Source organism: Archocentrus centrarchus, chromosome 6 (assembly GCF_007364275.1).
Source record: "Archocentrus centrarchus isolate MPI-CPG fArcCen1 chromosome 6, fArcCen1, whole genome shotgun sequence".
Taxonomy (NCBI): Eukaryota; Metazoa; Chordata; class Actinopteri; order Cichliformes; family Cichlidae; genus Archocentrus; species Archocentrus centrarchus.
The window spans coordinates 34,712,020-34,833,915 of record NC_044351.1 but is presented as its reverse complement, the minus strand read 5'-3'; the positions used below and the strand labels follow the sequence as shown (position 1 = coordinate 34,833,915).

The 121,896-nt window shown below is 44.7% G+C and overlaps 3 protein-coding genes across 7 annotated transcripts in view; all 3 read left to right on the top strand.

Moving 5' to 3' along the window:
- Positions 1-217: 217 nt before the first annotated feature.
- On the top strand, positions 218-65,252 carry znrf1 (zinc and ring finger 1). Its single transcript, XM_030732344.1, has 5 exons — positions 218-1,340; positions 43,130-43,225; positions 60,423-60,528; positions 62,745-62,836; positions 63,019-65,252. The coding sequence occupies exons 1-4, from the start codon at positions 947-949 to the stop codon at positions 62,800-62,802; spliced, it is 654 nt and encodes a 217-aa protein (XP_030588204.1). The 5' UTR covers positions 218-946; the 3' UTR covers positions 62,803-62,836; positions 63,019-65,252.
- An 11,496-nt stretch (positions 65,253-76,748) lies between these two features.
- Positions 76,749-88,513, top strand: gins3 (GINS complex subunit 3). The gene is made up of 3 exons (XM_030731912.1): positions 76,749-77,022; positions 77,598-77,831; positions 83,526-88,513. The coding sequence occupies exons 1-3, from the start codon at positions 76,852-76,854 to the stop codon at positions 83,754-83,756; spliced, it is 636 nt and encodes a 211-aa protein (XP_030587772.1). The 5' UTR covers positions 76,749-76,851; the 3' UTR covers positions 83,757-88,513.
- Positions 88,514-107,340: 18,827 nt separating this feature from the next.
- Positions 107,341-121,896, top strand: part of ndrg4 (NDRG family member 4) — a 70,472-nt gene continuing 55,916 nt past the window's right edge. For 2 of the 5 annotated variants that reach the window (XM_030731346.1, XM_030731344.1), the window contains exon 1: positions 107,341-107,472. Coding sequence is in view for 3 of the 5 variants with exons in the window: in XM_030731342.1 (XP_030587202.1) it covers positions 111,518-111,591 (74 nt within the window). In the remaining 2 variants the exon portion in view is untranslated. Of the gene's footprint in view, positions 107,473-111,517; positions 111,592-121,896 lie in introns of those variants that run through there. The other 3 variants (XM_030731345.1, XM_030731343.1, XM_030731342.1) reach the window with 2 other exon arrangements.

Here is a 121,896-nt window from a genome sequence, read left to right as displayed (position 1 = left end):
CCTGGCGACCCCCCCACCTCACCACCATCACACCTGTCATGTCCTAAAATGCCCCATAATCCAACATATGAGACGCCCGACTGAAAAAAAAAAAATCCAGGCCAGCCCCATGCTGGGGAATTAAAAACAGCGTGTATGTGTCTCCCATACTGTCTGTATTTATGATCCGAGCGTGCGCACTGAGCGCGTCCATTGTCTGGCCAGCAGCGGCAGCAGCGGCGCCGGAGCGGAGAGGAGCGGAGCGCCGATCTGAGCGCAGGGGAGCGGCTTCACTGTGACCCCGATCTCCGGGGGGGAAAAAGCGACCGCTGGTTGGAGCCCACCAGACCGGACAGACAGCGCGGACGGCGACGTCATTTATTTTTGTGTGTGTGAGTGCGTGTGTGTGTGTGTGTGTGTGTGTGTGTGAGTCAAAGACAGACCGTCTTTTTTTGGCGGTCAGACAGACAGCAACAGTTGTCACGATGTCTGAGATCAGATGAGGGGAGAGCGGCGGAGGGAATACTGCGGCGCTGCTGTGATCCGGGCCGGCCGGGGTAAACGCGCCCCGCCTGCGATGATACAGCCGCGTTAACCAGCCGGGACAGCGAGGTCGGCGCGGTGTGCGCATCTGTTCGCAGTGCTCGGATTTCGGCGTCAATCAAACGCTCGTCAGCCATCCCTGCCGGCTGTGTCGAATGGTTCGTGTCTGCGGGTGAGGTGAATCCAGACGTCGGGGCTGGCTCATGTTCCGCGCAGCAGGGAAACGGGCTGTTGCGTCTGCAGAGAGTCAGAGCTGACGAGCCTGCTGAGACACACGGACGGATAGGCAGGCAGGCCGAGAGACAGACAGGAGCGAGGGGAGGGGGGCGACAGCCTGTTTCGGCTCTCTCGACCCTTTGCGGATCGAGCCGAGCCCCCTCCTGTTTCCACCCAGAACCCCCACCCATTTCTCTCCCCGCTTTGGATGGGGGGAAAGCAGAGCACGGCGGGGCGGCCCCGGGGTGCTTTTCCCGGTGTCTCTACGGATGACAGCGCGGTGCCACCCTCGGCCCACTTTGGTCACTACCGGCCGAGCGGCACCATGGGCCTGCGGAGCCGCTCGGTGAGCTCCGTGGCCGGGATGGGCATCGAGCATACTCCCGCCGTGCCCTTCGGCTTCTACACCCCAAGAGGAACGGACTCGGATCGAGCCGGAGGGGGGTCAGGGGGCACTACCGCGGCCCCTCACGGTACCGGCTACCAGGACACTGGGGGCGGAGGGCACCACACGGACGGGGTGCTGTATCTGGGGTCCCGGGGGTCGCTGGCTGACACCTTGCCCCTGCACATCGCACCCCGCTGGTTCAGCGCGCACAGCGGTAAGGTCTACACACACACGCACACACGCACACACACACACACGGCTGACGGATTAATCATCACACAAAAACGCACGAACACGTTCCCACGGACACCTGCTCCTACTGCCACACACCTACCTCATTACCTGCAAGTAGGCTGCTGAGCGACACCAATGCGGTGCCCATAAATTTCACTGCAATCACGGGAAGTTAAGCCCGAGGATGCACTCCGAAACAAACGGAGGGAGGCTTTTGTCTTTAAAAAGAAGCTGCCCTGTTTGCTTCACGGTGTCTCCGCTGGCTGCAGGAACAGCAGAAGAATTTGGGCCACTGGACGCATTTTTCTGTAAGAAATGGAAGATATCGACCGCTCATTTGGTCATTAAGAGATCATTTCAGTGTGCGCGCTGGCGCTATCGGATTTTCGGAGAACAGCCTTACAGGGTGCGTTCCTGTCACAGCCGTCTGCATAGGTCATTCCTTGTTGTGTGAAATGACACTAATAAGCCTGTTGCCAAATCTGGCTGGGTCAATTAGCCCAGCGATTAGAGGGGAGAGAAGTAGGGAGGGAGGAAGGAGAGGAGAGGAGGAAAGGCTGTGAGGGCTGTTCATGCTTATCATCAGCTCACCTCTGCCACAACATGTCTGTGTGCGCGCCTGAGCACAGCTGCACACTCACAGGTACATGCAGGTCTCATACTGGATGTCGGGGCTCCTCCTCTGCCTCAGTTTGACTTTCCTGATTTCCTGAAGCAGCACAAAGAGAATCAGTTGTTACAAACTGATCATTTTCTAATTTTTCAAGTTGATTTCCACATAAAAAAAGACCAATTTCCTGCCTTTCTGTGGTATTAAGCATGATTTTTAAATGTATTTGATTTTTCCAGCTGGAAGTAGAAGTTTTATAGATTTATTATAGGTGACCCCATTTGTTTTCAAGCTGATCAGTGGGACAAAATGCAGAAACTGATCTATCTTGCAAATTACAATATTTAATCACACCAAAACCCACCTGGTGTGGTGCAGACTTTTGGTAATGAAACCTTACACACCCAAACCAACCCCTTAACCACATCTCTGGATCTTCTGTTAATGCTTAACTATAAAGTCATTAAGGAACATTATAAACACCTCCTCCTCCTCCTCCTCTCAGTTCCAGCCTCAGCCAGGTCCCCAGGCTCTCGTTATCAGCGCCCTGACCGGCCCGTGGAAAGACAATAACAAGTTAGATGTCAATATATATGTTGTTTTGAGCCGGCCTACATCGCCTGGTGACTCTGATGTGCTCTCATATCAGTGTGAACAGATAACTAGGTTAGGGAGGGGGATAGTCAGTGTAAAACTGGGTAAAATGAGCATGGAAATATTTAAGAGACAGGGAGCAGAAGCGTGGCCATGACCGAATAACCTCTGATTTATGACAGATCTAACGGGCTTCTGCAGGGTTCACACAGCGATACCTGTTTCATTATTACAACACAACATGGGAGGACTGATGAAGGGCCTCCTGAGGACACGACTCAGGGGTCTGTGGAACGCCCACAGGAAACCCATAAACAGATCCAAAGAGATCCAAAAGAAATCAAAATGACACAAAACAGCTACAAGGAGAAACAAAACATCCATAATGAGACCGTGCATAATAGCTACAGAGAGAGACAAAATTTCCATAATGAGATGCAAAGAAATCTCCACAAAACAGATACAGAGATAAATAAAATGCCTACAAATCATCCATAAGGAAACCAGAAATAGTTACAAAGATATGGACAATAAATACAAACCAATGCAAAGCAGTGATGCAAAAATGCCATAACTACAAATATACTAAATGCCCACAGAGGCCAGAAATAGTGACAACGAGACGGACAATATTTAAAAAGAGATGCATAAACAGATCCAAAGTTTCCATAATGGAATGTAAAATGACCAAAAGAGATGCAAACAGATACAACGAGCTGCAGAAAAGAGCAACAAAGTATCCATAAAGGTGCAAAATAGCTACAATGAGATGGATTATTGATGCAAAGAGATGCAAAACAATAATAAAGAGATGTAACATGGCCATAAGGAGAGGCAAAACAGCTACAGAGAGACCCAAAATAATCACAGAGATGTCAGATGTTTTAATAACACATGGAATTAAATCTAATGTGTTCCACAGGAGCTTGTGGGCACCCTGAGCTTCTGTGAAACAGCTACAAAGAGACGAAGCAATCATGAAGAACCACCAAACAATTGTAACCAGAGGAAAACAAACTGCTGCACAACAAAGCAGCCACAAACAGTCTGCTGTGCTGTCTGCAGGAGAATCATCACGATTCCAGCTGTACACGACAATAACGCCTAAATTATGTACAATCCTTAATATAACTGAGGTAATCGTGTCATTCAGAGGTTTGTCATATACAGCGTAAAGCATATTTTTGCTGTGACGAGTGGATAAATACATGTGGCACCTTCACATGTGGTCAGCAGCGGTTCATTTGGATTAAAATGGTGAAGCTAATGGGACATCATCACCCATGTTAGCAGCTTAGCTGCTCTGACCAAAGTGTCACAACTTTAATGCTGGAATAAAAAATAATAATAGTAAACTTGTTGCTATTGTAGGCAGTTTTGCTATTTTTCATCCATCTACACTTCAGCATTGCTTTCTCAGCTGGCTTTGATGCTCAATGATATTTTCTTGTCTGCTTTAAGCTGCTTTTAGAACCACAATAGAACTGTGTCAGAAAATTCAGGGCCCTCATTTATTTCTGCAAGGCCACAGTGATCGCACGGCGGGGCGCCGCCGCAGAGAAAACACCCGTGATCTGTGGAAAAAAGGTTCAGGGAGCTTTTCACTCTCAGCCAGTCCAGCACGTCTGTCTTTAACAGGAAGCCTCGGACACCATCACCTGATTTTCTTAGTTTGGTTCTGTTTGTGTGCCCGTGTTGGGCCGTGCTGTCTAAGCCCTGCGTTCACCGTTCATGATGCAGATATAGTCGCTGGAGTGTTTCTGTACACCTGGAAATACTCACCTGTAACAGCCAATGAGGGGACAGCTCATAGTTACAGAGCGTAGCAGGAACTTCTATGATTCAGCTCACTCTTCTCCAAAGTCCTCTCCTTGTTTTCCAGTTTTTGTTTTTTGTTGTCTGCTGGGAATTTGTGTCAAATCCCGTCTAACATGCTCACCTGTAACCACGCAGTGTGAAAGTCTTAACCTTCGGTGTGAAGACTATAATGCTGCCATTCTGGTCACAGCTGTGGGCTTTAATTGGTTTAATAAATAATTAAAGCTGGTAGCACGTAGCATCGTGCAGCATCGTGTTACATAGTGTAATGCTACGTAACACAGTTTTGCACAGGTTAATTTGTTTTCTTTCTTTCCCTGCACACGTATTACCGTAATCCTCGGACCATTTCAGCAATCAAAAGTCGTGTCCTTGAAATCAGCCAGCCGGCACTTTGTAGCAACATACAGGATTTATGACTCTAATTACCCGAGGCCCATCCTATCTCCCGAATTCTCTTTCTTTAGACACAGGCAGGGAGAGAAAAGACGTGCACACATGTATTACAGTTAAGTCTTAAGTAGGTGATTTGGGTCATGTGTAAGATTTTTGTTTCTCAGTAAAAACAAGCATATTCTATTTCTATTTTTGGGGGGTTCGCATTTATGTAAACTGTAATTAGAGCCTTTCCTAAAATGCTGCTTGCTGTCTGTAAGCTGAGGCCTCAGGCACAGAAACCTGTCGGCGACATTCTGCCAACCACCGCTCCTTCGGGAAAAAACTGCTTTCTGTGGTTGGCTGCTTGGCGAGCGGTCGCTGGAGGCTGCTGGCAGTCGGGAGCGTGAAGTGTACGGTGCTGCACCAAAAACCTCGGTTGCTTTGGTCGGCAGGGGGTTGGGGGTGGTGGGAGTTACCATGGAAAACACCAACATGTCTGCAAACACTCGGAAAATACTCACCAAGGAAGTGGGAAAAGTGGGAAACCAGAAATGGAAAAGTTTCACCTTCAAAATAAAAGTTGCACCTTTTGAAATGTGTTGGTCGTAGTGGTGCGTCACCCTCTTTGCAGCTGATTTCATGTGTTGGCAGCCAGCAACCAGTCTGCAGCCGGTTGGGGAAGGGAATATATACTTTTCCTTAGCAGTGGTGGTTTCCAGATGACCAGTCCCTATGTGACGAGGCCTAAACCTGGCTGCTGTTGCTCCCAGCTGGGAGTGGGTCGTTCCTGCAGGTTTTCCCTCTGAATATTTAGAGCTGAGCCTCGTATGTTTCTGCTCCCAGTGCCTGTATAACAGGATATGAGTGTTATTAGATTATTCTGTATTAGCTTTGTGCGATTACAACAGCTGCTAATTTCTGCTGCTTTGGGTAAATTGAGTTGATAACAAATTGTGATTGCACATTATTGTTATCTTTATTATTAACTTTCCACTCCCATCAACGCTTTTTTCCTCATTGTAGCCTCACATTAATTTTTTAGTAAGTCAGGCACCTCTGTGTTATCAGGTATGATTTTCTTTCTCACCTACGAATCATCACAATCAGCTGTTGTATTAAATTTGTAATATAACAAAAGCATTTTTATCTTACACGATTGCACATCAGCACATAAACTTTATGATGCAGTTGAAACATGTTCAGTCAGTTTGGCCATGAGTTACTTTGAGGGGAAATGTGAGCAGTGAAGTCATTTTAATGCAGAGCAGCAGAAATGAGGATTTTTTCCATGCTTGCAGAAATCAACAGGTTTGTGTTAAAGTGCAGCCTGTGGGCTGCAGCATCAGCTGGTGATCAGGCTCTGCTAGATTTCTCTGAACACTTTCAGTGGAGCTGCTCAGTGATGGGGTGATTTCTGAGAAATGACCTTTAATAATATATGAATATCAAACCAGATCAAAAATACTCACTTTAATCAAATTAACTGCTTAAAATATTTGATGCATCATGCTCATTTATGGATTTTGTGGATCATGAAAATGGGAGAGATTATGTATCTCGGCTGGCCTGGGAACGCCTTGGGGTCCCTCCGGATGAGCTGGAGGAGGTGGCTGGGGAGAGGGAAGCTTGGGCTTCTCTGCTTAGGCTTCTGCCCCCGCGACCCGGCCCCGGATAAGCGGAAGAAAATGGATGGATGGATGGATGGAAAATGGTCAAACAGGTTACTTGCTGAAGTTATTATAAAGCCAAACTGCAGTAACACACAGTTCCTGTCTTCACAAGAGTCACAGGTGTGATTTGGAACAGCTCAGCCAAGTTCACCTGAACCTAAACCAGACTGTTTGTCTCAGTCAGCATCATTTGTTTGTTGCTCTCTATGAATCAGAACATTTAAGGACCCTGCGGTGCAGCTGTGTCAGTGCAACATGACTGGTTAATGTGCATGTACTCAGAACCCTCCCACAGATTTCTGATCAGAGCTCTCTGCTCTGATTATTTCATTTTCAGGTTCCAGAGAAGCAGAAAGTTGTTAGATACACGAGGACAAACATGTTACTGATGTCAGTAAATACCTCCACTGCCTTTGGCTCCACAGATTCATCAACTCGGCTCTGAAGCATCAATCCTCACTTTGTCCTTCGAGGGACAAAATAATATTTATACATCTATATACACAAATCCTTGTTTTATTCATCTGCTCTGTGAAAAGCTGTTAATCACAGGCCACAGGTGCCTCCACCCTGTTTGCCTTTGGGAGGTTGGTGCATGTTTGTGAACACGAATGAGAGAGAGAGCTCGGGGGAGAGGAACGCCAGCATCATGAGGGAGGGCAGATTGTGTCTGTGAAATTCAGGCAAAGGTTAGTGATAACGCACAAGTGTGTGTGTGTGTGTGTGTGTGTGTGTGTGTGTGTGTGTGTGTGTGTGTGTGTGTGTGTGTGTGTGTGTGTGTTGATGAACCCCTGTTCAGCTGTTAGGAGATGCAGGCTAATGTTTATAGCGACACAGACCAGTATGAGCCCTGCATTTGTGCCCTCGCCTCACGTCTCGTCGTGAGATTGCGTCCACACTTGCAGGAAGGAGCGGTAGCTGAGGAGCCTCGTCCTCCCATCCGTCTCCCATCCCCTGCAGGCGGAGGTCAAACGAGCCACACGCTGAGCCGCATTAAATGGCTTCTGCTTGAATCTGGATTTGAGGATTTTTACAACCTTCATTCATGTTTTTGCAGCAGCTTCATCTCCCCAGACCTCTGCTGACAGAACACATGGCAGCGTGCATCTGTGCGAATCCGAGCCCACAGCGAGCAGTCTGCAGCAGATAATCAGCAACAAGCAGTCTGATACAGTCTCATGTTTAAAAAAGCAGCGATCCTGCAACTTAATCTGAAATTTCAAAGCTTTCAAAGCTTCAGTCAGTTATTCAAGCAAAAATTGTAAAAAATGCAAAATATTTGCACGAGAAACAATTGCTGCTTCTTTTTTATTAATGCATGATAATTTGTTTTAATATGAAACAGAAGGAGAAAGACTGATACACGAGTTAACATGGATACCATTTTAATATTTGAATGCTGCATTTTGTGGTCACTCAAATGTGTCCAAGACAAGAAGCTACCTTGTGTGTGTGTGTGTGTGTGTGTGTGCAGAGGGCATGAACATGCAGCCTGTAATGGAAACCTTGTTTCATAACACTTGTTTTCCCGCTTTGCTTCGGTCTTGTATGTAAAAGGCTTTGAGTTCTTAATTGCTTTTATTAGTTCCAACGTTCCACATCTGCTGCCAGTGAGAAGCATGAAAGGCCGGACAGTTTGAAAAGGGTTTGAACTCGGAGCCGTTCCTCTGATGCTGGAGTTCCTGTAATTAATATGTCAAAAACAGACAGACGTGACAGAATGACGAGGCCGGAAGAAAGAGAGAGAGAGCAGCGTGAATGAATCATTAAAGCAAACGGACGAAGAGAATAAATGTGTTCATTGTGGTGGGATGTCAGTGTGATGTAACTGAAGGACGAGGCAGGGAATATTATGATGAATAAAGACAGTTTAACGCGTTCAGTCCCTTTGTTTTACGCTCAGAGCCGATGGATAATGGGAAAAATCATAATCACGATTATTTTGGTCAATATTGAAATTACGATTATTTAACACGATTACGCTCTGAATTTGTAAACACTGCATTTAAATAACAGCAACTACTTTGAAATCTAGTGCATTTCTACAATATCTTGGAAATAAATACTAAATTTAAAATAAAATACCAAATATATAAATATCCATCCATCCATTCTCTTCCGCTTATCCTGTTCAGGGTCGCGGGGGTGGGTGGGGGCTGGAGCCTATCCCAGCTGCCATTGGGCAAAAGGCAGGGTACACCTGTACAGGTCACCAGCCTGTGGCAGGGCCAACACAGAGAGACAGACATTCACACCTGTGGGCAATTTAGAATCACCAGTTAACCTAACCCCACTAACTAACTAACTACTGTGGGAGGAAACCCACACAGACACGGGGAGAACATGCAAACTCCACACAGAGAGGCCCCGGGGCCAAGGTGGACTCGAACCCAGACCTGCTAGCTGTTAGGCAACAGTGCTAACCACCGTGCCACCATACTGCCAAATATATAAATAAAATATAAAAATACAATATAAAAATATTTATGAATAAATAAATTGCAATATAACTAATACATTATAAATTAAACACAAATAATAAATAAATAGATAAATAAATATAAAGTAATGCCAGTTATTAACTAATAATACCAGGAAGAAATTGGACCAAGTTATTTAGACCAAATAAATTTGCTCACATTTTAGTGCCACAGCATCCTGTCAGATCCTGTAACTGTGTTCAAAGGTTTGGTGTTAACATTGGCAGGGACGGGAGTCCAAAAGGTTTCTGGGGGCGGGGCAATCAGGGTCCGGTGCTAATTACACCCGAGAGCGTAAATCGGCAGGAACATGTCAGGTTACGGCGTAGATTTCCCGCTCGATAATTAACTGTAATTACCACAGTGTACCTGCACAAGTGTAAGTGCTGCAGCGTCACTGGACACTTCCATAGGTTAGTTATAGGTCCCACATAGACTGATTTAGGCTGCAGCGTAAATCAGGGCTGAGAGTGTACGGCCGTACTGTGACAAAATCATTTTAATAATAATCGTTTTTTGTCGATTACACTGTTGGTCGTTTCTGCCACACTCTTACCGAATGTTGGATCGTGAACTGATCGTTGCTCTCATGAGCAGTTTGTTTACTACAGGAACAGCTCAGCTAAAAATTATTAAAAAATTAAACACACATATCAAATTTAAAATTTGTGAAGAACTTTGAACTTTTGATGAACTCGCTGATCAAAAACCTTCCACTAAGGTCTTAATGAGGTTAGCTAACAGTAGCCCACTTGCTGAACATTTATGAAGCTAAAACTAAAAAACAGAAGTTCTTTGGAAACAATTTAAATATTTAGTTAATATTTAATAATAAACTATTTAAATTTAAACAGGCAGGTTATTGTCAGAGAGTTGAAATAGTTCAAAGGTGTTAAAACTACCTGATTGGATAAAAGGAGTAAATTCTAGCTAACAACTAAATAAATTAAGAAAACATTTAAAAGCCCAGCTGATTTTTAAGACTGATATCGATGGTTTAAAAATGTGATATATCCATCTTTTTCCTGTCAGACACGTGAAACATAAACAGATTTCTGTAATGTTTGTCATGTGTTCTTACTCAGATCAGCTGGTTTTTGTGTTTGTGTTTTGCTAACAGGGACGTTGCAGAGTGCCCTCTGGTGGACAAACTTTGCGACGTCAACACTTGTATCATGGCTGAAGGGTGTTTCTCCCTTCTTTACTTTATCAGCTGTTAGAAATGCCAGTACCGATGGATTGGAACATGAAGTGTGTGTGTGTGTGTGTGTGTATTGTATAATTAATTTTAATTAATTACACAGTTAGTTGGCAGCTGGGATAGGCTCCAGTCCCTCCACGACCCTGAATTGGATGAGCTGAATAAAATGGATGGATTACAGAGGTAAAGCCACCGGTGGTAATCTAGTTCTGGCTCAGTGTCCCTGTTAGGCTGCTGGTGGTCTTTGTCTAGTTGACTGACAATGGTAGATTAGCAGCACAGTTTAAATTTGAAAAAAACAACTTTATTTGACTCTTTGTACACGTGAACAAGAAAATCTCAGTCAGTCAGCCTGGTGCTTTAGCGATCATCACATCTGTCAGGCAGAGTCAGTCATCCCTTAGACCAACAGGCCCCCCCCTTGCCCCTCCTGCCTCTTTACCAGCCCAGCCTTTCAATACAGCATCAGTGCTTAATCAATACAGCATTTGCACTCTTTCTCTGATCAGCAAGTTTAATCCCTGCCGACCTTGGCTGCAAATTCCCCAGCGGTAACTGGCAAGTGGAAAAGCATTTCTAATGCTTAATTACATTACCTGCTTGAACAGAACAGGGCAGAAAACAATAGAACGGACTCGATAGAACCGCCGGCCTTTCTTCACAAATCTGCCAACAGCCACAGCCAGGACGTCTGTGACACGGACGAGCAGAATCAGCAGTTTATTTTAGTGAATCGCCTCAGTGTGGGAGCTGAGTGGGGCTCTCAGATCAGTGAGCATCCATGGTTAAACAGAAAATGAACTTCTATGAAGACATAAAGCAGTTCAGGACACACAACTCCTCTGCTGCTCTAAGCACTTTATTTTTATTTTACTTTACTAATAAATTAATCTCAAGCGACATTTTCAGTCTTTATATGGAACACTTGACATCAGTCAACTCTAGCTAGCAAAGCCAATGCTGTAAAAGTCTCTGGAGCTTGAAAAAGGCGACTGGACTTCTTTTTGTTTCTTGAAGACGTTTCACCTCTCATCCGAAAGGCTTCTTCAGTTCTCAACCAAATGGTGGAGAGACCCAGGTATTTAAACCCCTGTGGGCGTAGTCCCCTGGAGGTGGTTATGACCCTCTATTGATCATGTGCGTGAACACATGTGCCCAGGTGTGAAGGGGGCGTGGGTCATATTTAATCTTCACACCTGGGCACATGTGTTCACGCACATGATCAATAGAGGGTCATAACCACCTCCAGGGGACTACACCCACAGGGGTTTAAATACCTGGGTCTCTCCACCATTTGGTTGAGAACTGAAGAAGCCTTTCGGATGAGAGGTGAAACGTCTTCAAGAAACAAAAAGAAGTCCAGTCGCCTTTTTCAAGCTCCAGAGACTACTATGACCTGGATGACTGAGAATCTACACAGACAATGCTGTAAAAGTGTCAAAGTAATTTTTAATTTGTTTAAATTATATTTATTTGACATGTAGCAGCTCCACAGCGTTTGCCTTACGAGTGAAAGATCCCCAGTTTGAGCCTGACTTACTTATTATTATTTGACTTACTCGAGGACAGAATGTAATCGTATATTTTTAATCTAAAAGGACGCCTGGAGCAGCCCCTCTGCCAACCAAAGTGAAAGCAGATCTCAGGCCCCGCCCCCGTCACTGAGCACTCATGTGATGCCTTGCAGTGCCTCCTACTGGCAAATATGATATTACGCTATTTAAGCCGCTTCAGCCTGCATGCAGTTGCTGGTGCCTCTGCTGCTGGTGCCTCTCTGCTCCACCTCAGCGTCCTCGTTTCATGATACATAGGTTATTTCTGAATTGTTATTTGTACTACACTGGTATAATTATATTTCCTGTTATTGTTGACCATTAACGATGGTTCTGTGCTGTTCAGAGTTATTAATGAAGAGTTGTAAACTCAGTGACTGCAGAAAGGGGTTAAAGTAATGCAGAGCAGAGACGCCCAAATACACGGACAGTGGGACAACACAATTTCACACACACACACACACACACACACACACACACACACACACACACACACACACACACACGAGTCTCTCTCAGCTGGCCTAAACCAGGTTGGAGGATGACAGCGCTGCATGTAATCTCCTGCCTCAGAGTTCACTCACCCGTCTGAAATACAAAGCAATTACTCAGCAGCCCGTCATTTCCTCTGACCCCCCCCCCCCCCCCCCCCCCCCATCTGCCCCCCTCCCTGCCCTCATCTCATGAGTGGATGTCTGCGTGCCATTGTTCTCAGATTACAGGCACATAAGCAAGTCTATCGCCTTTATGGAGGGATGCTTTTTCATTTAAATGTGATAAGCACAAACACGCACGCAGCAGTTCATTGCAGCACGGCTCTGAGCTCACATTAATGGAGAAGGCACCGGGAACATGGGTGCAGCAGGAACACTGATCACAGGCTCATCTGCCAATTCGGATTTTGCTGCTTTTCTCTCTATAAATGGCAGCACACATAATCAGCTGTGTAGCTTTTTGTTAATGAAAATTTCATTTCATATTTACAGTGAAACACTGACTGGTTTTCAAACACACCTCAAAGAAAGAGCTGCAGGTCACTGCAGGTCACTTAGGATACCCTAACCCTTTACATGTTTGACATGTCTGTCAACTCACCTGTTTGGCTTTTGTTTAAAGTTGGGGGTGTGGCTACTTTCAGTGACAGGTGTGCAGACACAGGTGGCTGCCTGCTAACTACCTAATACAGACCTGCTTTGTTTGTGCAGCTGGGCCAATCAAAAATGATCTGAAATAGTATGACTTGCTGTGTGGGACAGTCTGTGATGTAGCACTAATTAACAGGTATATACCGGTGCGCATACATCTACCTAACTAACCAGGCTGCTGGCCAAGCTTTAGCTTGTTTTTCAACCTCTCACTCTGGTCACTTGCCAACCAGTAAACCATGGTTGCAGTGGCCAAAGCCTAACAGGTTTGAAAATGCAAAATCTAAAACCAGTTGATGACATCGCAGTGGAGAGTTTGAGTTGTAGGTAATAAATTCTGAATTAATGAGTGATTCTACCCTCTGCTTGGCACAGGTACGGGCAGGTGAGAATTAATGTGAGACTAAATCGAATCACAGCCTCAAATATGACACTTTGTTTCACAGAATAAATATTCTTTCTCACATCAATATGGTGCCTTTGCACAGCTACACTATACAGTATGAGCAGAACTATTGGGCCACGCCTCCTAATCTTTGAGTTCAGGTGTTTTCAGTCCCATTGTCACAGGTGCATTAAATCAAGCAGCTTCCTTTACACACATTTATGAAAGAGTGGGTCACTGAACTGGAACAGGATGCCACCACTGCAACAAGTTTCTTCCCTACTAGAAATTCTACATCAACTGTGAGTGATATTATTGCAAAGTGTTCAGGAACCACAGCAGCTCAGTGACTGCAGAGCTCCAAACCTCCTCCGGCACCATCATCAGCATAAAAACTGTGTGCCTGGAGCTTCGTGGCATGAGTTCCACACCTGAGCAGCTCCTGAAGGTGTAAAGTGGAGGTAGCCCAGTGCTTTCGTCCTCATAGTTTATCACATTGCAGCACTGGATATACCTGAGGCTCATCAACCACTCACAGCCAGGCAACCAGAAACCGGCTGATTCTGTTCACGGGCCAATCGAGTGCTGCATCTCTGAGCAATAAACATGTGACATGCAACACGTGGTATTTCTGTCTTACAGTTGGTGCAAGCTTAACCTGTTGCTGCTTTTCTTATATAAGAGGAAGAAATTCAGTTCATCTGATTAAAATTTAATAATATATAAAAGAGCCTTTAAATGTCCCACCGAGCAGTCCTTTAACAGCATTCATATATGACGAGTTAGGAGTGAGAGACAAACATTTACAGAGAGAAACGACCAAGAAAAACACAAAATAATGACACATAAACTCATAACGATGTCAAAGAGTCACAAAATGACCACAAAGGGACATAAAACAACCACAAAGACACACAGAGACTCAATGAATGGTGAAGAAATGGCACAAAAGCACAAAATAAATCCAGAGAAAAAACTGAAGTAAGAAATATGATGCTGTAGATTCTATGAGACAAAACTGAGTACTTTTCTCGTGCATTTTATGAAACAATACAACAAACGATACCCTTGAAACAAAAATGTGCATTCACAGAAACAACAGAGCAGAGCAGGGTCCAGGCTGAGTCTGGCAGAGATGCAGATTAGACGTCTGAGGCCGCTAATACGTCTTCCTCACCGCTGCTTGCATCATCACATTTAGGATTTGGAGGGATGCAGATTATTGACACGTGTATGATGGCGTCCACACTCTGACACATGGAGACGAAATCTGCGGAGCGCTCCTTTAAACACAAAAATAAACGAGTGCAGATCCTCCCACACATGCTTGCAGCCGCGCACACAGACAAGTAAAAACACCACCCGCCGATGCGCGGCGTACGTGGGACACGCAATCAGAGCGACTGCCGACCACGCGGTCAGGTGTTGTGGCCGGAGTTTCAGGAACACCGGGATGGGGGAACGTCTGTGCCGCTCAGCTGTCTGACTGCAGGATTCCAAAATATAGGTCAGCTCTGCGATTTCTGTTTCCTCTGCTGCGCTCTCACCCCCATCCTCTGTTAACTCAGCACACTGAAATCTCAGAGGACACACACACACACACACACACACACACACACACACACACACACACACACACACACACACACACACACACACCCTGCATACGTGCAAGGACAGAATGAGATGACGGGGAAGGAGAGCCTGTGAGGTTGGGAGATGGGATTTTTGTTGCTGTGACAACCACAATGCTGCCTATTGCTGTCGGTTGAATAAGCTCACAGTGCACACACACACACACACACACACACACACACACACACACACACACATGGGCGCACACACACGGGCGCACACACACACATAGACACACACACACAGACATACACACACACACACACACACACACATGGGCGCACACACACGGGCGCACACACACACATAGACACACACACACACAGACATACACACACACACACACACACACACACACACACACATAGACACACACACACACACAGACATACACACACAGACACACACACACAGACACACACACACACACATGGGCGCACACACACACATAGACACACACACACACACAGACATACACACACAGACACACACACAGACACACACACACACAGACACACACAGACACACACACACGGGCACACAAATACACACACAGACACACACATACACACATAGACACACACACACACGGGCACACACATAGACACACACACACACAGACATACACACACAGACACACACACACAGACACACACACACATACACACACAGACACACACACACGGGCACACAAATACACACACAGACACACACACATACACACATGGGCACATACATCATCACCTTTTGGAAATGTTAACTCAAATTCATGCTGCCATTCCTGAATGACTTTTTGAACAGTAACACACACACACACACACACACACACACACACACACACACACACACACACACACACACACACACACACACACACAGAAATAGTACTCACCATGGCAGAATTATTGAATGGATCTAATGGGCAGAGGCTCGTTACCCCTCAAGGCCGTCGACAAGTATAAAGGAACTAATAAAGTTTTTTGTTGAGCATAAAATAACCACAGTGATTAAAAAAACACAAAGAGATCACAGACAGACAAGATGACTACAGTGAGACTGTGATTAAAGGGGCGCAGCCATAAAAACACAGACTGCAGCACAAAACAAAAATGGCGCCATTATTTAACTCCCTCGTTTTTCTCGTTGCCCGACTTGGCTGTGATATTTGGCGCCAGGAGTGTTTAATGATATAGAATGACAGGAAAAGGTGCCGTCAACACGTGTGTGATCACAGCTTTGAGTGCAGTGCCAGAGCTCTGGGTCGCAGTAATGTATCATCCATCCATCCATTCCACTTCTTCAGGGTCACCTGGAGCCTATCCCAGCTTTCATAGGGCGAGATGGGGGGGTGCACCCTGTACCTCTCATTCTAAATTAGTAATTAAACGTAATTAACGTTTTCACACCGCATGCCATCTTTCGTTATCTTCTTGGCCAAAGTGGTTAGTAAGAGGAAATTTATCTGTTATGAAGATAAATCAGAAGCTCGTCTACTTGCTAATGCTAGCTCTGTTTCCACGCAAAGTGCGGCTCATAACTGATCTCAGAGCAGGGAGATGTTAATGGGAGACAGACGCCCATGAAATGGAGACACACTACAGTTTCCAGTGGGATCCAAGGCAAGCGCCGCTTCAGCAACCATAGCCAACTGTGGCCACAAGATGGCGGTGATGTAAAGGGTGGATGAGAAGCTTTATGACAGAAGAGTTTGAGATGAAAGGAGAGAGATCGTGTTCACCTTCAACACCAAGCGTATCACCGCTGACACGTTTGTGTAAGCGCACTTTGCATTATCGTAAATACGCGACAGTTTGTCCTATCAGAAAAATTCAAACGGTTTCTGAAAGCTGAGAAATTGCATCAACATAGGGTTATTATAATTATACTTGCGCTGTTGCTGGAAGTCTGCGAACGGCGGGCGATTTGAAGCTCGTTGTGTCATTGACGACACGGTCAATATTGAAGGGTTAATTGATGTTTAGATTTTCATTTGCTTGTCCTGACAGAACGCCACCGACTGTACGTACATTAACCATACATTAATCATACATTAATCCAGGTTGCCTGCAGGTGGCTGTGAGCCATATTTTCTCCTTTAACATTAGGCAAAAACAGAGAGTGCTGTGTGTGCATTTACAGTTGTGGCGCAGCAGCTGTAACTTGAGTAGCATCGGGCTGGTCACGATAATCATGTTCTGTGATGGTATCTGACCAGTCAGCTGTCAGACACAACAAACTGGTAAGAAAGCAGCTCAGTCCTCACTCACTGCTGCTCGTGTATCAATAAATATTGATTCTCTGTCCTCTTTATGCTGTTTCTGGAGAGAAACACATGCTTACATTTGTCACATTGCAGTTATACATGTAGCACCTGTCTTTTTAGTAGAGTACTCACTCCCCTAATCAGTCTACCTATTTGTGACCTGATCATTTGTGCTGCTCTTGGTACATAGTGTCAGTCATGCAAACCTTCCACTACCATTACTGCAGTTTTTGATTGGGTGTCATTTTAATTTGCTCACTGAGTAAATCTTAGTCTAAATGACCACAAAGAGACACAAAACAAAGCTGCTGCTTTCAGTTTGTTTGTTGCTCCTATAGAGGAGAACATGTCTGCTCAGCGGCCCGGTGTCTCGTGTTCTGGTGTCTCGTGTTCTGGTGTCTCGTGTTCTGTCCCTACTCGAATGTTCTGTCCCTGCATTTGTAGTAAACAACAAAGATAATGTTTGAATAAGAAACAGCAGGGAAACAAATCTGTTCTGTGGCCCATGAGCGTTCATAGCACCATTTAAAAAGCGTATCAAAGGTTGCATCAGCCGTGCAGCTGCATGTCAACACCTTATGTACTGTAATTGCAAAGGCCTGGGCAATTATGAGCAGCGAGGGTTCGGCAGTCGCCGTGGCAGTTGTGGGCACGGCGACCGTTGCTATGGACAGCGCCTTAATGTCGTCACAGCAGAGCAACGAGACTTTCCAAAGATAAACCTGTGAGCCGGGCAGCGAGGGGAGCGAGGACAGGCAGCGTTTAACAGGCTGTTTGCGGCCTCTGTCTGAACTGTGCTGCTTCTGTGGTGATATTTGCTCTAACTGAATACGGGCATGTTTGGATGTAGAGGTTTGTTTCTGTTAGATTTCCCACTGCAGCAGGCATATTTCTATCCTGTTCGTACAGTCCTCTGTTTTAAGATCAACATGGACACTATTGTAACAATAAATGTAATAGTAAATGTATTATTTGAGTCAAGTATGGAGTTGGTATGTGAAGATGGATCTAACTTGTAGAAGTGCCTAAAAGTTGCATTCTTCCAAATGGCCAGCAGGGGGCAAACCAAATGGTTTCTCTTTGTATAGAAGTCAGTGGGAAAATGACCCTCTGGGTCTTTGATGGTTTCCTGTTGGGTTTGTGGTCTTAATCTCTGGTTTCGGGACTTGTTGGATACAATGTGATGTTTATTTTGTGAATTCACGTTAGAGTCAAAAAGGCTTTAGGATGGGCTTACCTGCTCCCCGATGAGTCTACCCTATCAGCATGCAGTGTCTGTTGGTTCCTCACTCAGAGCCGCCTTCAGCCTGTCACACATGCTTTCAAAACAACAAGATGGCGACGGCGAAAACGCTCAGTTTAAGGCTATCTTTTATTTACAGTCTCTGCTCTGGTGTTTGTCAGATATGCTAAATATTTTCTGGTCCCAGCTTTTCAAAATGCAAATGATCAACATTGTTGTTGTTGTTGTTGTTGTTGTTAGCAGAGTGATGGAAAATGAATCACGGCAACATAACTGAACATCTTCTGAACTGCAATCAGACAAGAAAATCTTAAAATCATCATTTTCACTGCAGTCTGACATTTCATAGAAGGAACAGTCTCTAATTGCTAGTTTATCAAAATACATGATGACAGATAGAGAATAATAGCTTTAGGCCAATTAAACGAATAAATGTGTCGTTTGCTGTGCGACGTGGTTTTCTCGTCATATGATGACTTTTAATCTGTAAAAGCAACTAAAACTATTTAGAAATATTTGCACATTATTCATGTAGTTTATGTCAAAAACTCCACTACAGCAAACAACATGAAATATTTGACTGACGTGAAGTTTGATTATTTCAAGCAAAAAAACAAACAAACAAACAAAAAATTAGCATTAAGAGCAAACGTTATAAAATCTGACTGAACCTTAAACTAGTTAAAAAGGAGCAGATTAAAGTGTGTGATGCCCCAATCAAAAGTTAATTTTCATAGAAGTATTTAATCCAGCAGCCACACAACCGTCCTGGAAGTCCATGTTAGAGGTTTTCCTGCTGATCTCACCACTCAGTGCTCTCACAGAGGGTCTCCTGATGACCCCGATCGCTGCTCCAACACACCTGATTCAGGTGATCAGGTGGGTATTAAATGTTGTCACTGCCTAATAATAAAAAGCAACTAAAAACCTGAAACAGAGTTTAGAAGCTTTCCTGTTACTGGTCCAACTGCACGATGCTGCCCTGAGGCAACAAACCAAGAAATGCTGTTTTAGTAAATTTATGAAATCAGAATCTGACTTTAAACAACCAAATATGCTCCTACAGATATTCATGCACATATTTTTAACGTAGTTGTTTTGATTAAAAATGTATGAAAATGATATAATTCTTAGCAGTAGTTGGTGTCCCGTGTTCCTGAAAGCCCCAGGTCAAAGGTCAGAGCCTCTTCTACTCCTCATTTTACTGAACAGTGAGTGTCTGGTGTCATTAAATAAGATAAATAAATGAATAAAGATTTTAGGGGGCGGTGTAGTGGGCCTGAGGGTCACAGAGGGTCAGTATGATTACCTGAATCCAGTTTAATAGCTGAGTTTGACGCATTGATTTAATTTTGTTGAGAAAGGGGAAAAAAATGATTTAATGGTCTAAAACATATTTTCTGTAAGGTTCTCATAAAAGGACATAAGTAATGCTAACTAACAGACTTATGCTCAGGTAAAAGCAGCCAACAAATAAACTCATGGATGGTTTTTACCACCTTGTTGGGCAGATAACTGCAGCCGGCACCAACAGCACAAACCCCGTGGAGGGGTCCAGCTCAAGAAGGCGGTTCCTAACAGGCTGCTGTAGCCTGAGGCTTCCTGTCGGGGGAGCTAAAGAGCATTTTTAAAAACTCCCTTTGATGCATTTCAGGGAAAAACTTTAATCAGTTACTTTAATAAATGATCTATGGATAAATTGACAGATTAGAAGTAGTAGATGGATCCGTCACTGATGTCGTGTTACAGCGCATCTACATGTGATGGTGCAGGGGGACGAACATGGCCTTCACCGTGGTGTTTACGTCCCCTGTCAGGCTCTGGTCTCTGGAGAGGAGGGCTCGGGGGTTGATTGAGCATTCAGGGACTCCTGTTGTTGCAAACATCCTAATTTAACCCCCGGTGACGCTGGATCGCACAGTCCACCCTGTCTTCAAGCCACGGCCCCGTCCTTTGTTTTTCCACAGTGTAATTATCCTGTTCTCTCTCTTCACCTCCATCAAAGGTTACATTACCGCCCAGTGTGACAAACAAAACACGTTTCTCGCATTTCTCCTCACGCCCCCAACATCCATCCTCTCCTCTGTCTCTCCATCTCTCTCCTTTCTCTTGTTCTGTCCTGTTCCCATGGAAACTGCTGCTCTTTCCGGTAAGGTAAGGAGAGTTTGTTGGCGAGAGTTGCGTTAGTTGTAAGTTGTGATGTAATCAGGGTAACAGTTTCCAGGGCTGCCGTTTATGGTCATGGCGGTGGCAGGCTGCTGACGATCAGGCCTCCTCCTGTGTGACTGAGGCAGGCTGGGGCTAACGCTGCTGTCTGAGCCCCTTCATGTCCTCTGTTTGGGGAAATTGAATGCAGGTGATTTATAAATGAGACAGAAACATTTCATTTTTCAGTATTAGGGGGAATTCCCTCCTTCAGCACTTTCTATTTTATCTGGATTTATACACTTCTGACTGAGCTTAACGGCAGTGTTGTCTCCTTCTGCCCTCTTAGTGTTTTTCTGTGCTTTTCCTCATGTGTTCCTGTTATGTCCCGTCCTCTGTCATTAGCATCATGCTATGTTGTCAGAGTTCCTGAAGCTGCAGAGGGCTCGTAGCCTTGCAGAGGGAGGTGTTGTCCAGGATGGGTGTCTGTGTAGGTCCACCTGTCGCTCTCCTGGTTGGTCGATTTGCATTTATCACCGGAGCAAACAGAATATTATTAGATCCCTGTGATGATTTTCTCGCAGTCCTGCACTGAAATTCAATCCCCGGCAGCCGGAGCGAGCATGGTTACAGCAGACTGTGGAGTAAAATTAGAAAGTCATTCACAATGAAAAAATACAGAAATAAAGCCCGTATTAAACGCTGAGCATGAAAGATCTCACTGCAGCTTTTGATATGATAGGGCAGTTTTTTTTAATCGGCTTCCATTTTTCATCCCTATTTTATAACCTTGTGACATCACTCAGAGCCACAAAAAGAGCCCGAGCTGGAGGTGGCAGAGATGAAGATGTTAAGATCTTCACTGGGAGTGAGCAGGATGGACAAGATTGGAAACGAGTCCATCAGAGGGACAGCTCAGAGTCAGAGAGGCTGAAGTGGTTTGGACATGTGCAGAGGAGGGACAGAGCATGTATTGGCAGAGGGTGATGAAGATGGAGGCAGGAGGAAAAGAGGAAGACGTCAGAGAAGATTCGTGGCTGCAGTGAAGGAGGACATGCAGAGGGCTGGTGTGACAGAGGAGGATGCTGGGATAGGGAGAGATGGAGGCTGTGGTGACCCCTAAAGGGAGCTGCTAAAAGAAGAAGAAGAAGAACATCCAGCAGGTTACCGATCTAAGATTAAGTTTTAAAAAGTGGTGGATATTAATCATACCCGAACCATAAGCTTAGGTGGGTTTCTATGCAGTTATTGTTCTTCTTCTGTGCCCAGTTTACTTACGGAGTGCAGGTATTCTCTTTGGCTCACTGATAGTCTCCGTTTATATGCTGCATCTTCAAATCTTCTAGGAGCACTTCTAGTTTATGTGGATGACTCCCAACCCTATCGCTATAGAGTCCAACAACACAAACACAGCTGCAGCTCAAAGGATGCGATCTTTGGACAGGGGAGGGCTGCCTGCTCCTGTATCGAGCGTGGAGTGCATACATGAAACAGCAGGAAAAGACTGCAAACCTAAATTCAGCCACTTTCAGATTTTCTTTCATTTCACTTGATGAAATTTCATCACCAACTTTAAAGACGTTTGGTAAAAACTGGTCACCTTTGACCCTCTCTCTGTTAGCTGTGGTGCATTTAAACTGAGAGCAGGATTCACAGTGTTACTGTACTCGTGTCTTAGTCAGTACGCAGCATCCAAACATGAACTGATGCTGTAGCTGGACTCCCCGCTGATCCAAAGTCCTGGATGCAGATCTCAGCACTTCTTGAAATACATCCAGGTACTAATCTGAGCAGTCAGTCTGAAGTATTATCTAAATGAACTTTAACTTCAGTGGTCACTGGGACAGAAAGGCGTCCGTCAGATCTGATAAAAACAGCCTAAAATGTGCCAACTTGGCTCCAAAATGATGTTTTTAAAAATATATTTTTTATTATTAAGTTCTCCATCCACCACCATCTTTGCACAATTCTCCCATACATTTAAGTACAGGACTCTTTGAGTGCTCTTATAACCTCTATAACTCTAATAAAATAGGTCACAGAAATCCCCACAGTGGTTACCAGTATGTGTTTCAGCATTTTGCACGAACCATAAGAATAAAACACTGCAAATAAATTGGATTGATCATTCTTAATGGAGCATAGCACATTTCAGCAGCTTCACATTATTGCTGTCCAGAGGCAGTGCAAAGTTTACACTAAAGGGTCAAATCCAAACCATTTACAAAACTAATAACTACACGTCCCCGACTGGAAGGACCAAAGATAAAAGCGGGAAAAGCTGATGCTCAATGTGCCTGAAGGAGAGAAATTTAATTCACCGTTCAATCGCCGGTTCCAGTGTTTGGGTTTTTAAAGGAACAGACTCGAGAACCTGCAGGAAGGTGGTTCTCATTTGTACTATAACTGAAACACTTTCAGGTAAAATGAGTCTGTTGGCTGCGATCGTCCCAAACACCACGAAGCAGTAAAGTTCAGCTGGAGGCTCGTTTTGGGACAGCAGGAAAAACTGTGCAGCCAACGATGTGCCACAAAATCCAAATGTGTGATAAAGAGCCGTCAGCGATCTGTCACAGTGGCTGAAACCTCTTATGTAATCTAGCTTTAAAGCACTGCAGCAGATCTGAATGGGCTGTCTGTTATTGATGGAAGAGGAATGTTTTCTAGTGATGCTCTCTGTCCACACAGTGACAGACAGGCCGGTCCCAGCTCACCGCTGCATCCCCCATCCTCCATCCTCCATGCTGCCTGTACTGAAGATTAGAAGCTAGGGCTGTAATGGTAAATGTACCCCCCCTGATATTGGTATTTTAGCATTTTGGACCTAACTGTAGCAGGACATTAAAGGCCCATGTTAGTCCCTACAGGTACCATCCACATGAATGCTAACGAAGAGTAACTGTGCGCCTTTTTGAAGGCAGTAAAGCAGTATAAGATTTGCATCACGTCTCATTCTGTGTTTGTCTTGTATACTGGCAGCACTGTTAAAGACTTTCGTACCATTGCAAAGGCAAAAAAACTTCCCCCACCTTCCACGTACCTGATGGCTGAAGGTGAGACAGATCAGGCTTTAAGTGGTCGGTAAAAACAATTAAAAGCACTATACAACATATTCTTTCCATAATAATATTATAAATAAGACCTAATTTTACATCTTTTTGGAAAGACTGCCATCAGAGGTTCGTGACCATTCTCCATCAGGTACAAGAGTACAAATAAGTACCTCCCCCAACATCACAAGTCAAGGGTACCTTAGGTGAAACCACCCCTGTGATAAACCACTGACCCTCTAAAGGCCTCAGAGAACCTTTGACGGCTCCCAGATGTTAATCCTGTTCATCCTGCACAGCTGGAACCACCACAAAATGCAGCCTTAAAAACACCCAAAGGTCATCTGAAGATGTTCTTCTTCTCTTCTTCAGTTTGTTTTACAGTTCAGGCTTTTCTTTGTAATCATATTCAGCGTGTGTGAGACTGGAAGAACTGATAACACAACAGTGATTATTATATGTGCGCTCAACCCTCCTCTGGAGACCATAAACAGGTTTCTAAATGCAGGGAAACCATTCATATGGAGTCAGAAGGATGCATTACGATGTCAAAGAAACGCTGTGATGGGAAAGTTTCTGAGGTTTGACATAATGTTTGATGTGTCGAAGAGGAAAAATGGGAGTTGTGAAGGTCACATTTATGCCGGTGCAGCCGTGAATGGTAACTGACGGCAGCTTCAAAGGGCTTATTTCTGACACAGTTCCTTATTATGAAACTAAATCCTGTTCCAAGCAGGGTCATCAGCTCACACTCGAAGAGAACAAGAACTAAATCAGCTTTCTTTGATTTAAGTCAGAGTACACATTCATAAGAGTGCATCACCTTTGATATCTCACTGATGAGTACAGAGCGGGCCTTCTCCTGCACCTCAAACCTGAAACAGGCTTCAGCCCTCTCTTAGATTAAAGTCAACAGTCTCAGCTTTAGTTCATTTTAGGAGCTCCACACGTGTCGTTACTGACGTTCTGCTCGTCTCCCCTGCACATCCTTCCTTGTAGCCGGCTGCCTCTGCAGCGTGACGAGCAGCGACTGGAGTTGCTCTCACACTTTCCATCTGTAGTATTAACGGTGTTTTCTCTCTCCGTCTCTCTGATCTGTCTGCCTGACACCGCCTGCCTGGAGTGCCTCTGTGTGTTAAATCTCCACCCTCAGTCTGCCGTGCCACAGAGCTAAACTCCATGAGTGGCTTTGTTGTGCTTCTGCAGTAGAATCTCTGCCTTCAGCCTGTCTGCTGTCGAGCTAAATCTCAGCGTGTGTGTGTGTGTGTGTGTGTGTGTGTGTGTATGTGTGTGTGTGTGTGTGTGTGCGTGTGCGTGTGCGTGCCTGTGTGTGTGTGCAGCTGAATTGGTTTCCAGCTTCTGCCACGGAGATGAAAAGCTCTGGCGTCCTCACTTCCAGAATTAGAACAGAAATGAGCAGAAGCATCGAGCGCTGTGGAGCTTACCTTGACCTCACTGACTGACTGTCGCCTCTCTGAGTTTCTGTTATCGCTCATGCACTTAAAAAGAGGCATTTTGTCTTTTTTAGTAGCAATTTTTTTTGCCTTTTATGTAGCTAATTTAGTGGTTCACCTTTTGAGAGCTCAGTTCTTGAAATAATTAACTTTGTGTCCACGCTGGTGTTTTTGTATTGGCTCAGTTTCTCCGGCTTCAGACCGGATTAGCTGGAGTGAAAAGAATCACATTTTTAACTGCTTCACCTGCAGCCACTGTTTCATGTTCCATCACCTCCACTCGAGCTGATTGTGATCACACCTGTGAGCTTTACTGCTGGACGCTGACCTTTTGTTGTCTGCGGTGTCGCTGAAATCGCTGTGTCACTGTGTCTGAGTCCACCGCCCAACCCTAAACATCTCCTCTTATCATCGGTTTTATTATCTTAATGTAGCATCTCCATCCTGCAGTCTTTCCCAAAGTGGCACCCGGGGACCTCTGTGGGTCCTTGATGCCCATCAGCAAGGCCCTCTGCAAAATGAGTTCATTCGAAATAATTATGTACAGTTACAACGTAGTGCAAACTTGACTTCTGCTCTTTGTCTTTTTTGGATTTGAAAGGACAGAAAAACTAGATGCTGTATTCTAAACAGCAGGGAGGAAAATTCTGCTTTGACTAAATGAGATGGTGCGTGTACAGCATGGGAGGATTAAAAATTGTCCTACCTTCAATATGATAAATTCTATAAATATAATAGGAAAACAGGCTTTTTTTCCCACATATAAAACAAACATTTAGTTTTGTTTTTTGTGTTTCTTTTCTACACTGGTGGGCTGCAGAGATCAAAGTGCCTGAAACATTTTCAGACCAGAGCGTCAGGACTACAAATGACACTGAAAAATCAAAGATTCTTATGCAAACTTCAAAGAGACATAAAAGCAGCTAAATAAGAATTAAACTGACTACAAGTAAATTCAAAACAATAACAGAGACACAAAGGACATCAAAAAGATGCCAAATGACAACAAAGGCGCAAAAAAGATGTAACAACAAAAAAGAAAAGAAAAACCGAGACGAGTCGACGAACATCAGGCTTCAAAGGTGGCTGCATGAGTTTGGGGGCTTTGCCAAGCACAATAACAGGCCTGCATTACATAAACCTCATCAGGCAGGATTAATATATGCCACCAAATAAAAATCAAAATTTTACAACTAAACTCTCGATTCTGACCAGATAAAAGCTTCACCTGTTACAGAATAAAGAAAGATAAAAAAATGCATTTTGTATAGATTCAAACTGTTTTAAATCGCTGGGAAAGAAACAATCTGCACGTCTCCTTTCGAATGTAAATGAAGGCGAACATAAACCAAAGTGACAGAGTCACTCAGCTGTGGTCGCTCCGAGGAAAAAGAAATCCCCACGAATGCAGGGCTGTCTCAGTGGAGTGGGTGGTGAGGCTCACATATGAATCAGAAGTGCGACTTGACCGCAAATCCAATGTGTGCAGCTCCTTTTCAGCTGCCTCTCTGCACTTAAATAAATCTGATGTTTTTGACTAGAATCATGTCCTTTACAGTAAAGCAGTCGCTTCAGGTTTTTGTTGTAGGTCATGGTGCTGCAGGAAGTGTCTGCAGAGGCTTCCACTGCTTCTGATGAGTGGTCTTTATTTGAGCTGTGTCTCCTTCGGTAACTCGAGTTTTCTTTAACATTGGCTGCAGTAGCCCAAACGTTAGCACACGTGCTGCTGCTCCGGCACTCTGGATGGTTTGGGGTGATAAGGTCGGCAATATGAGCCGAAAGTTCAGGCTCCGTGCTGCTCAAATGCTCGCTTTCAGACATTTTCTTTTAATTCTTGGCTCTATATGATGTCACAGAGAGGGGATGTCCTTATATGGTCATGTCAGACTTTTAGCTCCACCCACCTCCTCTTCAAAACCAAGCAGAAGAAAACTGGCTCAAACGGAGGGGAGGGGCTAAAATGGCTGCAGAGGGTGAACTGAGGGGCAAAGGTCAAGATAAATAATGATTACTTTGAGCTGTGAATCATGCAAAGCTACTTGAGTAAAGTCCAAGAATACAAATACTGTAAATTAGCATAACATGTCAGGATACCGCTGTGGCAGAAATAGGACCCCAACAAACAAATAACGAAAGCTTTCTGACAGGAATCCACACGACAAGAGGGAGAACGGAGGCAATAGATACAACTCAGGATAGCAAGAGGACGGGAAACAGGTGGGAACGCGGCTGGGAGTAACTAACAGGGAGGAAGTCAAACAGCTGTCAAAATAAAACAGGAAGTGAGCCAAAACTGATCAGGGAGACAAAATTAACCCTGCACAAAACACAATAGATAACAAAACCCAACACTCTGGATGTACAAAGACCCACAGACCATGACATAATAGGTCTTGTTTAATTCAATTTTCATAAATATTTGTAGACCCTAGAACCTGTTAGTGGAGCCAGAGGAAGTTTCAGGATCACTGATGGTCCCAAAGTTAGTGTGATGGGCCAAAAAAGCCTGTATTGGAGGAAAGCATTTACGTCAGCATTATTTATTAACGACCTCTGCCTGTGCTGATTGTTTACACTTGGTATAGTTGCTGGAAATCTGCATCCTAATGGCTCAGAGAGAAATCACACACACAGGAGCTGCTGCTGAAAAATGCATGAATGGCCCAGCTGTCATTACGGCGCCGATCAGGTGGTGGTTTGAGAAAACAGCCTGTTACTGATGGTCACTTGGCAGTTCCACAGCAGCTTCATTAAAAGCATCTGATTCTGATGCATCCGTCTCTTTTTTATTTCTCCACATCGAGACGCCCTTTTTGTATTTCCCGACTCCCCTTCTTCTCCTCCTCCTCATCTGAGCGCTCTTCTCTCCTCACCACCCATCGATCCCATGATTCAGACTCAATCTCTGTTTAGTTTTAGTGTTTTTGCTTTTTCCTCCCTATGTGTCCCTCGCAACCTCTTTTTCATCAATTCCCCTTCAACTCTCTGTTTCACCTTCCTCCTCTCTCTGCTTTATAGTCCGTTCTATCTCCCTCTGTCCTCCCATCCTCCTTCTCACTTCTGCACCATAAAGTAGATGGCTGGATGATTCATCTCTGCCCCCGGACTGTTGTGATCCTTATTTTACTGCACAGTTAAACAGGACTCCCCCTTTCCTCCTCCGTTGTCTGTCTGTCCTCTGCAGCTACTAACACTTATCAACCAAAGCGTCATAGCGTTAACATAGATAACAGCCAGGACTGGAAACAATAACCGAGTCTTCATCTGCTGGGTAATTATTGTTCTGCAGATATTTTATGTGAGGACTGAATACAGTCCGGGTTTTACGGTGCTATCGATTGGATCTGGGAGAGCTGTTTGTGCAACCATTAAGCTCCCAGGCACCAGTTTGATTTAGACTGGCTCCTCTCCAGGACTCCGGACATCCACGGTCCAGCTGTCTTTTTCTGGGCATTATGAGAGAGCGACGTCCATGTTTCAATGGTTTTGTCTGCTGCTACATATCAGCCATTCATCGCTCACAGACGGACTGAATGATTGAGTCAGTGTGTTTGCCAACTGAACTCATTTAAAGCACGTCTTCGATGTGTGTTGCTGCAGGGTTTAACTGCAACTTATGCTGTTAGAGTCCTCTCTTTTAAAACTGCATCCCCCACAACAGATTTTCTCCAGGACTGCATTTGAAATCCCACAAATACATTTTTAATCAATCTTTCCTTTTATTGCTCACTTTCACTCCCTGGTAACCAACAAAATAGAGGACAAGCTTCTAACACCAGTTAACCCAATGCGGTCCCAGTCGTCCTCTGCAGTGACCCCAGTGCTAACCCTAACCTCTGGTTCACAGAACATCTGTTGAACATGCTGTGTCTGCTTTGGAGTCACTCGTCCCTTTAGGAGGACCATTTAAATCAATACAAAGTAGTTCTGAGTGATCATCATTATCCTAACATGAAACACTTCCATCCTGATGGGAATGTTTAAGCGCATTTTGCTAGCTGTGATCCAAGATTCCTGCTTTTAAGAGAAAATAATATTTGTTAAAAGTATGAATCTGAGCTCCAGCAAAAACAAGCAGAAGAGGAATAAGAACCACACGATGGGCTGCTGGATTCAGGCTTCTTCCCAAACTAATATCAGCAAAACTGAACTAATAGGACCAAGACTGAAAACAGGACTGCTGGTTACTCCCAGCTCAGCTCATAATTAATAAATAAAACTGCAGAAGCAACTTAGGAATAATGATGGAGGTGATGGAGAAAGGGAGACCACCAAATACCCTTCTTTGCTGTGTTTCTGAAAGCTAACGGGGGCCAGAATTTACAATATAAAGATAATGTATTTTATAAGGCTTGAAACCAACAAATGAGACGTGAACCTCACCAGGAACTGAGGGCAGGCCCCACTCTTAATTTATAAGTTCAGTCACTGCTAACCAGTTAGCACAGGCCCTTCCTCTTCCCCCACTGACAGGCTCATTGGTGATGGACTCCCTGAACTATCCAGAACCTGCAGCTCACTGAGGCTGCAGAGCAGGGCGAGAAGTACCGTGACAAACATCAAGACAGTGGAGAGACAGCTGATATTTGGTCTGTTATTTCTTGTCATAAAGTATATTTAGGATGATTTATTCATGCATTTAAGAAAATGTGAGTTCAACACCCTGTTGAAGCTCCAGCTTCGTCTTCTTAGTTTTACTTTTAGGACGTCAGGGGCTCGACTGAGATGGTCTGCAAATCGGGCCTCCGGGGTGTTGAGCATCGTTTGCAGTGACTCACGTCTTGAATTGCTGGGGACAGTAAATGTTTCTCCTGCAGCATGAGAACACCGTTTGCATTAACAAAAACCTTTATGCAAATTAGCTGGGCGAGTAGAAACGCCTTCGAGTCGAGTCGAGGATCTCACCGTTCCTGCTGTGAGCAGCACAGACCTGACTGCTCTCACCAGTGTAAAACCTTTGATTTGGTTACTGTTACTGAAGAGTGTAGCCACGTTTCTGCTGAGCATAACAACGCTGCCTCTTGGAAACCTGCACAGGACCTTGCATGAGGTCAGATTTCTATCACTGTGTTGTTTATTGATCTCAGATTTGTGAGGATCCTCAGTGGGAGCAGTGACCTTGTGTGCCTTTCTCAGAGGGTCCCTCCCTCCCTGTAGCTTTTGCCAGCCCTTCGTCCTTTTTACTGAAGTCCAGAAACCGTGATGTAATCCGTGTGTTCATAAGTTCAGCTGTGGGGGAAACATGATTTTCAGTGCTGACATACTGTAGGATGAAGCAGTGTGTGGAGGTGTTATTGCTACTTAGCAATTTTAAAAAAAGCATCTGATTAAATCAAAAAGGTAAAACAGTTCTAAAGTTGGCTGTTATTAGAATAATTAAACGACACATTATTACCTGCAAAGGTGGGTCAGTCTGGTCTTATGTGCAAAGCTGAGGCCAAAACGTTCCCCGAGGCTCTGGCTTCACGTCTGATATTGATTGTAGGGTACAGTAATTGAATGCAGCCTTACTGGGAGGTTTTATGAACTCGGAGCATTAATCACTATTACTGCTCAGTAAAAGGATGCTGTTCACACAGACTGTAGTGCTGAACTCGAGCAGCACAAACTGCAGAGCATGTTTCAAAGAGTGAATTGCCACCACTGCAGTCATACTCAAACATAATCAGCGCGCTGTTTCTGCTCTGGCACCGATGCCGGCTTAAATACTGAGACTCCTGCAGCTCCTTACTGTTGTTGGAGGTCCTACACCGCTCTGTGTCCTGGAACTGTGGCCACAAAGGTCACAGAGGTTACCAAGTGATCAAATTCAGTTCTCTCCGTCTGTCTGTACACTCTGCTGAGTGATATTAGCATCAACCGAAGTAAGGACACCGACTCAGATAATTAAAAGTTATTAAGGAGGAGCTAGTGACTGGAGGAGGGAGCGGGAGATCGACACATGGGTCGGGCAGCGTCTGCAGTGATGCGGTCTGTCGAGGTGAAGAGGGAGCTGAGCGCCAAAGCTGTCGAGTTACCCGTCGATCTGCGTCCCCACCCTCACCAATGGTATATAAAATATGACTCAGTTAGCTACTGTACCAAACAAGTATTTTATATTATAAACTGCACATGCATCCCAGTGAAGCAGAGTTATATGTTATCTGTAATGTCATATTTCAAAGCCAAAATGCAGTTCCTTCATATCTGGTCAAAAATTAATTGCCATGTATTATAACTGTTATGCACTTGCATGCTTTTCTAGTCTTAAAGCACATTATAAGCATACATTCATGTAGCACTTTATTCTGTACACTGAGTAACCTGACATGCATGTCTCTGGGCTGTGGGAGGAAGCCGGAGTACCAGGACACACCGAGAACATGCAAACTCACACGGAAAGGTCGCCAGCCGGGATTTGAACTACGAATCTTCTTGCTGTGATGCTGTGCTAACAGCTCCACCACCATACTGCCCGAGTCTAAAACTGACTTGACTGTATCTTTCCATGAAAACGTTATATTCTAAAATATTGTAATAATCATGTTAATGTTAGCAGAGGAGAGCGATTCCAGCTCATATTTCCCCTGTGCCATCGAAGTCTTCATCACTGAGGACCCCAGCTCCCTGTCAGGATATGTCATTATTTTTTAATTGCTCTCCTAAGTCTTGGCAAAGAGGAGACAAAAACAGGAAGAGCAGTTTTAATGGACTCGCCTCAAAAACAAAAAACTTTTGCTTTTTTCCAAAACATGCAGCTGAGATCAAGGTCATCACTGATGACCTCACACTGTTAGGGTTAGGTTTAGGGTTAACCCTAACAGTGCGTACACACAGATCTGTGCATCATTCGTGCAGGCAGATGTTTCACGCACAGATCAGAAGTGCCTCTGAGCACCTGGCTGCTGCTGCTGCTGCTGCTGCTTCTTTTGGCTGCTCCCTTTAGGGGTCGCTACAGTGGATCATCTTCCTCCATTTCACCCTGTCTCTGCATGTCCTCCTTCACTACATCCATGAACCTCCTCTGAGGTCTTCCTCAGCCCCTCCTGGCAGGCTGGCAGCTCCAGTGTATCCACTCTCCCTCCTCTGCACATGTCCAAACCATCTCAGCCTCTCCTCTCTAACTTTGTCTCCATGCTGCTCAGCCTGAGCTGAGCTGGAATCATTTCCAGTCCCGTCCATCCTGCTCACTCCCAGTAAAATGAAGGCCCGGCTATCTTAAGAAATTTGGTGCCAAGAAGTATGCGCTAATTTTCTGTGCTGGAAAATCTGGATTTTTTTTTTTTTCATTGCAACTTTGCAGCTGTGTTCTGTGAGTGCTGGAGTGTCCTTTGACTTTTCTTCCACACAAAATGGACCGACGGAGCGACGCCTGCTTCAGTCGGAGACATCAGCAGGACAGGTGATTTATAAACAAATATTTAAAAAATAAAAGCAAAAACAACGGTGGTGCTTCAAATAAAACCAGAGAACAATGCTGACCATCATTAATCTTGTGAATTCATTATTGAAGCTGTTCGTTTCTATGACATTTTAAAGGTGTCAGGATATGACACCTTGCAGGCATTGTGTGCATTCAGGCTTCAAACTGTCCTCCTGGCTGATGACTGAAATCACTTTAGTCTGTGGTCGATCCTGGTTGGCTGAAAATAGACTAATTTTCTAATCTGTGTTGGATTAGCTGCAGTTACAGCAGGTAAAATGAACCAAGCATAGAAACATGTTCACACATCGTCTCCAGCAGCAGCTCAGCACCTGCATTTCCTGTGACTTTGTGATGCGTACAGTTCGCACCGTTGTCACTTTACTGCACCGCTTGGTTTGGTGGTAAAACTGACGCACAGCTAAACATATATTAAACGTGTTCATTCATCAGGGACTCTGTGTTACATGAGTCAAATGTGGTACTTCAAGGCAATTCTACACTGAAACTTAGGCTCAGCATTTAATACTGCTTTGTAGTGCAACCTCAGGCAGCCTCACTCCTGTAACCGCTGCTCCCGGTTCCACTTTGAGCCATTTGGTGATGGTGCAGTCTTTACTGTGGAGGGTTTAGCACTTGCAGCAAAGGTCGGCTGGATGTTTGGATGTTTTTGTGACTTACAGCAGGTCACAGATCCTTATGAACAGTTTAATCTCTGACTTGTCTGAATAACAGGCGCTTCGGAAAGACAGATGCATCTTGGCCAGTAAGAAGTGCCCTTTAAGAAGAATTTCGGTGCTTACCTTTAGGGCAAAGGTTAAAACGTTCCCGTGACAGTTGCTTTTATTTATTTATTGTATGTTTAATGTTTTTGTGTTGTTTTAAAATACACAAGTTTCCCTATTTAGGACAATGAAGTGACTAATTCACAACAGTATCATATTTGTTTATCTAATGTTAGTATTTATTAGCTATTAGCATTAGACTTTTAACCCTTCAAAGTCTAAGTTGTCACTGGTGACCACCCCGACCCCAACCCAAACTCTAACCATGTCATTTTTCTTCCTATTAATCTGCAGCTACCATGCAGATCATGTGTGATGTTGGATCATGTGGCTGTGATCATGTTCTGCTGTGTGCTACGTGTGAGAGAGGGCAACTTTTGGAAAACTGTCCTGGCTTCATGTGTCAAAACCTCTTTAGATAGAGAACAGCTTACACAAGCATGAGCGCTGAGCTTTTAAAACAAGTGCAGCAGCTCTCATTCAGCTGAGGCACATAAAGTAGCAATCCATGCAAACATGTCATACACGTCAGTGCGTGCTGTTCGCAGCTCCGCTTCCTGCTGACAGTTCAGCACAAGTGTCTTTGTTCGTTTTGAGGTCTTTATCAGTGGCCGGTGGTTGTTTGGGAGCTGCACTGGGGTGTCGGCCTGGGCCCGGCAGCCAAGGCTTGATGAAATATGCAGCGGCCCGAGATTGAGTTGACTGACCTTGCTCAGTTGTGCGTGTTGCCTGTGCAGGGGTTTGACGAGAATAAGCCTCCACGGGACCATTTAATAGCGCTCAGAGTGTGTAACGGCTATATCTGTTCAGCCTCTTCCCCTGTCATTATTGCATAGTCATGTTTTCAGGGTATTCGTCCAATAGACAGGTGGACAGGTGTTCAGGAGAACAGATATCCTTTCAATGGCAGCGCTTTGTTTTGGGCCTCAGTTCTGCCATCAGTCACAACCATGATGAAACTGAAATGAATAATATTCTTTTATTTGCAAGTATTCAGTGCCATAAGCACAGTGTAAGTAATAATAATAATCATAATAATAATATTGATAAGGTAGCAAGTGTTATGAGATAATTTACCAAACCTTTCAAGCTATTTATATAGCACCAAATCACAACAAACAGTCACCTTTATATTGTAGGTAAAGACCCTCCAATAATACAGAGAAAACAGTCAAAACGACCCCCTATGAGCAGCACTTGGTGACAGTGGGAAGGAAAAACTCCCTTTTAGCAGGAAGAAACCTTCCTGTTAAGGTTATTTTAGATACATTGTTGTATTTTCTGTTGGGTTTTCTCTGTATTATTGTAGGGTCTTTACCCACAATACAAAGCGCCTTGAGGCGACAGTTTGTTGTGATTTGGCGCTATATAAATAAAATTGAATTGAATTGAATTGAATTATTTTATGAAGCATCATTTCAAAAATAACCAGTCTTCAGTTTAAAAGAAGCACAAAGGCAATAAAATGAAATTGGCCCTCTGTTAGCATGCTAATGCCTGTTTCATAAATTTACTTTAGTTACTGAGAGTAAATGTTTAACAACCACCACCTCTCTACATAAACTTGATTGTAATTTATTCTAATTTATAACGTGATGTCTAACTTGAAGTAGAAACTTCTTCGAGCTAACTGTGCACCGGTGCCACAGGCTTATATAGCATCCTAGGGTGGGAACATTGTACATATAAAGCAGTGAGAGGAGAATGACTCAGAGCTGTGAGATAAAAGCTTCAAAGTAGCACCGGGAGGTATTGAAGAACAAGCTAATGGGCATATGGAATCAAACTTTTCTTTCAAAAAGAAAAAGCAACATTCACACTTTCCAGCTAAGCTGCCACCCAAGATAATGGTCCAAGTATCCAACCTGTGAGCAGCGCAAAGCTGGTTGTTTAAGCAGCTCTGTTACACTGTATTGGATATCATAGGTACACTTAATATTTAGTTACTGGGTTGGTAGAGGAGCAGTAGAGGAGTATGAATGTGTGTTGGTGTGTTTCAGCTGGTTAAACACTGACAGTAACACCTCCAGTTACTCTTGTTCCCAACCATGACACAAATATTCTGCTGTATCACACCGTGGGGTCCAGAACAGGACATGAAGGAAATTACTGTTACTAGAGTAACAGAGTACACAGACACTGTCATTCAATGCTGAGGATTTTCTGCACATATTTTAAAAGGATTTATTGTAGCTTAAAGCATCCAAAAATCCACAGAAAAACTGCTGACTTTACATGTCAAGTGTGTACGTATGTGATATCCACTGAAGATGAACAAGGTCAGAGCTGTACTTTTGTGTAATACTGATTTGTACCACATGGTGGTGTAGCAAGTTAATGTAACAATGTAACACTGCCCCCCAGTGGTGAAAGTTTTTGGTAAATTCTGCAGAGGGTGATTACAAAAAAAAAGCACCTTTAAAGGAACTCTGAAAATAGAAGACATTGTTTTATTAAAGTGTTAGCATAGTTGCACTAGATACAGAACCCAGATTTGGGATATAATAATAATAATAATAATAATGAAGGGTTATTTAAGGTGTCTGTGTAGATTCTCAGTCATCCAGGTCATAGTTCGACCCATTATCAGCAGTATAAACTCGGTCACCTACAACATTTCCAAACACCTCGCCACCATCTTATCACCGCTTGTTGGCATCACACCCCACCACATTGAAAACTCTACAGATTTTACTAACAAGGTCCAGAATCTTGTACTGGATCCAGATGAAACCATGGTGTCCTTTGATGTGGTTTCACTTTTCACTTGCATACCCACAACTGAGGCAGTGGAGACCGTCAGAAGACGACTACAGGAAGACGATTCCTTACTGAACAGAACCAGCTTCACCCCAGATCAGATTTGTGCACTTTTAGATCTCTGCCTTACCACAACATATTTTAAATACAATGAGGGATTCTACAGACAGAAGCATGGATGTGCCATGGGCTCCCCAGTGTCTCCCATTGTAGCCAACCTTTACATGGAGGAAGTGGAAAGTAAAGCTCTTGGTTCTTTCAAAGGGATGGCACCTAGCCACTGGTACAGATATGTAGATGACACCTGGGTCAAAATCAAAACCCAAGAAGTAGAAGCCTTCACTCGTCACATTAACTCAGTGGATAAATACATACGTTTTACCAGGGAGGACACCAGAGATAACAAGTTACCATTCCTGGACTGTGCGGTGCTTATCGAGGAAGATGGAAGCCTCAACATTGAAGTTTACCGGAAGCCCACACACACAGACCAGTATCTCCTCTTTGACTCCCACCACCCTCTGGAACACAAACTTGGGGTGATCAGGACCCTACAACACCGTGCGGAAAGTGTTCCCTCTAAGGCAGAAGGGAAGCATAAGGAACACACACACATTGAGAAAGCCCTCAAAACATGCGGTTACCCCAACTGGGCCTTCATCAAATCAGCTAAGATGCACAGGAATGAAGGCCAAACACAAACTACAGAGAATGGGAAGGACAAGAGGAACAACATTGTCATCCCATATGTGTCAGGCTTGTCAGAGAAACTCAGAAGAATTTTCTCCAAGCATGACATCTCAGTATACTTCAAACCAAGTCACACCCTAAGACAAAAACTGGTTCATCCCAAGGACAAACCCGCCAAACACAAGATCAGCGATGTAGTGTATGCTGTTCAGTGCAGTGAAGAGTGCTCGGACCTCTACATTGGTGAAACCAAACAGCCTCTTCACAAACGAATGGCACAACATAGAAGAGCCACTTCGACAGGACAAGATTCAGCAGTACATCTGCATCTGAAGGAAAAAGGGCACTCTTTTGAGGATGCCAATGTTCACATTTTGGACAGGGAAAACAGATGGTTTGAAAGAGGAGTGAAAGAAGCCATCTATGTCCACTGTGAACAACCATCATTGAACAGAGGAGGTGGATTACGTCACCAACTTTCCCCCGCTTACAGTGCTGTCCTGAGCTCCCTTCCCAGACGTCTCAACCCCCATTCACACCTTTGTTCCAGTGACCTCAATAGGCCACAGGAAACAATGGAGCGGAGTCCTAAATTGGTTTCAACTGAAACCACTGATTAAATATGACCCACGCCCCCTTCACACCTGGGCACATGTGTTCACGCACATGATCAATAGAGGGTCATAACCACCTCCAGGGGACTACGCCCACAGGGGTTTAAATACCTGGGTCTCTCCACCATTTGGTTGAGAACTGAAGAAGCCTTTTGGATGAGAGGTGAAACGTCTTCAAGAAACAAAAAGAAGTCCAGTCGCCTTTTTCAAGCTCCAGAGGTTATTTAAGGTCAGGGATTTTTCAGCTCCAGTCAGAACGAGTTTGTTGGGAATGAGTGAAATCATTAAGAGGATGAATGACTGTTAATCACAGATGAATCTGTCCTCATTACTTTTCCCATAGCTGGATGTTTCTGTTGTGATTACAAACAGATTTTTAGTAGATATACAGGAATTGATTTTGTCATCCTTTTGTGATTACTGAAGGGAGCAGATTTCCCCCCTTTGATAGTTTGTTTCTACTTGAGGCAGGAGTGGCAGAAGCCGACTGATAGAGGAGACTTTAAGGACCCATCTGCTGTTGGTGAAATCCAAGAGCAAAGATATCTGACGATGTTCTGCCAAAATTAACAGTTTTTTTTTCCTGCTTCAGGAACTGAGCTCATCTCCTTCAGTGGCTGCAGACTCTTGTAGAGAGGGAAAGATAATGAAATTAAAATACAGGCACTGAAATTGATTTTTGGCCAAAACTAAATAATCATCTGCTGGCGAGGACATTAACTCATCTTCCGGGTGGCATTCCAGTCCACTCGTCACACTTCATGCATATTCCACTCGCTTTGTCACAGTTTATAAACAGTCATCTGGTGTTTTAATGTGACCAATCAGGCGTAGCTGCTGATCATGCGGTGGTCCTCCTGACACAAATCATCATTTAGTGAGATGCCAGCGATGAGGCAGCTGCAGGGAAATCCCGACTGGAAGCCTAACAACAGATCTTGCATTTGAGTCCTTATCCAGCTTTGATTCCCACCGCTCGCTGAATGCTAATTATTGGATCACAGCATCGCGCTGCTTTTCTGTGCAGCTTTGACTCACAGATGTTTTTCATCACTAAAACATCACAGAGCACTGACTGAGTAAACAGGATAACTCAGCGTTCGGTAGGATTCAAGTGTGCGCTCTGAATGCAAAAATGGAAATGTATGCAGCACCTGCAGCCAGACAGAAACGACAGACACAGAGCAAGAAGGTCGAATTTTCTGCAGTTTAAAATCAATTCTTATTTTTTTAGGAATACATTTCTCATCTAAATGTGGCAGTGCCAAAGGGTAACAGTGTTCTTCTGTATTAGTGTGTGATTAGCAGATACATGTTCATGCACCTGGGTGTCAGTGAGATATCATCAGGCTAATGATGCTGCTGTAAAGCGACACCACGTCAGCTCGACGCACGCCGGCGACTGGCTGCAAATACCTCCAGTTACTTTGTGTCTGTCTTTATGAAGATTTCAGTTTCATCTGAATTGTGGGAAATACTTACACTTACTGGACACTTTATTAGGTACACCCTGCTACACCCTGGGTTTGACCGTTTTTTGCCTTTAAAAGTGCATTAATTCTTCATGGCACAGATTCAGCAGAGATTTTGGTCCATGTTACACCACAGCATCACTCAGCTGCTGCACATCCATGATGCGAAGCTCCGGTCCCACCACATCCCAAAGGAGCTCTACGGGATTGAGATCTGCTGACTGTGGAGTGCAGTGAACTCACTGTCATGTTCATGAAATCAGTCTGAGATGATCTGAGCTTTGTGGTGTGTTATCCTGCTGGAAGCAGCCATCAGAAGATGGTACACTGTGGTCATAAAGGGGTGGACACACTCAGGTGGGCTGTGAGGTTTAAACGATGCTCAGTTGGCACTAAGGGGTCCAAAGTGTGCCAGGAAACACCTCCCACACATTACACCATCACCACCACCAGCCTGAACCATTACAAGGAAGGATGGATCGCTTTCATGCTTTCACACCAAATTGTGACCCCACCATCTGAATGTTGCAGCAGAAATTGAGACCCATCAGACCAGGCGCCATTTTGCCAGTTCTGTTGGACAGAGAACTGCGGCTCACTGGAGATTTTCTCTTTTCCTGGACCGTTCTCTGTAAACCTTAGAGAGGAAAAATCCCAGAGATCAGCAGTTTCAGCCTGTCTGCCACGTTCAGTCGTTTACATTCTTCCACATTCTGATGCTCAGTTTGACCTTCAGCAGGTCGTCTTGATCGTGTCCACATGCCTGAACGCACTGAGTCCGTGTCTCTGGTGTTTCTGTTAAAGTTGAAAATGTGTACTTTATGAAGTGGCCGGTGTGTACATTAGCCGGCTAATATTAGCTTTGTTGTTTGGCTGATGATGTAAGCATTTATTGAAGAGTTGTAAATGGGTGATTTTGTTCTGCGACAGGCGTGAGAGCATTTAGCAACATGTTCCAGAAAAATCATCAGGCTGGATATTTATTGATACGGGATTACCAAAGGAGCTCTCGCTCTTGATTATATTCAAAAAGTGAGGCTGAGACAACAAAGCAAAGGGAAAATAGCTGCAAACTGTTTTTGGAGCCATCCAGGATTCACTAATGGGCTAAACCAGAGGTGTTAAACAGGCTGAGTTTGGGCCCCAAATGTCGGGGTGGTGAAAATGATGCCGTCAATTTTACACCGTTAGTTATACTTTTGGATATTGATGCTGTTATAACGCGGTCCCTTCAGCGCACAGCTCTGGCTGTGAGTGCAACAGCTTCCATCCACTTTCCCTTCAAAGTTGGTGTGAAGGGAGGATGAAGGAAGCTGAAATAGACGAGGACCAGCATACGCAGCATCAGATAAATAAGGATCAAGCTGCTCCTGTTGAATCCTAGAATAAAAACATGGAGCCGGAGCTCAAAAGATCCTCTTTAAAGGCTTTTAATACGAGCACCTTTGTGCTGTATCCATCCAGAAATCTAATTTATATAATAATCCTTTTACGAAGAACATGTCACAGCCAAGCGCGACGTGTGGACGAGTCACACCAGAATAACCTCCATCACAGCACTACAGGCTTTTACTTTCTGATGAACTATCCCTTTAAATCATTCCTGATTCCAGAAAGTTTCCTCGTTGTCATTTGGTGCCGCCTGCCCACAGCTCACGGTCATAAAAGGCGTGGCATTTACTGTGACATCACCTGTGGTCCGCAGAGGCCACGTTAACACAAACCTGCTCCTGTACAGTAGGATTACAGCACAGGGCTGCACACGCTCACAACACACATCTTCACTTCTACACTCACATAAGATCCAGTCCTGTGATTTATTTTGGTCCCTATCTGACCTCGTGCACTCCCTGAATATGAAACGTCCTCGAGGATTTGTGGTGCTCGGCTGAGTTGAAGGCGAACGCGCAAACCAGCTGCTCAGCGAGAGTCCTGCTGGACCACCAATCACAACCCTTCGTTTCTCCTCGAAATGCTTCAGCTCTCACCTTCTTTCTGCACCTCTTTTTCACTCATTTCCTGCACCTCTCTCTCTCTGCTCGTCCCTATGGAGCATCTGAAAATAGCAGCTAAGGGAAATGTGGGTCAGCTGCCATGTAGTGTGTATTTTTCTCTCCGTGTTTTCTACCTAACAACCTGCACCGCCTTAGCATTTTTCAGAAGGAACATTTCACGTGTGTGTGCAGCAGTTTTGCAGTATTTTTGATCTTATCACTCTAAAGCTTATGAATGCCTCAGAGGTGTATGTGATATCACTCTTACAAGATAAACAGGAAATCGTCACACTATAGAAGCTGGAACATTACTTTAGCTTTAAGCTCCACACTGAAGGTCTCTGTACCTCGACCAGGTACATTTTTGGAGTGACTGTGGCTGAAAATGAGATTTTTTTAGTTACTCACAGGCAGATCAGTGACCACCTGTCATAAATATTTCACCCCTTATACCAGAATACTGCCTGGCAGCAGGGACATCTTCCTGACCCACCCTGCAGCTCACCCTCTTTGGGAGTTGCTTGCCTGTGCCTGGTCCCATCTTGTCAGTGAGGTCCAAAAGCTTGTGTTCCCAAGTGCTGTCTGTAGTGCCAGTCCTGAAGAGATGATGTGCTGCTGAGTCTCCAGCAGAGCCTCGAGCCTCAGACTGCATCCACATCCCTGCAGCTCAGCACCAAGCCTGCATATCCTGCCCTCTTTCTTTTATTGGGTTGGCATTCAGCTCTTTATGACTGCTGTCCACAGTGAGGCGCTGAAGACTTCTGCTGCCTCCCCGAGTCCACCTCAATTCACATCATGCACCTCGATACCGAGAAAGGTTAGAAGCCGTTCTTCTAATAAAGGAAAAATAGAATTTATTTATAGTCAAAAATAAAAAGTAACAAACAAGGAAAGAGAGTGAATGGAAGAAGTAAGAAAAGAAAAACAGAACATTACAAACTAAGAGGAACAGAAGAAGAGAAAAAGTCCTCAGGAAGAAATCCCTGCAGAGGAACACCTGCAGCAATGCCATCGTTCATATATATGCATAACTCTCATTAGACCACCAAACACTTGGAGCACATCATTACCTCCCATCTAATCTTTAATCACTGAAAACTAAAAGACAGTAGAGTTTTAAGCATTTACACAATGAAGCTCACATTTTTATGTCTTTATCTTTGAGCAGCTTGTTGGTCTTTATTTGCATAATGAGCAAAGGTTTGGTAGAGTGAGCTCAGTACCTGCTAAAACATGTCACAGAGATCCTGAGCGTGAAGGGTCGCTGCTGTTTTCAGCTCATGTGGCCCACAGGTTGATCTAATTACCTGGTATGTGTTAAACTAATACAGTTAGGCCTAATGGCTCCAAAGGGCACAGGCAGAGAGGACTGACAGCTCCCACTTTACCAAACAGCGCGTAAGAGCATAAAGCTGGACACACGAGCACAGACGAGTGCTAAAGCTACAGTATAAAGGGCATATTGATAAGTTTGAATTCATTCTAATCAGGCTTCCTCTTCAAAGTGGTCGTGTACACCAAACTGTTGTCACCAAACGTGTCTTCCCTGATGGTTCAGTAGCTTTAGGCAGTCTTTAAACCTTCAACCACATCATATGTTAACGGCTGCCCAAGTAGAGACCAATAAATGGCTTATTATTTTTATCCATTCAAAAGAAAGATGTCATCCACTGTTGATTCACTAATGGAGAGTCCCCTCTCTCTTATTTTGAAAGTTGAATCATTGCTAAACACCTTCCTGTCTCTGGTTTCCTCTCCCGGTTGGCTCACTGATTCGGTTTGAGTTTGTGGTGCTTCTTGATGTCATTCAGCCCAGCATGGTGAACTCTGACTCCGCCATGCTGGGGTGCAGCTGACGACCGCAGTCCTTCCTCTGTTCTGGAGACCCAATGTGAGCTAGAAGGTCCGTCCAACCAGAACACGCAGCAGGTGGAAAACTGTTCCATGTGCTGATAGGCTGAGGTCACCAAAGCTGCAGAGCAGCTGCATTCAAAGACAGTTTGAATGACAAACCTGAGGTCCTCTGTGGATGAGCAGCTGATGGGTAACGAGTACAGCTGCTGTAACCACCGGGTCAGCAACGCATCAGGCGGAGAAGCAGCTGATTACATTGCCCTGTTATTGATATTACAATGTACTTAGCAAATATAAAATTCATTTATATTTGTGGCTGAGAAACTTATAAATTGAATTTTTGAATGATTTGATTGAAGGTACTTTCTGTAACTTGAAGTAATATTTGAAATGATCACATGTGGGTGCTTTGAAACTGTCACAGTTTGTGGGCCCTGAGGTGGTCGGCAGTATCTTACCATCAGAGCTGCTGGGTTTACATCTGATTCTTTTGTTTGTGATCAGCTGGGTGAAATGTGCTGAGGTATGTGTGGATATTCGCACTGATCTTTTCCTTTCGCTCCTGTTTTCCCAGGATTCAAGTGTCCTGTCTGCTCCAAGTCTGTGGCGTCCAATGAAATGGAGGTTCACTTTATCATGTGTCTAAGCAAGCCTCGCCTCTCTTACAATGGTAAGAAACACCTCCGTCTGTTCTCTCTCACCTTTTCTTCTCAGTGTGCCAGCGAAGCCTCCATCCTGCTGATGTGCTCATAAATATTCACCATGAGGTGGGCGGGTCTAAAGACCGGTGCGTGTTATCAAGCTAGTCCCTCGAAAACATAATAAATATGAATGAGGGGAAGCGAGGAAAGTCATAAAAATTCATAACATGAATTTACCCAACCTGACATATTCAGTCATACACTTCAGAAAATACTGCAAAGCCCCCCCCCTTGCCGTGCTGTAACATGTGACCTCTTTAGCTCCATGAGCTCTTACTGGTCCCATGTGATGCCATTATGCTGGTTGCTTTTTTTTGGCTTTTACTGTCATTCTACTGGAGAACCAAACTGTGTGTGTAAGATGCAATCTCGACTGCAATCCTGCAGAACTGCCGCTGACACTGCCAACCCTGCCTCACTACACTGAGTTTTTCTTTTATAATAGCCTACACTGGCTTTCAGCTATAGCTATAAGGTGCTTATTTGGCATCCACTTTTGTAAGTTTAAGATGAGCTGGTATCAAGCTGCAACCTCCAGGGCTGTAAAATGAAGCTAAAGCAGGCGTGCCATAAACAGCAGCTCCAGAGTTCCCAGAGCAGCTGAATCCCTGCTGACTGCATTTTTAAAAAATCCAATTTTACATCAGAAATAAACATGTTTAGACCCCCGTATACACATTTTTTTTAGAAACTCATCCATTTGATACTGGTTAGGCTTAAAATCAGGGGTGTTTCCGCTTTGAGAAGTGTGCCGACTTATGTCTGATTTACGGTACCACAACTGGGTTTTTCAGCCAATGCAAGCTTGCTGAAAAAATTCCAACCACACATTGCTGAAGGTGGATGATGCCGGGTGCAGGCTGAATGCTGATTGGTTAAAAAGTGGGCCTGAACAGGAGAGGGAGCGGCAGCGGAGCTCAGCGGGATCAAAGAAGTATGAAAAACAACATGAAAAGCACAGACAGCGGTTGCCGTGGATATTTCTCCCTCTTCTCTGTTGCCGAAGGACCAACATCAGCACGACAAAGAGTAGCACACAGACCAAATGTTTGTGAGACTGCCCCCTATGTGTGACCCTGTGACAGTGCACAGCTACAACATGTCCGCGAAGCTCGGCTCTGAGTAGGATGAATGCAGAAGAAGGAAAAAGCCAGTAAATCTCAGCTTGTTGCCATTACTGAACACCGTGTAGAGATGTGGAGCCAGGCATGTCAGGATGTGTGCCACTCTGTCAGCTCATCCCCCACTGCCTCCCTGCTGCCCGCTGTGTTTCTCCCTCTGATTCAAGCAACAGTTGTCTGATTTAATGTTGTCATTGATAATCTGGTACTTGCTATCATGTTTTTGAAGGATTATACCTGCTGTTGCTTGAAGTACACCTTGAAATTGTTCAGCCTTTGTTGGATTGATCAGCTGAGCAATGAGGGATGAAGTAATCCCAGCGTGGGGCTGCAGCTGCTGATGGTAGTCCTTGTTCTGTGTAGCATCATATGGTGCAGTTCTCCCACAGCTGCAGGATCTGGGTGGAGTGGCCCTTGAGCTCTCAGCAGATCATGGCAGAAGAACAAACATCAGCTGCAGTTCTTGATGGGGCTGAGGCTGCGTGGGCTCCAAGAGGGCATGTTTGCTGGGTTGGTTGTAGGTATGGATGTGAGCGTGAGTGCTTTCCTCTCGTTCTGTCAGCTGGGACAGGCTCCAGCCCTCAAAGTTGACAAAGCAGTGAAGAGAGTGTATTGAGATGGGAAGAGCTGTGATGAGTGGTAACTATGCTTGCATTCTTCTGGTGGGGCCGGAGCCCATCCCAGCTGTCACAGGGCGAGGGGCAGGTCACCAGTCTGCTGCAGGGCTAACACATGCAGACAGATTCACGCTCACATTTACACCTACAGCATATTTAGAATCACCGTTTAACCTAACCAGCATGTATTTGGACTGTGGGAAGAAGGAGGAGCACGAAGGGAAAACTCCCCACAGAAATCACCTTTTTGCTGTGAGGCAGCAGTGCAAACCGCTGCTCGGACAGATGTGCACAGCTGTGTTTACCACACTGCATTGTGTACTGTTAGAGCCACCTTTGCTTTCCTCCAAAAGAAAATGAATCTGTCAAACTAATTCAATGACACACAGGAGTGTAAATATGCACTGAGAGATGAATACACATGTTTTTAAGTAAAATATGAAAAATAATAACTTAGAGTTTTTGGTCCAACTTAGACTGAGCTACAAATAAATAAGTCTAAAATGTTGCCGTTTTAAATGATTCCTGGCTTGTTGGGATATTGCTGTGATTCTGCCATCATTCATGTTTACTGTTACTGTGTCCACAGAGTGCTGCTCTGGGCTATTTATGAATGAAATAAAAAAGTACATGACGCTGCTGCAGACGCGCTGTCTACCTTCCAGTCTCCTGTTATTTCCTCGAGCAGGCTGCTGTTTTAATTATGGCCTGGACTGCCGCTCCTGGTTGCTTGGAGACATGCGATTGACAGGAGCCACGTCTGTTCGTTGCCCCGCAGCAATAAGCTGATTGACACTCGCTCGTTTGACTGCGTACACGCACGTCTGAACGGGTCACCTTGTAAAAGCGTGTTCATGCATGGGGCTCATGTTTCTGAGCATAATGATGCTAAAATCATGTGGAGTTGTTAGAGGCTGATACGGCAGCCACGCAAAGTCATCAACCCGGCCCTCAAGGCCAGTGCGGTAAAAAATAATGTAAGGTTGGAGCCTGCAGCCAAATTTGGATTGAGTGACAGAGACAGAGAGAGGAGAGTGAAACTGTCTTAAGGAAGATGGGATCCAGAATGATGGAGTACCCTGATGGCCGATAACGGACGAGAGGAGAGAGGGCAAAAGGAGAAACGCTCCCATAATTCCTCCTTTTTTCTGCAGCTCCTGTCCTTCCTGTCACTCTTTATTTCGAGCAAATTACTCTCTGGCGTTCTCCCTCCGTCCCTCTCTCATCTGTGAGTCTGTCTGTCTGTTATCGCTGTGTAATCTCTCTGTAATTTCTTTTTTCCCTCTCCTACGTCTGTTCTCTCGAGTTTCTGAGACCCACAAAAATGGGCTGTGCTTATCTTGTTTCCCAGCATGCTCAGGGGTGTATTGTCAATCACCTGGGCCGACTGACTGCCACACATCAGCACAACACACACATCCACTGTTCAGATAGACTGAGAAACCTATAAAATGAAGCTGATTTTGTTATAAACCTGCTTTCAAATTTTAATTTTTAGCACCACATCATCTGCATACATTTGCAGTTTCTGGCAGAACTGTCTGAAGTGCTTCTTCCTGTCAGTCTGTTGATGGCCACTTCACACATTTAAAATTTGAGACAACTGTACATTTTAGCCCTGAAGCTACAATGTAGCATGCCTCTCTGTTGTGACGCAGTGCATTCAAGGGCAAGGTATCCTTTACTCCAGTGCTCCTGACCCATAAGGAGCCCTCGGCTTCACACCCAAACACATAATTACACATATTTAGGGTACTGAAACCTCGCTAAGTCTGTTTTAGTGCTTAAATCTAACCAAATGCATGAAATTCTTCTGAGTCATATCCTTTGATACCCCTCTAACTTCCTAATAAAGACTTTATCACTCTCTGAAACAGGGCTGTTATCTCTCAGTATCTAATATTGCTGTGGCTGGTGCGTCACCAGGTGCCAAAGGACACCTTGTACATATCTCTGTGTGAGAATGCATCGGGCAGCTCTGGCTTGTCATTTCTGGACTTCACAGACTTGTGACTGAACCCTTTCTTTCCACTGAAGGTGGCCTTTTACCAGCTTCACAGCAAGAAGGAGTTCACATGTTCTCTCTGTGCCAGACTGGGTTTCTCTATGGAGCGGCATGAAAAAAGAAGCTGTTGTCAGCTGGCTCTCTTCCTCCGGGGGTAGTCTTCTACTTCCCGGTCATATGTATCCTGACCCTTCCCCTCCTCCTACTCACACAACACATCACACACAAGAAGGGTCTTTTTGGGGGGGTGCCGCAGGTTCCGTAGCAAGTAGGGCCACTCACCTGCTGCTCGCTGCACTGCATGATGTCCCACCCCTCCTTTTTTAAAAATTTGTATTTTTTTTTAACAACATGTCATAGCACACATAGGACCTTGGGGGGCAGGTATGTCACACAGTGGTTAGTGGGTGGAGCTGCCGAGGTGGCTCCACTTATTTGTTCCCTGCTACCTGCTCATCAATTTTATTTACATCTTAGACATTGAGGGCCTTGGGGGGGGGGGGGGGGTGCTGTTGTTCAGTGCGCATGTTACATCTGCCCCCCCCCTCCAAATTTTAATAGCACTGTAGCTTTCATACAGTCATACACATTTCTCCCACTACATACACACAGATACACCTAACACATCACCCCAACCATTTTGAGTGGGAGGACGGGGTGGGCGGGTCTTCCCACACCCAGGTTTCGTACACCCTGTCGGGGGTGGGGACTTGCTAGTAGTTTGGGACTGGGTTGGGTGCTTCTCTGGGGCGCCGCTGGCTCGGTGCTGGTGTCCGCTTGCCCACACTTAATGTCCATGTATGGTCCGTGTGTATGAGCATGGGTGTGCGACCGGCATGTATGTGTGCGGTTGAGTATATGATGTGTGTGTGTGCGTGTGCGTGCGTGTACATGTGTGGACAGCTGGGCCTGGGTCTATGGCTTGTTGAGCCTTGGCCCCTGTGGGACACGGTTGCGGAGAGCAGGAGTTACTCCTGCCTACCGCTCCCCGCTGCTCCCCACTGATTGTCCCTGCCGCCCCTGAGATGTGGGTGCCTGGGGGTCCTGGGGTGCGTGGCCGGATGTCTTGGCATGGCTTCTGGCCCGCTCCCTTGGCGGCTGTGGCCTGGGGTGGCTCGGGCCTCTTTTGCGTGGGGGGGGGCTCTGCTGGGTGTCGGGCGATTCCTGGGCGCCTGGGGCCTCGGGGCTGCATTCTCGGCTAGTGCTGGGGGGGTCCGGCCTGCCGGGGGGGTGGGCTGCTCATTGCCTCTGGCGCTCTGGGCTCTTGCCCGTTGACCGTGGGGGCTCCGTCTGGGGTCTTCCTCCTCTGGGTTGTGTGCACGGTTGCCATTGGGATGTGTGGCCTCGAGTCTTCTGAGCCCTGGGTCTTTTCCTGCCTGCCTCTGGATCCCGAGGGGGTGGTCGCGGTTTCTTGCCCTCATTATAGGGTACGTTCCATGACAGAGGAACACATACACATTACTACAAACTACAGCAAGAGTGTGTGTGTGTGTGTGTGTATGTATGTGTATGTATATATATGTGAATGTGTACGTATGTGTAGCTTTTATCTTCTACCCCCCCCCCCCCCCCCCTTTTTTTTTCTTTATCTCTATTTCTTTCCCTGCCTGTCAGATCTGGCAAGAATAAATAAAATAAAAATACAATTAACAAGAATAGCCTATAGAAAACTAATAGAGCACTTCTTGTAAAAGCAAATATGTTTGGTACAGTAGTGCCTTCGGATTATCACTCCAACTGCGAAAACATGACATTCATTTTGAACTTTCTTCTTCAAACACTTAATTTCACAAAGAGCGTTTTGTTTATATGTTCATTATTATCAGGCTGTCCTAAAAGCTCCCTGAAAAGCCTTCAGCTGATCCAAAATGCTGCAGCTAGAGTACTGACAGGGACTAGAAAGAGAGAGCAGATTTCTCCCATGTTGGCTTCTCTTCATTGGCTCCCTGTTAAATCTAGAATAGAATTTAAAATTCTTCTTCTCACCTACAAGGTCTTGAATAATCAGGCCCCATCTTATCTCAAAGACCTCATAGTCCCATATCACCCCAACAGAGCACTTCTCTCTCAGACTGCTGGCTTACTTGTGGTTCCTAGGATACTTAAGAGTAGAATGGGAGGCAGAGCCTTCAGCTTTCAGGCCCCTCTTCTGTGGAACCAGCTCCCAGCTTGGATTCAGGAGACAGACACCCTCTCTATTTTTAAGATTAGGCTTAAAACTTTCCTTTATGATCAAGATTATAGTTAGGGCTGGATCAGGTGACCCTGAACCCTCCCTTAGTTATGCTGCTATAGGCCTAGGCTGCTGGGGGGTTCCCATAATGTTTCTTTTCATTCACCTCTTTTTACTTTGTTTATACTTCACTCCACTAATCATTAGTTATTATTAATCTCTGTCTCTCTCCCCCCTCAGCAGATGACCCCCCCTCCCTGAGCCTGGTTCTGATGGAGGTTTCTTCCTGTTAAAGGGAGTTTTTCGTTCCCACTGTCACCAAGTGCTGCTCATAGGGGGTCGTTTGGACTGTTGGGTTTTCTCTGTATTATTGGAGGGTCTTTACCTACAATACAAAGCTCCTTGAGGCGACTGGTTGTTGTGATGTGGCGCTATATGAATTGAATTGAATCTTATGTGATATCATAAAGGACAGGTCACTGCTGCAGCAGTGTGTGCCAACTGTAAAAGTAGTGGAAGATTATAAAGACACTAAATGAGTTGAGATAGGAGGAGTAAAACCAGGAATCAGGATCAAGACAACACCTGTGAGGATCACCACTGCAGCCACATCACAGGGATATACTGTGTGTACACATGCCATGTGTGTACAGGGGGACACATTGTCTAACATACAAATGCAATCCTTGATGTATTTGGAGATCTGGGGTATTAAAGAAAGAACCCAATCGATACAACCTTCCTTGTGAAAGTGGGGCAGGAGAACTCCCTGTTAACAAGAAGATACCACTGGCAGCCATCGACTCCCACAGGAGGCGAGCCTGAGTCGAGCAGTGAGGTCTCGCCCTACCTCAAACATCCAAACCAGATCATATAGATTTAGTTTGAGTAAGCTACACCTGTCAGTGAGGGGATTATAACAAAGGGTCACAATATAAATGCACCTTAAGGGGTTAATTTTAAGTGTAAATCTCAGTGTACTGAAATAGCATTTATTTTTTTACCCACCTGCCTGCAGTGTGCCCACATGGACAGTAAGGAGCAGGTGAGGGTTGTAGGTATCACGAGTCCACGTGAGCTGACCACCGGATCTTTGCTGGGTTTTGACTTTGCATGATGTTATTTTAATGCCTCACACTAAAAATAGCCCCTGGCACAGAGGGGGGGGGGGGCATGAACAGACGTGGAATGTCGGGGGGGGCACGAAGGGACAGACAGATAAGAAAAAGGTAAATGTGGCTCAGGTCACCAGAGGACACAAAGAGGGGAGAAAAGAGAGAGTTTAGTGCTGTGATTCAGAGCAGCTCCTGGAGGTCATCATAGGTGTGAAGGTGCTGGATGCCAAATATCCGTTTGCAAGGGTGCAAGTCAAGAGGGGAGCAGACAGGTGAGGAGAGATCGAATGATTGAGAGACTTGCAGCACTGACACATATCTCACGTCCTATTCCTCCGTATCTGCATCGCAGTTTAATGCTTTGTGTATTTCATTCATCGTGCATTTGTACCGGGAACGTTTATTTTCATATCAGAAATATTTAGATTTTCATTTCATTTTTACACCTTTTTCAACTGCATCTTATCTCCTTATTATGAGAAAAGGTTACGGTTGTTATCAGCTGTAGTTGGGAGGTCAGGGCAGATGGCACTGCCAGATTTAATATAATGAATTTGAGCTTTGCGTCATTATAATTTTTCTTTAACCTGATAACAGCCACCTGGAAACTTGATGAAATAAGTTCAGAGTTAGTTTGTCTTTGGTGGAAAGATATGAGTGTTTAAACTTTTTGCAGCATGGACATGCTACACATTTATGAGAACTGTTACATTGTGGTGGCCACATATATGCACATTTCACACCAGAATGCCCCAAGCTCTTATTGCGAAGAGAGAGACCGGAATAGATAGGGAAAAGGCGGGAGAGAGAGGCCTGGGATAAAAGGGCTTGACTCCTCCTTTTGAGGAGTTATATTTGGAGTTGAGTTTGTTGTGAGTTTTTTCCTAATAAAGCTGAGACTACATACCGGCTCGTGTCTCCTTCCACCGACTCCTACATTGGTGACCCCGACTAAAGAACATGTCTGCTGACGACAGCTCAGCGGCCGCCGTTTCCTCACCAGCCGCCGCCGTTTCTCCCGCTATTTTTGCGGCCACGGTCAAGCTCCCGGAGTTCTGGCAGCACGATCCAGAGCCTTGGTTCCAGCATGTGGAGGCCCAGTTTCACCTCCGCGGGATCACCTCAGACGACACCAAGTATTACCATGTCGTCGCGGCGCTGGACTCTGCTTCTACCCGCCGGCTGATGGGACTGCTCCGGGACCCGCCGCCTGCTAACAAGTATGGAGCGCTGAAGGAGAACCTGCTGCGGATTTATCAGCTTTCAGACGAAGAGCGGGCTGATCGCCTGTTGTCCCTGAATGGCTTGGGAGATGGTAAACCCTCCGAGCTGATGGAGCACATGCTGGCTCTGCTCGGCCCGGGCGACGCTTCGTTTCTCTTTACGCATCTGTTCCTGCGCCAGCTCCCCCCTCCCGTGCGCACCGCGCTAGCCAGCTCCGCTCTGATACGGGCCAAGGATTACCGCGGGCTAGCTGAAGAGGCAGACAAGATTTTGCTGGCATCCAGGCATTCCGGTGTGCATGCACTTTTACCGAGTGCGGCTCTACAAGGGACGGAGGCTAGAGAAGCTGGTGCTGTGGCCGCCGTCGCAGAGCGCCGGAGGAAGGAGAGCGTGCTCTGCTTCTATCATCGCCGGTTCGGAGTGAAGGCGAAGCGCTGCATTCCGCCGTGTACCTTCCAGCACCAGGGAAACGAGAGGGCCGGTGCTCACTAGCAGCTGTGTGCGCTGGCAGCTCGGACAAGCTGCTCTTCATTGAGGACACTGCTTCGGGACGCCGTCTGCTTGTGGACTCGGGTGCTCAGTGTAGCATCATGCCGGCTTCAGCTGCGGACGCCTTGGGACAATGTCACGGACCCCTGCTGGACGCGGCGAACGGTACCCCCATTCGCACATATGGAATGAGGTTGGTGACTGTGTGTTTCAAGGGACGCCAGTTTAACTGGGACTTTGTGATAGCGTCTGTGTCAGTACCTATACTCGGCGCTGATTTCTTGTGTGCTTTCAGGTTGTTGGTCGATGTAGCTAATAGGTGCTTGATAGATGCTGTGTCTTTTGATACCTACCCCTGTACACTTGGTAGTCCTGGCCCCCTGCCCCTCGCTAACATGCTTGCCACAGGTGATGAGTACCAGCGTTTGCTTGCCGAGTTTCCCACCCTCACGGTTCCCACCTTCTCTGCAGCCGTAGCTAAACATGGTGTGGAGCATTACATTACCACTGTGGGTCCGCCGGTTTTTGCGCGTGCACGCCGTCTCGATGCCGCGAAGTTAGCGATAGCCAGGGAGGAGTTTGCAAACATGGAGCGCCTTGGTATTGTGCGCCGCTCAAACAGCCCGTGGGCGTCCCCGTTGCACATGGTCCCTAAAGCTGACGGTGGGTGGCGCCCTTGTGGGGATTTTAGGCGCCTTAATAATGCGACGACTAATGACAGGTACCCGGTTCCCCACATTCAAGATTTTTCGGTTCATCTTGCGGGGGCAACTATTTTTTCAAAGGTGGATTTGGTGAGGGGATACCATCAGGTTCCTGTCCATCCGCGTGATGTGCCCAAGACCGCGGTTATCACTCCTTTTGGCCTTTTCGAGTTTTTGCGAATGCCCTTCGGTCTGAAGGGCGCGGCACAGACGTTTCAGCGCCTCATGGACTCCGTTTTGCGTGGTATGCCATTTTTGTTCGTCTATCTGGATGACATACTGGTGGCCAGCCCTTCCGCCGCGGAGCATTCAGTGCACCTCCGCCAGTTGTTTGAGCGTCTCAGTGAGCACGGTTTGATTGTGAATCCAGCTAAATGCCAGTTCGGTCTGCCGGCCATAGAGTTTTTGGGACACCTCGTTTCGCCCCAAGGGGCGTTTCCCCTGCCCGCTAAGGTGGAGGCGGTTTCTGCTTTTCCGCGCCCTTCCTCAGTGAAGCCCCTGCAGGAGTTTTTGGGGATGGTGAACTTTTATAACCGTTTCATCCCCCGGGCTGCTCACCTCATGCACCCTCTGTACAATGCACTTAAGGGCAAGAAAGGCAACCAAGAGATAGAGTGGACACCTGAGCGGGTGCAGGCATTTGACAGTGCCAAAGCTGCTCTTGCCAACGCTGCCCTGCTGGCCCACCCGTCTCCCGAGGCGCCTGTTGCCCTTACTACCGATGCCTCCGATTTTGCAGTCGGGGCCGTGTGCGAACAATGGGTGGGTGGTGCTTGGCAGCCCCTCGCCTTTTTTAGCAGGAAGCTTCGGGATGCGGAGAGAAAGTACAGTACGTTTGACAGGGAGCTCCTTGCCCTTTTTCTCGCGACGCGTCATTTCCGGTTCCTGCTTGAGGGCCGTGACTTTACCGCTTTTGTAGACCACAAACCTCTCACATTTGCCATGGCAAAGGTTTCAGAACCATGGACTGCACGGCAGCAACGGCAGCTTTCTGCTATTTCAGAGTTTACCACTGACATTCAGCACGTCGCCGGCAAGTGTAATCGGGTGGCTGACTGTCTGTCCAGGGCGCAGGTTAGTTCTGTGCATTTGGGAGTGGACTACTCTGCCATGGCTGCCGACCAACTTACGGATACGGAGATTCAGGCTTTTAAGGCGGCCGAGTCCAGTTTGCGTTTGGAAGATGTCTCATTTCAGGATAGTGGCGTAACCCTACTTTGCGACGTCTCATTGGGCAGGCCTCGCCCCTTGGTTCCTGCTTGCTGGCGTCGGCGGGTTTTTGAGGCAGTTCATTCTCTTTCGCACCCAGGAGTTAAAGCCTCAGTTAAGTTGGTAGGGGCCAAGTTTGTGTGGCCCGGCCTCCGGAAAGAGGTCAGGGCGTGGGCTTCCTCATGTGTTGCTTGTCAGCGCGCCAAAGTGCAACGACACACCAAATCCCCTCTGGAGCACTTTCCCATACCACAGAGAAGGTTCGAACATGTCCATGTAGACCTGGTAGGTCCATTTCCCCCTTCCCGGGGTTTCACCCATCTCCTGACAATGGTGGACAGGACGACTCGGTGGCCTGAAGCAGTTCCTTTGGCGTCAACCACCTCAGCAGATGTTGCGCGTGCGTTCGTCTCCTCCTGGATATCTCGGTTTGGCGTACCGCTTGACTTGACATCTGACAGGGGTCCTCAGTTCACGTCTGAGCTGTGGACTGCTGTGGCGGAGAACCTTGGCGTCAGACTCCATCGCACTACCGCGTACCACCCGCAGTCCAATGGCCTTTGCGAGAGGTTCCACCGTACCATGAAGGCTGCCTTACGGGCTGCGCTGGTGGACAGCAGCTGGGTTGACCGCCTTCCTTGGGTCCTGCTGGGCCTGCGTGCGACACCTAAGGAGGACCTGCAGTCTTCTTCAGCCGAGCTGGTCCTGGGCCAGCCTTTGAGGGTTCCAGGGGAATTCCTTCCTGGTGCATCTGCTTCGGGGGCTGACAAAAGGAGCGGGCCGGTTTTCCCGGGGAATGATAGGTTTTTGGCCCCAGTAGCGGCGCATCACTGCCTTCCACAGTCATATGTGCCAAAGGACCTGATGTCTGCCAAGTACATTTTTATCCGCCATGACGCGCACCGTTCTCCACTTCGACCTCCTTATGATGGTCCATTCCGTGTGCTAGAGGTGGGACCTAAGGATTTTTTGGTTGAGCTGGGAGGTCGTCAGGAGCGGGTTTCGGTGGATCGCCTTAAGCCTGCTCACATGTTTCCGGATGGTCCTATTGAGTTGGCCCAACCTCCGCGCCGCGGTCGTCCTCCCATTTCTATGCCTCACTCGGAGGACCTGCCCCCAGCTGCTGTTTTTTCCCCTGCGAGGGGGCAGTCTCGCCGTAGTCGGGGCTATGCCCCTCCCTCGTTTTCACCACCTGTGGTCGCCAAGCACAGCCGTAGTGGCCGCCTTGTTAAACCCCCTAGGAGATACTCTTGATGTGGTATTTTATTTTTGCTATGTTGAGTTAAAATGGTTGCTGTTTTTATTATTGTATTGTTTGCCATTCTGTGTGTTCAGGGGGGGCCTGTGTGGTGGCCACATATATGCACATTTCACACCAGAATGCCCCAAGCTCTTATTGCGAAGAGAGAGACCGGAATAGATAGGGAAAAGGCGGGAGAGAGAGGCCTAGGATAAAAGGGCTTGACTCCTCCTTTTGAGGAGTTATATTTGGAGTTGAGTTTGTTGTGAGTTTTTTCCTAATAAAGCTGAGACTACATACCGGCTCGTGTCTCCTTCCACCGACTCCTACAACATCTGCTAAACTTAAAGTTACTTTTTGCACATTTTTTTGCTTAAAATAGATTCAAACCGTACAAAATTAATTAAAACTGTCACCAGAATGTGGAGAAAAACATTTATGTCTAAGGACAGGCTGCACTTTTCTGTAATTCCAGTTTGTACCACAGGATGGTACAGTGAGCCAATGACGCCTTCGTTTTTTCTTCTTTTTTAAACAGCGTAACTCAAGAGGAACAAACTATCGTGTATATTGTGTTCTGGCAAAAAGCATGTGAGGCTAAAATAAATCAAAAGTTAAAAGAAAACCTCCTTAAAAACAGCGCCCTCTGGTGGTGAAAGCTTACATCTTGCAGAGAACTTCAACATAAATTATGAGCTCTCCATTCATTCTGTAATTTCCCCATTGTGGGATCAATCAATCAATCAAGTCTTTTAGCGCCTACTGTTATTGCAAACTGGATTTCTGGTCATGCGTTGGCACATGAGAAGATCGCAGCACAGTAATGTCACTGTAACATTATGAAAATGTTACCAATCAGATGAGCTGTGAGCGTCACTGTGAGTGCCTGACATGGTTAAAAGCCTCGCAGCTGCAGCTGAGATCAATACTGAGAGTTCTGGCTGAGGCAGGGCTGTGATGGGTTAGAGCACTGGCTTCATCCACATTAGGGTTTAATCCCGGGATCCGGGATTCCCGGGAAATGCGATCAGAACAATTTCCCGTTTCCCGGGAAACGTTAGACGGGAAACCGGGAAAAAAGTCGCGCGCGTCGATTTGACTTTCAGAAAGAAAAGAAAGCTTCAGATTGTTAAATTTAAGGAAATATTGAGAGAAGGGTTCGTTTAATGCGAAAAGCATTACTCTTCATTTCAGGCACGTTCAGCCTCCGTTTAAGGCTTCAGCCTTCATCTCAAGCGTTTTAATAGAGGTATTACACAGTTGTACTTTTTTCCTCTTTAATTTGTTGAAATCGTAGTCAATGTGTTTACCCTAAGGTATTTTGTATTATATAATTTCATATTATTATATATTGTTATATTGCATTATATAGCCTATAAAATATGCCTGCCCTGAACAATAAAGAAATATCTGTTTAACTTCGAGTGTTTCTTTTCCTCGTTTGCAGCCGCTTACTAACAATCATGAATTAGGATACGGGCCTAATGGGTGAAGAAATGATCATGAAATAGATTACTTTAACATATTTCGCTTTTAAAATGGAGTTGAGTAAAATGTATATTTTTTAGGCTATAATGATTGGCCAGTTTTTCAAAAGACGATTCACAGCGAACCTACTTTAACCCTCAGACACGGTGTTATAAATTTGCTGTTGCCAGAATGGCAATGACCAAGTCGTAGTGCATTACTCAAGGCCCTGTGTTATGCCATATTATAGTGTAGTACGGTAGTTAACTTTTCAATGACTATTACAGCGTTCCACTGGTGGAGATATAGCGCAACAGATGTCGCCACGACAGCGTGGCTGAGCCTTTATCAATGCTGTGGAGATGAACCGTATTATTTTGCACCAGCAGTTGTAAAATATCTTGGTATAATTCCATGTACAATGGAGGAATATTCGAATTATATTTGTTAAGGGAGTGTTGAGGAACGATACAACACCGCATAGCTCGAGCACTCGAATGTCGAGATGTAGGTTTTATTGCATTAATCAAGCCAACGTTGCCCCCTACTGGGCATAACAGGACATAGCTGGAAAGCTACCTCTACAATATCACAATAGGTTAAGGCCGACACAGGCTACAGAAGGCCTAATTAAAATAAAAAAATAAAGAAACTTTTTCCCGGGATTCCCGGGAAATGGCTCGTCATTTCCCGGGATTTGATTCATGTCATTTTCGGGAAAAATATTAAACCCTAATCCACATGACCTCATTTTTTAAAGCATTTCACAGGTGAAGCAAACACGATTGAACAACCTCTTAACTTGATTATCAGCTCGGGTCAGGTGTTGACTTTAAATTTAATACACTTTGCACTCGCTGTCAAACGGGCAGAAATGTGGCGCTTAAAGGACTTTTTGGCAGTTGATTAATTTCTGAGTTTTTCCTGGTTTGATTTGCAGGTTAATAAGAAACGAGGAAGAGGAGGACTGGGTCTGTATCATTATCACAGACAATGTAGATTTCCGCCATTTAATCCAGAGCTCTGACAGGGAGGTTATGGGGGGGTGGACGGATGTGAACAACAGACAGGAGAGAGATTTTTTTTTCAGAAAGAATGAAAGACGGGAGGGAGGGATGAGAGGAGCGGGGTTATGGGAGTTTGTTGAGGAACTAAGCTGATTTGCAGTCTGAGCAGATGCTCTGTCTCTTATTCCATCTCACAGTCTGCCCCCATCAAGGATCCTTCTTTTCATTTTACTGATAAAAACAGTATCTACTATCATTTTGGCACGTCCTCAAGCATCAAGGCAGTAATGTGAGACATTTCCACATGAATAATGTTAACGTGAAACTTTATCTAGGGTGAGGACGAGGTTGTGGGGTTGTGGCTAGTTTCTGAGACCTTACATGTGACTTTATTTCACAGTGGAAACACTTTTACAGTTCAGAGTTGGAGGATCATTCCTTATGATTTTGGAAACACCCTGATTTTACATCTGATGTCAGCTCAAAACTTCACTTTTGTCTTCTGCTTGTATTTTTTGACCCAAATACCTGCAAATGTAATGATACCATCCTGCTGGACTTTGGTTCTTTACTCATTTTATCGTCACACTTTGGCTCAAACATTTTCCATGTGGCTGTTAATCCTCTGAGGTCTGAGTCTCCACTGATCAGGTCATTGTTGCTTTTATTAAACTGTTAAAGTGTTGCAGAGAACTATTCTACTTAATATTCATCTTAATTGAACTGTTATATTATTTTGTTACTTTCTGTGTTTAATGTTTTGGGTGTAAAATGGATGAATGAGGTCCAGTTTAGCTTATCTGAGGTCAGCACACCTGAACCTGTGTGACAGTGTTTGAAGAAGGTACAAAGAAAATTACTTTTGGACTCAAATTTAATAATAAAAACGGTCCTTTGTATAAAAAGTTGAAGGATGATGATTCTATAAAATCGTTGTGTTGTTTTTAATTATTGTTTCATTTTACCGCACAAGTTCAACAACAGTACTTAAGCAGGCTGTGGCGGTCCGACCATGATCGATGGTTATCAGGGGCCAAAGCATGCCAAGCAAACATTTCCCACCCCCATTACACCAGCAGCTGCAGCCCGGACAGTTGACATAAGGCAGGGTGGGGCCACGGATTCATTCTGTTGATGCTAAATTGTGAGCCTAGGATCTGCAGCTTCAGCAGAAATGGAGATCCATCAGATCCGCCTGTGCTTTTGTTTTTCTCTGTCTTCACCTGTTCGGTCCTGGGGGCGGGGGGGCGGGGGGGGGGGGGGGGGTGATTTCTCTTCATGCTGACAGAAGCTCAGACCCCTGTTATGGAAATCCTTGCTAAGCTGCAGTCATTCACATGTTTGACGTTCCCTGAAGCTTCTGATGTGTGTGTAAACAGGCTGGAGTAGAAGTGCTCCCCACAGCGTTCAGTTTTTCACAGCATCAGTTTGTGGTTGAAGCGAGGATGGAGTGAAAGTGGACACACCCAAGCCTCTGCCTGCTTGGCTTTCTTAAATAAATTCATCACAAAACACCGGTGCACACACACCAGTCACGCTGTTAGGTAGCAGGGTCGGGCGAGTTGCTCCGGTATCTGTAGACATGTCCACAGTCTAAACTCAGTTTCTGACATGTTTGACTGATTAGATATTTGCTTGAGTGAGGAGTTGAAAAGGTTTCCCTAACAAAGTGGTCATTGTCCGTCCATCCGTCCATCCATCCATCCATCCACTTATCCAATTCAGTGTTGGGTGGGCTGGAGCCTATCCCAGCTGCCATATGTTGAGAGGCGGGGTACACCTGGACAGGTCACCGGTCATTGTATTTCACAATATTTGAGTGGCAGATTATATATATAATGTAACTGCAGTTTCTGGCACTCAGGTGGATACAGATACTGATACTGATACCTAAAAACAGCTGATGCCATTACAGATGTCTCTTTGTTTGTTTTTATGGTTATTTATTCCCTCATTTTGTGCTAGGGGCTATATAAAAATAGTCCATCATGTTTTCAATTCAATTTTATTTATATAGTTCCAAATCACAACAAACAGTCACCTCAAGGTGCTTTATATTGTAGGTAAAGACCCTATGACCCAAACGACCCCCTATGAGCAGCACTTGGTGACAGTGGGAAGGAAAAACTCCCTTTAACAGGAAGAAACCTCCATCAGAACCAGGCTCAGGGAGGGGGGGTCATCTGCTGAGGGGGGGGGGGGGGGGGCAGAGATTAATAATAACTAATAGTTAAATGCAGAGTGGGAGATAAACAGAGTAAATAAAGTGAATGAAAAGAAACACACTGTCTGTTGCTATACAAGTATAACTTTAATCGTGCACATTATTAACACTAGAGCCCAGATTTTAGGGCCAAACATCAGCTCAGCAGTTCTGACGTGTGGCCAATAAATCAGTGCATTCTTACTTTTGTGTATGAGAAAACAGCCCAGAGTTCCTTTAATGTTACACAGAAATATCTAAATGTGGTTTTCAGTGGATATGACCATGTGCTGTGGATGAAAGAATCGTTCTGCAGTGCTGGGTTATACTGTACATTAGCATGAAAGCAGAGTCTCAGCATTCATTAAGCAGACTGATTCATTTCCATGTGACAGAAAGAGACTCGAAGCTTCCGATTCATCTCGAAACTCCTTCCTGTGCTTGTTCACCGCTGCAGCATTAAACGCTACACTGTATCTACTGTGTGTGATGCACCAATCTGCTCTCTGCTGTGTCTGATATGCTCTGAAAGGTTTTTTGGTGCATACTGATTCGTCTTCTGCTGTGTGTGTTTGTGCGGCTGCCACCTCAGATGATGTGTTGGCGAGGGATGCCGGTGAGTGTGTGATCTGTCTAGAGGAACTGCAGCAAGGGGACACCATAGCCAGACTGCCGTGCCTCTGCATCTACCACAAAAGGTGACTGACACACACACACACACACACACACACACACACACACACACACACACACACACTCAGATTTGAATCACTGCCCATTATATAATTTTGCACTTCTTCTAATTAAATCCACTTACAGCATCTCAGTAAAGACGTTGCTTAAAGATGGACGGCCCTTGTGCCTTTGACTTAAAGGTTATTTGTATTATATCTTTGGATAATAGCATTTCTAAACACTGATATATCACTGTCACATTATCTGCATGGCTTGCATATACAAATGAAGAAGCCTGATGCAACTGCCCATTGAGCCCCAGAGCCTCGGGGGTCCCAAAGTCTCAGGTTCACTGAGTTTGTCTGCATGAATTTATCAGATTTTCTTTTTTCAAAATAAAGGTGCATGTATAGTAAATGACCCAGGATAAATACTCCATTCATCCATTTATTGGGGTCTGGGTCAGAGGAGCAGAGATGAGCCTTTCCATCCTGTTTTCTCTCCTTCTGCGTAAAACTCGTGTTTCTTTGTTTGCACCTCCCCAGGATGAAATCCTCTGTCCTCAATCTTGACCCTAATAATTTTAGGTTATATTGAGCTCATTTGTTAGAAAGTTTAGCCGAATGCCTGCGAGGTTCTGTGTGTGTTTAGTAAATGACTGTGAGGCTGCAGCCCACCATCAGCCTGTCATTAGACCCTAAAGCCCAAATTTACATGTTTGAATTGTTTTCTCATCTCTGAGAGTTCAAAACTTTTATGAGGGAGCTCAGCGTAACTTCCAGAAAACCACTGCTATTAATGACATCATGAAGTGAACTGCAGTTACATTTGTTTGTGCTCACACTCTGTGAGTGAGCCAGCAACAGCCAAATCTGAGATATACATGAGAACTGAGGTCAGTGAGTACAAAAACATTAAGGAAACACTTTTTTCACTTAATGATTTTGGTTTCCACCGACTGTTCTTGAGAAATTACACAGTGTGTGTGTCAACTTTCATCAAGATCCACAATGTGATTTTAGTGTTTTTGAGCCATATGCTTGGAGGCTCTGCTTCTTTCTCCCATTGTACAGAAACTGGCTGTAATTCCACTGCGTGCACAGCAGGGGGCATTTGTTAGTAAAAATGATTACACTTGCTTCTAGATATAAAAGCCCACACTTGATTTTATTTTTATAAACAGAGAATTGATTTAAGATTCGATAGACTCCCTTGATGGTGCCAACCAACAGATGTTAGCAGTTAGTTAAACGACAAACAGAAACTTCATGGATGCATAAGAGGATAAAAGATGGGCGGAGCTTCCAGATCTCAAGCTAAAGGAGAAGAGCTGTGATATCACAACAACAGTAACCTCAAGGCACTTTATATTGTTACCATACAATAATAACAGAAAAACAACAACAGTCCAAACGACCCCCTATGAGCAGCACTTGGTGACAGTGGGAAGGAAAAACTCCCTTTGAACAGGAAGAAACCTGCAGCAGAACCAGGCTCAGGGAGGAGGGGGGGGGGGGGGGGGGGGGGGGGTTATCTGCTGTGAGGGGGGGGGGGGGGGGCAGAGATTAATAATAACTAATGATTAAATACAGAGTGGAGTATAAACAGAGTAAAAAGAGGTGAATGAAAAGAAACACTTAGTGCATCATGGGAACCCCCCCAGCAGCCTAGGCCTATAGCAGCATAACTAAGGGAGGGTTCAGGGTCACCTGATCCAGCTCTAACTATAAGCTTGATCAAAAAGGAAAGTTGCAAAATAACTTTTTTTAAAATTTCTAATAATTTTGATGTTTGTAGCTCATGTACTTCTACTTTAATGTAGCATTTATACTTTATTGTGCTTTAAAGAAAAGCTGTCCTTCCCACCCACACAGATACTTATGGTGGAAACTTTTCCATAAACACAGCGAGAATGTTTCAGGTTAAACATAATGCCCATTAATGCTGCTCTCGTGTTTCCTCCTGGGCTTCATTTACAGTATAAGTTGCATGTTGTGTATGTACTGCTGATGTGGGAGTACATGGAGGCCTTCCAACATGCCTACGTGTTACTTTAGCAACAACCCTCTGTAGTATTGAATCCATCTTAGACTGCAGTATAATTCACTTGCTTTCTTATGAGCCTGCAACACTTAATCACATTTCTATTTTTATCAGCTGCATATATCAAGTAATTGCACCAAGTTCGCTGTGTGTTTGCAGCTGTGTTCAGAAATCATGCCTTCTGTTTCTCCTGCAGCTGTATAGACTCGTGGTTTGAGATCAATCGGTCCTGCCCTGAACACCCCTCTGACTGACCGACCACCGGGCCCACTCTGGATACTGTTCAAGGTGAGAAACACACTCAGAGGGCAAAATATTACAGAAGAAAGGCTGGTGCTGTCTCTGTACTCCGTCCAGTACCACGTAAACAGGGTACACACTGAAAATGGGAAGTAGTACCAAAATCTTTATGCATGACATGAGTTAAATCTCTTTCTGTCTCTCAGCCACGCTTTCTTCTCTGTCTACAGGACACCTCGTGGTCCTGCCAGGGATATCTGGACACAGACACAACCAAATCTGGTGAAACAATCAAAGTGATCCACACTTATTATCCATCATCCTACCAAGATAATTATTCCTCGTGAACTGAACCAAAAAAGAAAAAATCTAACTGTCGAACCATCGTACGTTAAAGGGCCCCTCTCAAGCCCTCCATTTTACATCTGCTGATGATACTGCTGAGAGCCCCGACCCTTCCTTGCATCCTTCACACCTCTTCAAGCTAACAGAGTCCCTTAAAAGGCTTCGTTGGCCTCAGCTCCCGCTCCACCTCAGCCGCGGCCGGCTGCTTCCCTGACACACTCAGGTCCTTGCAGGCCTCGCATCACATCTTTGGATTCAGGCTTGTCCGTCACTTGTGTCCAGCCCTCCCATGGCCTTAACTCAGAAGAGGAGGGGAAGCAGAGCAGGGGAGGAAGAAGGAAGGGACCCACAGTCAGATGGGAGGAGGAGGAGGAGGAGGAAACCGGCAAATGGATGATTGTTGAGCAGCAGGAGCTCGCTATGAGAAACAGACTTGTACATTATTCGGTGGGCCTCTTAACTCACACAACAGGACTCCAACTTGGTGAAGTCCTATCATAACAGACTGGCTCCTTTCTCATAGTTCCTGCCTCAGTTCTGCACTCTTCCTCACAATATGACTCTAAATAATTAATTTAAAGTCTCCGCAGTGCTATTTAGACGTGGTTCGCGCATACCTGGGCACGCAGAAGGGGTAAAAAATATCAAACAAACTGGGATGCCAGCTTGTCCTGTACGTATGGATTGGTAAGAGGGACTGGGGGGTGCGGGAGAGGAGCAGTCTGAGCATGCTCAGTTCTGAAGGGGAGGCCGGAAGGGGCCAGCGATGTAGTTTACGCTCCTGCTGTGTAATATGTCTGTTTGGGATGCTTCACCTGGTATGTGTATGTACACTGTGTGTGTGTGGGTGTGTGCGTGCGTGCGTGTGTGTGTGTGTGTAGAGGGCTGACTGAGACAGTGCCGTGCGTGTATTGAAATGTTTACAGTGTAGATGTCCATGTTTCCTGTGTGTGCGACTGGCAGTCCTCCCTTTACTTTGCTGATGTTTACAGCTACAGAAACGTGACATATTGTAAATTTCACTTGTAACCTCTCTCAGTTCTTTCTTTTAAGATCTGCCAGATTTTTCATGTGATCATGATTAGTCATTTTCTTGCGAGAGCCTCGAGTGAGAGCCGGTGTGAATGAGCGTCTCTGTGCATACGACTGTTTGCATGGAAGGATTCCTGAACAGGCCCGCTGGGCACAGCACTGAGGCCCCCGAGGAGTCAGAAGGCCGGAGTCTGTCTTTGTCCTGTTAATAAATCAAACTGACACAAGGAGACTAAAAACAATAACAAACAGAAGCTAAATTATCATGTTCAAACCACAAAGAGACTCAGAATGACTCAAAATAGCTGCAATGACACTCAAAATGATTCAAAAATGACTCAAAAGATTGAAACAGGCTCCAAATGTCTCACAAGAGACTAAAAAAGACTGCAAAGAGATTCTAAATGACTCAAAACTGCTGCAAGCACATTTAGAATAAATTATAACTACAGAAAAGACTCAAAGTGACTTAAAACAGCAGCGAAGAGATTCATGATGCCTCAAAAACAAATGAAAGTCAGAATTACTAAAACAACAACTGAGACACGCAGAATGACTTAAAATGACACAAAGAAACAATTTTAATGAGATTTAAAAACAAGCAGAAAGAGAAATTGAGGAAAATGAGCAGGAACAAAGATACTAGAAACTCATGCAAGTCATTTTAAGTCAGTTGTTTCTTTGTCTTAAGGTGACTTCCATCTACGTGGGGGCCTCTCACACGTCTGTGCCCGGGGACCTGCTGGCTCAGAATCCACCCGTGGCTGTTTGTGCATGTGTGCTTGTGATTGAAAAGGCGCCTCTTGGTCTTTGCAACGGTCGGTTCCCCACATCGTATTTCTGCTAGAGCAGGTCTGGCTGTCTGCGACTGGAGACGTGAGCCACTCAGACCCTTAAAAGGACTCTGTAGTCCCACTGTGGAGCCACTCAACGGGGCTTATTTATTCATTTGTTCATATTTAACAATATTTGTTTAATATTCCAGTCATGTGGGGTGTTACTCACTCTTCAGAATGCCAAGAGCTGATGTGTGAAGACTACTACGACTCAACATACAAACTGCATTTACAAAGCTACTGTAAACAAATGGTGGAATAAATTGTTCTAGATGACAGACTGTTTTCAGCTTCCATTCTGTGACCCAGATACAACTTACACAGCAGAAGTGGGTGTTATGGGACACGGTGTTGTTGCAGGGGTCCCAGCACCCCCCCAGGATTGAATGTGAGGTAATATACTTTCAACCTGTGTCACTTGGTCATTTACAACATTTCCCAGAATCCTCTCTGAGAGGTCCCAGAGTGAAAGCATCAAACAGACAATGAGTGTGAGGTAAGCCCTGCCCTCGGAGGTCTGTGAGCCAATGGGAGAGGAGTGATAAAGACTGCAGATTAAATATAATGAGAAAGAAAAGGTAAGTAACAAAAACAACTGAAGTCAAATCCTAAACCTAACTCTGTGTTATAAATGCAAACAGCAGCTGATGGAAACCTTCTACATAATTCATATTTGTTTATTGCTGACTTATTCTGATAGCACAGGATTAGCACTAAAGGCTAGTTTTACTCTGACCCCTGCAGGGCTAATAAACCAGAGCTGAAGGCACTGAGTGTTTCTTTTCATTCACCTCTTTTTACTGTTTATACTCCACTCTGCATTTAATCATTAGTTATTATTAATCTCTGGCCCCCCCTCAGCAGATGACCCCCCTCCCTGAGCCTGGTTCTGCTGGAGGTTTCTTCCTGTTAAAGGGAGTTTTTCCTTCCCACTGTCACCAAGTGCTGCTCATAGGGGGTCGTTTTGATTGGTCTTTACATTACACTATAAAGCACCTTGAGGCAACTGTTTGTTAGTTAAATAAAACTGAACTGAAAGCCAGAAAGTGAAACCCAGTGAAAGCAGATTAAAAGAAGTAAGCCGCCAGAGCCTGTGTGAGTTTTGAATCAGTTGGATGGATCGATAAAGACGCAACAAGAAACCAACAAGAAAAATCACAGAAACACAAATGTATGCAAAAACACTTCTCGGGGAATATCAGAGTGTGTGAGCACTGGACTGGACACATGACCCACATTTAAATGCAGATGCACAAACAGACATGCTGAACTCCCAAAGCTGGTAACAAATTGTGTTTAAATGTTTATGTTCTTTCTTTGCTAGGCCTAATATACTTTTCAAATGTGTAAATTATTTCTGGGTGCATCTTAAATGAAGTCGCGGTGAAATATTGATGGTTCTCCAATTAGCAGCATGGCTCTCAACAAGTGACTCTACCGCGGACATGCACCAGTGTGTGCTGTATGAAGACATACTGAGTATGCAGTGCATAGTGCAGGATTTCAGCAGATGACTTCATAGAAACACAAAAGGCTGCAAAGACACACAAGGCCAAAAACAACAGTGAACACTGATCTGAAAAGAGCAAGACACACAACATGAACACAAGTACACACACAGCAGTTAATAGAAAGAAAAGCCCGTCTCAGCTGTCTTCATCGGTTTCTGTGACGCTCTGTCGTGCTGACTCTTCATTGGTGTTCATGCTGCTTTGACACATGATGGAACAAACACAGTATTTGTGTGATATTATTTTAAACATGAGATCTGACAGAGCACCAGATTTTCTTTTCTTGTCAGTGTTTTAATATTTTGACAGTTATATTGATAATTTAAGAAGGTAACTTCCTATATGTAGCCATGGAAACACATCCACATGCACGTTAGCAAACTTGTATCATGTATCAAAATGTAGCAGGCAGATGTTTCACTGTAGCCTAAGAGCTGTGACACTGTAACAGCTCACCTGTCTGTTACAGTTCTCTCTTTGGAGGCGCTCGCGGAGGGATCCTGATCCTGCTGCTGGGCGACGCTCATGAGAAACACTTCTAGAAACAACGTGAAGCAACAGACATTAAGGGTTCTGTCAAAACCAGGATTCTAGTAATTCTGGTGAAAGTCTTTAATCACACGTTCTGTCTTCATCACCGTAAAGACTACCTTAAAGTTATGTTTCAGTCTGTTTCATTGTAGAGCAAATGAGCTACAACCCAACAAACGTTGGACTTTGGTTTGTGCGCGCCTCCGGCAATAAAAAGTATGTGAACCGTGTCTTTTGCACTCTCCGTTATATTGAAGGTGTCGATGCTGAAAAACAAGAACAAATAAATAAATAAAATACATTCATGTATTCATACATACATATTCAAACTTTGTCCTGTGAGCAGAAAATAAATGAGTATCTTTGAATCCTCTGTGAGATTATTTTGAGTTAGACTAAATTATTTCATAGATACAGTCCATAAAAGGACCACCTGTAGATGCAAAACATCTTAGAAAGAGACATAAACAGGCCACAAAAACAGAGGGGTCCGAAGAGTCAGGGGGGCCCTGGGCCCCAGCCTTTGTGGTAGGCGACAGCCAACATTACAAAGAGCTGAGAGACGACAGCAAAGAGATTCAAAGCAACTACAATGACATGAAAAAACTTCTACAATGAGAACCTGGCCACAAAGAAACTCAAAATGATTACAGATGCTGCTTTTGGCTTGCACTGCTGTTTCCCAATGCTGCTGCTGCAGGAGAAGATCAGCAATTCAATGTCAACCATACGCGTATCGATTAGACCTGAGAAGGCCCCTGTCCGCCTGTCTGTCTGTCCACCTGTCTGTCTGTCTGTCTGTCTGTCTGTCCACCTGTCTGTCTGTCTGTCTGTCCGCCTGTCTGTCTGTCCACCTGTCTGTCTGTCTGTCTGTCTGTCTGTCTGTCCACCTGTCTGTCTGTCTGTCTGTCTGTCTGTCCGCCTGTCTGTCTGTCCACCTGTCTGTCTGTCTGTCTGTCTGTCTGTCTGCCTGTCTGTCTGTCTGTCTGTCTGTCCGCCTGTCTGTCTGTCTGTCCGCCTGTCTGTCTGTCTGTCTGTCTGTCTGTCTGTCCACCTGTCTGTCTGTCTGTCTGTCTGTCTGTCCACCTGTCTGTCTGTCTGTCTGTCCGCCTGTCTGTCTGTCTGTCTGTCTGTCTGTCTGCCTGTCTGTCTGCCTGTCTGTCTGTCCGCCTGTCTGTCTGTCTGTCTGTCTGCCTGTCTGTCTGTCCACCTGTCTGTCTGTCTGTCTGTCTGTCCACCTGTCTGCCTGTCTGTCTGTCCGCCTGTCTGTCTGTCTGTCTGTCTGTCTGTCCGCCTGTCTGTCTGTCCACCTGTCTGTCTGTCTGTCTGTCTGTCTGTCCACCTGTCTGCCTGTCTGTCTGTCCACCTGTCTGTCTGTCTGTCTGTCTGTCTGTCTGTCTGTCCGCCTGTCTGTCTGTCTGTCTGTCTGTCTGTCTGTCTGCAGATGTTTTGTTATCTAATGTGTTTTGTTTGAGGTGAAAATTGAGGAATTCAGCAAATATTGTTTTAAGTATGTTTATGGGCAAAATTGGCATCTGGCTTCTACGTCCACTTCAAGCTTTTTAGTCAGCATATCATTCATTCTAATGCCCGACTTAACTATAAAGATGATGGGCGGTTAAGGTTTCTCCCGTTGCTTTTGCCACTTTCTTTCATTGCTCACTTTTTCATCAGCAGCAGGTGAGATGCTGCTAACAGTGAGCTGAACCTCATCCAGCCCACAACCATTTAATGAGCCCCTAAACTGCACTGACTATATAAATAACTACGGTACAATTTTATCTGCCCAAGAAAAAATGTGGATCTGAATGGAAGTCTGTCAAGATGTTTTCTCGAAGCCGTTTCTGAACAAGTCGACAACATCACAGGGTTGTAAATAACACTAATAACTGCTTCAAGGGACTCTGAGTGTCATAACCTAGGGGGAGGGTCTGCGTGTGTGTGTGTCTGTTTACATGTGTGTTTGTCCTGCGGGCCACAGCGGAGGTTCCGGTGTCTCCGCCTCCCTAGGGCGGAGATCACCACACCTGCTACGGATCAAGCCATCAGGCAGGGTCTTTTTAAGCTGCCAGCAGACCATCACTCTTCGCTGGATCATTGACTACTTCTCAGTTAGTACCGGCTCTCTGGTGTGACTCTCGCTTTCGTGGATGTATATTACTTACCTGCTCTTCGTGTTCGCTCCTTTTTCAGATCCCCGTGTCAGTTCCTGCTCGTCCTTTCGGAAACCCCGGCTTTTCGTCAACCCGCCGCTCCACGCCGTACCACAGCTGGCCCCTCACCACCTGGGAATTCCTTCAGCCTCTCGACCCGCTTCAGCCGCCTCCCCCCTCGCCTTCCTGGACCCCCTTGTCTTTGCACCTTTATCAATCACTGTAAATAAACTTGCACCTTGCTTTCATCAGCCACCGCTTGTGTGTCCTCTTCCTCCTCGAGTCCTGACAGAATGATCCAGCCAAAACCGGACACCGCGGACGCTGATCCGGTTCATCGGGCCCTGGCTATTCAAGAGGAAACCCTCCAGCGTCACGACCATATGCTCCGTCTGGTTTCCAGTCAGCTGGGCGCAGCCACCCAACAGCTCGCCGATCTCCGAGGTATGTTGGAATCCACCATGTCATCCGCTACGCCCCGTCACCAGGATTTATCCCCTCCGCCGACAGATCCGCCGGCTGGTTTGGCTTCCGCGACCGAGCCCGCCGTAGCGTTGGAGAAAGCCCTGCCCATCCCGGAGGTGTTCCGCGGTGAGTTAGGGAAATGTGGAGGTTTCCTCACCCAATGTTCCCTCGTTTTCCGGCAACAGAGAAATGCCTACGCTTCTGATTGTGCAAAGATTGGTTTTATGGTCAATCTGTTCCGCGGTAGAGCATTAGAGTGGGGGCACGCTGTGTTACGGGGAAACCCCGATCTGTCTTTCCCTGCGTTCTTGTCTCGATTTAAGGAGGTGTTTGATAAAGGCACCAGCCCCGAATCCGCATCCCAGAAGTTGCTCAGCCTGCGGCAGGGACAACAGAGCATGGCGGATTTCTCCGTGGATTTCCGGATCCTCGCGGAGGAGGCCGGCTGGGAGGAAAAGGCGCTCAGGGGAGTATTCCTGAACAATATTAATGATGATCTCAAGTATGAACTTGCCACTAGGGATTTGCCTCAGTCCTTGGAGGCCGTGATTTCATTGTGTATCCATGTAGATGACCGCCTGAGAGCACGACGGACTCCGAGGAACTACAACTCCCAGCATGCCCCTCGCCGGGCGGTTTCCGCGGACCGGAGGAGCCTCCTAGCGGACGACAGCTCGGCTACGGCGCCCCCTTGCGGCGCGGAGGAGCAACCCATGCAACTCGGCCGCGCACGGCTGTCTCTCTCTGAGCGACGACGGAGATGGGAGGCGGGGGAGTGCATCTACTGTGGCAAAAAGGGCCACTACATCGCGTCATGCCCTGTTTGCCCAAAAGACCGCGCCCGTCAGTAATGGTGGGGATACTGGCGGGTCAAGCTAACGCATGCTCCTCCCTGCCCAGATTCACGCTTCAGACAAGGATAAATCTTCCATCAGGCAGTCACACAGTCTTGGCACTCCTCGATTCCGGAGCTGAGAAAAATCTCATGGACCGTGCCCTCGCCCAGCAGTGGGGTGTTCCATCCACAGCGCTACCCACGCCTCTCCTGGTCTCCGCTCTGGACGGCGCCAAGCTTTCTGAAATCACTCACAAGACCCAACCGCTTTCTGTGACTCTGTCGGGTAATCACTCTGAACGGCTCTCCTTTTACCTGTTTGACTCTGCACAGACGCCCATCGTCCTCGGCTTTCCCTGGTTGCAACTGCACAATCCACAGATTAACTGGGCGAATCGCAGCATCTCGGGTTGGAGTGAGCGGTGCCACCAGCGCTGCCTCAGATCCGCAACTCCCTCTCTCCCTCGGTCCACCGATTTGGGGGAGGGGACCCCACCTGACCTGTCCGGCGTCCCCTCGATCTATCACGACCTCGCTGAAGTATTCAATAAGGACCGGGCTGTTTCCCTGCCTCCCCACCGGCCTTACGCCTGCGCCATCGACCTCATCCCGGGGGCGCCCTACCCCTCCAGCCGCCTCTACAGCATCTCTCCGCAGGAACGGGATGCCATGGAAAAATATATCACCGAAGCTCGGGCGTCCGGTCTGATTCGACCCTCCACCTCTCCCATGGGCGCAGGGTTTTTCTTCGTGGCCAAGAAGGACAAGACCCTCCGGCCCTGTATTGACTACCGCGGTCTGAACGAAATCACTGTGCGCAACAAATATCCTTTGCCACTTCTCACCTCTGCCTTTGAGCTCCTGCAGGGGGCAGCCATCTTCACCAAACTGGATCTCCGGAACGCTTACCATCTCGTCCGGATCCGGCAGGGAGACGAGTGGAAGACTGCCTTCAACACTCACCTCGGCCACTTCGAGTATCTTGTCATGCCCTTCGGCCTAACCAACGCGCCAGCTGTGTTCCAGGCCCTCGTAAACGACATACTCCGGGACTTCATCAATCATTTTGTGTTTGTCTATCTCGATGATATTTTGATCTTCTCATCCTCATTACAGGAGCATCAGGGACATGTGCGGCAGGTGTTGCAGCGGTTACTGGAGAATCGTCTGTTCGTGAAGGGGGAGAAGTGCGAGTTTCATGTGGAGTCCACGGCGTTCTTGGGATACATTATTGGTAAAGGGCAGATCAAGGCGGACCCAGTTAAGGTACAAGCGGTCCTGGATTGGCCCGAGCCAGCGGATCGGAAACAGCTGCAGCGTTTTCTGGGCTTCGCCAATTTCTACCGCCGCTTCATTAAAGATTACAGCTCCATCACCCATGCTCTGACCTCTCTCACCTCTCCCAAGATTCCTTTCAGATGGACCCCCGCCGCTGCAGAGGCTTTCGCGCTCCTGAAGGGTCGGTTTGCCTCCGCACCCATCCTCATCCAACCTGACCTATCCAACTCATTCGTCGTGGAGGTGGACGCGTCCGACGTGGGGGTAGGGGCAGTGTTGTCCCAACAGTCCATGGGTAGCCTCCGACCCTGCGCCTTCTTCTCTCGCCGCCTCTCCCCGGCAGAACGGAATTACGACGTAGGGGACCGGGAGCTGCTGGCCATCAAACTAGCCTTGGAGGAATGGCGGCACTGGCTGGAGGGCGCGACGCATCCCTTCTTGGTCTGGACTGATCACAAGAACCTGGCCTATCTGCGAACCGCCAGACGTTTGAAACCCCGGCAGGCCAGGTGGGCCTTGTTTTTTACCCGATTTAACTTTACTATCTCTTATAGACCTGGGTCACGGAATGTCAAGCCCGACGCTCTGTCCCGACAGTTCAGCTCCACGGATTCCTCCTCGCAGCCAGAGTTTGTCTTGCCTCCCTCTTGCGTCATTGGAGCCATCACCTGGGAGATCGAATCCGCCATTCAGGCAGCTCTACGGACTGAACCAGATCCTGGGACGGGACCCCCCAACCGCCTTTATGTTCCCTCTCGAGTGCGAAGCCGCGTACTGCAATGGGGACACGCAGCCAAATTCACGTGCCATCCCGGGGCCAATCGCACTGTGGCCTTCCTCCAGCGTTATTTCTGGTGGCCTACATTGATTAAGGATACCCGTGAGTACGTGGCAGCATGCAGCATTTGTGCACAAAATAAACCTTCTCTGTCACCTCCATCAGGTCTCCTCCGGCCCTTACCCACCCCTAAGCGACCGTGGTCTCACATAGCTCTGGACTTCGTCACAGGACTTCCTCCCTCTGAAGGAAACACCGTGGTCCTGACCATTATCGACCGGTTTTCCAAGGCCACCCACTTCGTTGCGCTACCCAAGCTCCCCTCCGCCTTGGAGACGGCCCGGCTTCTCACCACCCACGTTTTTCGGCTCCATGGGATTCCTGAAGACATCGTGTCGGATCGGGGGCCCCAGTTCACATCTCAGGTCTGGAAGGAGTTCTGTACATCTCTCGGAGCCAAGGTGAGCCTCTCCTCTGGTTATCATCCCCAGACAAATGGGCAGACGGAACGGGCCAACCAGGAGTTGGAGGCAGCATTACGATGCGTGGCGTCCACCAATCAGGCCACCTGGAGTTCCCACTTGGCGTGGGTTGAGTATGCACATAACTCTCTCTCCTCCTCCGCCACAGGGGTGTCCCCCTTCGAGGCCTCCTTGGGTTTCCAACCGCCACTCCTCCCTGCCATCGAGGAGGATCTCACCATTCCCTCCGTCCAGCATCACCTTCGCCGCTGTCGCCGGCTATGGAGGTCCACCCGCGCAGCTCTGCTTCGGACGAAGGAGCAAAACAAACGCATCGCTGATCGCCATCGGACCCCTGCGCCGGACTACCAACCAGGCCAAAGGGTATGGCTCTCCACGAAAAATGTTCCAGTCCGTGCCGAGTCTAGGAAACTGGCCCCCACCTTCCTGGGGCCCTTCGAGATCGACTCCATCGTTAACCCTGTGTCTGTCCGCCTCAAACTCCCTCGTACCATGCGCATCCATAACGTCTTCCATGTCTCCCAACTTAAGCCTGTTGCCACCAGTCCTTTGTGCCCTCCAGCTGCCTCACCTCCTCCTGCCCGTTTTCTCGATGGCCAGCGGATCTACACCGTCCGTCGCATTATGGACGCCCGCCGTCGGGGGCGGGGTTATCAGTTCTTGGTGGACTGGGAGGGCTACGGTCCCGAAGAGCGATCCTGGGTGTCCCGAGCTAACATTCTGGATGCGGCCATGGTGCGGGAGTTCCGGCGGCGCCATCCCGAGAAGTTTCGGTCGCCAGGAGGCTCCCGTTGAGGAGGGGGTACTGTCATAACCTAGGGGGAGGGTCTGCGTGTGTGTGTGTCTGTTTACATGTGTGTTTGTCCTGCGGGCCACAGCGGAGGTTCCGGTGTCTCCGCCTCCCTAGGGCGGAGATCACCACACCTGCTACGGATCAAGCCATCAGGCAGGGTCTTTTTAAGCTGCCAGCAGACCATCACTCTTCGCTGGATCATTGACTACTTCTCAGTTAGTACCGGCTCTCTGGTGTGACTCTCGCTTTCGTGGATGTATATTACTTACCTGCTCTTCGTGTTCGCTCCTTTTTCAGATCCCCGTGTCAGTTCCTGCTCGTCCTTTCGGAAACCCCGGCTTTTCGTCAACCCGCCGCTCCACGCCGTACCACAGCTGGCCCCTCACCACCTGGGAATTCCTTCAGCCTCTCGCCCCGCTTCAGCCGCCTCCCCCCTCGCCTTCCTGGACCCCCTTGTCTTTGCACCTTTATCAATCACTGTAAATAAACTTGCACCTTGCTTTCATCAGCCACCGCTTGTGTGTCCTCTTCCTCCTCGAGTCCTGACACTGAGTCTGAATAGAGACATTATAATCAAGATTTCCTCCACAGCATTTTGTTTTTCAGCTTCATAAAATCCACAAAAGTGTTTCAGGTTCAGGTTCACAGCGTTCTCGTTCATACGGAAAATAACGGCATTTTGTGGAAGTCGCCAGCATGTCTCAGTGTCACAGGGAGGAGTGTGACTCACAGGGTTAGGGTATCAGTGACATGGGTCTGTCACTCTCAGTCATCTTTCAGCACCAAGGGTTATTTTAAGCCAAACTACAATCTTTTCCAAACCATAAGTCGGTGCATGTAAATAACTAACTAATTAAAGCAAGACAAATTAATAAAAAGCCGAAACACAACTAAAGAGGAAGTGGAGGAAAGGCAAAACCAGTTGACCTCTTAACATTTAGCAGGTTTCTGTGGGTCACTCATGCTCGGTTTAGGGGTAAGGTTAGCCTAACATCCACCTCTTTTTTGCTTATTTGGTACCTCCAAATAAAAAAGCTTATGATAAAAAAACTACAGGGCCAAAATGCATTTATGAGACTGTGTTTGAAACCTAGCAATGTGTAGTTTCTGAAAATGGCTCTTTAGCACAAAGAGACTCACACAACTAAACCTTAACTCTAATGGTGTGTTCAAGCACCTCTCCTGTAAATCAGACCTTGGCAGTTCCTGTGTAGATCGTTATGTGTTACCAAAACAGCTCTGCATGCAGACCTCTGGAGGTTTCCTGTGGAGTTTGGCACTGATCCTCAGGGTCATGTGGGTTGTGGACTGGGGCCTGATCCACAGATCAGACTTGTTCCTGTGTGTTCTGGAGATTCTGGATCATATTGGGATCAGGGGAGTTTGGAGGTCAACTGAAAATGTCCCTTCAGCCATTCCTGGGCAGTTTGTGATGCAGTGGGACACACTGTCCTGCTGCAGGGGAATATGCAGCTGCCATCAGGAAGCACCATGGTGGAGCAGCGTGCTTGGTCTGCAGCTATGTGAGTGGTACAGGTGGTGACCTGTGAGTGGTTTTTAAAATGCTCATGTATCTGGACACCATTCCTGCTCCTGATTTGAATAATACCTCGTGTGTCAGTGTTTACATGCTTACCAAATCAACCAAAATTTTTGCTGCAGGAATTCATTTGATATTTTATTGAGGAGTTTCTTTTGGAGCACCCACATCTTATGAAAATGCCCAATGCAGCTTTACTGGAAAGTGGTATGAACTTGACTTCAACACAAAGTGCTCAATCCCACTCCTGTGTTTTTCTAATATTAGAGCGCTTGTGGTCATAGCACGGTTATGATGCCTCATGAGCGCCACTTCATATAAAGTGTTGCATGCCTGTTAGTGCTGAGATCATCCGTTCTCCTTATTAAGGCCATGCTGCATGGAGTGTTTTCAGGAGAAGGCAGTTTTAGCTTTAACATCATGGTGCAGGACCACAGAAAAACAGCTCATAATGATAGCTGCAACCATCATCGCCTGTTTATGAGACACACAATGTTCTCAGTGTATCATGGCCTGCAGCTAACAGAGGGGGATGATGTTTTGTGGAAATTATGTGTTCTTCAGTCTGTTTTTCACAGTGAAAAATCTCTCAGACAACTGTTACACTAAAGCTGCTCAGCTCAAACAAATGAGTACAGCACCTTATTTACTACTGCTTCATTTTATTTGACTCCTTAAAAAGTCATGACTTATTCTGAGCATGTGAATAGCTACATGTTTTTTTTTTTTTTTGGGGGGGGGGGGGGGGGTTGCCTAGTAACATGTCTGATGACCTTGGTGTGCAGTCTTCCCATCCAAGTAAAACTGAAGGTCCCTGAGTGATGGAAGGAATCCATAATTACTGAATAGACTGATGAATACCATCCAGACATACAGAAAGGAGCTTAGAGCAAAAGAGAAGTGTGCAGCCTTCTTTCTGTCAGTTTGTTTTACAGGAATTTAAGCATTGACTTTAAATTCCTACTCTGAGTTAATTAACTTCTTTTTGAACTATTATTACTGCTAAACGTTCTTGCAATACAAGGTGACTTTAAAATTTTAATGGTTATATTCTGACCTCTAAAGGCTGAAATCGTAATTACAGATGATTTTTTTATGGCGAAGGGAGGTGAAGAAGAATTTTTATTGCATTTCTTTGAATAAATCCCTTTTGCTAAGGCTGTTATTTGTCCTTATATAATCCGAAATGTAAATAAATATTTAGCTTTTAAAATAACTGAAAACAGGCACAAACTTTGGCCTATTTTAAGAAAACTAATTACAAAACAGGGAAAAAAACAATCGATAACTGATTTTTGTTTTGACTCTCATTCGATTGCTCTGGTCTTGATCTCCCTGCAGCGCTCTGATTGGTGCTTCATATTTTCTGGCGCCAAAACAGCGAAGGCAGCACAGATTGTAAACACAGCGGAGGCGGTTCAGAGCAGAACATTTTACTGAAAGTATTTTTGTAATTCGCTCCTTTAGAGGTCATTCGAGCGCCAATGGACACGCAGTCGTATTTTCCCGTACCGGCTGGAGTGGCTATGGAGGAGAATTTCCTGTCTCTCGACGATATTTTGCTCTCTCATGAGAGACTTCCTATCCGAACAGAGTGCACTTTCCCCCGGCTTGGATTCCTGGAGAAGTCGAGCGACTCGCAGGACATCCCGGAGGTCGGTAAACCCACGACAGTTTAAGTATTGTGACCTTAAAGCATCGCGTCTAATAGAACTTAACTCAAAAGTACCCGAGTCACACGGTCATCTGTAGCTTGTGTCTCGTCAAACCTCATTGCGGGTTTTGGTTCTTTCACTCACTGTATTTCTAAAAGCAGAATGTGTGATGAAGTAATTAATAGCACTGAAGGGTAAACAGGACCCACTTGTAAGTACAGAGTAGTTATAAACGAAAAGACATGTACCAGTGTCAAAATTTGAAGTCTTGTTCAGTTGGCTACCAGAATGTGGTATTAGTCTTCAAAATCTTCTTACAATACAAATGTAAAGATTTTATTTAAAATTTATTTTCAGATAAGTGCATTTAGGTGGTCAGAATTTATTGATATTACATCGGTACCTACTATAAACCTTTGTATCCTTGCTGTGGGTATTTCAGTAAAGTGAACATATACATTAGTACCTATGCACACTAAAACATACATGCATTCCTTTGCAGTGCTGTTTGGGCCCCAGACAGCAGGAGTATTGGTTGTTACTTTGTCACTGATGCATCTTTTGTTTTATCCCAGGGTACAAAGATGGAGCTTCCTCTGTGGCTGACCAAGGGTCTGTATGATAGGAAGAGGAGGGTGCTCTCTGTGGAGCTTCCTAAGGTGTACAGAGAGGGCTGGAGGACCGTGTTCAATGCTGACCCCAATGTGGTGGACCTGCATAAGATGGGGCCCTACTACTATGGCCTGGGCTCCCAGATGCTGCACTTTGACAGCCCAGAGAATGCTGACATCGCACAGACCCTGCTGCGGGTAAAAAACATTTACGTGGCGTTAATTTAGTGCGAGAGGGACCAGAGTAGCTTTGCATGACTGACAGTTCAAAAATAATCCTTGTTTGTCTTCTGTGTCCCTTGGTGTTTGCTTCAAAGCAGGTTATCTTCAACATAAATTAGCAGGTACCGACAGGTGCCCGTAGACCAATCAGTTCTTGGAAAAATAGTGTCCCCATCCTTTGGAGATCCCTCAGTTCTCAGTGACCAGGTAGTAAGAGGGTCCAAAAAAATGTTTTTTTCCTCTGATGAACATCATTGAGAAGTGTAGACTCTCAGGAACAACTTTCCTTTTTTTCCCCTGTTAGCTGCCAGGAAATGTAAACAATTTTATTGTCCTGCAGGCCCTGATACGGTGATGTGATAATAAAACAGAGAACCTGACCTTATATTGAGTTTGTCAGTGAGCCTACTTACTGCTTTGAATTGTGTTTCTTTACTTGCCAGGGCTGCAGCTGAAAAAGTAAAGCTAACATTGTCTTAGATACAACTAAATAACATTTTAATTTAACAGTTTTAGTTATAGTCAGAGCCTCCTGTGTTTCATTAATGACACAGTCTGTTTTTTGTTGGCATTCCCTCATGGCATCCAGTACACTTTGTTTATATTGTGCAAAGCCCTTAAAGCGTGCACACATTCCAGCAGCACAGTTTTCAGCCTGTATGATGAGTTTAATCTCTTAGTCTTTTCTTACTCTGTCAGGTTGATAAGCACCTTAGCCTGATCGCTGATGTTTGGTTAAGTGAAGCTAGTGACTTTGATAGTTACTCCATCAGAGGGTTGGAGGATCGATCCCTGACTCCTCCAGTTCGAAGTATCCTTGGGCGAGATATTGAACCTTACGTTGCCTCCAGTGCATCGATCAGAGAGTGAGTGTGAATGTTAGAAAGTGCTTAGGTGCACTGCATGAATGTGTGTTGGATTGGGTGAATGAGAAAGCTCTTTGATTGGTAGACTGAGTAGAAAGGTGCTATACAAGTATCTATCTATCTAACCATGTATGTGTTAGTGTATGCCTCAGGTTTAGAGCAGTCTGAGTATTTGGTTCACAAGTATTTATTTGAATCTTTGGCTACGCTCAATATGAGCATCCTGCATTGTAACCGTGTATGATAGAAAATAAGGAAACCTAGACTAGATCCAGTGTAATAATAGCAGGTGTACACTGCAGAGCCATAGAATAATACATACATAAATCAGACAGAGGCTTTTGTCCCACACGTCACGCACAGTGATTTATTCCCTTCATCAAGGACACAGCACGTCTGCAGATTGATTGTGTGTGTCTGACCTCTGGAAGGTGAGGCAGACCTGCAGGAGGAAAAGCAGCCATTTGCTTCTCGTGGTGGCAGATATGAAGTGGACTCTTCATTAATGGCCCAACATTTTAAAATGAGTGGAATTTTAAGTTGCCATCATAGTTTGGAGTGTCTGCATATTGATCTTTGTGTGCAGATGGGCTGTAAATGAGCAGCTTCTTTCACTGCCACTTATGATTTTTAAAAAGTTGTAGGAAAACAAATTAGACAGAATTAGTTCAGCTCTGATGACGCTGCCCGTTCTGGCCGACTCCTACTGCTTGGCTTTTACAAGCGAGGATGAGTGAACTTCATAGAAAGTGCAGCAAACAGTGGAGGGGGAAACAAAATCGAGCCTTTGTTTGTTCAGCGTGACCGCAGCCTCCTTTGAATCATTTTGTCCCTGAAGCCTTTGCTGTTCCGTTCCTCAGACAGTTTGTCCTCTTTCCCTCATCATCGAGGTGTCCGAAGGTCTCGAACCTCCTAAACGTAGTGTCTGACTGCTGCTTCTGTTTTCCAGTTAAACACTAATGTTTCTGACCCCATGTTATGTAAGATTCATATGGGGGCCTTAAATAATAGTATTTCTTTAAAATTGATTAACCCATCCATCCGTCTTTTATTGTAGTAGTGCCTCCAAAGAGATTTTATACTTCCTCCAATAGAAAATCACCAGGATACTAACAAAAATATATAAATTTTAAGTGGGCGGTTTCCATTTACTTAAGCATAAAATAAATTTTTGACTGTCAAATGTCCAGAACAGACTTTGGCTCAGTAAGGTAGCGCAGAGTCTTTTCCTTTAAGCGTGGGCTAATCTGTGAGTCTTTGACCCCCAGAGGCCGCTCTGAGGCAGGAGACCCCGGCTAACGGTTCCTGTCTCAGAGCTGTCATGGTGTGAAGCTCAGTAAATAATGATCCTTTTTGTGGTACTGCTCAGCATCACCATAAATTACTGTTGTATAGCATGACTGCATTCAGACTCAGCAGCTGAAGTATTATGGTCTGTCCTGTGAATAACGTCTACATTTTAGATTTGGTAAATGGTCAGTTGTTGTGTGGCTGTCACCACTTCCTGTTTGTCCCACACCACCAGATGGAGCGGCCAGTTTGGGGTTCAGTGTCTTTGCCGAAGGACATTTCAACATGTGGCCCGGAGGAGCCGGGGATCGAACCACCAACTTTCTGTTTGGGAGACAACCCGCTAGCTGTGCTAGCAGTTTCCCCCATTTCTGATCCTTAAACTCTTTTTAAAATCATAAATGGATATTTCTAAGGAAAATATTACAGATTTTTTTGAATTTGCAGCATAACAAGAACATATGGTTTCCTTTCTAAGGTCAAAACATCTTCAGGGGTGCAGGAAACCCATGGAAACCTTTGAAACACAGTTGTAATGGATGTATTCTGGCTTATATTTAGACCTGAATACAGCTGGTATGTTTCCCCTCTGAGGAAGGGGTGAGGAATAGCACAGTCATAATCCATCGAGCTCATGGTTAGCAGGGGGAGGCGGGGAACACAGACCCTTACATATCTGGAACACCTGCATGTGGTGATGTATTTCCAGTACAGGGGTGCAGTTTGCTAGGTTACTGGCTGATGTGAAGGTCGTGGGATACTGCTGAAATTGCTCCAAAAACATGAGCAGAAACCTTTGATGAAACACATGAATGAAAGTGCAGGGAGTGATGAATGGCTCAAATTGAATTTATTAATCAGTAGCATGGACATTTCCCCAAAAGCTGAGACAGAAAAGGCTCAAAGGCGGTGCATTAAAAACTCTCCAAACTGCAGGAAATGTAGTAGCTGATTTCCTCCTCACGTCTGGAGGCACAGAACTTTTCCTTGCTTTAAGCCCTGTTTCAGTCCTCTCATCCTCTGAGGTGGTAAGCCCCCCAAAAAAAGGATTTCCCTCAGATTAACACCAAGACCAAACGGGTGCTGATGGTATGTTGTGTGTCCCTGAACCAGCAGGGGAAGCATTGCTGTCTCTGCAGCCAGACTCGAACATTTTCCTTTTTAGCATAAATGAACAGATTAGAGATGAGAGAGTGTGTCTGAGTTTGTGCTGCTGTGTTACTGTTGACTTTAAGAGGCCTTAGTGGTTAAGTGTGTGTTACAGTTGCGTGCACACACACCAGCAACAAACACTCAGATTTACTGGCAGACCAGTGTTGTTTTCTCCAGCACAGCTAGGGGGCGCAGCTAGCTCAGGAAACCCGTCAGACTGCTGCTGTTACCAGGCAGACTGACTTTAACGTCACTGTGTGACACACACACAGAAACACACTTTAAGACTTCTTTGTAGCCTTTCATGTCTCTCGTACTGTAAGAAGTAATTATTTTTATCATGAGTTAAATGTGTTGGAATCATCCCACTATTAGAAATCATACATAACTGTAAAAAAAATAGAAAGATAAAGCTTTCAGTGACTCTGCTCCCCGATTGACTGACAGATTAAACATTTTTAGAGTTTGGAGAGATTTTCTGATATTTAAGGAAAAGACTGTTTCAATCATATTTGTTTTTTTTTTTAATATTAACTGGCTTTCTGAAATAATAGATCTTTTGAAGGTTTGACTCCGCTTCTTGTCAGTGTTGATCTGTGTTGATGTGTGGATCTGTAATCTATTGATTTGTGCAGACATCCTCCTCTACCAGCACTGCACTGGTCCACTTTTTCCCAGCTCAGATCAGATATTGATACCTTTGCTTCAGGTATTTGCTGATATCGAGTCCTGATCAGATGCTAGTGTTGAAGTACAGCTGGGGTTTGAACCGGGAACCTTCTCGCTGTGAGGCAGTGCTGACCGCTGCACCGCCTGCCTCCAAAAGAGATGAATGAATAAATCTACACATATCTGCTCATCTATTGTCAACCTTACACTGACCCTCAGTCTGTAACCCTCAGGCTCACGTTCCCATACGATTAAGATTAAGATAGTGTTTTATTTGTCACATGCACAGTTATACACAGTACAATGCACAGTGAAATGTATTTTGTACCTGCAACCATATATACACACACATATAAATAAGAAGAATAAAAATTTAAAAAAAGTAATTCACACTATACACTATACTCTATATACTATACACTATACACACTTTTATAAATTATAATATTTACATTGTGCAATAATGGTCCAGTTAGGGCTCAGAGTTGAGCAGACGGATGGCTTGTGGGTAAAAACTCTTCTTCAACCTTTCAGTCTTAGCCCTCAGGCAGCGGTAACGCCGGCCTGATGGGAGCAGGGAGAAGAGAGCGTGTCCGGGGTGGCTGGGCTGTTTTAGGATCTTCATGGCCCTCAGCCTGCACTGCTTGGTGTAAATGTCCTGCAGGTTGGGGAGGGTGGTTCTGATGGTCCGTTCAGCTGAACGAACCACCCTTTTTAGGGCCATGAAGTCCTGCTTGGTGCAGTTTCCCATCCAGGTGGTGATGCTCCCACGCACGATGCTCTCGATGGTGCAGGTGTAAAAGTTCCTGAGCACCTTGAGTGGGAGCTTGAAGTCTCTCAGCCGCCTGAGGAGGTAGAGACGCTGTCTGGCCTTCTTCACAGTGATGTTTATGTGATGAGTCCAGGACAGGTCCTGTGAGATGGTCACTCCCAGGTATTTGAAAGTGTCCACTCTTTCCACCTCAGCACCACTGATGACAAGTGGATGGTAGTCCCTCTGCTGCTTCCTGCTGAAGTCCACGATCAGTTCCTTTGTTTTGCTGACGTTGAGCAGGAGGTGGTTCTCCTGGCACCAGTTCTCCAGGCGGGAGACCTCTCTCCTGTAGGCTGTCTCCTCATTGTGAGAGATTAGTCCCACAACAGCAGTGTCGTCAGCAAACTTGATGATGACGTTGGACTCTGACGTGGCCTCGCAGTCATGGGTGTACAGTGAGTACAGCAGAGGGCTGAGCACACAGTGGATGACCAGTGATTTCATTTTAAAGATAAAAGCTGCAGCAGTGCGTCAGCCAGTGTACCTTCTCTCTGCTGTTTTTGCACATATAAAATAAATCAATCAAGACATTTTTGAGCAGATTAATTGATAGCAAAAAGAATAATTTACCAGCTGTTTTTTAAAAGTTAGAAATCAGCGTAGTGGCAGAAAGAGCGCCGTCTGGACTCCCTCTGATGTCACCGCCAATATTTTTAAGATCAAGTTTTTTTGAAGCTTTGAAGTTTTTCCTGAAGGGTGAAAATATGAAATTCTACATGTCTGAAGTTTAGTATTAAAATGAGTATCAAAGGTGAGCCGTGGCTCACAAACCGGGTCACTGATTACAAACTTTGCCAGCATGCTTTAAATGTAAAACCCATTGACTGCAGTACTGAGGGAGTATGTGCACATCTTCTGAACATGCTGTCCTCCATCCAGACATTCATCGGTCGCTTCAGGCGGACCATGGACTCCTCCCAGAATGCCTACAACGAGGACACGTCTGCGCTCGTGGATCGTCTGGACTTTCTGGAGAGGGCTCTGTTCAGGTCCGGCCAGAGCGGCCTGAACGGCTTTCAGAGCTGGGAGAAGGGGCAGGCCTCACAGCTCACTGCCTCCAGCCTGGTTCTCAACTACCGCAAGAGGAAGATCGCTGATGTTCAGCCCTGAGCTCGGCTCAGCAGCAGTACACTCTTTTTTTTTTTTTTAAAGCCCGTCTTTGGAGCACTTCCTCCTCTCAGCCTGAACCATGAGGGGTGGCACAGAGACTCTGTAAGGAGCAGAAACACTTTCCTATTTATTTGTCACACTGTTTGCATTAAGAAGCTTCTTTGTGACAGACCTTCAGTTGCTCTGCTTCATGTACTTTTGATTGTTTTTATCAGTAAAGATTCCAAACGTTTGCTGCTTTTTTGTTTTCTATCATTATGAGGTGAGTCATGATATCTTTTGTGTTTGTTTATACTTTTAAAACCTAAAATTAAAGCTCTGTCATGAAGAAGGTCATTCTAATATCTTAAGGCCTGTTAATAAATTGACTCCTAATAATCAAGTACTTTGTTGTACTTTTAGGGATACAATGGGGTGGTACTCTCTATGAAAGTGGTTTTCAAACTTTTTATGCCTGAGGTACTCCAAAGGGTGAGCCAAGGCTTAAAGGCACACCTGGAAAATGGCTCAGGAGTCTCCTTGGGAAGCCCATCCAGACCTACTGTGGCAGCTGCAGGTTCCCCTCCCCTGCCTTTTCACACACTTTCACACAATCCAGGGCCCGGCTGGTTTCTTTGCTCTTCAGCATGATTGGCGCCATGTTAGCATTAGCTAACCTGTCCTGAGAGATGGTGCACCTGTGCTGAGGGCTCCCACACTCACCTGATGGGAAGTTTTTGCAGTAATGTCTTCTAACAGTTTTTCCCCTCTGGTTTAATTAGGTGGTTTAATTGGCTGCATTTGTGGGTAGTTAGGTTTAGGGTTAGGGTTAGTCCGGGTCTTTGGTGTGTCACACGCCCACCATGCAGAAATTAATAAGCCCCCTTTTTTTGATCATTATTATTATTATTTATTCCTTTTTTGTAGAAGAAATCCATGCATAAAAATCCAGTTCAGTAAATTTATCAATAAGTTTTGTGCCATTAGTGCAGTGGTTATGTTCAACTGTCACAACTGCCCTGCTGTGTCCTTGATGCTTACTTGCATGTTTGTGAGACTAGTTTGAATCTGACATTTTTGTATCTTTGTATCCATTATTTTATTGCGTAGTAAGCATCACCTGTTAGCCTAAAACGTGTGTTTTCAGACTGATGGAGGAGACCCAGCAGGCACAGAAGGGTTCAAACTCAGACTGTTTCCTCACAGCAGAGTCTGGGTTCGAACCTTTCTGCTGTGATGCTGATATAAATGCTTTTCATTTCACATTAATATGCTAACAGTGAAACCTTCAACTCTGAGGGAACTTGTACCTGTATGGCAGAAGTGTAGCAGCATCTCTGAAAGTATGGAAACAGTAAACAAACTGAATCTAGTGAAATACGTTTTTAGGGGATGTGCTGATCTTAAAGTCTTCAGTGAATCATTTCATCCATTTTTTTCCTGCTTATCTGGAGTCTAAGGGAGTCGAGACATCCCTCTCCCCAGCTCTTTTTCCCAGGATCATTCATTGGCCAGATGTGTGTATCCTGAGATGACAAATTGGACATGCTAGAAAAGTGATGACAAACACCCAGAATGCATCCTGATCAGATGTCTGTACTACCTTAATGTGCAGGAACAGCAGCTTTCCGAGCTTTTTCCGGATGTTCTCACCTTGCCTCTCCATGAAGAGTGAGGACTTCCTCCAGAGGAAACTCACTTTGATTTTCTCTGGTTCACCGTGCAGCTCAGCTGTCCACCAACGGTCTGGGACGGCGCCCCGATTTGGGCTGCACTTAGCTGTAATTTCTTGGTTAATGTTAAAAAATGATGACTCACACATTGGTGGGATAAACATTTATGACCTAGAATCATTCTGGGTGCAGCTAATAACTAATATCTTTAACAGTGAATGCCAGCAGTACCAGAGGTCGCAAATATGGAAGAACAGGCATGTTCATTGTTATTTTTCATCCTCGGCTCAGTTTGGATGTGAAGCCGGTATTAAAATGTGATCTCACAAAGGTCTTTGGGCTTAAACGTGACGTGAGGCCTGCAGGCGCTCCAACAGTGAGTACTGTACAGAGCGTCTCCAGTGTGCAGATCGAGGTCACGTCTGTGCACAGTGAGCAGAATCTGTAATAACCACCTGCCAGGCACCAAATGCTGGTAAAATGTGTCTTTGGTAGAATTATGAGTGAGGGTCGCACACCACACCACACCACAGTCATGACAACGCTTAGAAACTGTTTAGCAAAGCTGCAGTAACACTGACCCCTGACCCCTGCTGAGCCTTCCCAAACACACCGGCACTGAGACGAGCTGATTTATGGACCATCAGCAGCATTTTCACTTCATTGAAGTATTTCTTTGTCACGTTTATAGAAATTAATATGAAAGGTTAAAGCACGACAGCTTTGTTTACCCACTCTGTTTCACGTGCTGATTTTTCTTCATTTCCTGTATTGTGTCTATTTCCAAACTGATGGACTAATGTATTAAAGAAATGGATGTAAGATTACAGCCTTGTAACCGTATCCAAGGTCACAGTGGGGATTTTTATTTTTGGCTGCTTTTGCTTTCTCCTTGTTTCACGAGCTGGTGTGTTTGTAGAGTCCAGTTATCATAATTCCAGTTTCAGGAAGCACTGCCAATATTCCCCACAGGAGATACTGATGTGACCACAGACTGTATATAAAAAATGGGAGCAGCCATAGTGATGTCACCCTTTAGTGAGTGAGGCCCCTCATTGTGTGCTTTTGCCATCGTTTAGAGACCGGATGGAACATGACTGAGAAACAGCGACGCTCATACGGTGACAACTTATCAGTTACAGATTAGACCCTAAAGCATGCTCAGCTTTACTGACTAATGAGAACCACAGTGTGCAAAATGAGCATTATGTTGTATTTAGTAATACTTGAAAGTAGCATCAGTAAAGTGTTTACTGAGAGGGTAAGGCAGCTGAGGGCAGTCACAGCTCAGGGTCTCAAGTCACAACTAGCAGCGATCTGCATGATACTGTATCAGAGTACTGAGCTAACCATGATGAAGCTACATGAGCACTGTTAAAATGAGATTTAATGGATTGTCAGACAGGAGCGAGGATGCTGCTGTAATTAAAATCTCTGAAAGCTCTGAATCAGGTCCTCATCGCCTTCTGCTGCCAGAGATGCTGATTACACATTCTGGGAAATTAAAGTTATTTTTCTGTTATTTGGGAACGTGAGCCCAAACCTTAGCCCTATACAAAAATACCAGCAGATTAGAAAAACAGAGGTCGTGTGAATTTTAATGTTAGAATGTTTTATTTTCTACTTTCATTAATAACATTGGAAGAATATGTCTACAGTTAAAGTGCGCCTTTATGCAGATGACACCATACTTTACTGAGCTGGCTCTTCTCTGAGACGTATGGAGAACCATGCAGGCATCACTGCATGGCTTAAAATTGGTTCTTAATTTTGAAGAAACCAAATTCATATTTTCCAGAAATCTCTCCCAGATCTCAGAGAATGTTGGTATTCATACCCTAGGAGGAGACTTATTGAAAGAATATACAAGTATTTAGGCGTGTGATAGACTTTCCTTTAACACTTAGAGAAAAAGCTGAAGGTCATATTAGGTTTTTATTAGTGACCTTTATTATTTATTATTGGCCTTTCTTAATTTATCAGTCAGGAAAATACTTGTACAGGCTGCATTCTCAAGTTTTCTAGAGTTTTATGTTTTGTATCAAATTTGTTGCCACTATGAACTTTCTAATCTGGTTTCTTGGCCTTCATTAAGCTTGCAGAGACAACAGCAGTGATGTGAGTAAACTCCCTTCTTGTCGGTGTTAGCTCCCAACTCCTTTGGTAGGTTCGTTTTTAGGGTTCCCAGGATGTTTTCTGAGTTTGGTAGAACAGTGTTCTCTGATTCTGCGCCGCGGTCATGGAATAACCTTCAGTGCACGCTGAAGGCTTTCGTCTCTCTGGGAGAGTTCAGAGCTCTTGTAAAGTCTTCTGTAACTGAAGAGTGCAACTGCTATTCATATGCTGGACTTTGTACTTTGTGTTATGTTACTTGATGACTTTGACTTGCTTAATTTTGTTGTATGTATATTAATTTTTTATATGTGATTTATAATTTTTAATGGTCAGGTCTCCCTTAAAAAGGATATTTTAATCTCAGAGGAATTCCTGGTTAAATAAATCAAATCAGATTAAAGGCTGTGTTGGATCAGAAGGCTGCTGGTAGTTTCTGTGGAGCAACGCTGACCCCAGCTGGTGGGATAAATGCTCTGTTTAAAGAGCTCTGATGCCGGCAGTTACTGGATCCCTCTTACAGGAACTGTGTATTCAAAGCTTGAAGTAGTGCTGCCATCCATCCATCCATCATCCATCCATCCATCCATCCATCATCCATCCATCCATCCATCCATCATCCACTGTGAAAAATTAAGAAACTATTTCAGACTTGAACACTGCTCTCTGAGGGTGAAGCTGAGCACCAACATGAGTTATATCAGAGAGTTCACAGGTGGAAATAATAACGTTAACAGTGGGAGTTACTCAGTGTGACAGTGAGCACAGTAACAGGCTGAAACTGGATCATCTCCAGTAAGTAGGAAGCAGGTATCTTTGTGTCTTTTTATTAAGCATGTGTATATGGCCTTTATTGCAAAAGCTAGTTGGCCTCTGTGAAGGTCTTTAGTTTGAATTTCCTGTTTGAAACTGTAATTAATCATATTTTAGTAAAAAACTGTATCTATGAGTGAGCTGAGCCGGGATTTTCCCCTCATAGCCGAGAGCTTTGCAAGACGAGGATTTGGTGCAGAATAATGTGTTTATTTACAGTTTATGTATCAGAAACTGTTCAATAAACTAAATTTTCTGGACTGTTAACAGATATTTGCAGACATATTTCCGGTTGTTCTTGATCGCGTTATTCTTGCAGACAGGAACCTCGATCTGCATCTTTGCCCAGTTTTTCATTCGCTACATCACAAGTATTTCAGTTTTTCTGTTCTTTTGTTGTGGGTTCAAATCTCGATAATTCACCAAAGATCGCACATTTCTGCACTTTGGGAAAAATCAACGTTTCAGGCGTTTTTGCCTCTAAAAGCTGAGAATGAGAACGAGAACGGCTTCAGAACAATTCAAAATGTATTCAGTCAGTCAACAGTAGGAAAATTGGCTCATTTAAAGGACACCCTGCCAGTGCTTCCTGGGCTAACACGCGCTCAAAGTGCAGTCACACATCAAACCTCTGAATATGAAGCGAGGCTGACACAGCCAGGCTCTCTGAGTTAGCTGGCCTCAGTCTGAGATAACAGCTGCTATGATACTTATAACAACTTATTTTCTGTCATCTGACTCGTCTCCTGCACAGCCTGGACCTACTGAGAAGCAGCAAAGGATAAAAACACATTTATGCATTTTCTACATACCCCACTGAATGCATGCAAATCAAAAGGACTGTGACACGATTTGCACAGCTAGAACTTTACTGCGGTTAGTCTGGCGGCGTTATCGCAGGTTGCAGGTATCAGATATATTCCCTCAGCAGAGTTTAGGACGTGTCTTCAGGAAAGAATGAGTCAAAGTACGGCGCCTCGAGAGCCCAAAACTGAACATAATCTGCATTTAGAGGCTACAAATGTTCACTCAGGCTGTTTTAAGCAAAGGAAAAAATAAAGGACAAAATTCTGACTTTGAGCTCAGCGTACCTCCCTAACCCAATCATCCCTCAGGAGTTTAGATTCTTGTTTTTCCTGCCTCTTCTTGGCTTTTATTTGTTGGTCTTGTTCACTTCCTCCAGCTGCTGTAGGAGTCTCTGCTTTTTATTATCCTTTTATAAAATGTATTTTCCTTTTAACACAATGTGATGAAATCATTTAACAGCCTCTTTGGTCATGATGCATAATCTTTTTATGTCGGAGATGTCAGAAAATGAATATTACAGTCTAATATAGAACTATAGAAGGTGATGACCAAAGGGGTTGTTCCAGTAAACAAATAATATGAATAAACCCCCCAGTGCATGATCTGGATATCATACTGCATAACAGGGATTGTTTTCACCGGATTAATCTGACACTGTGTGCAACCTTTACGCGCTCAGGTGAAGGTTCTGCCGCCCTCAGCGTTTAAAGTGCTGAAACACCAAACACACCAGAGGCTCCTCCTGCACTCTCACTTCCTCAAGATGCCCTTAAACACAGGGACTGTCAAAGGGAAAAATCTGTGATGTTGGTGTGGATATTCAGCAACACCCAGTCAGCTACTGTAACTGTAACCGCTTCAATTCATGTGGGAAAAATTGTACATGTGAGGGTGGCCCTGACGAAGCTGCAGAGCTGCCTGTCCTGAAGTGTTGGACATGGGTTAGATAATAGCGGTTAGGAGAGAGGTCACTGCTGATGACAATATTGACATTGCCTCTGGGCTGCAACTGTTGACCCTGTAACTGCTGACAGATAATTATTGCTCCATAAACCTGAGCCTCTTTCTCTTCAGTCTGTTCTATTTTCTCCTGTTACATAAGTTGGTTTATGTTGGTGGCCAAAGCGCTCAGATCTGACGCCCCAGGACTGCAGAAGGCTGGGACATAAATCTAAAGTTAGATCATTAATATGATTTAGTTGTGATGACACAGACCAGCAGGATTTAAGATCTTAGGGATCTCTTGGTGTAGTGTTGCAGTGGGATAAAATGACTCTGCTTGACTCTTTTCCTCCTGCCTGGCAGCTCCATCTTCATCATCCTTTCTCCAGTATATCCACCCTCCCTCCTCTGCACATGTCCAAACCATCTCAGCCTGAGCTCTCCCTCTGATGGACTCATTTCTAATCCATCCTGCTCACTCCCAGTGAAGTTCTGAGCATCTACCCTCTCTCTTAGACATCTCCATACCTGCACAGGTGTGTCATCGTGGGCCAGCAGCCTTTCAGCTCTTCATCCTCTCCATCTCTGCCCTCACTTCCTCCCTGTCTCATTTTCTTCTTCCATCAGCTCCTCTTCCATCTTTCCAACAAACTCTCTTCACTTGTTAGCACATTTTTCACTCATTAATACATTCATTTGGTTTATTCTTTGTATTTTCAGAATAAAACAGGAAACACAAGAAACAAACAAATGATGACATTGTGACAAAGTAGCCAGAATAGCAGCCCCCACACCCCCACCACCTTGCTTCCCTGTGTCATTCCCACCCCGTGGTGTTATTCTCGGTCCTGTCCATGTATTCTGACTCCAGTCATTAGTCAACAGGACTTTGGTCTTTCCTCCACTTGGAAAGCTGGTGCTTCTCAGCCTTCACCAGGTCTTTTTCTTCTTTTGTCTCCTGAGAAGTGCTTCATAGATGTTAGGCCCCTCTGAGACCCCCACAGGAACGCCGTTTTCACCGGATTTTTCCTGATTGGGATCTTGTGTTCTGTATTTAGTTCATTCTGTGCCCGATGAAGCTGCTATTCTATCTTTCAGTGAACAAAGCTGGATATATTGATCTTCTGCTGATGTCCTGTGTTTAGTCCGCTTTGGGGGAAAGTGACCCAGTTTCCACAGTGCTTTAGAGTGCTATGCACTGCCCCTTAGCAACCTTTATAGTGAGAAAATCCTTTCTGTTTGCTCGCTGGGAATGCTGCCCACAGTTATTTAAAAAAGCAGCTTTGCTCTTTGCTGACAGATTTGTTGCATATTGTTAATGGCTCACGTCTGTAATGCATCTATTTAGATCACTAAAAACTGCATTCGTCAGAGCGTTCCCAACCAGAGTAAACCGAGATGCTTCAACGCTACAGAACTCCAAGCCTAAAATCTTCCCTGCGTAAATCAATGAGAATGACATCCGTGATTATTGAGCTCCTGTAAATGGAATCCCAGACCTACGTATCACTGCTCGCACCCAGGCCCACTCCAGAGCCCTCAGCGTGTGCATCACCTGCTCAACCAGGTGACCTACAGGGGCACTTAATGAAGATTAATTGGCTGAAAAATAAATGTAAAGTATAATAAAGCTATTTCCCACAGAGCTTATTTTCTGCATGAATCCAAATGCTGATTGAAAAATCCCACAGGCTTTTATTTGAGGGAACGAGGCCTGGATGGTCCTTATGGCACTCTGCCGAACTCGTTTATGAGACTGAATCATTATGATACTGACTAACAATAATGCTAAGTTGTTACTAAGTGAATGGAGAGGCTGGCAGGCCAGCTTCAGGGGGAATAATTATCCCACTCTTAAATATTTGCCAAAGAAAAGGCCTTCTAGAAGCAAGTGTCACCACTTCGCAGCCATCTGAACCCCTCCAGTCAGCTGTGTTTAAATTCACTTTAAACTCAGTGATCACAGCACATAAAAACTGCATGTATGGACTCAGTCTGATAGGATAAAAATCACAGTTTCACTCTCCGTCTAAGGTTTTATGAGGAGAAATGCAAGCAGGCTTACTGCCTGATTTTGTGTGCAAATAGATCAATGATGAGCCTTTCAATACATCTGTCTGTGGATCCTGGTGGGCAGTCTCAGCCATAGATTTGGCTGAAGCAAAGGCCAGACTGAGGGCGAGCGTCCAGGAAGCTGACATACAAGACACTAATGCTGCCTCTGGCTTCTGTCCACGTTAAGGGCCTCTGACATTTGGTATTTGTTAGAAAACTATTTGTATAAAATGCTGAGAGGAGCCCAAGGCTTAATCTCCCTCTCTGTGCTGCCCTCTCTCACTCTGCTTGTCTTTTTTTTTCTGCATACAAGTGCATAAATTGTAATGGCATCACTATTGTCATTTTGTAACTGCCAGTTTGATCAGACTTGCAAATAATTTCATTAATGCATATCATTGGTTGAATTACAGTAATCCATCCATCCATACTTCTGCTTTCCAATTCACAACTTAAAAAGATAACTTCTGTAATTTTACTCTCATATGAAAACACTGTAAAGCTTCCAGAGGGAGCGATCCCCGGGGTCTGCGCTTTCTTTGCTTGTTAACAAGAAAAGGTCGGTTTTATTTTGTCTATTAGCCAGATTCGTTTCTGCCAGTGTGAAGTGACATGATACTGTGTAACCATCCGCTTACATAACAGAGTCCAGCCCTGAGGAACAGTGCTGGGCAGGGAGCCGAGAGTCTATTACAGCTGCAGGTGGTCGGTTCTACATCCATCCATCCATTCATGCATCCATTCATCCATCCATGCATCCATCCATCCGTCCGTCCATCCATCCATTAATGCATCCATCCATCCGTCCGTCCGTCCGTCCATCCATCCATTCATGCATCCATCCATCCATCCATTCATGCATCCATCCATCCATCCATCCGTCCATCCATCCATTCATGCATCCATCCATCCGTCCGTCCATCCATCCATCCATTCGTCCATCCACCCATCCATCCCATCTGTCCATCCATTCGTCCACCCATCCATCCATCCCGTCCGTCTGTCCACTCATCCATCCATCCAGCCCATCTGTCTGTCCGTCCATCCATCCATTCGTCCATCCGTCCGTCCTTCTGTACATCCATCCATTCATTCATCCATCCATCCATCCATCCATCCATCCATCCATCCATCCATCCATCCTTCCGTCCACCCATCCATCGTCCGTCCTTCCGTACATCCATCCATTTTTCTATCATGATATTTAAAAATATGAAATTGGTATGATCAAAATGAAAAAAAAGTGGCAAAAAGTGTAAAATAATAAAACATTTAATTATGAAATTAAAAAAGTGTAAAATAAAATAAATTAGAAGTGATAACCTGAGCTGGCCGATTGTCTTTTTTAGAGAAATATCTGGGAAGTTGATCTTGAGATCTGTTTAGAAAAGGACCAACACAGCAGGTGGTTGAATGACCCACATGTCTATGAACACCTGTTAAACCAATCAGATCAGTCAGCGGAGCCACTCGGGAAATCAAAATCCTGCTGCAGTGAATCAGGTAAAGAGTGTGAGGATCTTTTCCCGCCTTCAGTAGATCTGATATAACAACATCTATACAAATTGATCTGGGCCTTGTTGTTTTCAACTTTTGTCACACCTTAGGGAAAAGGATATCGACTGATATGTCCAAGTGTGGTGCCACAAACACATTGCTTGAAGTCAAGATGTATTCTCTTGTGATTGTATTTGAAATTCATGCTTTCCTGCTGGAAGCAGCCACCAGAAGATGAGTGCACTGTGGTCATAAAGGGTCAGCAACACTCAGGTTGGCTGTGGTGTTTAAATGATGCTCAGTTGGCACTGAGGGGCCCAAAGTGCTCCAGGAAAATATCCCCCACACATCACACTACCAGCAGCAGCCTGACCTGCTGATAGGAGGCAGGATGGATCCATGCTTTCATGTTGTTTATGCCAAATTCTGACCCTGCTATTCATGCCTAAATGCACAGGGATGCTGCCATGTGATTGGCTGATTAGATACTTGTATTAATGAGCAGTTCCTTATTTCGTTGTTGTACCTAATAAAGTATGTTGTAGCATACTGCTGCCCCCCTGTGAGCCTGGTTCTGTTGGAGGTCTGTCAAAGGGAGTTCTATAATAAAGTACCGTGTGTAAAAACCAACTGAACTGAACAGAAATGCAAAAAATACTACTGTTACATTTTGACACCTTGTTGCCTTTGCTTTCTGCAAAGTTTGCTCTTCACCTTTTGCAAAACACACAATGCAGAGTCAAAGCCACTACACATAGTCAGACACATACGTATATCACCAGCTACCAAATGCCTTCCTATTTTTTCCTCTCGGCTGCCGGCCACCTGCTACAGATAATGAAATGAGGCCTACAGCGTGCTGGACTCCCTTCCACTCCCAGCCCTGACAACATGGCATTGTATGAGCTGCTGCTTTAGTGCCAGCTCGGGGGGGGTTGAGGGGGATATAATACTCGTTTGGAGAGCAATGTTAGGGCGTTGCTTCAGATACAGCTAATCCTCACACCTCATCATAGGGATGTGGGATGGGGGGGGGGGCTGCTGCAGCATTTCTTTAGCCTTGCTGTTTTTCCCTCTTCCCCCTCTCCCCCTGTGCTTTCTCATCTCTAAGCCCTTTTTCTTCTCCTGCACTATTTATCCTTTGTTCTGAGGGTGAAAAGGCAGTAGACTTTTCAGAAAGGAGAAGATAACACAGGATTTAAGACTAGACAAGACTGAAAGAGAGCACAGCAGGGACAGAAACATGATGTAGACTTTGCATGTTGACATGTTTCTGCTTTATACAAGCTGTGATGATGGCCTCTTAGAGTACTCAGCCTGTTTTAGCCTGTCCACAGCACATGCAAACCACTTTGCAACCCACCTCCACCCCAGCTACTCCTCTTATGCTTTATCTAACCACTGTCATGTTGTAGTCATTCACGGCTTTTTCCCTATCTACTCACATACGCACGGAAAGGTGTGTGTATATGTGTGCAGTGATTGTTTGATTGATTGAGTGATTATAAATGAAGCACCTAGCCTTTGTTGTCTGTCTTTACAAGCATGAAAGAATGTGAAGCTGTATGTGGTCAGCCTCAAAGTGGCAGACCACGAGAGGTCGTGGGGTCGCGGGGGAGTTGCTGATCGCTGAGGTGCATAGAGTGTAAAAGTCACCAACGCTCTGCTGACTCAATAACCGCAGAGGTCCAAACCTCCTCTGGTGTTAACATCAGCACAAAAACTGCGCGGGAAGCTTCATACTTGTGCGTCCATGGCCCTGCAGCTCCTGCTGGTGTGATGTATGGATGGCCCAGAACTTTTGCCCAAATAGTGCACAAACACAAAAACAAAATCCTTTATTATTCTTACCTTGTAAATCTCTGTTTTTCTATTACATTTTTCCCAAAGGATTTACAGCAGTCACTTTTGATGTAATTAGGAAACTTTTTATTTTATGGTTTCTATTTCGTAATACCTCTTTTTTCAGATTTATTATTCCAACTTAATTTTGTTGTGAAGCTTTTTATATTCTGTTCATCCATTTTTAAGGTCCCTTTTATTTCTTGTTTGTTTCATAATTATTCTTTAATATGTCACCAGAGGTGGATGTTAAGTCAACATCAGTGAAAAGTCCAAAGCTTAATTTGTAGAGTTAACACTGAACACCAGTTAGAATGACAGTAAAATCCTAGTTTACCTCGTTATCGTTAGAATTATGACTTAAAAAACTGACTGCAGCTGAGAGGAATCGGTGTAACTAGAGCCCTCACAGGACACGTCATCCACCTTTCAACAGCTGCTTCCAGAAAGCGCACCCTGGGGTGCCTGGTGTGCGCTCAGGTGCAGCCCTGAGGTTTCAGAAAGGTTAAGTGATTCAGTCTCAGACGGAGTAACGACATCCACATCATTAGGATTCAGTTCTTCGAGCGTGGTTCTCAAAACTAAACAGCTCAGGACAGACGGGTTTGTATGTGACATCTGAGGCACTCACTGCTTTGGTTGGAGTTTTTATTAAACAGTCCTGGTAGTAGCTCTGCAAAGAGGAAAATGACACAACAAAATAAGAAGAGTTGGGGGGGTGCTGTTCAACAGGCTGCTCACACAGCAGCTGCAGTATTTTTCATTAATACATAAACTCAAACAAACTGCAGCTCCCATAGATGTAAAGTTTAGACCTGTGGGCTATAACTTTATGAGCCAGCAGGACTAAAGGAGGAGAAAAATGGAAACATCAGTGTTTGGAGGTATAAATTACACATTTATCACTAAACATTGCATGATATTCTTCAATAACTAGTTTCTGTGGCATTTCGAAGTGTAATAGTTGGATCCAGAGTAACTCCAGGCACACTTACAGCTGTGGTCAGAAGTTTGCTTCCACTCATCCTGGTCATCCTGGTCATGAAGGTCACGTTTGAGCTTTTAATGATTTCTTTGAATTGTTCCTTTTTCCAGGGTAGAATGATTGTACAATGTACATGTTCAATCACCCAATACACCCATACTGTTAAATGTTCCTTAACACGTTGCACCTCGACCAGATGCTTTTGGATGTCTTCGGGCACGATCTGGCACTCTTCTCGGGGGAATTGGGAGAGTTCATTTAAATTGGTTGGTTTCCTGACACAGACTCGGCTTTTATTTCATCGGGACATCGGTCGGGATGGGAAGGCCAGAAGCTTTTCAGGAAACCAATCAAGTTAAATGAACTCCACCAATTCTGCCACCAAGGACACAGCTTTACGATAGTTTGCCTTAGGCCCCATTTATACGAGAGCGTTTTCAGTGGGAACGGTGTCGTTTCGCCGTTTTCGTTTTTGAAAAGTAACGTGTTCAGATGGAAACGATCTCCATTTACACAGAAACACAAGACACTGAAAACGCTGTAGTTCCCACTGCCAGACCACCAGTTGTTGTGGATATCGGAGCTGCAACCATAGTGCGCATGTGCCCCATCGTTTTCACACCGTTCTCATGTAAAGAGGGCCTCAGTCATGCTGTCCCTCAGGGATGAGACTCCCATTCTTTATCATTTATCTCCTTCCTCACTGAAATATTCTCCACCAACCCAGTCCCTCTGCTCTCCCCTCTGCCCTCATCACTGCCTCCAGGCCATCACTGCCTGGGTGAGAAAAAGTGAAACCATCCTCTTTGGTTCAGAGAACACACTCTTTAAAATACACCCGTTAGCTGTTTTATCTGTAGATGGTTGTTCAGTCCACACCTCCCTCAGTGTCAAAAGTCAATGATGTCAAATGTGCAGCTTACTTCCACCTGCACATTTCAAGACTCTCTCACTCAACACAACACTGGTTCTGGTTCGTGCCCTGCTCACCTCCTGTTTGGATTACAGTAATACTGAAATACAGTAATACTGTAATACTGCCCAGAACTCTGCAGTAAGAATCATCAGCCGCACCAAATGCACCACCATCACATTACGCCTCTCCTCATCCATTTTCACCAGCTCCCCTGTTCTCCAGCATGTCCTCTCATTCAAAACTTGACCCCCCCACCTGATCCCTCAGATCTCCTTCATCCTCACATCACCTTCCCGTGCTCCACGCTCTCCTGAGGGCTCCTTGTTTCAGACACTTCTGCTGCTCGGTGCGTTACCTGTGGAACTCAGTACCAACTGGACCCCAAAACCCACCTGTTCCTATCAGCAGATCAACTGTGCTTCTCACATTATTACTGTACTTCAAACCTTTGATCTTGATCTTGTTAATTTTGTGTTGTAAGGAGACCTTGGGTGTTTTGAAAGGTGCCAATAAATTCATTATTATAGTTTTTTTTCGTCTGTTCTGTCCTTCGTCCGCCTGCCTGTGACCTGGAATCGGTCTCAGCACACCGAGCTGAAATATGTCTCATTTCCTGAGATGGATTTTAGGACAGACGTTTGGTGGAGGAGCTAAAATCGAGGCTACAGGTGCAGCTTTTCTGGAAATATCCTTTCAAGGTATAAACGAGTCGCTTCACACAGCTGAAATATTCAAATCCCAGCGGTAGGATCCGTCTACAAGCACCTTTGTATTCATAAGTTGTTTCATGATAATTAACTGCATGATCAAACTTTCTGCCCCTCACTGTTTCTGTGCGTGTGCTTTACAAAGGTACAGTAAAATAAAAGTGTGGGCTGTGATATATGCACACAGAGCAGAGTGGACACAGAGGAAATCAAACAGACCTGTTGAAGGCAGTGCTGACAGTCAGAAAGGAAGCAACAACCCCAGAGACACACAGGAGTAACGTCCCAGCAGGAAGCAGCTAAAAAAGAAACCAGAGAATCAAAGGAAAGCACAAAATGCACGAAACAAACACACACTGGATAAAGTTAAAGTCTGCAACAGTTTTACAAAGCACCACAAAACAGGTTCTCAGAGTTTCTGTAAAACAGACGTGAAACAGTTTTAAGATGATTTTGGACCTGCTGAAACACAAAATCATCTTCACAATGTCTGCAGACTCAAAGAGACACTTGGGCCAATGTTTCATAATCCATTCATGCTGTATGCCGTGGCCATTCAAAGCCATTCCCTGCTTCTGTGTCTGCTGTAAAGTATAAAACATCACAGCACCTACAGGTTGCGCCCTTAATGACCCCACACCCTATAAAGCCACGAACAGCAGCTCGGGTCTCCCGGAGCTCACTCTGTCGCTCTTTGGGCTTCTGGGATGTTCGTGCACAGAAAAAGTGCCTTTTAGTCCGGATCAACAGGACCGGACATTTGGGACAAGCATGCCAGCGGATTCACTCTGGGACCGTCTCACGCTGAGTTTTCATTTCCTGTCTGTGTTTGCACAGTTGTGGATCTTCGCTGTGTTTCAGCATGTCTTACAGAGCAGGAGAGATGGGTCCAAATTAAGTTTAGTAGTCGTGCTGTTTCCTTTCATATTATATATCTGGCAAAGACAGAGGGGCAGCCGGCAGTTTAAAGTAGCAAAAATATTCTCACAAAGTTGAGGGCCATGCTCACAGCTCTGTGACGCTGCGCTTGCAGCCCAGCGCTGACATCAGCTGTTCTTTGTCCTGCTTGTGCCAAATCAGAAAATGGAAAATATGAACTGATGATGGCGCGAGATAATTAGAGATGCCAGATTATACTGCTTCAGTTTACAGGAATCCAGCCGACAGCTGGTGAGACATTTCATTCAAAACTAAAAATGATCTTGTTCTGTAATAAAAAACTGAATTCACATTTTTATACCCAAATTTGAGCCGGCACACCTGCCTTCAGTCAGAGATGAACCAAACACAACATTCGACCAGCAAAACTAGGAATGCAAGTAAATAACTGTAATTAATCCAAAAATAATAACGTGCCTTACACTTCCTTCCTTCCCACGGTCCTTTGATTGTTGGGTTTTCTCTGTATTATTGGACAATCTTCACCTCACAATATTCAATTCAATTCAGTTGTATGTATATAGCATTTGGCACAACAGTTATTGTACAAAAATGAGATTCTCATTATTGTACAGTTATTGTGAGGTAAAGACCCTACAATAATTACAATAATTTTATATAAATAAAATTGAATAAAAATGAATTGCTTTTAATTTTTTCAACTTTTTTGTAAAACAGTAAATTAGAAATTCCTGGATAACAACAAAAATTATATTTTAGCATAAAAAATGTGATTTCGATGAAAGAGCTTGTGTATGCTGGTGATGATTAATCATAAAAAGGATTTAGGTAATTAGTGTTAATTTAGGGCAGCTCACTCTGTGCTGTGGTCTAATACATTTGTTAAGCACTGTATTTGGAGCTTCCAGGAATTGTACTGGTTCTGGTTCTGGTACTGGTATTGGTACTGGTACTGGTACTGCTGTGGAATTTATATTTCTGGCAGTTTCACAGCCTGAACAGTTCAGCTTGGTTCCCCACGTTTTAACTCCCTTTCCAGTCTCGTTTAAACCAACTGCTGCCCCTCATATTTGAACAGAAGACGGGTGAGACATACGCACTCGCAGTCAGAGCTGTGAGCCTCAGATTAGGGAGATCCACTCGCACAGCCAGAGTAGAAAAAAGATGCATAAACTCGAGTGCTTTGAGCAGTCTAAAGCCTGAGCTCCTGGATCACAGGGATTACTCGAACATATGCTGACCTTATTTGAAACTTTGCCGTGTTAATAAGCGCGTCCACCATTATTACCGTAGATTATGTGAGAAAATAAGGAAAAGCAGACCGGGCCCACTTTAAAGTTTATTGTATCAACATTGTATCAGTGCTCCTGCTGATTAAATAGTCATTTCCTAACACTGTGTCTGAAGACACTTTAAATGAAGTTTCAGCAGCTGTTTTGAATCAGTCCTCAGAGATCCTGTTAGACTGAAGGGAATCACAGTAGCGGGTAAAAGTACTTGAACACAGATTCCTTCTGTTGTTTGGAGAGGAACCACACTGCAAACAGAAACACACTTACAGCTCACGAGCATCAGCTGCTTCATTCCTGAGTCTTCAGTTGCTTGGCTACCAGCTTCCATCTGCTCACGTCCGACTATGATGCATCGTTCAGCCATTATAACCAACACTTCACATTAGAGGTGCTGCAGCCTGCCCTCTGTGGGCCAAGCTCATGGTTGATATCACAGAGCCTTAATGTTTGTGTATGAGCAGATTACAGATGATTAGCTCTCAGGGATGCAGCTCACATTTGTTTGAGAGCTCCCTGTAAGTCACAGAGAGAAAGACACAGCTGTGAAACGTCCTCCAGAAGTGCCACTGGGTGCATGTTTGTTCAAATATCAAAAACCAAAAGTGAAACAAAGTGGGCGAGCACTTTCTATCACAGCACAGTAATAATGTGGTAACATTAGGGTAATAAGGTGGATACAAGCAATTCATAATTACCAGAGTAATACCCACACAATAACTGGTAATACTGCGTATCAACAATGGTTATACCTGAGTGATGTGATACTGATATTTATGTAATAGAAGTTGTTCTGGTCTTTGATTTTCAGTTGAAACATCTTTCTGTGTAATTTAGTAGAAACGTGCAGTTTTGCGGCCTGTTTCCTGGTTATTACACACAAACTAACACGTTTCTCATTGTGTTACTGAAATACTGTCAGACTAACTGCTGTTGCCTTGCTGTGTGTTTGTTGCCATATTTTTACCCCCAGTTTCTGCCCCCAGTTCCCAGTTCCATAAGTTTCAATGTAATTTTACTCCAGTAAAACATTGTTGACACAATGTATATATATCATTTTACTTCATTATTACTTGGCTATTACTTTGGTAATTAAGTAGTAATAACTGGTTATTTCCATATTATTCTGTTCCTCATTACCCCACTGTTACCACATTATTACTGAGCTCTAATAGAAAGTGCCATCCTAGGTGCAAACAAACAAACAAAAGCAACAGACACAAAGTGACCGTACATTGATGTGCTCCTTAAAAAGTTATTCCTTTCGCCTTATTGTTCATGTGCTTTACTTTTTGTAAATGGTTTCAAACCTTTGATGACTGACTAAACAGACTGAGGAAACAACTGCTTTAACATAATGTTTAAAATATATGGTGTTAAAGAGATATAAACTAAAGTAACTAAGGCCGGGCTGTACTGTACTGTATAATACCAGTTTGTACTCACTGTAACTGTTATTTAACCATATGAGCAGCAACACCTGCATGAGGCAAAACGTGTTGATGAAAAAGAGGAAAGAGTTAAATCAAAATATGAAAAGTTAAAAAGATTTCAACACAGAAACTGGGAGACGTGTTTTAAGCTGTGCAGGTTGTTAGTTTGTACTTGATGTAAAATTTTCCAGTATGAAATTAACTTTTTCACCACATGAATGCAAATTAATAAATAATCCAATTAAGAGACACAAACAGAGAGAAATGTGCTATTAAAATCATGTTTTTAACATTATTTCTTCGCTGAGGTTTGACTGCTTCCAGTGTCTCTTTGCCCTTTTCTTCTTCTGAATAGTTTAATGGAGCCCCTCTGGGAAAAAAAACACCTCTGATTTATATTTATAATCATGTCAGATGGAAAATTTCAGATTTTCTTGAAATTTGGCTGAAAATTTGCACTGAATTACAAATACATGGAATTAAACTCTGGAATTATCCTTTACTGCTGCACAGTGGACAGTAATGTACTGCTGAACATGAACGCAATTAAAAAGAAATCGGAGGATTTGGTACGTAGACGCACAACAACAGAACAGATGAAAACACTGTGTGAACTATTCAGATGACTTCTTTTAATGCTCTCTGCACACAATATTGTTTAATTTAATCCGACTCTGACTGCAGTTCGACGTGCGGCGGAAACAACCTTTGACAGGAAGTCCACGTCTGAGTTTCTGTGAAGGAAACAATTTTGAGACTGCGATTTAAAAGCTTCTGACGTGTGCCGACATGGATCCGGTGATTCCAGCCGACACAGATGTGTCAGAAAAAGCTGCTGCTGGCTGTCAAAGGGTTGATGAAGGAATCTCATCAGTTCTTCACATTTCCCTTTTTCCTCCAGAGGAAACTTTATCGGCTGTAGGTTTTTAAAGTTCCTGCATTCAGCTGAGCTTGTAGAGCAGAGCAGTTTGCAGTAAACTGATGGGGTCTCAGTTTTTGCTTTTTTGCTCTAGGCTATTTTTGCTGGATACGTGACCGTTGATGGACACAGTGGGAGATTGCAGAGATTGAGCCTGTGGCAGTCCAGTTAGAGGACAGTAACGGTCTCCAGCCTCGCTGCAGGGGGGGCCGACTGGTGTAGTGGTGGCTCGAGTCCTAATGAGATTAGCCTGTTAGCTTATACCACACAGAGTATTCAGTGAGTGAATAGGACTGTGCAATTTTACATTTGTACTGTAAATACATGAACAAAAATAGCTAAGGTATTCAAGTGCTTACAGCTGTGCTCCATTGCAGTCCTGACTAAAACAGCTGTGCAGACAGTGACGGTGCCACACCCACTGAGTTTAATAACTACCCCAAAATGATTTAATATAAAAATAAATGCCAGTAAACATGTCAGAGCTTTATATTAACATCCTTATTTTAAGCTTTAGTGAAACAAATGTTTGTGTTCCAGCAGTAAAACACTGTTTTATGTCATTATTCATGCAGATTTGCTGCTATCTGCCCAAAGAATATGAGGTGACACAATAAAAAAGTAGAGTTACTGGTTAATAAGTCTACATTAATATATTTATAAACCTCCAAAGCTGATAAATTCCAAAAACCGCTGTTAAGAAGGTCCAACTGAACCGCAGTAAAAATCATGTTTACAGCCTGATACAGAAATAGCCTTTATGAATAGTTTCTCCTATAATAACGACTTTTTTTAGTAGCTCACTCAAAACCAGTGATGTCATGTCTCAGCTTGTATGCGGAGGCTATGATAGCTCATATTCTTCTCACTTTAGAGCCGGTACCAAAACACAATAAAACTGTGTGTTAATCTCAACAGTGGAACAAATGAGAGCTGCGTGAAGCTTCAGCGATGAGGAGACCAGTCCTGATTTATGAGGGGAATATTTGGGTTCATCGAAACTGAGAGTAAATCCAAAACTTAAAGTGACCTGATGGTGACTCGGGTCAGCATCATCGTTGCTAATCTCGTCTGCAGAAACCGTTTGATTAACTGGTTTCATTCTGTGGTGTCGTTCTTTCCTCCGGTCGAGATAAGGGAGACTCTGCAGTTGGAGAGTTGTATATTACATCTTGTGTTTATAGACTTTATAATTTTACCACAATAATCTTTGCAGGTGAAGCAGAGGTGGAGCTGATAACTTAGCTCACTGACAGCTGTCAAAGCTAGCCTTAATGCAGTCTAAAGTCAGACTGCATTAAGGCTAAAGTGACCTCTGACCCGATGAATCATTACCATTTTGATAAGACTGTAACCTCTGTATGAGCGGTCAGACCAAATATTGTAATCCTCATTGATCACAGTTTGACTCCTCTGTGCGACGCCTTCATTTGTCCCCAGGTGGCACTAAAATAAATAAGAGTAAAGTCAATGAAGGTTATTTGGTGGTAATAATTTTTCTTCCTCTGCATTGTGGGGTATTGTTGCTGAGTCACTGTACCAAGTACTGCAGAGTTCTTTCATTGTGATAAGATCATGATGATACCTTAAAACTTCCTCTATAATAACCACTGATATTTTGCCAGATTTCTCCTGCTCTGAACCGACTTATGAATAAAATTACTGCAAAATCCAAAACTAACAAGTGGCATTGCTGCAAATGTTGGAATCAACCAACTGCAGCAACAGGAAAGGAAGCAGGTCGGAGAGCAGAGACTTTCATCACAGCCTGAGGACTGAAAGAAAGGAGAATCTCATTATTATAAGTCAGATATACGAAATGCACTAAATTTGTGTCTGATTAACTAAATTGGACTCACGTATGTCTTTAATAGTTCTATCAAAATGCTCCACAGAATGTCACAGCAGGTTTACACAGTGAAGGTCAGAGTCATGAATCCATTTGGAGGCTTTTGATCAGGACAGGCTCCATTACAGTGTTTTGGCTGCTGTGTAGTGGGTCAGCTCGTGGTTTGCTAAGTAGGTCTATGAAGAATAAAGAAACATGAATGGGATCGTTGCAGTTACTGTCCAGGAACTGCAAGATTCCCATCATGCACCGATGGTTCAGGTGGTTTTTGTCCTTCACCTGCTTCCTTCCTTATCTTATAATAAATCAGTTATTTACAGTGTAACAGTGAAGAAGACATTTCTGTAGCCTGGCAGTAACAAACACTGACAGTGAGGCCGCGGGAGCTTCATGCACCAAATGCTGCTGCAGACACAGATGCTTATTGTGATTCTGTCTATATTTGTTGGTTTAGGTAATATTGAAGTAGTCATAAACATGATGTATTTAGACTGTATTTCCTAAGAATGATGTGTTATGTGGTCAGTTGTTTTTGCTAGCAAGAACAAACTGCTGCTTGTATTTGAGTGGCTCAGAGAAGAGCTGCTGCTCCACACTGAAAGGAGTCGGTTGAGGTGGTTCAGGCATCTGTCTAGGACTATGCCTCCTGGGCGCCTCCTGGGTGAGGTGCTCTGGGCATGTCCTACTGGGAGGAGGACCCGGGGCAGAGCCTGGACACGCTGGAGAGCTTATCTCTCTCTCGGATGGCTTAGGAAATGGCCGGGGGAGAGGTGGGTCTGGATTTCTGTGCTTAGGCTGCTGCCTCCTCAACCCGGCCCCAGATTACACTGGATGTATGTTCACTTTACCATCTAACATACCTGGAATACTGACATGTAGTGTGGTTACAGTGTTACTTTTAATAGTAACTTTTTACACTTCTGCCATTAAAGTATCTGTTACAGTTTTAGCCAAGAAGAAGTAACTTATTAGATTACCAACAGAAGAAGAAGGGCCGACTCTTCATCTACCTTTAACTTTAATAACTCAAGCACACTGATATTGGCAGCATTTCATGAACCACTCAACCAGCAACAGGCTTGTTAATTTCCTCACGGAGTGGCAACTTTTAGCTATTTAGAAGTTCAGCCGTTGCTGCTTTGGGGCTGTAACACTGGCATCATTCTCCGAGCTGCGATCGGCCTCCAGTGCGCCTTCATAACCTCATCAGGGCTCTCCACACACAGCACACCGTCCTTTCTGTCTAATGGCCAACAGGTGGGGTGTCCAGGAAAATGACTCTTTAGCTTCCTTGCTCTGTGACCCCTGAGTTTATCCACTTATTGAATGAACCATATCATTCATGTTGCCTGTTACAGTCCATGCTTTTGGTTCCAACGGACCGAGATAGCAAAGCCAAACATGCACCCAAAAGGAGCAGGCCAGCATACATGAATTGAAAAATTAATGTATAATGTTACTCGTTTTAACCAAAAGTAATCAGAGAGCTGCTCACACTGGTGCTTGCTTCATCTGTGAGTGTCCATGATGTTTGGGCTTATTGTAAATCAATTTCTGGTGAAATCAGAAGTGTGAATGGTGATTCTGACGTGAGGAAAGAAGCTGGCGGTACCCAAACCTTTACTCTTTAAACAACACCAGCTGCTGTCTATATTTGGGCCCACAGCAATGTAAGGTGCCCAAAAAAGGGGCTTCAGGGACCCTCGCACATGCTCGCTCTCATGTCTGGAACACAAGGTTTGAACAGGAAGGCGGACATGTTTAGATTGCAGGCCTAAGCTATCACTTCTTATAAACATGCCTAACTGTAGTCAAAGTAGAGCTGGAGTCAGGATTCTTCCAGGGACACACGGATGCTGCTGCTATCAGTGTTCCTATCACTTCATGCCCCAGTTGCCCAAACATGGTAAGATCCTCTGACGGTTGCTTTAACCAGACAAAATAGCTGTTTGCCTGTGGGCTGTTGGGCCGAGTATGTGCGTATGTGTGCTCGTGTGTGTCCGTGGGTGTGAGGACGTCTGAGAGCTGTGTCAGAATTGGATGTTCAGAAAAGGATTTGGATGAATGCATTTTTGGTGCCTGCTTTAAAAAATCACGAGTAAATTCAGAGCTTTACCGACTCAGAGCTGCAGCAGTGCAGAGCCTGTCCGGACAGGGCGCGACCCAGGATGTTTTTATAGGTACAATTTACAGATGCGTCACATGCAGGCAAACACAAAGACACTGCTCTGACAAGAGGTCACATGACCTCCTGTGTTCAAACTGTAGCTGTCAGATTGTGGGTTCTTTTGAGAACCACTGATCCAAAAAAAACATGAGGAAATGAAATTATTTGTCACAGAAAATCAAATACAACAATCTTATTCAACAGTTAGAATAAGGTTTAGGTTAAGGTCAGAGGTTGGCACACACACACACACACACACACACAGTGGCGCAGGCAGCAGTCACTATATTCGTCCAAATGACCTCACACTCAGCAGTGCACTTCCTCGTGTCTCCAGCAGCACACCTGCTGAGTTTGAAGCCGATCGGATGGATGGTTGTTGAAACAGGTGAGGAAAAAGATCCAGAGATTTCTGGATTCATTAGTATGATGAACACGGCTGCAGCACAGACGAGCAGCACAGACGAGCAGCACAGACGCTCCCACGCCTTCACTGTAACCAGACTCAAATCCCACTTTGTTACATTTTTACAGGCGTCTTTCTCCTTCATCCTTTTCCTCTCTCATCGCTGCTCAGTGCTGTGATTGTCAGTGTGCTGCATCATTGGTGGAGCCACGTGCTCTATGTTTATCATCAGGAGGGGGAGGGAGGGAGAGAGAGAGAGAGAGCCCTTCCTTTCTCATTTCTAGTGCGACCACAGCAAGACACACACACACACACACACACTCTGAGACGTACATTCATCCAGTCCGTAGCAGCCTGAGGGACAGACACCAAAAACACAGCTGAACCAGACTTTGTGACCACCGACGCTCTGAACCACATCACAGGTACAGTAAAGCTTCATCTGCCTGGATTCTGATGATTATTCAACAGTTTCTGTCTGAGAGGCGAGCAGCCGTGTGGAGGTGAACTCTTCATATTTAACTCGACCCTTTACGCGTCCAGGAAAGTGAGACCTGAGCTCCGATGTGGTGAAGCTGCTTTGTGTTTGAGGACTGGGAGGAGGAGGATGTTAAAATGAGGACAGGAATTTTGGCACGGTGTACGTGAATGCTGCTGCTGAGGCTTTGTACTTTAGACTTTTACTTACACACACACACACACACACACACACACACACACACCCCTGTCACCAGCCTCTGCATTGGCGAGAACAGGATGTTGAGAGGTTGAATTTATTGACCCCACAGGAACCAAAGTGCAGCATTTAGAAAACCTGAAGGCTGTGCATTTATGTTGTCTTTCCTGGTGTTTACAGTGGGATCATAACGCTGTAGTTTTAATAACCGTCTGATTCCAATGTGTGAGAAAGCAACAATGGCAGAGCAGGGAGCAATGCGTGCTAAAGAAAATAATGGTGGATTTGAAGGAGCCTGAGTCAGACTGATGATGAATCGACAATCGGTGGAAGTCATAAAAGTTGATTGAATTTGGTGCAGCCTTGTGTTGGCGGTGCCCTGAAAGCGCCTGCATTTGGCTCAGTGCTGTTGGCAGGACCTGACAGATTAACACCATAATGCACGGCAGCATCGTGGTAAAAATAAAGTGGGTGGGTGCTCTCATTCAAAAAATAAAGCACCAAATAAGACTTATATTTGTATTTTAACATTACTCAGGGAGATTTGTTGCGTCACACCATCAGCAGAGAGATGAATAGATTAAAGTGCATTTTTCACATCCCTGTCCCATTTTTGTTTGGACCTCTTACATAATTTCTCCGTAGGATCAGCGGCTGCACTCCCCTCATCGTTTTCTTGCAGTGCATCTTTTTGTGTTCAGATTTCAAGCTACTGGGAAACTTAGTGACTCATATTTTTTTATCCACTGCTTCTTCTTCTTGAGAACATGAAACAGCCACTGAAGCTGAGCTCGTCCCCCCTTTGGGAGCGGGTCTGTTTCTCAGCTCACGCTTTATAAATAGATTTACAAAGAGCAATACGCTCCTGCTTTTGTTCCTCACGAGCCACCCAGCAGAGCTCGCTCACACCTCATCACCAAATCCAGTCAGTCCATATTTGGCCAGAGGGATGTTTTTGCGATATAGATTTGTAGATAAATCCAGAGCCTTTGAGCAACCACAGTTCAAATCTTGCTGAATTTCCAATTCTTGTTTTAGAAATGCAGCTTTGATTTTTGCTTTAAATCACGCCACCTCCCGATGAGCAGCTCTGTGTCCAAACTCACTGCCTGCAAATCCAAAAACGGTCCCTCATAAAAAGCACAGTAAGGATTACTAAGCGTCCAAGATACCAGGAAGCTGGCCTTCACTGTTCCACCTGCTGGTCCTGCCCCACCCGCTGACGTCGTGTTGTGTCATGAAAATAAAAGGTGGCGGGGACGTTTCGCAGACGTGAACCTGTGCAGATGAGAAATTCAAGACTTTAACCTGTCAGATCAACAAACCACATGATGTAGTAGGAGAGTCCCCAAAGCCACGCCCCAGGAAAGGTAGCAGGCAGTCAGTATAGCAGCTACGTAGTTAGCACAATTCTGGCTGTTCACGCCATCCACAATTCAGAAATTAGCACATGTGAGGCACTCTTATGAGCACAAAGATTCAAAGTGCAGTTTGCAAACTAACCTCATCTAATGTTCAGCAGCTTAGCGTTGGCTTTTTATTTTCTAACTAAATGCTAAATAGGCAAATTTACAGAAACTAGAAAATGATACGTTTTAAATAATGTCTTATAACATCTGACTCCACAGTTAAATTATTCAATTCAATTCAATTCAATTCAATTTTATTTATATAGCGCCAAATCACAACAAACTGTCGCCTCAAGGCGCTTTGTATTGTGGGTAAAGACCCTACAATAATACAGAAAAAACCCAACAGTCTAAACGACCCCCTATGAGCAGCACTTGGCGACAGTGGAAAGGAAAAACTCCCTTTAACAGGAAGAAACCTCCAGCAGAACCAGGCTCAGGGAGGGGGGGTCATCTGCCGCGACCGGTTGGGCTGAGGGGAGAGAAAGACATGCTGTGGAAGAGAGCCAGAGATTAATATCAATTAATGATTAAATGCAGAGTGGAGTATAAACAAAGTAAATAAGGTGAATGAGAAACAGTGCATTATGTGAAATTATACTTTTAAGCTTTTCCATTTGTTCCAAACAGACACAATCTTTATAAAAGGGGGGGCAAACCTAAACCTTACCTTTAACCCCAGAGGGGTCCTGGGAGACCTGGTGGATGTTAAGATGGTAATAAACATAAAGAAAACTTTAATGTGACGCTGAGATTTTACAATAAACATATTAAAGAACGTTGATTCTGGTAGTTTTATTTAACTAACACAGATTCGGGGCAGTGAAACTACAGCAGATGGTAGTTTCACTGTGGAGGACGTCGGCATCGTTCTCACATAATCGATGTTATAGCTCAGGGGTCGGCAACCCGCGGCTCATTCAGGCTTAATCTGCGGCTCTTTGTATAAGTATCCAATTGAAGTGCATTTTATTTTTGTCAGTTCGGTTTTTGTTATAATTGGAACATTATTGTGATCTTGAAATATTAAAATAAAATCATTTTATTTATTTATTTTCGTTTCTCAATATATGCGTATTTGCGGCTCTCACTGTTTGTTTTCCGTGGAACCCGGGTTCAAATGGCTCTCTCCGGATTACAGGTTGCCGACCCCTGCTCTAACCTTTGTGATTTTTGCTGCTGTTAGCATAAACCGTCTCCACGCCTTCAGGACTTTTAGGTTGCAGCAGGTCTCCATAAGACCCGGACTGATTCAATCACTGTACTTTGGTAAACAGCTCGAAGCCTCGGAGGCGTTTACGGAGCTTTGAGAAAAAAATGGACTTTTCCACCTTGAATGTTGGCAAACACCTAGATGGGAAATTGTGGTGTAAATATGGTGTGAGAACAGCACTGCTGTACTAGTTGAATTAATGGCTAACATATGGAGTGCTAATGAGTTTTGACAGTGTGGTTTGCACTGACCCTTTATCTCCTGATATCTTACTATCTCCTCTGTATAAGAGAGGACTGATATATAACATGACGCACTGAACGGTTTCAGTTAAGCTTCAGTTTGTGGAAATTATGTTTGAATAGTGTTTAGCCATTTAGTACGTCAAGGCTAAATGTCTGATTCACCAGCTTTTACCTTTAAGCTGACTGTGAGGTGCTGCACACTTTTATTCTGTTGAGACAGTTCCTGGCACAGAATAGGAGGAATAATTCAAATCTCAGCCAGGGGTAAAGAAACCCTTAGTTCTGGTATGTGAAGCTTTGTGTTTCTAGTTCCTTCTCTTTGGGAACAACTCCTCTTGTTCCTTGAGTTCTTTAAACCACTCCAGAGCCCCCGTCTCCCTCCCGCCCAGTGGCATTTTCAGCAGCGAGACAATGAGCCTGGCGCTGTGAGGGAGCCACTGGAAAAGCAGCACTGTTATTACCGTGTTTCGCATGCTGATAAATTTCCTCTTTGCTAGACGTTTCTGTTGGAAGCATCCTCGTGTTTCCTGGAAAACATGATTACTGTAATATTATTTTAAATTACAGAGGGGTTGTTGCATGTCTTTCTATTGTTAAAGGCCAATAAAAATCAGTTGTATTAGAAATGGCCCCCAAATGGCTTTTTATTGATTTTAAGATCTTATAAATACAAAAGTACCAGCCACCCAACAACGGTAAAGGCCTTTTTCATTAATTAACCTTCATATTTTTCTTCCTTATCTTTTATGACCATTTCCTTATTAACCTCTGTCACCTGTCTTATTATTCTTTCTGACTGTTCTGTGTAGCTTTATTGCATGGCATCTCCTCTAATAATCTGTGACTCTTATTATTGCCTTTGCACCTGCAATGCACCAACGCTAGTACAGTAGATCTTGTCTCTTGTATTTTTATACCCGCTGCTAGATGGGGCCTGGATTGTTTTGGAACTTCCCTCCCAAGGCTGGCTGCACGGTTCCACAGAGCCTCCTGCAGACCATGTACGTAGGATCGTAAAGCCACTGTACCTACCTACATAACCTACCATACTGTAACCACTCAGGTCCCTCCTTTATCCGACCTGTGTGGAGTTATCTATGGCATCCTCCGTCCATTCGCCCCATTCTGTCAGTCAGTCCAGTGTCTCAAACATTCATTCTGCAGCAGCCAGCAAATGCCCACAAATCCAATCAAAAATCACCATGTAGTTGTTAAACAAACATGCATGTGACAGGAGCAGTCCATCTGCCATCTGATTAATATCTATTCACGAAAAAACCCATGACAGACACTGGAACAGATACTGGGAATTAGGCTGGGAACAAAGCCAGACTCTCGGACTGAAAATTCCCTCTGCAGCATTTGGTGGAAACCTCAACCAGGTGACACAGTGTGTGTAGTGAGACTATTCCAGCTCATTCTTCATGCAGTTTATTTCTTTAATATGGACACTTGAACACATCACTCCTGTTACGTTCTGACTGTACAGAAAAATCCAGTCTGTGCATCAGAAGCTGAGCTGCTGGTTTTGCTGATGCATGATGCAAACACCACTGTTTTAAATTAGAGTGAATGATTTCATACATACCACTGCTTGTTATGTCACCACTGAACTGTCATATTCAATGTGATCATTTTATATCCTGTATAAGTTCATGTATGTAGGACTGATACGTGGGACGCATCATAAATCATAAACATAGGGATCATAAATCAATAGAGAAATATGCACAGGAATGTATTAATGGCTGTAAGCATTCAGGTGAACTTTGCTTTGTGTTAAGGATTGTGGTTTTATAGATTAGCAACTTTTAGAAAACTGATAGTTGCTGCACGACACCCTGTTGGTCTTTAGTTTGCTATTAGCTTGATGCTAACAGGAACTGGGATCTGATAACCTACTAAGTGGCCGACGTCGATGCCGGCCTGTGTGTGTTAATAACTGTGTGGTCGTGTCCGGCGGTGCTAGCTGACAGAAACATAAAATGCTGGGACTTTCCCTCATAGCCGGCTCCGCCATTAGCACTAGCGATCATTCAGTAGGGGAGGGGGACACCCTCTGATTACTAAATTAATCAATGGAATAATTGATAGAATACTCGATAACTAAAATAATCGATAGTTGCAGCTGTACTAAAATAAAATGTAGTCAGGAAAAAACAAACAGCTGAAAATGAGTTTTGTTAGCTTGGTGTCAAACCTTTCTCGTGTTTGGGCCTCACTGGGTCAGTTTTGCCACGTTAGCTCACAAACAGGTTTATTAATAAGTGTCTCGATGCCAGAGTCAGTTTCTTGGTCTCAGTCCAGCTGAACTATGAATGACAAACATCCTTTATACGCACATTTCTGTAAAGTTTCACTTCCAGTTACGAGTGTCTAAGGTTTGACTGAAGATAAATCATACTCAAAATTACTAATATTGCTGAATTCACAAGGCAGTGGAGCATATCAGCATGCCCTGTCACCACACACATTATTTTGCTTTACTCATTGTGTGCGTTACGTATCGCTGTCACCCATTAATTTTGAAATGCCAGCCTGGGTGCTGACTGAGTCAGTGTGGATGGAACTGCATGTCCCACACATCTCTGCATGCATATTAATACAGCTTTGTTGCAGAGCTTCACTGTGTACTTAAAATACAGTTTGCAAACAGCAGTGAGAATGATTCTGAGCAATATCACTTTAATGTCAAATGATACACATGCAGCTGACAGATGAACTGCAACTATCTATTGCAACTGCAATGTTTCTAATCAAAACTATTTATTGAGCATGCAGTTTAGGTCTAAAAGTCGAAGCCTGATGCAGTGAAAGTAAATACAATTATGATCTCAACTCAGAAAATTAAATCAAGTTTATTATTGTAAGAGCAATAATGTTACGTTTGAACACCACAATCAGAACTCACTCATGATGGGGAAGTTCATGTCTGCAAAAGAGCCGATACGAAGGTGGAAAATCGAAACGTGAGACAAAGTTTAATAAACGGCGTTGTTGCCAGCTCATTACGTCTGTCTGACATTGGCCCCACGCCAGGATTTTTATTGTTTTTAGCCAAAAGCAACAATTATTAAGTTATGTATCTTAAGTTATTGTACACATTCAAAAACAGCATGAAAATACTTTAAGGTCATTAAAAATGGGAATAAAACCAAGAAAATGTTATGAATTAATATTTTTTATGTTCCACTTTTTAAAATAGTTTTTAACCAAAAACTGAAACCATTCATTTAGCATTTAAGAATTTACCGTTCTTATTAGTCCCTGATGGTTAGAAATACCTCAGAAACATATTTCGATGAACACTGATGGACTAGAAATGAATGGAAAGACTGCAGCAGCAGAAATGAGGATGTACAGAATGAATTTTCAGCAGAGATTAAATATTATTTTAAAGTGAATATCTCCTGTACCTGTACATTTATAGAATGGTATAATTTTCACTAAATACTAGAATTACCATCCACAAAAATCAGCTGATTCTGAGGGGGCAGGTAGGAGGCACTGAGTGATGTTTTTCATGGAATGAAATGAGGTGACAGCGCGATAATATGAGGCTGCATAACTGGAAGCGGTGCTCAACAATTATAGATGGTACTGTAAGTGCCTGCAGCTATACTGAAATACTGGCTGACAAGATGACTCCCCGTCTCCAGAAGCTTGGCAGGAATATTCCAGCATGAAACCCAAGCAAAAAATCCAAAAGAGTTTTCTGAAGAAGAGAAAACTCTGACCTGGCCAAACATGTACTGTTTGCTGAAGAAAGAAAAGATCCGCTGACTTTTGTTGCTTTGAATTCCTGCTGTGTGACCTTTAATTTCACATAAGTACAAATACCAGAGACATTAAATTAGACCGGCATGCCTCTCAAAGTATCCTGAATTAAAATCTATGGCAGAACTCTGCAGAAGCAAATATGGTGGCAGAAAAATTAATTCCAGGAGAAAAATGTGCTTTTGAAATGTCAACTATTTAGAAACAAAGTCAGCAAACAGATTTAGCTGTTGAGTTTATACGTGCAGTCTTTATGACCCTGTGACCATTGAAATGACATGTAATTTTATTTATACAGCACCAAATCACAACAAACAGTCGCCTCAAGGCGCTTTATATTGTAAGATAAAGACCCTCCAATAATACAGAGAAAACCCAACAGTCTAAACGACCCCTTATGAGCAGCACTTGGTGACAGTGGGAAGGAAAAACTCCCTTTAACAGGAAGAAACCTCCAGCAGAACCAGGCTCAGGGAGGGGGGGTCATCTGCTGAGGGGGGAGAGAGACAGAAGACACACTGTGGAAGAGAGACAGATTGATAATAACTAATGATTAAATGCAGGGTGGGGTATAAAGAGCCTATAGCAGCATAACTAAGGGAGGGTTCAGGGTAGGGCTGCACGATATATCGAAAAAATATCGTCATCGCGATATTGGCACGTGCGATAGGCATATCTAAAAAATGCGCGATAATTTCTAATTATTTAATGTATAAATCACGTCTTTCTTTATGTCCGCACTTTGACCAATCCCGCGCGACCTTAAATGTGAAGGTGCCGCGTCGCTATTGGCCAGAGCGAGCACATGCTCTCAGCGGCGCAGGGAGCACGTACACACACAGAAGGAAAACAAGCATGGCGGGAATTGAAGAGACGAGTCGAGACGAAAACAGAGAGCATTTGGGACGACTACGGTTTTTCCACACAGGACGAGTCACAGACACAAGTTCTTTGCAAGTCATGCCGAAAAATCGTGGCTATGTCAAGAGGAAACACGACAAACCTCCTTCAATACAACCACAAGGAACTTTACAACGTATATTTAACATCTAAAAACCCACAGCCTACTCCGGTAAAGTCAAGCAAACGAAAGGCAAGTTCACAAACTAACATAAATGATAGTTTCGCTTCTGCCGCTCCTTATGAGAAGGCAGAGCTCAGTGAAGTGGATTTTTATGCTAGCACTACTGACTTGTGGTCCAGTCGAACCACTGAGCCATACATGAGTTTTACCGTGCACTTTTTGACATGCAAATTTGAGCTCATTACACGCTGCCTATAAGTAGCATACTTCCCCGAGACACACACTGGTGAAAACATTGCTGCTGCCCTGCGGGATGTTTTGAACAACTGGAACTTGCCCAAACACAAACAAGTGGCCATCACAACAGATAACGGAGCGAACGTGGTGAAGGCTGCTGAGGTCAACAACTGGTTCAGAGTGCAGTGCTTTGGCCATCGCCTGCATCTGGCAATTGGTAAGTGTTAAAGATAAAAAATTACTCTCAAGACATATAGCCCTAATGTACTATAACATTTAAATGAAAAACAAACAAACATGTGAACATGTTTGTTTATATGTTAAATAAATGCAACATTTGAAATGCATATTTGTTGTTGGTATACATTTTATAGATTTTTTTTTCTTATTGGTCATGTATATTGCATTTTTAGGTAAAAAGAAAAAATATCGCGACAATATCGTTATCGCAATACTAGACCTCCATATCGCATATCGCACTAATTTCCAATATCGTGCAGCCCTAGTTCAGGGTCACCTGATCCAGCCCTAACTATAAGCTTGATCATAAAGGAAAGTTTTAAGCCTAATCTTAAAAATAGAGAGGGTGTCTGTCTCCTGAATCCAAGCTGGGAGCTGGTTCCACAGAAGAGGGGCCTGAAAGCTGAAGGCTCTGCCTCCCATTCTACTCTTAAGTATCCTAGGAACCACAAGTAAGCCAGCAGTCTGAGAGCGAAGTGCTCTGTTGGGGTGATATGGTGCTATGAGGTCTTTGAGATAAGATGGGGCCTGATTATTGAAGACCTTGTATGAGAGGAGAAGAATTTTAAATTCTATTCTAGATTTAACAGGGAGCCAATGAAGAGAAGCCAATATGGGAGAAATCTGCTCTCTCTTTCTAGTCCCTGTCAGTACTCTAGCTGCAGCATTTTGGATCAGCTGAAGGCTTTTCAGGGAGCTTTTAGGACAGCCTGATAATAATGAATTACAATGTGAAACATAAATAAACTCAGGCTAATGCTACCCAGTCATATATAAAGTGCTGATGTCAGTATGTGACCCACTCACCACTGGGACACAAACTTCAATACATGAGCAGTAAATTTAGTTCAGAGTAATAATCACAAAGTAACCATATAAATATGTAACTGCACATACTGAATAATGTTAAACTGAATTTCTGTTACTGCGGCTCACCTGCAGTACCTTTACAGTCCACAGTACAGTGAACTTTAGGAATCACTGCTCTACACTGTAAGTCATCTTTAATAAAGGACAAAATTTATATATAAAACACAGAATGGCTAGAATTTGATCAGATATCGTGATGTATTAGAGCGAAGGCGATCAGATCAATAAGAGAATGCTGCTGCGTACATGCTGCTCATTGGATGTGACTCTGTGGTCACTAATGGAGGACATTTTTTAAAAATGGAGGCTGGCACAGCACGGGCTTCATATAATATGCAGAAACATGATTTTGGCCTCAGGACCAGATGTAAATCATTAGAAAACAGGACAGAGAGGGGCAGCAGGAGTCTTTGGATAGCGCTGGTACTCGTATATGTGATCATTTCTTGATTACTGATTAAGCATTAAGCGCTGGCTTATTTGTCTAGAATAAAAATAGTACCCTGACATATCAGGATAATAATCCATCGAGCTAAAAATAAGCATGTGGTGTGTTTCTTTTGCACCTCCTCAAATTTTCCTCGGATGGCTGTCAAGTAGCAACAAGAGGACAATTCAGTCTGACATCAGGAATAGCTCCAGTGTTACAGAACGCAGGCAGTGATTAATACATGCAGACATTTATTATTAAAGACATTTTTGCAGTGAAATATAATTTTATTTTTTAAATTTTAATTCTACATTTCCAGCAGTTACCTTTTATTTGGACTGTTTCTGTCTCTTCATCTCTCCGTGTGTTCAGTCCAGTTTAACCATCACTTGTATGGATCTGAACTCAGGAGCAGCACCAACACTCTCGGGTCCTCTCAGAGACCTCCTGCCTGACCTAAAATGAGCTCACTTTACTGGACAGTAAAAAAATAGAGAATAATTTTTTTTTAGGAATGGCGTATTTATGAAAACTACTTAAGCAATAATTTCAGCTACAAATGTGAAAACACAGATGGATCCAGGCAGCAGGCTGTGCACATGCTATAACTGACAGGTGAATGACACTGATGATCTCTTCATCATGGCACCTGTTAGTGGGAGGGATCTATCAGGGAGCGGGTGAACATTTTATCCTCAAAGTAGATGTAAGAAGCAGGAAAAAGAGGATTCGAGCCAGTTTGAGGCCAAACTGTGATGCTAGCCCACATCTCCAAACTGCAGTTCCTGTGGGGTGTTGCCGGTCTGCGGGGGTCAGGATCTATCAAAGCGGTCCAAGGAAGGACCAACGGTGAACCAGCAACAGGGGCGTTTATGGCCGAGGCTCATTGATGCACGTGGGGAGCGAAGGTGGTCCAGTCCAACAGACGAGCTACTGTAGGTACTGCAGAATACACAGAGCATCACAGCTTGTTGCATATGCAGCTGCGTAGCTGCAGACCAGCCGCAGTTCAGGAATGGTTTGAGGAGCACAACAATGAGTTTGAGGAGTCGACTTGGCCTCCAAATTCCCAGATTTCAATCCAATCGAGCATCTGTGGGATGTGCTGGACAGACGAGTCCATCCATGGAGACCCCACCTCACAGACTTAAAGGATCTTTGGTAACATCTTAGTGCAGATATCACAGCACACTTTCGGGGGTCTCATGGTGTCCATGCCTCGGTGGGTCAGGGCTGCTTTGGCAGCCAAAGGGCTGTGTGCTCACAGGTATTAATGCAGGAAATCCACTGATTATTTAATGATTAAATTAGGTCAGTTATGAACATGTTGCATTTGCCTTCATGGACATTTTTTTTTATTACTTTATGGCTCAGAGGAAACAGCTCTTTTCTTATTATCAGTACTCAGACTGCCTTAACTGTTTCACTAAGAATTATGGAGAGTTTGGCACTTATGAATATACTGATTTTTGTAATATAATTAAAAGTTTTTTCACTGCTGCACTGAAATGAGCCGAACTCTGAAACTAAGTTTCATGCATATGTAACCATGAAGTTTCTGTGTCAGTACATCCTGACTCTCTGCACACTGAATACCACTAGAAAATTAATACATTTAAATAAGATCTCATTCTGTTGGTCTATTGGTCACAGCCCCATTCCCAGTTAGGAATAAAATACAGGGCCAGCGTCTGTTGTTGGGGTCCTGGGTTATGGCCTGTCTTTCAGTGGCAGTGGCATTAAAATCATGTGTCTCTGAAGGTAACGACTGAGGTTTGCTCAGGAAACCATTCATCCCTCCCTCACAGTTCACTGAGCTTCGCTTCTCGGCATCTGGTTCTCCGTTCGGTTCAGGAAAGAATCCGCCGAACGCTCCCCTCCCCCATCGGCGTACTGCTGGTGACCACACGCTGTCTGCCCGTCTGGCCTGCTGGCACCCGCCCCACAGCACCGTGGGTGGACCATAGAAACACGATCACTAGAAGGGACATTTGGTTGCATTTTTCAGTGCCGCTGCCGGACGATCCAACTGTGCCATTCAGCGTGAGCCAAATAAATTCAAGTCATGATGTGTGAATGTTGGTGAATAAAATACAGTGTATTATGATAGTGCTGGCCTTAGCATGGTCCTAGATGAGGGGTTAATGGTACGATTGTTAGCAGGTCTCACAAATGTAGTTCTGCACGACAGTGTCAGGAATCACCCGTATGATTATGAAGCTGTTTAATCTCTTCGTATAAGCCACATAAACTGTAACAGCATTGTTCTAAAACCAAACCAGTGAAAGTTTTCCTCCTGGGGGGCTTCTTGTGTTTGGGGGGGATGCTGAAAGAGGAGCGTACGTAATGAAAAACAGCCTTTATTCCTCATTCACTGCAAACAGCTGCCATTCAGGTAAAGCTCCTGTGACAGCCTCCCATCAGAATGTGTCCATCAGAGTCTGCAGGTAAAGAAAGTGATGCATCACTATCTGAGGACAGCCTGCAGTCTCACTCCGGTTTCTGACAACAGCAGAGCCGCCCGACTCAGTCGAGTCCAATCATTTCAGTCAGATCAGAGCTGAGACACACACGTGTCCTAACACTAGCTTTTCTTTTGCTCCATACGAGGACTACTACAATGTGCATCAATAGATACAAAGAGAGCTCGTGTGTTTTCACACACACACACACACAGATAAAACTGATGTACTTAACAGTAATATATGACAGTGTCCGTCTGTTCTTCAGCTGTCTCAAAAACCACTTAAATCTCAGCGGGTTTGCTGCTGGGGGTCAGAGTGAGCGCAGTGCTGAGTTTGGCGTCCTTTGGCTCATATTTTGGTGAAAAGGTGTTTGCAGTTATCGCTGTTTTAACCCCCAATGACCGCTGCCTGCTCCACTCTGTGTGCAGGGGGAGGAGCACACATGCCCACACAGGTGTGCTCGTTTAGCTTTCTTTAATCAAACCTTAACCTAAACCTGATTCTAATCTTAACCCTGAAGCCTAACCTAACCCTCTCACAGGCATTTGAAGGGTGTAAAAGGGTGTTAAATTAAGTTAATCACTCACATTTGAAAAAGATGCACAGGCTCAGCCTCATGTATGCTGAGTGAGTGTGTCCTCGTACACGTCCTCTTTTTATTAAGTTATTGCCTTTCCTGTGATACATTCAGGGGAGGTCTGTAAATCTTAGCTCCTAAAACTGGGGGTCACAAAGAACTTATTTATGATATTTCTTAATGTGAAACATTTTGCCATATACTGTGCAGTGATAGCAACTGAACAAATCTGTTCCTTGTAATCACGAGCAAATTTGTTTGTCATTTTAACAAGAAATTGGGGAAAATGTATTTTTATCACGGTTACAGTGAGTGGATGTAAAACTGTAGATAAGAACTGGCCTGAGGAACGAGGGCGCGGTCCTGCTTCGCCCCTGCTGTCGTCAGCCCCCGACTTTGCAAAGGAATGAAAGGAGCTAAATCAGCAAACAGAGAGAAAGCTGTAAGACTTTAGTATTCAACACCTACGTGTTTTGGTTCAGTGTGAATAGCTTCTGGCCCTTAGGCTGCTGTCCCTGTGGGAATTTTTGTTTAAAGCTGGTAGCAGTATGATGTTATTATTTAGCCCATGATTTTACACTATGATGGAGAACAACAGCTACAGGCAAGCATATGTGTTGCCTCAGCTTTTTCCTTTCAGCGCAGCTGTTCAACATCAGTACAACTTATCTTATCAAGCTTTCTGCAGATTTGCTGAGCAAAGGTGCAGCCGTGAGCACATCCCCTGTATGTGTAACACAAGGTGATGATGCTGGGGGGGCAAAGGTAAAAGGACCCGGCTCAGTACCGCTGACCTCTGACCATCGTTCCATTAAGAGGGAATTAATGATGTGAATAACTGTTTGTGCCGCGGGACTTGAGTGGGCTTCACTTTAATCACTGATCACACCTCATGCAGTGCCAACTCTCCATCCACCCAACAAACTCCTTCAAAGCCGGGAACATATTTTAGGATGTACATCAATGTGGCATTTAGTTAAGTTATGCATAAAAATGATGGCATGCAGACAAAGTCCGTCTTTAACTGACTAATGCACCCTGAATTTAAACTCTTAGATAAAGATGAATCAGAGCTGAAGCTCATTCTCATTCACGGGGCATGAAAAACGGTCATTTTCTCCAAGCAGCTTGCATCTCTTAGATCAGGGGTGGGCAATTCCAGGCCTCGAGGGCCGGTGTCCTGCAGGTTTTAGATGTGTCCCTGATCCAACACACCTGAATCAAATGGCTGAATTACCTCCTCAGTATGCAGTCAAGTTCTCCAGAGTCCTGCTAATGACTTCTATATGTGATTCAGGTGTGTTGAAGCAGAGACACATCTAAAACCTGCAGGACACCGGCCCTCGAGGCCTGGAGTTGCCCACCCCTGTCTTAGATGCACAGATATGAAACACAGTACACCAGGTTATGGCCACAGAATAAATTTTTCAGTGTGCAGGTTTGTGGTGTAGGGCTCATTTTACATTAAAAATCAAACATTTTCCCCCCTAAACCTCACCAAGGAGTATTTGATGTCTAAATGTAATCAGAGATGAAGCAAGTGCTCCTAGATGGAGCTGCATTTTTCTGGATGACAAATTCGTGACTTCACCACCACCAACCCTCCGACCTCCAGACGCAGACTTTATAACTGAGTATCAGCACGTGCCTGGAGGGTATATGCAGTCATTTCAAACACATGTTGTT

Bases quoted from the DNA above. Each gene is read 5' to 3' on its own strand.
- znrf1 (XM_030732344.1), top strand. From the start codon at position 947: ATGGGGGGAAAGCAGAGCACGGCGGGGCGGCCCCGGGGTGCTTTTCCC. The intron at 1,341-43,129 runs GTAAGGTCTACA...CTGTTTTCCCAG, and splicing joins CTGGTTCAGCGCGCACAGCG to GATTCAAGTGTCCTGTCTGC. The intron at 43,226-60,422 runs GTAAGAAACACC...CTGCCACCTCAG, and splicing joins GCCTCGCCTCTCTTACAATG to ATGATGTGTTGGCGAGGGAT.
- gins3 (XM_030731912.1), top strand. From the start codon at position 76,852: ATGGACACGCAGTCGTATTTTCCCGTACCGGCTGGAGTGGCTATGGAG. The intron at 77,023-77,597 runs GTCGGTAAACCC...GTTTTATCCCAG, and splicing joins ACTCGCAGGACATCCCGGAG to GGTACAAAGATGGAGCTTCC. The intron at 77,832-83,525 runs GTAAAAAACATT...TCCTCCATCCAG, and splicing joins TCGCACAGACCCTGCTGCGG to ACATTCATCGGTCGCTTCAG.